This window comes from Capra hircus (assembly GCF_001704415.2).
Source record: "Capra hircus breed San Clemente chromosome X unlocalized genomic scaffold, ASM170441v1, whole genome shotgun sequence".
NCBI lineage: Eukaryota > Metazoa > Chordata > Mammalia > Artiodactyla > Bovidae > Capra > Capra hircus.
Window position 1 is genome coordinate 13,590,659 of NW_017189517.1, and position 144,179 is coordinate 13,734,837.

At 42.6% G+C, this 144,179-nt stretch overlaps 2 protein-coding genes and 1 pseudogene across 9 annotated transcripts; 2 read left to right on the plus strand and 1 right to left on the minus strand.

Moving 5' to 3' along the window:
* Window positions 1–22,090: 22,090 nt before the first annotated feature.
* Window positions 22,091–68,952, plus strand: ATP1B4 (ATPase Na+/K+ transporting family member beta 4). Of its 6 annotated transcripts, none has more exons than XM_018044272.1 (9): window positions 22,091–22,363; window positions 26,271–26,529; window positions 30,485–30,613; window positions 30,883–30,987; window positions 34,141–34,337; window positions 34,976–35,032; window positions 38,406–38,501; window positions 39,231–39,357; window positions 67,831–68,952. In XM_018044272.1, the coding sequence occupies exons 1-9, from the start codon at window positions 22,301–22,303 to the stop codon at window positions 67,872–67,874; spliced, it is 1,077 nt and encodes a 358-aa protein (XP_017899761.1). In that variant the 5' UTR covers window positions 22,091–22,300; the 3' UTR covers window positions 67,875–68,952. The 6 variants fall into 6 exon arrangements, with proteins under 6 accessions (XP_017899761.1, XP_017899764.1, XP_017899763.1 ...); XM_018044275.1 differs by lacking the exon at window positions 67,831–68,952 and adding an exon at window positions 60,980–61,387; XM_018044274.1 differs by having other exon boundaries at window positions 22,092–22,363; window positions 26,271–26,517.
* Window positions 68,953–78,843: 9,891 nt separating this feature from the next.
* On the minus strand, window positions 78,844–114,350 carry LAMP2 (lysosomal associated membrane protein 2). 2 transcript variants are annotated; one of them, XM_005700339.3, is made up of 9 exons: window positions 114,131–114,350; window positions 103,968–104,086; window positions 103,080–103,302; window positions 98,607–98,765; window positions 97,532–97,698; window positions 96,137–96,259; window positions 91,950–92,013; window positions 91,354–91,518; window positions 78,844–82,209 (listed from the first exon to the last, which is right to left on the minus strand). In XM_005700339.3, the coding sequence occupies exons 1-9, from the start codon at window positions 114,327–114,329 to the stop codon at window positions 82,070–82,072; spliced, it is 1,359 nt and encodes a 452-aa protein (XP_005700396.1). In that variant the 5' UTR covers window positions 114,330–114,350; the 3' UTR covers window positions 78,844–82,069. The 2 variants fall into 2 exon arrangements, with proteins under 2 accessions (XP_005700396.1, XP_005700397.1); XM_005700340.3 differs by lacking the exon at window positions 78,844–82,209 and adding an exon at window positions 86,759–88,758.
* Window positions 114,351–132,026: 17,676 nt separating this feature from the next.
* On the plus strand, window positions 132,027–133,378 carry LOC102190309 (annotated as a pseudogene). Its single transcript, XR_001297500.2, has one exon. The product of XR_001297500.2 is annotated as a PRELI domain containing protein 3B pseudogene (transcript).
* Window positions 133,379–144,179: the final 10,801 nt, after the last annotated feature.

Below are 144,179 nucleotides of genomic sequence, written 5' to 3' on the forward strand. Positions count from 1 at the left end.
CGGCTGCCTGGGAATGAGTGATGAGTCCGCGACCTGGGCGTAGCAGGCGCTTGGACCGTAATTTGAAATTTGACTCCGGCGCCCCTTCATGCCCCTCCCGGCAACCCCCATCTCCCTTTTGGCAACACCGCCCCCAGGCGCTAAAGCACCTCTACTACAGCGGGGCTCACCTTCCCTTGCAAATAACACATTTGTAATTCACCGGTGGACTTGGAGGTCTCTGATCAAATTATTGCCCGAAGCGGGGATTTCAGCACCTGTAAGGAAACGTTTGGGAAATTGGCAGAGCGCTAAGGCTCTTGCGTGGGCAGCCACCTGTTTCCACGGATGCTCAACGCGGACTTCCTGAGACCCACCCTGTATAGTCCAGCTGACCCCAGGTAAGCAAATCCTAGTGGGTTCAAAGGTCAGCTCGAAGGATTAGCCAGTCAACACAACACTAGTACACAGGACAGAATTATGGGCCTCAGTCCTTGCTGCACTCTGATAGAGACTGCATCCCCTGTTGTCAAGGTGGGAATCGGGAACATGTACAAGGTTAAAAAAAAAAGTGAGCAGACACCATCCATCCTACCTTCTGACAGCCCACACCTTGGTTCCTGTCAGATATATAATCCTGGGACTGGTGGATATCTTATGGGTTGTGGACCAGACGCACAATTACAGCATAAACTGTAGCAGTATTATAATGAATAGACTTTACTGAGTGAGGTAGCTAGGAACTCAGGGACATGAAATAATGAGTGATTAGAGGAGAGCAAGCTTGATCAAGGAGAACTTCTTGGAGGAGGTGAATTTTGAGCAGGTCTGAGAGGAAGGGAGGGACCAGGATTCAATGACCGCAGTGCAGGTGGGGGCTCTGACCAGGGAGGAGACTGGGAGGAGGAGAAGCTGGCTGTATTTGGAAGGGTGGAGATGGCAAATAATTGGGCCCTTCTCAAGAGCAGAGCATCTTGGTTGTCATGAATCTGGGGTGGAGGTGGGGCACTGCAGAGAGGGAGGGCTGCAGTGGTTCTGCAGGGAGACTGCTGGGGGCGGAGAGGGGCAGGCAATGCCAATGACGGGATTCAGACCTCCCACTGGCTGGTGGTTGCAGGGTGGTTGCTGTTTAAACAGAAAGATACTGGGCACCACATTGACTGGCTACTGGAGCCAGTGGAATTGTCCCACTGGTTGGGCAGAAGCTTTTTGTGCTGGGAGCCACTGAGATGCACCCTATTTTAAAAAAGACAATTCTATGATTGTCCTCATGTTTATTCACACAACCCCCCCCTACACACACACACCCATAGCCTTCTTGATTAGAAAGGAAGGGATTCTGAGATGTGACCTCTTGTTATTCAACAAGTACTGACTGCTCACCAAGACACTGGTGGGCACTGTTTTCAACATACCTGCGGCTGTACTGAAGTACCTCATGGTGTTTGAGGGTTTTTTTTCTTTTTGATACACTGATTTAAAATCAGAAGAAGATGTCCGCGGTGTATATGGGAACATCTAAGGCCGGCCCACATTGTACCCTAAAGAAGAAACAGAACTCTGCTTCTCGGTTCTTCAATAAAACAACAGCCAGGAAAATGTCCCAGCAGACACAAAGAGCTGTTTTTGGGGAGCCTGGACCACACCATCAGAGAACAGGTGTTTCTTGCTCAAGGAAGATGTGACTTTTCAGTCAAAGTGGCCTCTAAAGATAAACGGAAGGGTGATTCTTCACTTTTAAAAAAGGATTCACCCTGGGATTCCTTAAAATGGTAGCTCCCTAAGTTCAGCTAGAGATGATTTCATTCTACACAATTTTAGTCCTTATAGTATAAAACAAGGGGTGACTTGGGGGAGGGTGTGAGGGGCCAGAAGGATAGATATTCAACCTAAGTGATGGGAGAGTTTTCTTAGGAATTTGATCCAAAGCTAATCCTATCTGGGGGGCAGGCCCTGTGGAGCTCCAGGATCTCTGCCTGGGTTTCTCAACTGACTGGATTTTCAATTCAGGTTCTGAAGCAGTAGAAAAAAAAACAAAACAGATTTTCAAAATGACACCATGTGGTTTGCTGAGTCACTTTTTCTGACCTGACTCCTATGCTTTTAAGAGTTAGAGCGATATTTGCTAAGGAGACCCGAGAGCTGTGAATAAAATCAAACCAGTTGGCTGGGAAGGAGCCAGGTGAGTGATATAAGCCCCAAATTTAGAAAGACCAAGACTGTATACACACACTCCCCCACCTCTAGACTCTAGGGTGAAGTGTTTTCCCTGTGAGGTGTTGAGACACTTGCGTGTGTCACAAGAATGCCCTTGTTGTGTCCAGCTGTCTCGCTCACTCTCTTTGGCTAGCCTGCGGTCTGGGAGGGCTCAGATGGTGTGGAAATGCAGACAGGGATGGGAGGCCATGTGGCTAAGTTTATGTTGTGTGCTTGCACACTCCAGTCGTGTCTGACTCTTTGGGACACCCACCAGACTCCTCTGTCCATGGAATTTTCCAGGTAAAGAATACTGGAGTGGGTTGCCATTTCCTTCTCCAGGGATCTTCCCGACCCGGATCAACCGAGAGTCTCTTGTGTCCCCTGCACTGGCAGGCCGAATTCTTTACCAGTAAAGTCTATGTTAGAGCCCCTCTGTGGAGCCAACTAGCAGATCACTGAGAAGCTGTCATCAAATGGATGTGGGGACCCTGGTTTAGAGACTCAATTTAAGGTCCTGCAATCCAGAGGAAGGGTAACACCTTCAGATAAACAGGAGAAATCAATCCTGCTCCCCACCCAACCTTCGCAGTCCAAGCCTCCCCGCTCAGCTCCTCTGATTACAGCAGTCAGCTCCCTATTTGCAGCCCAAAGAGCCCTCTCACACGAAGGGCCCTAAATAACACAGGTGTCTCCAACTCTCTGAGGTTTTCCCTGGAGGCGGGACTCAGCACCGGCCCCCCAGGAGCCCCTTTCCAACTCACTTTACCTCTCCTCCAGGTTGCGACATGACGCTTCAGTCTGTGAATGCCTCTCAACACTCAGGCCACTTCTGCATTTCGATGTAAATGGTCTTAGAAATAGCCCATATTAGAAATGACCCTGATGAGTCACGTCCTCACTTTCGAGGCTGACGTCAAGGGAGAGACCGCCGGCCCCTCCCCCGTCCTTGGAGCCTGAGGCAAGGACCGCACTAGGGGAGAGGAGATGGATGGTGGGGCTCATCCAGGGTGCTCTTCTTCCCTCAGGGGAAGGAGGCGTCTGCTGGGGCTGCAGGGCCAGCACAGCCCCTCGTCTCAGCATCGCCAGGCCTCCTGGGTCTCACTGGCTTTCTCGTTCCCCCACCCTCACCCGCGCTTCCTTCAGCCCCTCTCCCCCTCCCTCCCTCCCAGTGGTGCAGTCTGAGCTTCAATGGCAGCCGCTCCGCGAGGCTGCAGCGAGGCCTCCCAGAATGACGGGGTCCTAGAAACAGTCCCAAGTGGCCTCTTCAGGCCCATAAATAACAGCCAAGCCACCTGGGTGGGCGACCCGTCATGACACTCCTCCTCTAGAGAACTGGACTCTCAGAACTAGTCCCCAGTTGCTTATTTTTATGAGAACTCCTAGGTGGTACCTCATCCCTCCTATTTCCTGTTGAGAACCCCTCCGAACGAGGAGTGTTTGAACAGTGCTCTACTCCTTAAAAAAAAATTAAATTGAAAAACGAGTCACATACCATTTTTCTATCTGACTTCATAAGCCTGTTTAAAAAATATATATATTGGTTTGCGCTATCACGTCTGATAAGCACTGGGCAGGAGAACGGGGCTCTCATCATTCGTGGTTTATGTCACTCTCATATAAGCCTAACAATGTAAGCTACAATCCTCCCATCTACCTCCCCTGATACAGATCTTTGGGGACTAATGGCCTCCAAACATTTACTTTTATTACAGCGCATTTGTTTTTGTGGCAAATCTCGCCACAAACCATTTTAAAAGTTTATACACACGAGGTGGCAAATGTCAGAAAATAAATGAAAATAAAAAAAAAAAAAAAAAAAACCCAGTACCTGGCTTGGTTCTGGTATTTACACTGAAAATGAAATTTCATATCTCCTGCTTATGAGAAAACCCTTCTTAGTTGCATATTGGCTTTAAAAATATTGTCATTTAATATCTTCACAGTACGCTTTTCATTTATCATACACCTTGTAATTTGGCTTAAAAAAAACACTCCACTAAGTGTGTATGACACATCTTTTATCAGATGCCAAAAGCAAAAAATGTGTTTTTGTTTTTATGTAACTGGTACAGTTCCTTCTGATGTTTATTTTCAAACCGGAAATGTATATATTTTACTGTAAACGTAACCCCTGACGACTGCACAAACCTAAAGCTCCATCTCTTCTCCGTCATCCCAACTCCCCAGAGATCACCCCCAGTTACCAGTTGGAGTACGGAAGGAACACCTTCGCTAGCGACATTTTTCTTTAAGTCCATCTCTTCTGCGGCCGAAATGGGCAATTTCAGTTTCTCTATGTGCTTTCAGGAGCCTTCAATCGGAGGAAACGAAACTCCATCTATGTCACCGTGACTTTGCTCATTGTGTCGTGTTAATTCTCACGGTGGGCCTCGCTGCAACCACCAGACCCAGAATGTGACTGTTGAGGTTATTACCCGGGAGTTATTGTAAGTATCAGAGGCATAGGTAGGTCTCAGCAGCTTGCCAGCTAGAGACGTTTGGTTCTACTCTGATGGCTTTCAATTCTGTTTTGAGTTTCTGTGTTTGCTCAGTTTTCCTCCTTTATATATCTCTCTGTGTTCATAATAGAAGAGACAACTCGGGCGCTAATTTAGAAGAGCACTGGACTAAGAAGAACCCTAGCTCCATGCCTAACTAGCAGTGTGATCCCGAGCAATCTGCCCTCACTCTTTGGACCTCAGTTTTCTCATCTAGGAGATGTTAGCAGTTAGCAGTGTTAACCTTAGGCTGAGGTTCTTTCCTCTCCCGGGCATCTGGTTTCCTATACATAACAGAGGTCACCTGACGCTTAACTTGAAACTCTGAGGGCCCTTGCAAGCTTGATAGTCTTATGACCCACAGCACACTGATCTCCAAAGTCATCCTGTCGTCTCTCAGGAAAAATATGTGGAATATCCACTCTAAAATATGTATATCGTATTCACTTTACAAATTATATACATGTCATAAAACCTAATTAAAATGGAAGTTCAAAATTAGATAAAAGTGAATGCACTTTTAATTTTTAATATCTTCATACTAACTAAAATTTCAAGGAATGATGCACACTTCGTATGAAGTCTCATTAAAGCTAGTGGTATAAATCCTAATTTCAAGTAACCTACTAGATAATTTTGAATATGTGGGACTTTCTCTCAGATATGATTGTCATTGGCATCATTGCATTTTGAATGTACTCTCACAGGTGGCAAAGAGCTTACCCTGAGACTTCCTGTCATTTTCTCACTGTGTTAGCTTTATTACGGTCATCTTCTTTGTAAGTTTATCAACAGGAGTCTTGCTCACCGCCTTGTCCGTTTTGTTGCCATAGTGAAGACTAGATAAAACTATCCGGGCAGCACATAATCTGCCCCACCCCAACCCCTGCTGCTTTCAAACTGCTCTTCCTCCCAAGGATTGGCTGCCTTGTCACCTGATGTTTACTCGAGGGGGGCGCCCGTGACAGTCGCCGTGTGTTGAATAATTGCATGCGCAAATTTCCTATTCTTTTCAGATAAACAAAATTAGGAAAAAGAGTTCGAGTAATTTCTTTCCCTACTTGAGTGGATTGTTTTACCCATCCCCAGGCTGCATGCAGTCCACTCTGGAAAGCGCTGAACTCTGCATACAAAACCTCACTGGATACTAAATCACACCAAGTCATATATGAAATGAAATAATTAACCATTTTGTCAATTATATCCTCAGTTGAATTGAGGAAAAAGAAAAACAAAAAAAACTCATTTGGATCTATACATGCTACTACCTGACCCCCCTCAAACTTAAATTGAATACCAATTAAATGGCTTCTCAATTGTAACTGCTAGAGGGCGGGAAGGAAGTTAGGATGGGATTTGTGTTGTTGTTGTTTTTTTACGTTTTAGGTTATCAGAGAGGACAGATGAATTTGTTGTTTTTTTTTGTCTGTCTTCTTTTTTACTCTTTTTTTTTTTTTGGAGCGGTGGGGGTTGGAGAGAGAAGCAAAGGAAGGGGAGGGATTAAAAATGGATGCCTTTTGACAGCCAGCACTGTGAGTGAACCAAGCCTGACGCCTGTTGCTAGGTCACCGATTCGCACAGTCAGCTCCTCAATACCCTGGACGCTCTGCACCATCAGCTGCTGAGGCACCCACCCCCATGGGGGAGTTCCTCCTTGGCCCACAGAGCTCCCCTCAGCCAAAGGGCAGGTGTCCCACAAACAAATTTGGTGCCCGCTCTGCTAAGCATGTGAGTGAGAACTCACCGGTCCACTTCCTGTGGTGAGGCAAGAAAACCAGTCGTCAGCAGAATTGGTTTTATTTTTAAACACATGAGGGAGGGGGGAATGGAGGGAGGGGGGGTAAGATTGCATTTTGGTGGCTTGGGAAAGCAATTTATAGGGTCTGTGTGACTTTGTGGCTTCAGGTAACTACATTTAGTAGAGATTTCTGACTGCTGAGCACATGCTCAAGCCAAGATTCAGACTCCCCCCCTGGGTGAGGGGAAGGTATTTTCCATGTCATTTAAGAAGTAGCAGCTGCTATTCATGAACGGTGGCTCTAAACCTTCTCTGTAGAATATCTGCCTGTGGGTGGCTGGGTTGGAATACAATTAAACAAAGGAAGGAGGGCTCGTGATTGTTATTGAGTAACGCTGATGTTCAGGCTAGCACTGGAAGTTGAAGCAGTGGGAGAGTGTCTGGTGTGTGTGTCTCACTGAGAGCTGATATAGGAAATGTTAATCAGAGACTGGCCTTATGCTTAACCTTAAACTTTTTGCTTTTATAAGTTCCTGTAGATTGTTTCTTGAAAATAGGTTTTTAATTATAGAAAGTGAAGGGGGAAGGATTGCAGGTTGAAAGCCGAAATCCATTTGAGGTGATAGGTCAGATCATGTTATAACAGATACAATAATGACTCATGCCTCTGAAAAAAAAATGCCTGAAAATCTAGATTTATTGGGACCTTGGTGCTTTCACTAATTAGTTTGGTTATTAGAGAGTTATTGTATAGACTCTAAGCCAGTGGTTTCCCTACCTTGGCGTGTATTTTAATAAACACCTGGGGAAGTCTTAATTCAGGTGGATCAGCAGCCACTTGAAGAACTAAAACACAATAAATAAACTAATGCTTAGCAATAAAACAAGATGAGCCAATGTGGCATCTTTAGATTCTTGCACTATCAAGTTGGCCAGTCTGAATATAAATAACTATTGTAATAGATTTGGGGAAAAAAATGTCAGTTTTATTTGGAACTCTGGTATTTTAGGATTTCTGGATTAAATGCATACGTGAGAATGTAAAATTTTAAAAATAGACCAATTAGGGGGCAAATTATAACGATGACTTACCAACCTTCATTTAACAAATATTGAGATCTCAGGCATTCTGAAAAATCTAATCATATTTATTAACTCTAAGTAACGTGACACTTTTCCTGCAGCATCTTTATTTTACGCAAATGAGATGCCCTTTGACAATGAGGTGCATTCTGATAGGGTGTAACTACTGTACCTAAACAGAATGTGGTGTCATCATCTTAAAGGCATGTGTGCAAACAGACATCTTAAAGATGTGCTCATCTCCACAGGCTGAACTGTACCATTAAAAAAAAAATTAAAAACCGACCCATAAAGACAAACTGGCTTAGGAATTTTTACTGGTCCTCAAATATTCAAGACATAAGTCCATTCTAGAAGAGTTTCGCGTGAACTTTCTACCCGCCAGGAGGACTAAAAAAAAAAAAATAATAATAATAATGAAATAAAATAAAACGAGAGCCTCGTTGTAATGAAGCTGGAAAAGATAAGGGAGAAAGCCACTCTCTATAGGCTCTAGCCTTAGATCGCAGGAGAACGAGGCCTCCAAATGTGCTTTCCACGCAAGAACCAGAGGCCCAAAGATGGAGTCGGCCCAACCTGATCAGCCTAAAAGTCTTTTCATGCCAACATCCTCTCTTCCCCTACCTGCACTCCCTGGTACTGCTAGGGCTCCACATCCACCCTGGGTTTTTCTTTTAAGGAAAAGAAACCGAGGAGTTTCTGTCAACTCTTTCCCAGGCATGGGGAAGGGGAGGCTCAGTTACTGAAAATTATATCTGAGTTCCAATGGGGAGTAGGAGGAAGAGACAGCAGGGATCATTCAAAACCATCAATAGCCCAGAACCTTCTCTAAGCCAATTGGCTTCAGCTTCACATGTGAATACTGGCTGGGAAATCCAATCAAAATTTTGACTAAACTATGGAATGCTTCAGTGAAATACAAGGAGCCCTGAGAACAGATGGGATTTTGATGGTTTTGTAGCCACAAAATAGTTTTCGTGGTTTATCTGTGAATGAGGCAAGAAATTTTTTTTTACCTCTTGTTTGAAGCTGTTTCTAAAATAGTAGGAATCATTCCTAAGATAAAGTTCTTGCTTAGTAAGCATGTTTCAAAGATGAGGTTTTTGGGCAGTGCTTGATATTGCTTCATAAGCACTAACCTTCCACTACTAGCTTCCTGTATGCCTCTCAGCATTGTCAATTCCAAAGCCTCTCTGAAGACTGCCATCTCAGCCCTGGTCCCCACCACCGTTTACGTTTTTCCCAAAATTTGATCCATTCACAGTCCCCTCGAAACATTACTTCGGGCTGGGAAGTCCTCCAGTGCTCTCTCTTGCTGTTATCCAACGTTCTTTTCTCTATCCTATCTTAAGAGCAGCTGGACATTTTTCTTAGCGCTGGATCCACCAGTTTGATGTCTGACCATCTTTGAACACGCCTCCTTAGAGAGTTCTTTCGTGCTTCATAATTTGTTTGGAAATAGTCACGGATTCTGTTTGTTGGATGTTTGGGCTAGTATGTCTCATTTTAAGCTTTTAGTTTATACACATCAAACAATCATTATATCCCTTGGGCCAGCTTGTGTTGGCAAATTTATTTTATTTTTTTTGGTATTTTTAAGAAAGATAATACAGTGCCATCTATGCATAGATATTGGGTTGGCTGAAAGTTCATTTGTGGTTTATTACATAGCTTCAGAAAAAGCCTGAATTGAACTTTTTGGCCAACCCAATATTATCTTACTATCCCGAGTGGAGTCTTGATAATCCCAGGTAATCAAGACAAATCTTCAATCCTTTCTACAGTAAGCTGAGTGTTTTCGCTATGATAGTACATTATATACATACCTCACAGCAGTTTGAGTCAGTTTTGCCAAGTTAGTTCAAAAAAGCCTTCGTTGGTTTTAAGAGCTTGTTGATTTCAAGGATTACAGAATGGGATATGTAGATCCAATTATTAATTAATAATTCCTTTGAGGCTATCTCAGTTGGTCTTTGGATCGTCTCACCCACTCATTTCCTGGGCCTCACCAAGATCACAAGGTCTAGTACCTGAAGCCTGCGGGGAATACGCTTCGTGCAATGAAAAACTTTATCAAATGAATTAATCTTTTTTGAGGCATTCATCTCCAGGATGGGAAGTAAGCATGGGTGCAGTCTAAAAAGAGCCCTGGAAGATGCTGTATTTCTAATGATTTGTCTCTTTTTTCCCCCTACAATTTGGTAGAGCAGCCAAACAGCAAGCTGTTTAATTTGTTTCACGGTAGTGGGGAGTCGAGATGGATGGTCCCAAAGTCTGAACATTCCACGATTCGGTGTTCTCTCGAGGGAGGATCATATAGAGCTTAGAAACCTCTCTGAGGCCTCTGGGGAGCAAACAGCTTGATATAGAGGCCGCTGCCTATTTGGCAGGAAATTCCTGGTTGAATTTTTCCTTCACTTTGGCTTTACACTGCCTCAGCTCTTCCTCTAAATAGGGATCTGCTCAACTCCCTCCTGCAGAGAAGCCATCTTCCCGAAGGGAGTGGCCAGTGGCAAATGGTCACTGTTCTGCTCAACAGCGCCCGCAAATGCCAGCAAAGTGGTGCTGGAAGGAACACCATGCTGTTAGTCAGGGGATCTAGGGCTGACTCCTGGGTTTTGCGCTGAACTTTGCTGTCAGACGGGCGACAAGCCCCAGACACATTCTCCTCTAGAGCCTCCATTTTGCCTGTCTAGCAAATGGGGCTCAATATCAACATGGAGGGCAAATTGCTTTCTATTAAGTTGCAAATGCGTTTTCATAATTAAAGTAGTTTTATGCGCACTGGCAAAGTTAGTGCCATCATCTCCAGATGAGTGAATTCTATCCAGCCAGAACATCAAGGTGATTTAGTGTCCCACCCTGGAACTCTGCCTGTCCTTTGCCCACATTTCTCTCCTCCTCTGTGGAGATCTGGAAGCGACGCGTGGTATTTAGCAGCCTCCCTGATGCAAGGTCACAGCTACATACATGCCTTTGTTCTCAATTTCTCCCACAGCAGCCTGTGTGGTCGAGATCATTGTGATTCCGCAATTTAATAGAGGAGGAAACTGGAAAGCGCAGAGTGGTTAAAAGACATAGCTAAGACGCACAATAGTTTCTAAGAATAAGCAGAGTCAAAGAACAATACAAATGAATTATTCCTCAGCCTTCCTGAGCACGCTTGTTCTATCTCACTGTGGTCATTTCGGCCTCACAGACTCTCTCCTCACTAGGCTTTGTATTTGTAGCAGGTCAAGGGGCCATGTCACCTTGATGTATTGTGTGGGACCGCAAATAGTACTGCAGTGATTAGAAAGAAAATGGATATGAGTTGGGAGTGGACATAAGAAATGGAATGGAAGGAAAGGGAGGGTAACGTGGGTAAGTAAGCTGGCTGCCCTGGATTTTCCAGATCAATTCCTGAAGGGCTTCCAGGCCGCAGCTCTTCCGGTCCATCTGCCATCAGAGAGTTTATTTTGAGAGTGTCAGCAGGAGTGTCTTTTGGCTTTGCTTCCTGTCTTAAGGCAAAAGGTTGCCGTTGGGAGGGATCAGGGAGACAATTCAGTGGAAATATCTGGTGGAAACCTGATGACCACTCAGTAAAAGGACCTTATTTTTCGACTTGTAAGAAGCTGCTGTGACTTCCTTTCAATCTCCGACAAAATGGCCCAGGGTAATCATAAGCAACAGACTATTCAATGAATTCCTTCCTGAAAAATGGAAACTGTGAAGCATATTGGAAGGGCAAGATAAGATAGAATTTGAAACATCTTCTGACATAGAGCAAAAGAATGAATAGATTTCCCAGCCTCCAGAATCCAACGGTTAGAGCGTGCTCAAAAGTTAATGTCTTTTATAAAAAGTGATGATAATCGCTAGAACAATAACCCCTATTTTACTGAGTACTTGCTGTGTGCTAAGTCCGTGGACAAAGTTCGTCTTTTGACTGTAGCATTCCTGGCTAAATCCTAAAAATCCTGCAAGACGGCCCACTCTGATGTCCCCCATTTTCCACAGCTAGGAAACTGAAGGTTTAGGGAGGTCAGTCAGTTTGTTTAAGGTTGCAGCTACGACAGGGAAAAGAGCTTGGTATCTAGCAAAGCCAGCGCTAGTCTGATGAACAGCTTTTTAATCCAACGATACTTTAAATTTTTTTTTATTTGTTAATTTATAGGACTTATGTACTGATCTTAGTTGTGGCCATAGTGGGATATTTTGTTGTGGGTAAAGCGGCTCGCTAGTCGTGGTGCCCAGCTTACACAGTATGTCAGGTATCTTAAAGTTCCCTTGACAGAGGAATCAAACCTGTTTTCCCGCTGGCATGCAAGGTGATTTCTTAACCACTTGGACCAACACAGGGATGTCCCTAATCACTATACTTTTATAACAGTCGGATTTTAATTACATTTCAAAGCACAGACCAAGTAGGAGACAGGCATGAAGAGTAACTGTGGAGAGAATGTTTCATCTGTAAGGGTCTTGGATGGCACAGAAATACACGCTTAATCGCTCTTCCAGCTTGCAATTTCCCCAAGAAGGGCTGCTGGCTGAGTGGTCCCTAAACAGAAATGAGCCTTGGAAATTTGTATTCATTCCTTCCTTCAGTCCCCCTATCATCTGTCCCACCCAGGCTCTTGCCCAGCGCTGTTGGGTCAGCTTTAAGCTTTCCAAAGCTGGTTAGATAAGCGGGGGGCGGGCTCAAGGCTGAAGAGAGATACCCCTCGTGAGCCAAAGATAAGGCTGCAGATGGAAGAGCCTGATCATTAGTGAGGCTCAAGAGAAATGTAACTACACCAACATGGACTTTCGTTAGATTTATTGGTGCCACTTCCCACCACATTTTACGTTCTTTCCACTTTGCATTCCTGATAACGGCCAAGTCGTTAGTGATTGTTCCCCAGCAGAGACCTGGCGGAGATAGGATTTCAGTTCACTAATGGGCAGAACTGAGAGCAAAGTGGGGATTGGCTAACTCTGAGCCATCATCACCACAGACGGCTAAGACACCAGCGAGAGAAATTGTTTCTCGCGTTTTATACACTTGCCATTTTGTTCTACACCCTTTTAATGGAATGCCTTTTGTCTATAAATGAAGCATAAGATGGAAGAAGAGGTGAATAAGTGGCTCACAGTTAAATTGCGAGTGGGTGCAACCACAAATACACAGGTCTTCAAAAAAATGTTTTTTTTTTTAAGTCTAAGGTTAAGGTGCTTGCTGATTTCTAAAGTAACTTACTGGGTTTGCGAATTAGGTGTGGCAATACATCCAAAAATTGCTATTCCTCCAACCTTTTATTTTGTGATTCGTGGCATCAGGGTAGAAAGGTCCTTCTTTTCAAAGAAAAGATAATAAAAGATCAGAATATAATGTGTGCTTTTCATTTCACCGTTACAACGATGTCTAGGTCAATGGATATGAAATTGCAAATCAGCAGGCTCTGATAAAACTTATGGTTGACTTTTACTTTTAGCTTTCGGGTCAACTTTGAAAGTTTGCTTTTCATAGTGTGTTCATATCTACAGGGGCAAATTGGTAAATGGTGGCAGAAATGCTTTTTAGCTCATACGTAATTTGTGTGCAATAACAACTGCAGCAGGTTTAGCGGTATATTTTCTGGCGATCCTGAATCCTGTCCTGGGGCTGGAATGAGTGTGTGTGTGGTCAGTCCTGGGACCATACATACCCTGTTGCTTTACAGTTGCTTTGGATCATTCCTTGGAAATCATCGATCAAAACCTCGTGGAGGAACAAACGGCAGATGGTAAGTTTTCATGGCTACACAATCATTCGATGCTGAACAGAGATAACATTTCTGTGACATGGGTTAAGCAACCATTCCTAAGGTGGCCCCACATCGGATCACGAAAGAATACAGCCCTACCTTCCGCTCTAAGCTTTCCAGGACAACTTGTTGTAAATCGACCCTTGTGCTGTGGGACATTGTTCTCACCTTGCCTGATGCTGAGTTGCCACCATCCTGAACCAAGCATGGACGACTGGGGACAAGAAAGGGAGGCATTTGGGATGCAGGCATCTGTAAGATAAGGAGAGTCTCCAGCACGTGGGCTCAGGGTTTCTCTTCTTGAGTTGTAGGTCTGTTGAAAGAGGCCAGAGACAAGGAAACAATTTGTTTATTTCAGTCCTGCAGTCTCCTCAGGTGAACAGCAACATGCCGTAGAGACAGTTTCCTTCTTGCTAGCGTGGGCATTAGCAATTCTCCAAGAACTGGAAACCTCAGAGAAGAAACATTAATTTACTTCTTTTATCTTAGATAACAGAGGTCTACTTGGGGGACCTTGAGAAAAGATTATGGTGACGATACACACAGCATAGAGAACTACTAGATTCCAAAGTGGCTTAGTTATCAGCATCATGTTATTATACAATGTCCCTGATTCCCTCTGGAAGTCTGTTCTAGTCTCCTCTTGCCAGGGACTGGGAAATTCTCCCTCCGTAGTCTATAGGAACAGTGTCACAGGTTTGCTGGGTCTGACTGCCTTAGCTTGTTACTGTCAATCCTATTGAACAGAACAGTGCCTGGCTCGGAGAAGGCAATGGCACCCCACTCCAGTACTCTTGCCTGGAAAAATCCCATGGATGGAGGAGCCTGGTGGGCTGCCATCTATGGGGTCGCACAGAGTTGGACACGACTGAATTGACTTAGCAGCAGCAGCAGCAGCAGCAGTGCCTGGCTACCCAGGTGGCACTAATAGTAAAGAACCTGCCTGCAAATGCAGGAGACATAAGAGGTGTGAGTTCGATCCCTGGATCGGGAAGATCCCCTGGAGGAGGTCATGGCTACCCACTCCAGTATTCTTGCCTGGAGAATCCCATGAACAGAGGAGCCCAGCGGGCTACAATCCAGAGTCTCAAAGAGTTGGACACGACTGAAGCCACTTAGCATGCACATACACGCTTATCTGTCACCAAATTGTGGGGCCATTCCTGCTACAGTCAAGGTCACCCCAGGCCACAACTAGCTGGATTTGCTTTCCTGACCAGTAGGCAGTGAGCACAGTAGTGGACACGGCAGGCACCATGACTGACAGGTCTAGTAAAGAGGACTTCCTCTGAAGGTTTACATCACCCTTGGTGACAATCCACCTATGAGAGATTTGACTGAACACAAGAGAGACAGGGCCAGTTCTGTGTGTGCGTGTGGAATAGGCAGCTGCCTGTGCCAGTCTTTCCCACATCATGGTCCTCAGACCCCTGCAGGAGACCCATCTTAGTGTTTTAGAACTTCAAATTTATGGGCTCTATTTCAATCTTACAGAATGAGAATTTTGGAGTTGGGATCAGAGAGTCTGCATAGGTAAAAGCTCTTCATATAACTCTGGGTCCGCTAAAGTTGAGGACCTCTGTTCTATATTCTTCAAGCTTCATTCAAGTAATCATCTCCTTCTGGAAAGTTCTTCTCCTGCTCTCTCTGTTTAGCAAAATCCTGCTCCAATCCTGGAGGCCAAGCTCAGGTGTAGCTGCCTTCGTGATGCTTTCCCTGATTTCATGTCTCCTTAACTTCAACTATCTCCTGGTGTTATGGGGTAGAGGATACTAGGCATCTAAGAACTTGGGTTCAAGGGACGTTGGGGATATGACAAGGCATATCTGGGAAGGATGGAATTGTAGGCAAGGGTTTATGTTTTGTCCCCAACTTTTTATTTGGAAAAATCTGAAAGTAAACTATGATGAATAGCAGTATATCCTTCCTGGAAATTAACCAGGACAGTAACATTTTAGATTTGCACATATGCTCTCTCTATATAGACACATATACACACATAAAAACATGTATGTATTTGTATGTATTCGGCTACAACATTTGAAATTTACTTGCAAGTATCATGCCACTTTGCATCTAAAGTTTTGCATCTAAAATTGCATCTAATTTAAGCATGTATCTGTTATGAACAAGAGCATTCTCTCATTCCCTTGCAAAATAATAATACCATTATCACATCCAAGAAATGTAACATTGACAAAATAGCATTATTCAATATTGACTCATATCAAAATTTCTCAAATTAGCTCCCAAACATCCTAGCTATTTGTAATTCAATCAAGAATCATGGAGTTCGTTTTACTGTCTTTTCAGTTTCTACTAATCTAGATTCGAGAACAGTACATTTGGCTTTTTCCCTTAATGATACTGATATTTTTAAAGAGTCCAGGTTGGCTGTCTTGTTTACTGTCTGGATTTGTCTGATTGTTTCATCATGATTAGATTCGTATTAAACATCTCTGGCAAGAATACTACAGGAGTAATGTTGTTTACTTCCCAGCGTGTCACATCGGGAGGTTCATATGCCATTGCTCTGTTATTGGTGATGCTAAATTTGATCCCTTGTTTAAGGTGGTGTCTTCTAGAATTCCTCTTTGAAAAGGTACATGTTTCCTTTGCAATTAATAAGTAATCTGCGGAGTAATCGGGAATAAGCATCTTTCACGAGCTCTTATGGTGATTCTTGAGTTCACTGAAGTTTGAACCACGGTTTTCCATGGTGTGATTGATGTGAATGAGGGTCCTCCAAGGCCTGATCTGCCTCCAAAATACCTCAGGCTTAGCATGTCAACCTTCACCTTTCACCTCTCACTCCACCTCCAAAGACCCTCTCCCTCTTGCCTAGCTCCAAATCCCTAGCTTGGGAGACATTGGTAAACCAGATGAGGGCACTGCCTACAACCCAAAGGAGCTTGCTCCCCTTACTCAGGTCACTGGCCTTGTGAGGAAGTGTCCTTGAAAATGGACAAGGTATTTTTGTCTGTTTGATTTGTATTATCATTATCAATAATAACAATAGTGGGGTGAACTAAGCCAAGCACTGTATGTAAATTACATCTTTTGATCCTATGCCAATGAGGTACTTTACAGATGAGAAAAATGAGGCTCAGAGAAGTGAGGCAACTTCCCCAAGGTTACACAGCTATTAAAAGTGGGAACTGTTTTGTAAAGCAATTATCCTTCAATTAATAAATTAAAACACAGTAGAAAAAAAAGTGGGAACTGGATTCAAATCCAGTACCAATTAAAAAAGCATATGCTTTTAAACACTCAGTTCTACTCCCTAATGAGCAAGAATCCCACCGACTTCAGAATTCTCTTTCCATTTCCCTCTGAAGAGTTCTAGGCCCACAGCATCCCTAAGCATGAGGAAGCAGGGACATTGGACTTACTATCTTTCAAGATGGAGAACAGCGAGATCAATTGGCATTCCTGTGGTCTTGCAGCAAGTGAGTAACCGAACAGGGATGTTGATGGAGGGACCTTAAGCTCTTGCTTATGAATTTGATTTTGATTTAAGAGGCAGCTGAGAGCCACTGTGATTTCTGACTGGTGCTTGCTGAATCCAGAGTGGGTTCAGGTTGGATTAATATCATTGTCCTTTGTGTGGGGAAAGGCTGCTGCTTGATAATCAACAGGCTTGCAGGCTTTGGTGGAAAAAGACCGGTGTTGCTTAACAGCCTCTTTCTGTGCTTTGCACACTTGATTGACTGCCTTTAGGTTTACAGTGCTCTGTCCAGCCTGTCACAGGGGAAAATGCTACCTCTTAGATTCTAGTTAGGTCAAGAAAACCTCTCACTCTCACCCTACACCCTCCATTCCCAATAAACAGGAACAACAACAACAATTAAAGAAAAACCTTGTAAAGGTGCTCCAAATTTGTGTAGCCTGCAGTTTTCTCTAGTCTGCCAATTCTCCCATGAGGATGCCCAGTCAAATGCTGCAGTGAAATGAAAAAAAGAAAACAAACAAAACCACAGAAACCAAGACTCTCTCCTGCTAGTAAGAGTCATTTGTAACTGGGGAGGGGGTTATTTGAATGCTTTATCTTTAGCTTCAGGTTGCCCGTTTCTTAGTGACAGGGGTGTCAGGAAAATATTTCTGCACCTGTTGCAAGGTTTCATCTCTGGCTGGAGATAGACACAGACAAACACATATAGAATATCATTCCAATTTTAGCACATGTGCTGTTAAAGCAAGCACACATACATATAAAGTATCATCCAAGTTTAGCATATGTCCTGACAAATTAAACAACGTCATATATAGACACAAAAGATTCCATAGTTGGAGGAGTCCTAAGAGGTCATCTAGCAAACCTAGTACCTAGTACTAGTAGTACTTCACCCCCTGGCCACAATAATCAGAACAGCTCTTACTCAGAGACCAAAGTTTGGGCAGCTCCAGTGACAAGTTGGGACTTCCGTTGTGGCTGAGAGGTAAAGAATCTGCCTGCCTGCAAGGCAGGAGACCTGGATTCAATTCCTGGGTCAGGAAGACCCCCTGGAGAAGGAAAAGGCAACCCACTCCAGTATTCTTGCCTGGAGAATCCCATGGGCAGAGGAGCCTGGAGGGTTACAGAGTCAGACACGACTGAGGGACTAAACAACAACAATGCTGCAGATAAAGTTATGCGAAAGTTTCAGAGGCAGCTGGTGCCTGTGACCAGCATTGTTCTTCCCACAATGATCTCTTATAAAATAAAGCGAAATCCATCCTCCTAGTAACTCCTGGCTTTAGGGGGCTGCTCCCTTCCTCTGGAGTCACTCAGAATAAGGGATCTTCTTTTCTAGACAGGCTTGTCCCCCGACCCTAGAGAGATTGAAACCTCCAGCACCACAGTGCCCAGACAGGATCTTCTCTGCAGTGACCCTCCTCCCCCTCTGACTGCCCCCTTTGGATGGCGTGGGTCTGCAAGGATCACTCTCCCAGCTGCTGCTGTCCCACCTGCATTGCTCTGCTTCCCCCACCCCCACCCCACCCCACCCGGCAAGCAAGCACAGAGCTCCTGGGAGGCTGGGCTGCCGTGGGCCCACTGCAGTGCCATCACTCAGCTTGCCAAAAGCCATGTGACACAGCAAGGAAGCAAGTGGTTAGAGAGGTACATTGGTTTCTGAGAGGCACTAGTGCAGCTAAGGCAGAAATAGGCTCGAACTTAATAATCTGCTCATCACCCACAGTAAGAGACACCCTGACTTATTCAAAGACACCGTGGGCGGTGCAGAGGATGAATAAGCATGATTCACTGCCACTCTGGCACCCGGGGCACGAAGAATAATAAAACCCAAAGAATTGTAGCCGCCTGAGTAGTAAATTAAGAGATCCGGGGCTCAGCTAGACTCTCGACATCAATGTTACCATGGCAATAAAGGGCCCCAGCATTCAGCAGCTATTACAGAGCAGGCGTCTAATAGGCTAGTCTATGTCACAGCCAAAGCCCAAGGGGCTAGCAAAGAAGACCAATTAGCATATCCATTCATTAGGGGCCTCTGCACACTTCTTCTCTTAATTCCAATTAGTTGTTTGTTTGAACCAACATCTCTTGCCTGCATTATACTCATTAGTGCCTTTTAGCCACTGGAAATAGGCTTGAAACTCCACAAGGACCTCACTATTTCCCAAGCCTTCATTTTTCCCCCAGGGGTCTAGGCTGATACAGTCACCAACTTAGGGCCCTCAGTCCCTCGAAATGAAAGCATCTCTCACTGTATAACTGTACTCGACAGATGGAAACTGCTCAGGAATGTGATGCGCTAAGGGTTCTTCCTGGAACCCAGCGAAATAAGGATCCGGGGCCATTATCTGGACCATTCAGGTCAAAGAAACCCTTTGGCCTTAGCCAGTGAGCCCGCTGGCCACGCCTGCTGGCCACTACTCAGAGGCTAGCTGTTCGGGAGGGGGAACTTTGGGCACCCGGGACCATACTGGCATCATCAAAGCCTTTCCAGCTTGAAGGACTGCCCTTCAAGGTTCAGCCCAAACCCCGCCTATTCTGGGAAGCCTTCCCTGATCTTTGCAGTCTCAAATGAGTTCCCCCTCCTCCACGAATTTTGAAGTTGACACCCTATGCTGGGCAGCATTCATGGCAGCCTCAGCTCCTCGGCCAGCCTGGAGTTCCCTCACCCGTGACTTCAGAGTCCTCAAGGTCATGGGAGAGACTGGGGTTCTAGGCAGTACTCATAATACCACTGCACATGACCTTCTAGAGTCTCCCCGAGGACTTAGCCAAACTCCAGGCAGGGACACACCCCACCCCCCAACCCCACCCAACTGTGTAAATAGCTCACAAGAACAGATGCCAGAAACTAGCCTCTCCCGTGGCAAAAGGAAACAAGCTCTCAAAAGCGCTACCTTCTCTTCCTTCCTGGGAACAGGAGGACCAGGTCCATAAGATTGTTTCTGTTCCCCGTCAGCAACCATGTGGTTTGATTGAGGCAGGCAAGCAGGGAAAAGGGCTTACAGAAGCAGCTGCTAACATCTGTGCGCAAGGACTGACTTGAATCATCTGCCTCTGAACTCGGTATCAAATTCAAAGCCTCTCCCTTCTCCCTCCTCTCTCGCCTCTGTAGCCACTGCTTCATCTGCAGCTCCACTGGTCACTTCTGGCTCCAGTCTGCTGTCCTGTTAAGCAGATTGCTTTTTTCCCCAAAATTGGCAGGAATGGTTTCTCCTTTAGTCTTCTGAGTGTGAGCTCAGACAGATTTCTGTCTTTGAGATCCTATGGGATTTTGTTATTGTACCCCACCCAACAGCTGGCATTCCAGAAGGCAGCCTGGGCTAAGTACATTGCAAGTATCTTAAGTATATGGCAAACCCCAAATCACCCAGAATGCTAGGGAATGAGAGATTCTGGAGAATGGAACATTTTGTTACCTGAGTTCACATTAATCCAAACCCCTTTTTGTCTCCTACTGTGGGTTTTTTTTCCTCTCAGCTTTATTCAGATATAACTGACGTACAACATTACGTAAGTTTAAGGTGTACAATGTGATTTTATCCATGATACACATATATATTGCAAGATGATTACCACCATAGGGCAAGCTAATACCTCTAGCACATCACATAATTACTATTTCTTTTTTATGATGCAGCTTTCAAGTATATAACTCAGTACTATTAACCGCAATTACCAGGCCACACATTAGATTTCCAGAGCTTATTCATTTCAAAACTAGAAGTTTATACCCTTTGACCAACATCTCCCCAATTCCCCCATGTCTCCCTAGCCTCAGGTAACTATCATTCTACTGTCGATTTCTATGAATTTGGCATTTTTTGATTCCACATATAAGTGAGATCATACAGTATTTGTCTTTCTCAGTCTGACTTATTTCACTTGGCACAATGCCCTCAAGGTCCGTCCATGCTGTTATTAATGGCAGAATTTCCTTCTTTCTCACGGCTGAGAAATATTCCATCATATATATGTATATACATCACACCTTCCTCGTCCATTCATCTGTTGACAGGGCACTCAGGCTTTTTCCGTACCTTGGCTACCGTGAATAATGCTACTCCCTACTCCTGATTTTTTAAATCTTGCTAACATAACTGTACACTTTTTTTCTGCCTTAGTAAGACAAGACCAATGTATCTATCCTTTGTTTGGTTTTTAAGGCTTCCAAGAGCTTCAAGTTTCTCATATACTTAACATCAGGAATCACATACAAAGTTCAAGTGGAGAAAGCATAAGAGGTAAAGCGCAATGTCCAGGGTAACCCCTGGAATATATTTTGCTTTCATTGAAGTCCCAAAAGAGGAATGAGTTTCTCTTTTCTTTGTCAGTGTTCTCTTTCTCGTCAAGTGAGGGTATCAGAGGAGACTCTGTTAAAGAAGAATCCTGAGTAGTAACGTTCTAGTAAATGGAGTCTTTATTTTAAATTAGCCACTATTGAAGCTGTCTTCATCAGAACAGCCTAGGTTTGGCATTATGAATAAATCGAAGTTTCTAAGTGGTTGGGCTAATTTTCCTGGTTATCAATGTGCCCAGAATCTCAATGCCTGCAACATTCTCAGTCACCTGGGTGTGATGGGAGGGGGAGGGGATTTGTGAAGGATCATATATTCCTCCTAGGCCTTTCAACTACCCAGGCTCCAATGGGGTGAACCAAACAGACAAAAACTGCTATACAATGTTCTTGGCTGTTTCTAATAATTTTTCTTTTGGTGGATCCCACATTGGCTTCAGGAGTTATATATGTCTGGGAAACCGACACTGCAAAGTTCTGGCTTGTTCCCTGCCCTGATGCTAAGGGATAAATATAGATCTCAACCACTACAGAAATTTGGCCAGGATTCCGAGGGGTGTGTGTGTGAGGGGCAGTGCTGATGGGGCCATTCTGACATGCGGGAGAGAAAAAAGGTTTCTTTATATCCAAGGCCCTCTTTGGTGGGGGGGAGGGGCCAAGCAGGAGCCTGGCCTCTAAAATGCATAATCCATATTTAAGGGGCTGGTTGATTGACACAAATAAGGAATATTATAGGTGGCTTAGTGTGGGGCGGGAGAGGTGGGGAGAGCAAAGGGAATCTTTCCTGACACCTTAGATCCTTTTGCATGAGATCAGCCTTATGAAAAAAGAAAGTTATTCTTGGCCAACTCCCCTCACCCCCAACTCCCACCCAGGCCCCACCCACTGCATGCACTGATATCCAGCTCTCAACTGAGAAGGACACAACTGAAGACTGCCATTGGGCCCATAGTAGCTCAGGCGCTAGAGAAGGGCAGGGAGAGGGAAGACGTGAAGCTGCGGGGGCGGGGGGGGGGGTGAGTCGCTCATCCTTGTGACCCAGAATATCTCCCCCTCCCTGTAATGATGAGCTTGCTTTTCCATAAGGGCTTTCCTTTGATTCAGAGAAGGGGCCAACCAATGAGAGAGGGGCATGTTAGATTATTTTGGGGAAGGGCTCATGCCAGGAGGGTTCACTTTTACTAGGCGCCAAGTAGCCCCAGCAACCAGTGTCTCCTGTACCAGCAGCAGCTCCGGAGCTCTCCCCCACTCGTCTGCCTCTGCCGCGCCTCTGCCCACTGCACAGCCATGAGAAGGCAGCTCCGGTCCAGAAGGGCCCCGGCCTTGCCTTACGGTTATCGCTACAGACTTGTGAGTCCTGGGAAGCAGAATATTTTTTGCTGTCCCTTCAGAATGGGCTGGGTGGGGGGTGTGTAGGTCATGACTCACGGCTGCTTCTCTTTAGGATGGGCAGGAACAGTGAAGTTTAAGGAAGCCCAGGGTTTCAAGCATGAGCAGTGACTCCTGAGACCCCATTGCACCCTGAATGGCTAGACTGAAGGAGGAAGCCCTCCTCCTGTGCAACAAAGATAAGGGCCAGGGGAGATGCCAGAGAATGAGGGTGTCTTCTACAATGTTTTTGTGGGAGTCTAGAATTTGAACAGACCTTTGGAGTCTGGGAGTAGAGGTTTCACTCCAATAGCAAGAAATGGAGCTAAGAGAGAAGGGAAGGGAAAGAGGAAATGAAAGGCATTTGCCTACCCAGTTGTCTCAGTCCCTTTGGGTGGGAGCTTCTGAGGAACCCAGCTACTCTTTTTCTAAAGCTGAAATTCCAAGCTATAGCTAAAACCCTGGAATACTAGATAGAGCCTGGGAGCAGTCCTAGACATCGTTTCTCTAGAATCCCTCATCACATAAAGGAGACTGCTGTGGCTCAGGGCACGGGAGGTACTGGCCATTTACTGGAGAAGCCGAAGTGAGAATGCAGGTTTCCTCACTTCTCATCCTATGCTCTTTCATATTTGCAGCATGCAACTCCCTAACCCTCCAGCACCCATGGCCTTCCTGCCTGCCACCCCACCCTGCCCAACACTCACACACCCCACCTTCAATGTCACCATTTATCTCCAGGGTGCATTAAAATTGTCTTTGAACCCAGAGTTTCCTTGCATTTACTTTGCTAGAAATCATGAGTATATGCCACATGCCGGGGTTTTTTTTTGCTGGGAAGTATATTCTGAAATCTCCCCCAGAGAGGGCTGTGATCTGAGCCTCAGGAAGAAACAAAGCTTAATCCATTTTTCTTGGTGAATGGCCACTCCCCAACCAAGGAGCTAACTGGAGACTCTCAGCAGCCAGCAGAGGAAGACACAAATTCTAACCCCATACCAACCTGTGGAGGGCTTCTCGTAACTTTCTAGCCACGGTTTGTAGAGTCTCTCTTTTGACATTCCCCAAAGTCCCTTCCAGTTCTCAGAGCAGTCACAGTCTGTAAGGCATAGAAAATCATTCCTTATTTGGATTCTTTTCTCTATAATGCTGCTAAAGTGTTGTGTACAAGTTTAATTATCTGTCCCTCGTTTTGGATTTTAAATGCATCAGGGGATCTTGCTTTATCGGGAACACTTGATCACGTTTACAAAGAGAGGATTTGATACAGTGAATAATTGTGTGCTAATGTCTCTTTCAAAACTAATCAACCATTCGAATGTTTACAGGGTGTCACTCAAGGCAGGGCACAAATTTATCTTCCGGGTCATACTGTTTGTTTATGTATTTGTTTATATGTTTATATATTTAGAATGCTCAAAATGGAGCCATGTTCTGCCCTTCAGACTCTTTCCTTTTAGGGCAACACCACGGCCCCAGCACACACCCACTCTTCCATCTCTGCACACTCACACACACTATCACAGGAGGTCAGTGCCACTTTAGGAAACAGACAAAAACAGGCCCTCTCATTACAAAAGGATTCCCTACTGGGTTCCATGAAACACTGAGCTCCCCCTAAAGTGCCCCTCTTGTACAGTGTGAGGTTCTATACCTGGAAGCTGGGGCAAGGGGGAAAGATATTTGCAGTTCCTGAAGCCCAGGCAGTGTGAGAGCTGTGGGGAAATTAGCTCTGAGAAGGTTAATTCTTCCCGGGAGGGTAAAGCTTTAATGACAAGCCATCTTTAATGGGATTATCGTGAGAGCTCATATCTACAAATAAGATCAGGCAGAGGCCAAAGCCAGCTGCCTCCTCTGTGGAGCAGGGGTGGAGGGCAGGCAAAACAGGCGACTAGGAGAGGAAAGGAGATTTTCCCGAAAATATAAAGGGAATAGAAACTCCTTCACCTTGAAATGTTATACTTCAAATTCTCCAAGATTTTCAGTTACATCAGATTCTCTGGAGGCCAGGATGACTGACTACCCACTACAGTCTGGATGAGCGCCTAGGCGAGGGCATGGTTCAGGAGTTTTCAGCCAGGCAGTTATCACTGATGTTTGTTCCGTGCCCACTGGTTACCTAGCTGCAGGCTCCAAGCTGTGGAGGGCCATCAAAGAGTTAGAAACTATGGCCCCGTCCCACCCACCTCCACCCCAGGTGCTCAGAATGTAATTCTGGAGGTCAAATGGGTACCTATGTTCACACACAAGTGAAAGAGATTTAAGAACATGTATTAATCTGTTCAACATTGAGTGATGGAGGTTTATTTTCCTAAGCCTTACCCCGTGAGTCCTTGTCAGAGTTAGAGATCTCCAGTTGTGAGCACCTTCAGCCTCTTGGGAACACAGAATCTAACACATTGCTGTGCTCTGTCAGTCTGCTCAACCACCTCTCAGCTCTTGTGCTCAGAGTGGTAGGGGAGAAACATCGTCAGGGATATTGCGAGACATGGGTTCGGAGTCTGTTCTATCGTTGAACTAGCTGCGTGATTCTGGCTACATCCTGTTGCCTCTCTGGGCCTCACGTGGACAAGTGAATCTTCAAGGTCCCCGTCAGGTCTGATACACGCGTGACATAAGACTGTACCTTTGAACAAATTCGAGAGCAATTCAAGAGTGCTTGTAATCAAGAGCTAGACAGCACTGGGCAGACTGAATGCTGAGAGTAGAGCCTTGTCATTCTGCATCACTTTTACGGATCCTGAACAATCCAGCTCTCTGGCCCACCCCGCCCCCCATGTCAGCCCTTTCAGCTGAGTGTCCTCTAAATGGCCTTTGAGGAATCAGGCAGGGAGAGGGCGGCATGGAGCCCCTGGCCTCTATCATTGGACACATCCCCCCAACAGGTGCACAGGCCCTGCCGCTCTTCAGATTTGGACAGCACAGAGAAGGGAGGGTGGCCTCATTTTCTGCTGCTGCAATGAGCCTTGGCAGACCCACAAAGAGCAGAGATCCAACTCGCCAGCCTGTGGCTGGGAGGCATTTGAAATACCATTTGGTGAAGTCTGGGTTTTTCTCTTTTTTGTTTAATTTTCTTAGAACCACTTGGAGAAGATTACAGTTTCAGATCTCAAGTAATGGCTGCAATCAGTCAATCAACAAATATGTGCTGAGCATTTCCTACGTGCCCAGATTTCTGCCAAGGGTACGGGCTTGGGGGTGGGGAAGACGAAGGAAATATCAGTTGCTGTCCCAGCCCTCAGGTGGTCTGTCCAACCTGCTTCTGGCAGGCAAGGTTCCAGCGTGGGCAATAGTCAGAGAAGGAGCAAAAACTGCACCCCTAATCTCTTTTTTTCTGTGAGGAAGACAGTCTAAGTTTTGAGGAGGGGTACAGCAGCTGGCTTTTCCTCCTGATGTCTATTCCAAGCTATTTTTAGCCACAACTTAGGATGGTGAGGGTGAGCAGCTGAAAGCATCCAGAGTGTTAGGACAAAGCTGCCGTGGACTGAGAATGTAGCATCACAGACACAAGTGTCTAAAACTCCTCCATCCTCCAGTGTTGAGCTCAGTCTGCCCTGACAGGCCAAAGTTAACGGGAAGCCATGGCCCCAGGACAGAGTAATGACATGAACAGTCCTAGGGGAACAGCCCAAATGCCTGCAGCTGAGAATAACACTTGCACCTCTATGGAAAGAATATTGGGTCAAAATGGGTCATAGAAAGAATATTTCCTGCAAGAGAACAGAGAGAAAGAAATCTGCCTCTTGTAACAACAGGTATGTTTCTGGGTAAGTGGACATCTGAAGCATCTCCAAATATTGAGTTGTTTTTCATTTATTTTGACTGGTGGGATGTGCCATGGGAAATTTTCTTTTCCAAAAAAAGGGGTTGTGTGTTGTCACTGTTTCAGGATGATCAGGATGAAGTGAACCAGAACTACTTAGCGGATGAAGAGGAAGAAGCAGAAGAGGAGGCTAGGGTGATGGTGGTACCTGATTTGGAGGAGGAGGAGGAAGAAGAGGAGGAGAAAGAAGAGGAGGAGAAGGAGGAAGAAGATAGTCACAGTCAGGAAACAGACAGTGCCTGGTGGCGGAAACTGCAGATTGTGAATGAATACCTGTGGGATCCGGAGAAAAGGACATCTCTGGCCCGAACAGGTCAGAGTTGGAGTAAGTCCCAGTGGTCCCAATGCCCCAGTCGGGTGTCCTTTGCTTTCGGCTTGGCGTCCAGGACTCCTTTACCACACGTTGGATGGGCTTGTCTGCAAACTTCTCTTAGCTCTTCACGTAACCGGATCAACGCCTAGGGAAATAATGGGCAGATCTCATCAGAACAAACTCCAAGTGGGTGAACAGACGATTGTGTAGCTGAAATCCACTGGGCTCAACAGCATTTTGTAGTGCAGAAAGACAGTAAGAATGAGATGAAAAAGCACAGATTTTATGGAAGCCCCAGCCCTGTCATTTTCTATCTGTAACTTTGGGCTCATCATTTATCCTCTCTGAGCCTCAGTTTCCTCACCTGCTAAACAAGAAGCAGTATCTCCCTTTCTCTCTCACAGGAGCAGCCTGAGACTCTGATAAGATATGAACATGGTAAAATCGAAAGTATTACGCAGAAGACTATTCCTAGGATACGAGACTCAGGTCCCTGCTAACCTGACCAAGTGTTCGTACAGTCTCATCATTTCACCCCATAATGTCAGAGAAGGATAGCTAGGGCTGCCACTGGCCCCAGGTTGTGGGTGCTCTACGGCTCCAGGGTGTTAAGAGAGAAACGGGTTAAAGGGATCATTTCTAGCGATTTAAGCCCAAGCTCCTGTATTTCTTGATCCATGGCAGAATTGCAGTCCATATGCAGCCACCACTTGTTACTTCACAGCTTCCCCAGCACTCCTCTCCCAGGGTCCCTCCTACTCACCTCTTGAACTCTTAATGCTGATGCTTCTCAGGAGATTTAGCTTGTGGTAAAATTCACACTCGCCACACTCTCTGCACATCCCAGGAAAAGAGCAGCTGCTGGTCTGAACTCAGTTAACCCGTGGAAGAAAAAACAGATAAGTCTATGCGTGAAATAAGAGTCCCCCAGTGCCAAGAGTCTACATTGCTGAAGCTGACGTCCATGCCTTCTAAAGGCCCCTTTAACTGAGAATTCTCTCTTTTGTAGCTGATGTTTCTAGTTCAGCTCAGTCAGGGTGAAACGGCCAGACCCGCTTCCTGGAATTGGGAATAGCAGGTGTGGGGCTCCAAACAACACCCACCTCCCTTCACCCCTCTTCAGTTCCCAGCCCCACCCCTGCCCATCCCTCGAACTCTCAACTCTCGACTGGAACAAATGTACCTTTCAAGGAACATTCCAACATTCTGGAAGCTGCAGACAAATGCAGGACACTCACTGGGGCTCCAAAAGGGGCACAGCTGTCTCTGGCTTGCCTAAAGAGGACTGGAAAAACAGGCCTTGTGAAATGCAAGTGTGGTTCTGGGAGAGGAAGCCCTGTGTTAACCCTTAAACATCCATTGGAACTTAACCAGATGAGCTGACCCAAATTGTGCCTGCGGAAAAGAATCCACAAGCCAATACGTGGGGACAAGGGAGGAAGGTTCAAGTGTCCAGGGGAGATGTGGCAGTGGGGACACTGCACATCCAGGCCTCTGGGAAGCGGGTCTCAGAAGGCTAACCCTGGGCAAAGGGCAAATAGTGATGTTAATGCCCAGGCCACCACATGCCTTGCTGTCCTCTTGCTTGAGAACTAGGTGCCAATTAAGCACTTACTAACCCTGTCCAGCCTGGACGCCAACAGGACAGACATATTTACCCAGCCTGTTATTATATTCTGGGCTTTTCCTCTTATAGGTGGGCAACTTCTATTGATAGGAGCTATATGTTATTTTATTGGGTACTGACCAGAAGTCTATGAGGTAGTAATATTATTGTCCCCATTTTACAGATGCAGAAACTGAGGCTTAGAGAGAGTAAGTAACTTACCTAAAGTGACAGTTAATAAGTGGTAGGACTGGGATTCAAACCCAGGTTGGATGAACACTGGAGTTCCTTCTCTTGCCGGAACACCACACTGTCTTCATGGACTCTAGCAGTGAGCAAGGCCCTGATGGGTAAGGGCCTCAGGACCTGATGGGGTATTTTAGTGGAAGGACTGAAGAGTTGGGATTGCAGGTATCTTGTCTATTCAAGATATAATCATCTATCCAAGCTTGGGTGGGGCATTCAGGGGCGAACACTGGATTACCTAGAGGAGCAGCCCAAGTAAAATTTGGATATTTGGAGCAGAAAAGGTTGGAGGGATCAATGGGTTCGGGTGGGTACAGTGCTTGGTTTTGCTGGGGGTGGGGGTGGTGCAGTGTAGCTGAGACAGCCTATCACAGGCTCCAGGGCACAGACTCCTGGGCAAAGCCGAGGGGACACATTGCTAGTGCCATTCTCCCATCTACAGCTTCCCAGCCACACATCCTGGGCAAGAAGGAAGATGTCTCCAGGGGAATGTACCTGTCTTCTATTGCTTTCCTTTCATCCATGAAACTGAGCCTTCTGGTCCCCCAGGATGTTTCCTGCTGTGGATGGGTTGCCAGGATGAGGACAGGGGTAGAGCAATGGAGAATGGAGGAGGAGGCAGAGGGCACATCCCATGAGGCCAGCCAGTGGGCACCAGCCAAATACCACAGGCACACAAGGTGCTGCTGTTTCTTCTCCGGGGACTCCAGCTGAAGTGAGGTGTTCGTATTCCAGTTCTGTTTTAGTGCATCTTAGAAAACATAAAGGTTCACCTCCAGTTAAATTCCTAAGGAACTTTTTTCTCCTTTTCCTGACTCCTTTTGGGGGCCGTCAATTTTATCTGGTTCATGGTTCAATTTAAAAATTGACATTTGGATTTGGTTTGGGGTACAGCAGAGTTAGGTAGTTTGTTCCAGTTTCCAGCTCATGATATGGTTCAAATCCATAGTTCTGACATCATGTCACTGCTGTGAGAAGAGTTAGATGCTATTTTCTGAGACAGCCCCAAAGAGGGGCATGCTTATTCACTCATTCTGTGCTGCCTAATCCCGGGGCAAACCTGGTCCTGATCCAGCCCACAGAGGGAGAATTCACACAACTGTGCCTCTGGAAACTATGGCAATAATAATATTAACAGTGATGAAGAGTGTCATATATAGAGCACTGAGTGTCTGCCAGGCCCTGTGCTATGCTATTTATATGCATCATTCAGTGTTAAGAAGTCAGTACTATTATTATCCTCTTTTTACAGATGAGGAAATTGAGGCCCAGAGAGGTAAATAGCATGTCTAACATCCAACAGCTAGGAAATGGTAGCATCAGCACAGGATGGAAGGAAAGGCTGAATTTCAAATATTGTTAGGGACACAGATCAGAATACGAGGGAAGTGCTAAACTTATCACTGTTTTATCTGCAAGGAATCGGGGGTGCCCAAAGGTTCTATAACTTGCCAAGTGCACAGTTAGAGCTCACAGGTGGCAGCTATCAATAAGTACAGCTGCCCCCTCCTTCCTTCCCCATCCTGTGTTAGTGTTCTTTTTGAAATCAGAGTCACTTAAAATTTTGCCAAACATGAATAAGATTTGAAGTACATAAAGTGAAACCTTGCTTTGCCTTCATTAAAGGCAAGTCCAGTGGAAATGAAGCAAAAGTTTGAATTATGGGCTATGTGAAAAGAAATGCTGTTTTCGTCACTTGCAAATATATATAATCACTGGAACCAAGTGACTAGAACTCTTTAGGACACCTGCTTTAATGAATAGCAGAGAATGATTTGTACATAGGATATCGCCCATAGCCCAGAGGACTCCCAAGCAATTTGCCTTCTGCAGTACTTCAAACTCTGTTCCCCTGTAATCTCGTTCATGGTCATCATTTGCTCAGCAAGCCCTTCCATCGGAGATGCTGTAAAGGTAAAACTGCAGTCAGACCTCTGACGCAATTCTCACCAATTTCAAATCGGTGAAATCTGAATAAGCAAGGACATACTGAATCTGGGGAATTACAAAAAAGCCATGTCACGTGTTAGCACTGGTTCTGATTCGTGAGTTCAAAGGCAAATGCAGGGCTTATTGGCCAGCACTGACCCCCCCTCCTCTCTGATTTTTCTGCAGGCCTGATCTTAGTCATTTACTTCTTCTTCTATGCCTCCCTGGCTGCTGTGATCACCCTTTGCATGTACACGCTATTTCTGACCATCAGTCCTTACATGCCGACCTTCACTGAGAGGGTGAAGCCTCCTGGTGAGTGCCCAAATACCCTGAGCTGTCCGAACACCCTGGACAGAAATCTGCTTGCACGGCATGTTTGGCCTCAATTAACTTTGGCTCTTCCCGGTAATGACTTAGGGATTCAATTATTAGGAGTAAAAGTAAAATGGTACTTGGCAGATTATGGTCCTTTTCATTTTGATTGCCTGGGAGGGGGTTGGGGGGAATGGTTTCATGGGAATCGATACAAAAAATTATCCCAAGAACGGGTTAATATATCCAAGACTTGTTTTCATTGCCAGGAGTTATGATCAGACCCTTCGCCCATAGCCTTAACTTCAACTTCAACGTTTCTGAACCTGACACTTGGCAGCATTATGTGATTAGTCTAAATGGCTTTCTCCAGGGTAAGTGCCTCTGAATGGTGAGAATATCTTTGGAAAGGTGATGGGTGGGAACTCAAAAATCACTTGGCTCTGAAATCCCAGTCTTAACTAACACTGCCCATTCTGATTTTTCCCCCTTGCATCCCCCTCAGCACCTGTAGATACAATCAAAACTATTGTGGTTTGTGATTGTATGTTGCCTTAAAGCATATAAAGCCAAAGATGGTAAGTTATATGTTTATATGAAAGCATATAAGCCAGTAAGGTGATAAGTTCATTAGGACAGAGAACTTGCTTTCTCTTCTGGAATACCCTAGAGCACCTAGTTATGTCCTGGACATATCCAGATGGCTCAATAATGATCAATTACAAAAGATAATTCTGGGGTGTGGGGGCAGGTGGTGATGAGAAAAGGAGAGTGTTCTCCAGAACTGGAAGACTCTTATCTCTTGTGTTTTCTCAAGGTGAGAGAATTCATTTCTTGGAGACGATCCATCTTAAAGGCTCTGAAAGAGCCTTTATTTAAGGCTCTTTATTTAAATAGCAGTCCAAAAGGGAGTTGGAGGACAAACCTCTGGGTGGCACTCACTCCAACATTTTGATAGCCAGTGTTTTCAAGATGCCTATCTCTATAGTATCATGAGATAACGTTCTCAGGGGCAAATGAATGGCTTTCTGAGAAGCCCTTACACAGGGTGAAAACTGAGGTAGCAGCTTGGTTAAGGTTAAACATAGAGCCCACAGTCTCTGTATTTCTCCAGCTATCAAAGTAAATCCATGGGTCAACTGCACCTATTATTTGTGGGGGAAAAGCCAGTTAGACTGGTTTGGTTGTCCTGGCCTGGCTGAAGGCAAGTGATGGGGGTGGCCTACAGAACATGCACTGAACTAAGAGGATTTTCTTATGTGATAGGAAGCCTTGTTTAAATGCATAAATGTTGTCACTGAACTTTAACCCTGCATCGCAGAGTCTATTGTCCCCATTTTACAAATGGGGGAATTGAGGCTCAGAAAGGGGAAGAAATCTGATCAAAGTTTTCCAGTAGCTGAACCAGTGTTTCAATTTAAACCCTTGCTTCTGTTCTTGACACGCTTGCTACTCAAAGTGTGAGCCAGGGACCAGCAACATCAGTATCACTTGGGAGTTTGCTGGAAAGGGAGAATCTCAGGCTCTACCCAAACCTGCTGAATGAGGATCTGCAGGTGGTGTTTACACCCTTTAAAGCTTGAGAAGTGCTGCTTTTTACAATTCTTTGCTGCTGCCATATGACCAGGAATTAGAAACTCAGCTTTGTGTCAGTGTCATTTTGATTAAATCTGAGATTCAGAATCCTCACCTGTAAAATGAGAGGGGCATGGTTCTTTTTGAATCCATGGAGTCCCATTTTTGGCTCCCCAAAATATTTTGGGCATCATAGCCAGCACAATATCGTCTCTTCTTTCAAAATGCTTGTGAGCTATTGCAAATGTATTATCAGAATCTCTGCTGAGGAAATTCCTCTAAGACAGCAGATGCAGAAATATCAATTCTGACCTGATGACAGAGGTGGGGAACATTAGAAAAGCATTGGATTTTTTAGTTCCTAAGTGTAGATAATATGCCCTGTTTAAAAGGAACACATCTCTGAAATAGACATCCCAGAGTATCAATTTCATTCCTGTGAGGACAGAGATTTTGCAATAAGGGTCATGCCCATGTCACATTATTTTTAAAGGAGCACCCTCAAGAGAAACAAAGAACACGTGATTAGAGTTTCTATTTAGAAAGTTATTTGAACATAGTTCTTGTTCTTCAAAAAAAGATTTTAAAAAGAGAGAGATTAAAACAAAACCTTGAATTGAATGTAGATTTGTCAAAGGAAAAATAAAAGCTTAGCCATAACTAAGATTTAAAATTTAATAGAATAAATTTAAAATTCCCAGTTGCTTCTAATATCAAGCCCAAGTCACAGTCTGTCTAGATAAGGGTCCAGCAGTACTTCTGGAGTTTTACCTCTGGTGGCACAATCTCCTCTGAAAAACTGAGCTACTTGGAACATAAATGCATGGAGGCTGGATCTAATAGGACTAACTGGACTTCATCATTGAGAACCAAACTGGGAATAATGTAGTCATTTCTAAAGCCCAGTTCTATGGCATCTAGTAGCCCAGTCAGCTCACAGGTGGACCTTTTCAGCCCTCTCCCTGATACCTGTACCTTGAAAGTGAAAGTCGCTCAGTCATGTCAGACTCTTTGCGACCCCATGGACCCCAGTCTGTGGAATTCTCCAGGCCAGAATACTGGAATGGGTAGCCTTTCCCTCCTCCAGGGGATCTTCCCAACCCAGGGATCGAACCCAGGTCTCCTGCATTGCAGGCGGATTCTTTACCAGCTGAGCTACCAGGGAAGCCACGTGTACCTTGTGCACATGCTAAATTCCACACAAGGAAAGGGACACTGACTCTGAGTGCCTCGGTTCTCAGCAGACAAGACCTCACCCCCTCAACCTCTCAGTGGAGACCCTACGTTTGTCATTGTTTCCTGTCTTTCAACCTAAGTTTCTATTTTTCAGCACTAACTTCCCTCTATAAAGAATGAGCTGGTTTATTTCCTCCTCTTCTTCCTCCCGCTTCCTCCTGTTCCACAACACAGTTTTCACCTTCTCGCATTGGGTGCCTCTGATCAACCTCAAAGAGAGGTTTCCTAGACTGAACTTAAAGAGATATAACCCCCGTGTTTTGCTTCTATGTATACTCCATGCCTTGATATGACTCAATCCTTCTTCCCAAATCCACCTACTATGCGCCTCTCCCAGAAGTATTAATAGAAGAGGCAGCCCTCCACGTTTACAATTTACCATGTCAGAAAAGAAATAATGGAAAATAGAGAAGAGTTATAAAGCAACAAACATAATACAATCCAGAGATGGATATGGAAGAAGTTCCAAGAGAATGAGAAGCAAGGGGACAGGCAATCCAAGTGGGCTAGGGGACTAGCCCAGAAGGCTTCTTGGAGAGATGTTGTTGAAGGGCCTGGGGCCCCTGACGCCAGGTCACAGTGTCTAAGACAGAATGAGTGGGCTTTCAGAGGAGCACAAGTAAGCTGGGGAAAGGAAGCCAGGGAGGAGAGCTACTGAAAACCTGGCCCTCTCTGCAGCACCTAACGTGACCCTTTGCCACCCCTACGTACTTTAGGTTACAATGACAGTCTTCAAGAGGAAATGAATGTAGACTGTCCCCCGGGCCAGTACTTCATCCAAGACGGTGATGAGGATGAAGACAAGAAGGCCTGCCAATTTAAGCGCTCCTTCCTGAAAAACTGCTCTGGCCTGGAAGACCCAACTTTTGGCTACTCTACTGGACAGCCTTGCATCCTTCTAAAGATGAACCGGGTATATTGAACCATGATACTCTGGTGATGAAAAGTGGATGAGTTGGGTAGGAAGGCCCTGGCCACTCCACGTCTCTTGGGTTCTGTCTTTATACACTGTTAAGCTTGGCCATTTTTACCAAGAGCATCAGTAATACAAACACCTGGATAAACCTACCAAGTAATAATTCCTTTTCTCCCTGAACATTTTCTATTTGGATTCTTCTCCAGCACCCCTGAATCTGCCCTTGGATGCCTGTATCAGGAATGAGATCTTGAACTGTTTGGCACAGGGGACTGACATGAAGGTGGTGTGGGGGGCAATTCTTATATCACAAGAAATACATTTTCCTCCTCTCCCGCCATGCCTTGGGGTGGCAGAGCCTTATCAGGCATGCTGTCCTCTTGACACCATTACGTTCCTTACACCTTCAGGATAATCTTGCTGCAATTGCCATTGTATGAATATCAGCCACAAATAAAACAAGGAGTAAGCTGAGCTGTGTAGCTTTGAAGATATTTTGCATCTTCTGCTTTCTGTAACATTTCTGAGAGGACAAATAGATCAAGTTTGTGCCTAAAGAAGTGATGACTCTAGGGGGATTTAGAAAAGCCCTACTTTTTTACTGTCAAATCTGTTAATTTTTTTTCTTTTGCTAGATTGTTGGCTTTCGTCCTGAGCGTGGAGACCCTGTGAAGGTTTCCTGCAAAGTTCAGGTAAAGTGCCCCTTTGAATAAGTACTGTTAGCACACCTGTTTCGTGCAAAAAGGTGGGTCATCTCTTCCAAGGGCTTAACCTGGACGGTTAGCTAAGGGTCAGGGAAAGGGTTAATCTTTTCATAACTACGCCTCCATTTATACCTTCAGTCCTCCCTGTTTCCAGAAAGCATTCCATTCATGTGTATTCGTGTGTGTGTGTGTGTGTGTGTGCTGATTTATACCTGTGAAAGCCAAGGACTGAACCTCAGCTAAGGGCCACAGCAGGGAACAACAATGTGCCAAGTCATTAATTGGGATTCTGTTTACACTTTTGCTTTTAGCTCTAATTACTTGTTTCTTTGAACTAAACAAGCGGCTTTCATTAGAGTCATTAGTCCCTGGTTTTAAAACTGAATTTCACTTTTTGCAGCAATGACCAGTGGCACTGGGTGCTGCAATAGCAAATGACTACAAAGGAAGTATAAACAGAACTCCATTAATATGCTAATTAACTGTCCTTCAAGGGACCATTAACTCCTATCTCATCTGTGCCAATTAGCTCCCTTGTAGGAAAAAGCCCTAGATCTTGGGTTTGCTTCTTAAACTGGCAGTAGCTGCCTCCTGTTTGCTAACAGCCACTGTACCCCCAGTCCTGGGCAGATGTCTTACAAATAAGTGAAGCCAGGGAATCCCATTCTCAGTACCAGAAATGCCGCTCAAAACTCCAGTCTTGATGGTGGCAGATCAGAAAGCAACAAAAGGTGGCATTTATTCAGCAGTAGTTCACATTCAACAAGAATTTATGAATCACTTATTAAGTACCAGGTACTCTGCTTGGTGTTGGGAGTGCCAAGATAAATATGAATGTGTCTCTGAAATCAAGGCAGTCAAGTAATACAGATGCAGTGGGGACATTAAGAAAGGAAATGTTAGTTCCACATGGGAGGTGATGACACTGAAGATGTGCTTTGAAAGGTCAGGCCATGCTTGCCCAGTGACCAAGGTAGGAAAGACGGTCATTCTGTTCACATATACGTGAACATGTATAAACATACACACATGAGAGGTGTGACTACAAACGGTGGAATTGATTCCACACACCATTCACCAAAAATAAATTTCATTACTTTTTAGAATATAAAAATAAACCATGAAGATGAACTCAGTCTTAAACTAGCATAGTAACTGGATTGAGTCCTGCTTAGAGTTCCCTAAGGAGATCAAACCAGTCAATCCTAAAGGAAATCAGTCCTGAATATTCATTGGAAGGAATGATGCTGAAGCTGAAACTCCAATACTTTGGCCACCTGATGGGAAGAATTGACTCACTGGAAAAGACCCTGATGCTGGGAAAGATTGAAGGTGGGAGGAGAAGGGGACGACAGAGGATGAGATGGTTGGATGGCATCACCAACTTGATGGCTGTGAGTGTGAGCAAGCTCTGGGAGTTGGTGATGGACAGAGAAGCCCGGTGTGCTGCAGTCCATGGGGTCACAAAGAATCAGACATGACTGAGCGACTGAAATGAACTGAGAGTTCCCTAGTGGAAGTCATTCATTTTTCAGCTTACATCGAACCTTGCTGAGAACTGTCTTTTTAAAAAAAAAATTGAGTCATTATACATTCTATAATAATCAATACCAGTCAAATCCACACCCACTTGTGGAAGTCAAGCAGGATGAAGTAATTACTAGAATAAATGAAGGAGAATTCAGTTTATACTAAGCCATTATAGTATATTGATAGAAGTAATCACATGACCCGAGTGAGTGATTTGCTTGTAGTGATTCACTATTTGTCTCTTACTAACCTCCAGACATCGGCTATCTAGGGCAAACCTAATGCATGGGCAGAAAGCCCTGCCTGATATACTATGATGAGGGTCAGTTCAGTTCACTTGCTCAGTCGTGTCTGATTCTTTGTGACCCCATGTGAAGCACACCAGGCCTCCCTGTCCATCACCAACTCCCAGAGCTTACTCAAACTCATGTCCATTGAGTTGATGATGCCATCCAACCATCTCATCCTCTGTCATCCCCTTCTCCTCCTACCCTCAATCTTTCCCAGCATCAGGGTCTTTTCAAATGAGTCAGTTCTTTGCATCAGGTGGCCAAAGTATTGGAGTTTCAGCTTCAGCATCAGTCCTTCCAATGAATGTTCAGGACTGAGTTCCTTTAGGATGGACTGGTTGGATCTCCTTGCAGTCCAAGGGACTCTTAAGAGTCTCCTCTAACACCACAATTCAAAAGCATCAGTTCTTCAGTGCTCAGCTTTCTTTATGGTCCAACTCTCAACATCCGTACATGACTACTAGAAAAACCATAGCTTTGACTAGACTGACCTTTGTTGGCAAAGTAATGTCTCTGCTTTTTAATATGCTGTCTAGGTCAGTCATAGCTTTTCTTCCAAGGAGCAAGCATCTTTTAATTTCATGGCTGCAGTCACCATCTGCAGTGATTTTGGAGCCCAAGAAAATAAAATCTCTCACTATTTCCATCGTTTCCCCATCTATTTACCATGAAGTGATGAGACCAGATGCCATGATCTTGGTTTTCTGAATGTTGAGTTTCAAGACAATTTGTTCACTCTCCTCTTTCACTTTCATCAAGAGGCTCTTTAGTTCTTGTTCGCTTTCTGCCATAAGGGTGGTGTCATCTGAATATCTGAGGTTATTGATATTTCTCCCGGCAATCTTGATTCCAGCTTGTGCTTTATCCAGCGCAGCATTTCACATGATGTACTCTACATAGAAGTTAAATGAGGGTAAACTTGTTTATTTAGTCATTCCCCCTTTGCTTATCCTCCTGACCCCACCCCCTCTAATGAAGCCCCTCAGAGAATGTGGTCAGAGACACGTGTTTAGGTGAGCCATGTCCAGGCTGTGTCCCTGTGCACCTGGTTTGACCTCCACCGGAACTGAGCACACCACGTGCATGGTGTTGCAGAGTGGGATTTGCAGAGCATGCTCTAATTTACGCCTGCCTCGGCTCCAGAGTCCAAGGCTGGGTGCCAGGTCCAGTATGATTCTTTGCAGAGGGGCTGGCATGGTAGGCCCTCTTGCCAGAGCAACACCAGGTACCGCAAGCCCTTTGGAGCCCCTCGGAGCCCTTCCGCCTGAGTCTCCAAGGAGCCAGCACAGAGCTACACTGAGAACCTTCAGCCTCCCATGTCTGGGCCTTCTATTCAGAATTCTTTGAACTGCAAAGCCAAAGCCCAGTCTTTACCTAGAAACACTCCTCTGGCAATAAGTCTGGCCTGAGCTATGCCTCACTCTGCTTTCCTGATCTTCCTGAGATGCACACACAGTGTTTCTATCTGGGCCTCAGGCCCCTTTAGCTCAGGCTCCAACTCAGGGACCCAGCACCTAATACATACTTGCTTCTACTTACAGAGAGGTGACGAAAATGACATCCGATCCATCAATTACTACCCAGAGTCGGCTTCTTTTGACCTCCGCTACTACCCTTACTATGGCAAACTGACTCATGTAAGTCTGTATTTCCCTTTAGTCTTTGCTGTCAAAAAGGGCTCAGAGGCAGGGCTGGCTGGGATCAATGAGAATCAGGGAGCAGCAGGTAGTAATAGCAATGGGGTGAACAGTTGCTGGCCCAGACCAGGAGTTCACTCCACCAATTCCTATCCCAACCGCTCCTTGCCAAATCTGAAGGAATCTCAAACATGGTGTGGCCTCACTCCTTCAGTTTACAGATAGAAAAATGAGGGTTCAGAGAGAGGAAGTGACTTGCCCAAGGTCACACAGCTAATTAGTGGCAGAGCCAGGAGCAGACTAATCACTTAGCATTGCACTCAATGATGCCCAAATAATCGGGTTCCTTTTTCTCCTGCTTGGAGTCTTGGGGCAGTGAAGGCTTCAACGCCAGCTTGGAGACTTAATAAATACTAGTTCTGGTTTGATTCATGGTCTGATACCCAGAAAACCATATCATGCTGAGTTAGAACTTCTTCTCCCCAGAGGACAGTCAGACAACTGACACTGACTTACGAGAGAAACGTGTCATTTCCCCCGAGTCCCAGGGCAGAGAGAGCATCTCAGTTGCTTCAGCTACCTGCGACTTGGCATCATGGAATTTGCACAGTCTCCTTTATGGAGGTTATTCCATCCTGCACTGACCATCCAATCACATCCATCCTGCTGTCCTTCCCCACGCCCCCTCCCCTCCCCCCCACTTGGAATTCATTGTTCTTCCACCTACAGGTTAACTACACCTCCCCGCTGGTGGCAATGCACTTTACAGATGTAGTGAAGAACCAAGCGGTGCCTGTGCAGTGCCAGCTGAAGGGCAAAGGCATCATAAATGACGTCATCAATGATCGTTTTGTGGGTAGGGTAATCTTTACTCTAAACATAGAAACCTAAGAACTTTGGGGGGCCACTCCCACCAGTTCTGTTTCTGTTTTATTTCATGTTACCCTGGTAGCACCTGAATTCTTTTCTTCAATCAGGACACAGCCAGATGGACACACCTGAGACAGTAGACCATTTTTCCTTGCCTTTGACATATGTACAAAATGGCATTGTGGGAACTATTTGATTTTTAAAGGTAGTCTCTCCTGATGACAAATAGATGATATTCGTTTCCTTTTCCCCCAGTTAAAACTAAAATCCATACTTGCTGCTAGAAGTCTTATTGTAGTGTAAACATAGTATCTGATAAAATTCACAGTAGCCATGAAGGACAATTTCTGTAATGATTATAAATTCATCATGTTTTCTAAAAATGTGTTGTTTTTAGAGGTGAGATTCCTCCCAACCAGGCTGATAACTAACCCTTTTTGTTAACCTGCCTGGCAAGGTCCTGCCCTGAGAATCACCAAGCAGACCAATCCAGAATACACCTAGGGCCACCATGCCCAGGGAACTCTGTATCCAAGGGTGCTTGTGAAATAGGCTTTCTTGGGCAACTAAACACTGCTTCACCAACTAGGTTATCTCCAACTGGAACAGAAGTCATTGATAACTGGATGTTGTTCTGGGATAGACCAGAACATAGACTTTCCCTATGACTACTTTGGGGAGGTGAGGCCCAGTGCAACTGGGGAGAACACCTACCACGTGGATGTGACTGTTACTAGATTCCTTGCTTTATGGTGTAGTCATCCAAAGGCAAATGTTCCCGTAGAAAGGTTGTCTCTGCTTCAGGCAAAGGAAAAGACAAGGATGATCTCCACCACCTAATTCTTCTTGGGCTATTTGTTTGCCAGCAGTGTGATGCTCTTTTGAGACCTCAGGGATGGGTGTGTTGACCACCCTCTCACACCCTCTGCTACACCTTTGGGGACTGAAGTCAGGGTCTCCCAACTGATACATGGTAAGACAGAAATCTCCTGCCAGGCCACCCTATATTCAAGTCCCATTAGCCAGCTTTTCATTTTCTTAAAAAAATGGTATGAGGCAGATGTTTATCCAGGTTGTGGATCAGCCAGGCTGCTTTGTCTTATCTTTGGCCATATGACCATTCCGCTGCTTGTCTCTACTAGGAAGAGGGCTGGGACCAGGAGAAAAAGAGAGTGTTAGAGAAGAGTATAGTGTCTCAGGGTCCAAAGCAAGCTTAAAGGCCACCTGGAAATATCCAGAGTCAGAAGCTCCTCTACAGTGTTTACCTTCTCCCAAAACAGGGAACTGACAGTTTGGTAGTGAAGACAAACAAGGAAAGAAGTAACTACAATATAGTGTGACAAGAGTTTTAATATTAGTATGTGGGAATGCTATGGGAACATGAGGAAAAATAACTCAAGCTGAGAAAGTAGCAGAGGAAATTTTACATGCAAAGTCACAATCATGAAAGACCATGGTATGTTTGGGTAACTGTGAGCAGCTCATGTAACTCGAATGTAAAGGGCTCAGAGCAATGGCAGGGAGGGGCAGTGGACTGGGCTAGAAAGGCATACAGGTACTGAAAGAGGCCTTCGAGTTTTATCCAGTAGGAGAAAAGGAGTCATTAAAGCATTTTATGGGCTTCCCAGGTGGCTCAGTGATAAAGAATCCACCTGCTAAGCAGAAGACACATAGGAGACATGGGTTCAGTCCCTGGGTGGGGAAGATCCCCTGGAGAAGGAAATGGCAACTCACTCCAGTATTCTTTCCTGAAAAATTCCATGGACGGAGGAGCCTGGCGGGCTACAGTCCATGGGGTCACAAAGAGTCGGACATGACTTAGTGACTAAACAACAACAAACAAAAGCATTTTATGCAGGGAAGCTTTGTGATCATACTTCCTTTGCAGAAAGAGCACTTTGGCAGCCACATTGTGAAGGGTGCATTGCAGAGGGACAAGACTGGGGAATGGGCAGTGAGGCAGAAGAAATCAAGAATGACACTAAGGTTCTGAGCTTGGCAAGAACCACTGGGATGGTGATACTGTCGATTAAGACTGGGAATACATGAGTGAAGCAGGATTGGAGAGGAAGATGTTGAGATCAATTCTGGACATTTTAGGCTTGTGATTTCTACTTGTCAGACACTGACGTGGAGCTGTAAATATAAGTGGGTTGGGGAAGAAGGAAATCTGAGGACAAAAACAACATTTGTTTAAGTGAACTCTCTTAAGAAAGTCCACGGTATTTAATCATGGGAATTTGAGCCACTTATGTAAACATATCACAGCAATCTGGTCTCTCAGGTAGCGCCTCTCTCTTGGCTTATGGCAGAAAGGACTGCTGCTGCTCTTTGGAATCTCCTTCCCACACACCTTTCCAACTCTTAGTGACAGTAAAGGGGGGGCTGACTGCTATTAACAAGTGATTCAAAGACATGCGACAGCAGATTTGTGGAAAATACAAAAAACAACGAAACTGTCTCCCCTCAACTCTTTATCTTACCAAATTCGACTTTCAAAACTAACCTTTAAAAAGAAACCAACTTGAAGATAACAACTTGAAAACCTCCTAACAATCAGCTCAAATGATCAAAGTCTCAAGATTTAGTAGTAACAGATAATAGAACAGTAGATCTGGAAAGGAACTTAGAGAGCGTTTAGTGAAAACAACCCGCATTGCATCTGACTCCAGGTCCAGTGCTCTTTCTACTCTGAGCTGCTGCTTACCAGGAAGTACCATCTTTTAAAAAATCAATGAATGATAGATGTCCCAAACATTTTAAAACATATGTCAAATTTGGGTTAGAATAGTTAACATTTCACAGGAATTCAACTGGTGCTATATATTATACATAATACATGATCCTGTTAAATACGTTGACTATTAAATAGACAAGGAATTATGAATCTTTTGTCATACAGTATTTCTCATTCAACAGAATCCATCATTTCCACAGTTTCAAGGCAATATTGAATAGAAATAGGATACTTGGGGATGTCAGCCAGGACATTTAAAAATAGCTTTATTATACAGAACTGGATATTATATTTATTAAAACTGGATTCTAACAATTGAAGAAACTTCCAGTGGATTAATTTAAATAGTCCCCTAAATGGTGCTGTATCAGGATTTGATTTGTATACCATCTGTTGCACTGTACTCGGTTTTACTTGATTGTCAATGAGAAATACTACTTCCAAATGCCTTCATGATTTTTGTCCATGCTAGACTTAGGATTTCTTTTACTTCTTAGCCCTTGAAATTATTATTCTAACGTTACCTTTCTTAGGCATCTGTTTGCTGGGAATCTTCATGTAGAAAACATTAATATTGTCTTGGGGAGATGTTGACAGCAATAAATTAAAATAAAAAAGGAGTGTATGATTTCCTCTTTCTAAACTGTACCACTGATTTCCCCACAGGAATATTGGGCAGACATGTGGGTGGAAAACTTGACAACTGACAGCCTATTAGTTTAAGACTTTTTTTTCTTCTCCCTCCCATCTTTTTTTCCCGACTCTTGTGATTCGGCCACAGGAGAATGAAACTAAAAGTTGTTCCATTTCTAAGCATTTTTCCTTTTGCAACACTCATGCTCCAGTTTCTTGGAAGACTATTTTGTCAGAGTAAACTGCCTTTCTTCATCAAGGTTGAGTTTCTGGTATAAATTATTGTTTGTTTGCATAGGAGAAGAACACGACGAGAAACTTTGAGGCAGGGAAAAGGAACAGAAATTCAAAGAGAAACTGCAAGTTAAGTGACTTCAGGGCACATCTGACCACGGACTGTCTCCCAGAGCAAATCTCTAGTGGTGATTGCAGCTAAAGACAGAAATATTTCCATTCCCTTGTTTGACTCAGAGGCTAGGCTGCAGTAGGAACCCCTTCTTTCTTTGCAAGCTGCCCTGGGCTAAGGTCTACTAGGCAGATATGGTTTGACTGAGGGGAGGTCTATGATCCCAGTGTATTTCCCCCATCTAGGTTCTGTGTTAGAGTCCTTTTTCCTTACTAATTTCAAACATGATAAAGCAGTTTAACCAAATCATGCAGAAGTGTGATTTACAGTGTGATTTTATCCAGGCAGAAAATAATTTTGGGTGTCTGTGTAGGTACTGAGGGGTGTGAGGGGGGCTAGGATAGATGGAGGCAAAGGGCAAGGAAAATGGAGTTGAAATGCAGAACAGCCCTGCCTACTTCACACAGTTCTTTAGTTGTAGGCTAGGAAAGAAGAAAAGCTGATAGAGGGATCGAAAAGGTTTAAGAAGGATGTGGTAGGCTCTCAGTCTGACAGCCCTGTATTCAAGATATACTTCTCTGCAGGCCCCTGATTAGCCATAGCATCAGTTAGGATTCCAATAAGAAATAGACAGCATGTTGACAAAATAGAATAATTGGTAGAGGATTTATTTACAAAGAGATTAATTATAAATGTGTCAATGTAGGGAACAACAAAGAATAGCACAATAAACCAGCCTGCTGCTGCTGCCGCTATGTCGCTTCAGTCGTGTCCGACTCTGTGCGACCCCATAGACGGCAGCCCACCAGGCTCCCCCATCCCTGGGATTCTCTAGGCAAGAATACTGGAGTGGGTTGCCATTTCCTTCTCCAATGCATGAAAGTGAAAAGTCAAAGTGAAGTCGCTCAGTCGTGTCCGACTCTTCGCGACCCCATGGACTGCAGCCTACCAGGCTCCTCCGTCCATGGGATTTTCCAGGCAAGAGTACTGGAGTGGGGTGCCAAACTCTTAACCTTCCCTAGGCCCTAAGGGACAGGGTTAGGAAGTGGTTCCCAAAACCCAGAAGGACTGAGTAGGGTATAGCTGACCACCTCGAGAGAAGTGGTGACCTTGCTGGAGAACTAAGCTCTCTCAAGGTGACCTAGTAGGTAGGGAAACAGGAAAATAAATACCTTGACTTAATCTTCCTCCCTCCTTCTGATCGCCTGCTGGTAATTCTCATTGCCCAAACCCAGCCAAAAGTTAGACGGCAAGTAAGCCCTCTGGTGTGGTCCATACAGGTCAGTCTCCCAAGGAAGAAAGCAGGGTGGAAAGGGGAGGGGGGACTACTTTTGGAGCATCAAACACAAAACATCTAGCACAGCCACCAAGATTTTGAGATTCTGAGCACAGACTCCTGGGAGCCTGGTAGAGTGCTAGAACCATCTACTGAACTGACTCCAGTGACCAGGGCATTTTGTCTTCATGCATACTCTGCTCCACAGCTTTGGGGTCAGAGGCAGCAGGCTTTCCCATGATAGAAACTCTTTTCTCTGTTCTTTAATATTCATTCCCTTTTCCAATTTCCTCCTTCATACTTTCCTAATCTGGTATCCTTTGGTATGTCATTTAAAACTCTTTTGCTTGTAAGTCACAAAACAAATGAATAAAAACAATCTCAAATAGACTTGAGGATAAAAAGAAATTTACTGAATCATATAACTAAAAAGTCCAGGTCCTGGTTACTTTGGTTTCAGGCATAGCCAAGTCTTGGAACTCTATGTCATTAGGAACCAGTCTTTCTCCATCTCTCTATACTGCTTTCCATCATGTTGGCTTCATTCTCAGGCTCCACAATCAAGATATGTACAATGGCTGCCAGCACTATCAGGCCTATGTCCTCAAAGGCTAATTTTCCTTCAAAAGGCTTCCCTGGTGGCTCAAATGGTGAAGAATCTGCCCACAATTTGGGAGACCCGGGTTTGACACCTGGGTAGGGAAGATCTCCTGGAGAAGGGCATGGCTACCCACTCCAGTATTCTTGCCTGGGGAATCCCATGGACAGAGGAGCTTGGCGGGCTATACAGTCTATGGGGTCGCAAAGAGTCTGGCACAACTGAGCAACTTATCACTTTCGCTTTCCCTTTGAAAAGGTAGCTTCTCTTCCCTGATAGTTCAAATAAAAATTTTGAGTCTCTCATTGGCTTGAATTGGATTCTGTGCCCATCCCTGAACCTACCTCTGTGGCCACAAGGAGAAACTTTTCTAATTGGCCAGGCTTGAGTCACATGCCCAGCCCTGGAGCTTGAGATGATATCAATATCACTCAGCTTGCCTGGAATGAAAGTCAGGGCGAGGTGATCCTCCTGAGGAAAACGGAAGTGATTTTACCAAAGAAAGGTGAACGAGTGGAAGATAGAATAGCTGTCCACTGCATTTTGTCAGTGTCCTGTCAAATCCTACATCTACTTATGGTTGTTCTTGTACTTTTAGACTAAAATCTTTTCAAAATTTTAACATTAAGGTCTCCAAAGACAGTCCTTTCACTCTACTCTGGCATTTTGTCAATACCTTTGGCTTGGAAAAAAAGCAAGGTGGAAAGAGAGAGAAAGAAACCATCTTGATTTATTCTACTTTGTCTTTACCAAAGAGAATTCCATAATTTAAATCTGCATTCAAAGCCTGGCTTCCATAAAACATTTTCTTCTCAGAATAGAATGATACAATCTTCATAAAATAGTTATTAATAACTTGAATCATAAAAGTATTTGACTTGCATCAGAACAAATTTGTTCACAAGTAAGACACAGGATGAGGGTAACATCCTTTCCCTCCCCTCCAACCCTCTGACTGATGACATCATCTTGTATATAGAAAATCCAAGGAATCTATTAAAAGACTATGACAGCTAGAGAATAAGTTCACTAAGATTGCAAGATAAAATATCAGCACAAAAAAAATGATGGTCTTTCTCTGTACTAGTGGTGAACAATTAAAAAATGAAATTTAAAAACAATTCCATTTATAATAGAATAAAAAAGAATAAAATATTTAGGAAAAGATTAACAAGACAAGTGTAAGACTTACACACTGAAAACTACATAATATTGTTGGAATAATATATAATGGAAATAACCCCAATGTCCACCAACTAATGAATGGATAAACAAAATATAACATATCTATACAGTGGAATATTATTCAGGCATAAAAGGAATGAAATACTGATCCATGCCACAGCATGGATGAATCTCAAAACATTATGCTAAAAAAGCCAAACGCAAAAGATCACGTTTGATTCCATTTATATGATGTATTCAGAATAGGCAAATCCATAAAGACACAATACATCTGTGGTTGCCAAGGGCTGGAAGGAAGGGGAATGGAGAGTGCCTTTTAATAGGGATGAGAATATCTATCGACATATCACTTATCTATCTATATATCCATCTATATAGAGAGGAAGAGAAATTTCTGGGTCCTATGGCAATTTTATGTTTAACTTTTTGAGGAACTGTCCAACTGTTTTCCAAAGCAGTTGTACCATTTTACAGTCCCACCAGCATATGAGGGCTCCAACTTCTTTATATCCTTTCCAACACTTTTATTATTTTTTTCTTATTATAGCCATCCCACTGGGAGTGCAGTGGCATCTTATCATGTTTTTTTAGAATATATATTTATTTAGCTGCTCTGGGTCTTAGTTGCAGAATGTGGGATCTAGTTCCCTTACCAGGAATCGAACCCGGGTCCCCTGCATTGGGAGCTCAAAGTCTTAGCCACTGAACCACCAGAGAAGTCCCCTTATCATGGTTTTGATTTGTATTTTGCATTTCCCTGATGACTAAGGACAGAGAGCATTTTTTTTTTCTTCTGCTCATTGGCCATTTGTATATTTTCTTTGGAGAGATGTCTATTTAGATCCTGTGCTCATTTTTAGTTTGGTTGTCTTTCTACTCTCCATTTGTTAGGGTTATATACCTTTATCAAATACAAGATTTGCCAAAATCTTTGGAGCAAGTTGTGAACTTAGAAAGTGTGAGTCTTCCAACTTTGTTCTTCTTTTTAAAAAAAAAAAACATTTTTTAGCTTTTCTGCATACCTTTAATTTCCATGTAAATTTTTTGACCTGCCTGTCAATTTCTTCAAGAAAGATTCTATTTCAATGGTTGCTTTAGAGTTTATAGCAGGTTTTCTCAATCTCAAAATTGTTGACTTTTTGGTCCAGGTGATTCTTCATTTCAGGGACCATCCTGTGCATTTGGAACGTTTGGCAGCATCCCTGGCCTCTACCCAGTATACATCAGTTGCAGAAACCAAAAATGTCTGCAGACATTCCAAAATGTCTTCCGGGGTCAAAATCACCTCTGATTGAGAACCACTGGTTTAGAGTATATATCTTTAAAATCATAATCTACCTTTAAGTTATATCATACCACTTTACATATTGTATATAAACCTTACCATAGAATCATATGTTTAACTTCTCCCCTGTGGGTTTTTCTGCTATTGTTATCATACATTTTACTGATTCATATATCATAAGCTGCTCAACACATTGTTATATTTTTATTTAAACAGTAAACTATTTTTAAATATTTCAGTAATAAGAAAAATATATATATTTAATTATGTAGTTATCATATATTTTATACTGACAACCTCTACCATTTGAGTTGTTTAGACCATTTATATACTATGTGATTATTAATTTGGTTGTATTTAAATCTACTATCTTGCCATTTGTTTTCTGTTGGTCCCGTCTGTTTATTGTTCTCCCTTTCTTGTTTTTCTGTCTTCCATTGGAATTCATTGTTTTTAAAATGATTCTACTTTATTGACTTATTAGCTATTATTGCTTCATTTATTTCTTGTGTGTGCGTTTTTAGACATTGCTTTAGGGTTTCACTATAGAAATCCTTAATTTATCACTCTCTACCTTCAAATCATATTCTATCAATTCATGTATAGTATAGGAACTTTACAACAATTAACTTCCATTTCATCTTTGTGCTATTTATCATACATTTTTCTTCTATGCATGTTATAAACACCACACTTCATTGTTATTACTATTATGCTTGCTTTATCATGTATCATTTTTTTGTTCTTAACATGACTTTTAATAGCTAAATAGCATTATGTACTATCCATAATGCATCAAAATTTATTTAATCAATTCCAAATTGTGCATTAAGGTTGTTACTTATTTTTCCTTGATATTAATGATCAGTGAACATTCTTGTGCTAAAATCCCTGTGTGCACTTCTGATTATTCCTTTAGGATATTTTCTGTGGCCAAAAATATATATATACACAACATAAAATTTGCCATCTTAACTATTTTTCAGTGGAGTCCAGTACTGTTCAGTGAGTTCACATTTTTGTGAAACAGATCTCCAAAACTTTTTCATCTTACAAATCTGAAACTTTGTACCCATTAAACAGCAATTCTTCTTTTCCCCTTCCTTCCAGCCTCTGGTTAACAAACATCCTACTTTGTTTCTATGAATTTAGATACCTCATATAAGTGGAATTATACAGTATTTGTCTTCATGTGGCTTATTTCACCTAGCATAATGTCCTCAAGGTTCATCCATGTTGTAACATATGACAGAATTTCCTCCCTTTTAAGGCTGAATAATATTCCATTGTATGAATATTCCACATTTTGCTAACCCATTCATATGTTGATGAATATTTGGGCTGTTTCTACCTTTTGGCCATTATGGATAATGCTCCTATGAACATGGATGAACAAATATCTTTCAAGACTCTGCTTTCAATTCTTTGGGGTACACACCCAGAAGTGGGACTGTCGGATCATATGGTAGTTCTATTTTTAATTTTTAAAGGAACATCCGTATAATTTTTCATAGCAGTTGCATCATTTTACAGCCCTTTCAACAGTGCACAAAGGTTCCAATTTCTCCACGCCCTTATCATCATGTTATTTTCTGTTTTGTGATAGTAGCCATGCTAATGAGTGTGAGGCAGCTCATAGATCTGTGTTTCATTAGGGTTGATGCCTACAGTTTTATTTTGTTCCGTTGATTGGGCCATGTTTCTCTGTTTCTTGTAATTTTTTGCTTGGCTTTGGGCATTTGAAAAACAACCACTTCTCCCAATCTTTAAGCGCTAGCTTCTTGCAAGGGAAGACGTTCTCCAAGCTTCGCTGCTGAAAGTTCTGAAACCTCTCAAACCTTTTCCGATCTCTTGCTCCCCCTGGTGTCTGCTTGCAGAACTACAGTCCTAACACGATGTTCTTTATTCTCTGCTGCTGCTGCTAAGTCACTTCAGTCGTGTCCAACTCTGTGCGACCCCAGAGAAATGGGTTGCCATTTCCTTCTCCAATGCATGAAAGTGAAAAGTGAAAGTGAAGTCACTCAGTCGTGTCCGACTCCTAGTGACCCCATGGACTGCAGCCTACCAGGCTCCTCCGTCCATGGGATTTTCCAGGCAAGAGTACTGGAGTGGGGTGCCATTGCCTTCTCCGTCTTTATTCTCAGTGACTTTCAAATCTATTTTCATGCATTCGTGTCTGACTCTTTGCGACCCTATGGACTTTGGCCTCCAGGCTCCCCTGTCTATGTGATTCTCCGCACAAGAATACTTAAGTGGGTTGCCATGCCTCCTCCAGGGGATCTTCCCAGTCCAGGGATCGAACCCACGTATTTTATATCTCCTGCATTTGCAGGCAGGTTCTTTACCACTAGCTCCACCTGAGAAGCCCAAACCTGCTCTCAGTGGCTTCCAAACTATGGTGCTGGTCCCATCAGTGTTCTGAATCAGGCAAGACAGAAACTAGTTCCTCTGGCAGTCCCAGACAAGTCAGAATGTTGGACATATGTTCCTTTTTTATTTCTTCTGGGGGGAGGTGCTCTGGTATGGAGGTTTTCCTCCTGGTTACTCTGTCTGTACTATGCTACACAGAGGGAGTGACCTGAACGAGTAACCAAAGTGCATGAATTTTCCTACTCTTTCACTGGAATCCCTCTTGGTTTTATAAGGGCCTAGTTGCTGTAGCTTCTCAGCTGGTCTCTAGAGTTTTCACAGAGGTATTCTGGTCTGTGTATTACTGTTAACTCAGTGTAACTCAGTGTCTCTGTGGGGAAAGGAGGGCCTGTAACTTCCTAGTCCACCATCTTGTTACCTTTGCCCGTATTTTAAATCAGGTTTTCTAAATCATTCAGTTGTAGAAGTTCATCATATATTCTGCATATTAACCCCTTATCAGATTTATAAATATTTCTCCCTTTCCATGAGGATTCCTTTTCAATCTGTGTTTTTAATGTGTCTTTTAATGCAAAGATTGTGTCCTTTAATGCAAAAATGTTTTAAATTTTAACATAGTGCAATTTATATATTTTTAAAAATTTGATGCCTGCATTTTTTGGTGTCAAATCCAAGAAATTATTGCTAAATCCATTCTTTTACTTTTAAATTATTTGTGTTTTTATATTTAAAGTGTGTTTCTTGCAGGCAACTTATAATTGGGCCTTGGTTTTAAATCCACTCTCTTGAGAATCTCTGACTTAATTGGGGTACAACTTCAGTGGTGTATCTGCCCCATTTATTCTTTTTTTCCTTTTTGCCTTATTTTTGATGAATTGCATATTGTTTATTATTTCACTTTTGCCTTTGTTGGTTTTATTAGCATTTGCTCTCTATTGTTATTTTAGGGTTGCTTTATCTACACTAGATTGTTAATATTATTTTAAGTCGATTTTATCTTAAGGATTTAAATAATAAGAAAAAATCATATATGTATGTATATCTCCTTATTGTAACAATTTCTAGTGTTCTTTATTCCTTTGTAGAAATCTACATTTCCATCTTATCATTTTCCTTCTGCCTGAAGAAATCCCTTTAACACTTACAGTATGGGTCAGCTAATAATGCATTATTTCAGCTTTTGTATATCTGAATAAGTATTTCACCTTCTTTCTTGATATTGTTAAAAATAAGACAACAGGTCACAAATGGAGTCACTTATGCCAAGTCTCACATCACCAAACAAAACTTAACTACAGTTTCAGCTTTCCCAAAAATGGAATCTTAAACCAATCAGTCAGGAATTACCTGATCACTACTAGTGAGGCAATTTTTCTGATAGACCCCTGCCATCCCCTAAAGGAGTGAACTGCCACAATGAATCTTCTAGCATAATTTCCTTGCTCCTGTTCCCTTCTGCCTATAAAAATCTTTCATTTTGTATAGTTCCTGGAAATGCCTTTCTACTAGATGGGATGCTGTCCGATTCATGAATCATTGAATAAAGCCAATAAGATCTTTAATTTTTACTGAGTAAAAATTGTTTTTTAACAATATTTTCACTGGGCAAAATTCTAGGTTGACAATCATTTTTAATTTCAAGACTTTAAAGGTTTTGCTCCTCTGTCATCTTACATAATTTCTGATATAAAATTTACTATCATCCTTTTATATAACATGCCTTGCTCTGGTTGCTTTTAAGATTTTCTCAGGGAATTCCCTAGTGGTCCAGTGGTTACAACTCAGTACTTTCACTGTTGTGACTCTGGTTGAAACCATGGTCAGGGAACTAAGATCCTTCCTGCGAGTTGCAAAGAGGGGTGAAAAAAAAAGATTTTCTCTCTCATTCATGAGCAAATTTAATCATATATGCCTTGGTGTAGTGTTCTTTAATATTTTGTGTGCTTGAGGTTCTTTGAGCTTCTTCGATCTGTGGGTTCATAGCTTTCATGAACTTTTGGAAAGTTTTTAACCATTTTCTGTACTCCCTTTGAGAACTCCAGTTACACAAATACAGTTTTACCATAGCTCAGTGATGCTTTGTTGATTTTTTTGGATGCTTTTTCTTCTGAGTGTGTCATTTTGGATCATTTCCATTGCTATATTTTCAAGTTTACAATTTTTTTCTTCTTCAATGTCTAATTTACTGTTAGTCCCATTCAGTATGTTTTTATTTCAAATTGCATAGTTCTCAATTTCATAGGTTTTATTTCTCTTTTTATATTATACATGTGTTTACGACTTTTGAACATACAGAGTTATAGTTATAACAGTTTTAGTAGCTATAACAACTGTTTTAATGCCCTTGTCTGCTAATTCCAACATCTCTGTTGTTTTGGGGCTGCTTTTGATGGGTTGATTTTTTTTTTTTCATCTCATTATGACTTAAGTTTTCCTGCTTCTTTGCATGCCTAGCCATTTTTTATTAGATAACCAACATTGAGAATTTTAACTTGTTGAGTACTAGTTGTCTCTGTAATCGTACAATTATCGAAGCTTTTCCCTCAGAGACACTTAAGTTACTACATGGAAACAGTTAAATCCTTTAGGATCTTGCTTTTATGATATTTTAGGTGGGTTGAGAGCAGTGTTCAGTTTGAGTCTAAATATCCTCCACCACCTAGGCCAGAACCTCAGTATTCTACCCAATGTTCCATGAATTGTGAGATTATTACCAGTCTGGCTAAGGGAACAGGTACTATTTCCATGTCTATTTGTGTTCTAATCCTTTTTTGTGATTAATTCCTTAGCCTTGAGTAGTTTTTTCACATGTGAGCACATCAATACTTGAGAGGACCCTCTGCAGGTCTCTGAAGTTATACACATATATGTATATGTATATATGTACATTATGTATATAGTCTTACTCTGTCTTGCAAATACTGGCTACGTTAGTGTCCCCCAGATTCTTCACTCCCTCTCCTCAACTCATGGGGTTTTTCCATTTCTACCTGATTCCCTCTCCTTATGGTATGTCCTGGAAACTCTCTCCAGACAGTATGCTGAGCAAACATGGGGATCACCTCATTTGTTTCCCATTTCTCAGGGACCACTGTCCTTCATTACTTAATGTCCAGTGACTTGAAAACTGTTATTTCATATCTGGTGTCCATTTGCAAAAATGTAGTAATCTTTTTGTAATAAGAGAGTAAATCCAGTCTCTACTGTACCATCTTGGCTGGTAGCAAAAATCTACCTCCTTTTTTGTTAAATTTTATTTCAAAGTATTTCAGTCAGGCTTCAATTAAAGTAGTAGGACTACTCTGCGTGTATGTGTACATGTGCACACGTGAGTGTGCATGTGAGTGTATGTGTGTAGTTTTTAAGGCATTCGTTATAGAGATTTTACCTTTCACAATTGTGAGAACTAGTTAAGAAGCCTCTGGAAGGCTCCTATCTTCACATCTGATGCTGGAACTTGAAATCCACAGTGCAGATAGTCAGGAAGGCAAGATGGATGTAGATATGAAGTATGGGAGAGAACCAAAACAAACTGGACCTCACGAGCATGAGCTAGCATTCCCAAGGATGAGCTGAAACTTGTGTCAGTTCTTTTTGCCTCTGACCTTGACGGAATGTGTATCCTGTAGAGGCCAAGACATTGTCACAAAACTAAACTCACACACCTGACTCAGGACTCAGAAAACTTAAAGGAGGATTGAGGGGAAGGTGGGACAGTTCAAACCCAGTTGCTATCTTGTGCCACTGAAGTCAGTCAGCAGAAAAAACCAGTGTGTTCAAGCTACAAAATGGCTACTGCTTTCCTTCAGTCCTCCAAGTCCCCCACAATAATCTCTCCTGTGTCCCACCCTAGCTGGAAACATAAAGGAAAAGGAATTCTGGGAAATGTAGCTGACCTAAACGAATTAACTCATTACCAATCTACTATGAAGTAGTTTATAATTTAAGTCATTTCAGTGAATGAAGTATTTTCTCCATTTCTAGTTATCCTCATTTGTTCCTAATACAAAGAAAATTTAACTTTTAAATATTTACTTTGGGGACTTCTCTGTGGCTAAGACTCTGTGCTGCCAATGCAGGGGGCCCAGGTTTGATCCCTGGTTGGGGAAATAGATCCCACATGCCACAGCTAAGAGGTCACATGGTGCAACTAAAGAATTTGCATGTCACAAGTAAAGATCCTGCATGCTGCAAATAAGACCTGGCACAGCCAAATAAATAAATAGATATTTTAAAATAAATAAACAAATGACTGAATAAATATATATCCAGCAACCTTGATGATGTCATCAATTGTATTAGTATTTATTAGTGTCTCTTGGATTTCCTGGGTATACACTCACAGCAGAAAAAGTTATGATTTTTTCAATATTTATTGTACTAAATCATTTTATTCCTTTATTGCATTGATTAGAATAAGAATATGTGGAAGAATAATTATAATAGCATTCCTGTGTAATTCTTGGTTATCTTGGAAATGTTTTTAGTGTTTCATTCTTCAGAATGATATTTGTTGTTTGTTTTTACTAAGGAGCCTTTAGGTAGGTCTTTCTATTCCTCTTTTACCTTGTGTTTTTATTAGGGATAGTTACTGGATTTTATGAAAGCAATTAAAGTATATTATTAATATGACCCATGATGTTCTTCTTTAATTCATTTCATTATGAATTACGAGTACAGGTTTATTTATACTGAACCGCCTTTGTATTCCTTGAATATATCTAAAATGATAATAATGGATTATACAATATTTTCAACACTAAATCGGTTCAGAATTAACTGCAACTAACAGAAAGCCTTGGAGAAGGCAATGGCACCCCACTCCAGTACTCTTGCCTGGAAAATCCCATGGACAGAGGAGCCTGGTAGGCTGCAGTCCACGGGGTCGCTGAGAGTTGGACACGACTGAGCGGCTTCCCTTTCACTTTTCACTTTCATGCGTTGGAGAAGGAAATGGCAACCCACTCCAGTGTTCTTGCCTGGAGAGTCCCAGGGATGGGGGAGCCTGGTGGGCTGCCGTCTATGGGGTCGCACAGAGTCGGACATGACTGAAGCGACTTAGCAGCAGCAGCAGCAGCAACAGAAAGCCTAATTAAAAATAGCCTGTTAACCATAAAGACACTGAATTATTCAGCAACAGTGGAAGTCTGGAGCAGGTGTTTCCAAGGCCTTTGAGAGGCTGAATAAACTCATCAAGGACCCAGCTCTCACTTTTCCATACTGCCATTAGAAGTGTGCTCTAATAAAGTCAAATCCCTTTTTCAATGTTTGACTGCTGACAGCTTTTAAGTTTCACCCTCCCTCTTCCTTTGTGCCTCACATCTTGGTAAGTTGGTAAGAAAACCTGGGTTCTCCTTTGTTTGGCACCAGCCATAGATTCAAACCCCCAGGCCCCAACCCATGGACAAAAACCTTCACTCCAGCCCACCACCCCCCAGACCACCATAAAAGTCCCCAGCCAGGGCTTCCCAGGTGGCACTAGTGGTAAAGAATCTGCCCGCCAACGTAGGAGATGTGGGTTTGATTCCTGGGTCACGAAGGTCCCCTGGGGAAGGAAATGGCAACCCACTCCAGTATTAAGAAAAGAAAAGAAAAAAGAAAGAAAATATCCCAAGCCAGTCTTTCTTTCCTTCCTCTCTCACATCATTTCAGATCAGTTTGAGATGCCTGCCCTGGTTGCCCCAGAAAGCCTCATTATGTAAGCAATTTCAGTGTTGACATCAAAACCAAATTTGGGGTGGGGGTCCATGCTGTAGGGTGTCCACAGTCAGTACTGTGAGCAGAATGCTGAGACAATGACCACCACCACCAGGGGTGTGTCTTCGCTTGCTCTGCCTTGCTAACTGACTCTGATGCCTGCTGGCTAGCTTGTCCTTTGAGTTGTGCTGCTTTGTGCTACATTGGCTGAGTCCTGCAGAGCTCTGTTATAGATTTAACTAAGTCAGAAGTTTCAATAATTAATTGGCATTTAGAAGTATGGGATCAGAGCCCTCCTTAAAGTGAATGACCCTGGGTTGTGTGTCTTGGCCCAGACCTATCTGTGAGTCTTAGAATGAATCATCTGTCTTGATTCCAGCCTAAGCTGTGACTAATGCTGTTGAGTCGCTAAGTCGTGTTTGATTCTTTGTGACCCCATGAACTGTAGCCCACCAGGCTCCTCTGTCCATGGGATTTCCCAGGCAAGAATACTAGAATGGGCTGTCACTTCCTTCTCCAGGGGCTCTTCCTGACCAAGAGAAGCCATATATATATATATATATATATATATATATATATATATAAAATCATACATCAATGTGAATTAGTCATAATTATAAAAGAAGAGAAGCAAAAGGCAAAGGAAAAAGGGAAAGATATACGCAACTGAATGCAGAGTTCCAAAGAACAGCAAGGAGAGATAAGAAAGCCTTCTTAAGTGAACAATGCAAAGAAATAGCAAAAAACAATAGAATGGGTAAGATTAGAGATCTTTTCAGGAAAACTGGAGATACCAAGGGAACATTTTATGCAAAGATGGGCACAATAAAGGACACAAACAGCAAGGTCCTAACAGAAGCAGAACAGATTAAAAAGAGGTGGCAAGAATACAAAGAAGAACTATACAAAAAAGATCTTAATGACCCAGATATCCACGATAGTGCAGTCACTCACCTAGAGCCAGACATCCTGAAGTGTGAACTCAAGTGGACCTTAGGAAGCATTACTATGAACAAAGCTAGTGAAGGTGATGGAATTCCTTCCAGCTGAGCTATTTCAAATCCTAAAAGAGGATGCTGTTAAAGTGCTGCTCTCAAATATATCAGCAAATTTGGAAAACTCAACATTGATTACAGGACTAGAAAAGGTCAGTTTTCATTTCAATTCCAAAGAAAGGCAATGCCAAAGAATGTTCAAACCACTGTACAACTGCTCTCATTTCACATGCTAGCAAGGTAATGTTCAAAATCCTTCAAGCTAGGCTTCAACAGTACATGAACTAAAAACTTCCAGATATATAAGGTAGATATAGAAAAGGCAAGGAACCAGAGATCACATTGCCAACATTCGTTGGATCATAGAAAAAGCAATAGAGTTCCAGAAAAACATCTGCTTCATTTACTATGCTACAGCCTTTGACTGTGTGGATCACAACAAACTGTAGAAAATTCTCACAGAGATGGGAATACCAAACCACCTTACCTGCCTCCTGAGACACCTGTATTCAGGTCAAGAAGCAACAGAACAGGACATGGAACAATGGACTGGTTCCAAATTGGGAAAGGAGTACGTCAAGGCTGTATATTGTCACCCTATTTATTTAACCTATATGCAGAGTATATCATGTGAATGCTGGGCTGGATGAAGCACAAGCTGGAATCAAGATTGCCAGGAGAAATATCAATAACCTCAGATATGCAGATGATAGCATTCTAATGGCAGAAAGCAAAGAGGAACTAAAGAGCCTGTTGATGAGGGTGAAAGAGGAGAGTGAAAAAGCTGGCTTAAAACTCAACATTCAAAAACCTAAGATCATGGCATCCAGTCCCATCACTTCATGGCAAATAGAAGGGGAAAAAGTGATAGCAGTGACAGACTTTATTTTCTGGGCTCCAAAATCACTGCAGATGGTGACTGCAGCCACAAAATTAAAAGATGCTTGTTCCATGGAAGAGAAGCTATGACAAACCTAGACAGCATATTTAAAAGCAGAGATATCACTTTGCTGACAAAGGTCCATATAGTCAAAAAGCTATGGTTTTCCAGTAGTCATGTATGGATGTGAGAGTTGAATCCTAAAGAAGGCTGAGCGCCAAAGAATTGATGCTTTTGAACTATGGTGCTGGAGAAGACTCTTGAGAGTTCCTTGGACAGCAAGATCAAACCAATTAATCCTAAAGGAAATCAACCCTGAATATTCATTGGAAGGACTGATGCTGAAGCTGAAACTCCAATACTTTGGCCACCTGATGCGAAGAACTGACTCACTGGAAAAGACCCTGATGCTGGGAAAGATTGAAGGCAGGAGAAGAAGGGGACAACAGAGGATGAGATGCTTGGATGGCATCACCGACTCAATGGACATGAGTTTGAGCAAACTCCAGGTGATAGTCAAGGACAGGGAAGCCTGGCGTGCTGCAGTCCAAGAGATTGCAAAGAGTCAGACATGACTTAGCGAGCAAACAACAACAATAATTAAGACTGGTTCACGTTGATGTATGGCAAAGACCAACACAACACTGTGAAGCAATTATCCACCAACGGAAAAAAATATGTTATATAAGTCTTAAGTGAGTAAAGAAAAATGTATAACTTTTAGTATTAATTATTAAAGGCTTTCAAGTGAAAAAAGAATGAATGATGCCCCACAGTAGATTGTTGTAGCCTCAGTGCTGTGGTCACACCCATTAAGGTTTCCATACTCAAAATTATTGAAACTACTGACTCTGTCCAAGCAAATGGTAGATATTTTTCTGTAACAGATTTGACTAATACATTCTGTTCAGTCTCTATTTCAAAAGCCTCTCAACTGTAGTTTGCCTTCACCTCCTAAGGTACATGATACGCCTTTACCTGGTTATCTATGGAGCACATTAACAGTCTTGCCATTGCACACAATCTTTGCAAACAGATATGGCTTTATACTCCTGACAGCCTCCTCTGAGGCTATTCACTGCTGCTGCTGCTGCTGCTGCTGCTAAGTTGCTTCAGTCGTGTCCGACTCTGTGCGACCCCACAGACGGCAGGCCACTAGGCTCCTCTGTCCCTGGGATTCTCCAGGCAAGAACACTGGAGTGGGTTGCCATTTCCTTCTCTAATGCATGAAAGTAAACAGTGAAAGTGAAGTCGCTCAGTCGCGCCCGACTCTTAGCGACCCCATGGGCTGCAGCCTACCAGGCTCCTCCGTCCACGGATTTTCCAGGCAAGAGTACTGGAGTGGGGTGTCATTGCCTTCTCCGAGGCTATTCACTAGGCACATTGATTCAGGATGAACACAATCACATAGGGAGCTCAAAAAGGGGGCTAGGCCATTGCCTCACAAACAGTGCAAGACCCCACTACCTCTGTAAATTCCTGAAAATTATTTGGTAAACAGAGGACCCCTCCATACCTGACACTGTCAAGAAATAGTTATGAATTCTCAACTTCCACAGTGTTTAAACAAGCCCAGTATCTTTTAGGCCTTTTGGGTTCTGGCAGTTACATACTCCTTATTTACAATTTTTCCTTTAGCCCATTTATGCAATTATTTGCAAATCAACCCACCTTGAATGGAGCCCCTTCCAACAAAGGCTCTAGATTCTGTCAAAATTGCAATACAACAGCCACTCTCATTAGTGCCCTCCGGCTAGACTCCTTTCACAAATAGAAGCTTTAGCAACCTTCTTTCATGCCTCCTGGCTCCTCTGTCCATGGGATTTCCCAGACAAGAATACTGGAGTGGTTTGCCATTTCTTTTTCCAAGGGATCTTCCCTACCCAAGGATCAAACCTGTGTCTCCTGATTGGCAGATGGATTCTTTACTGCTGAGCCACCTGGGAAGCCCTCAGGCCACCATAGAGCGCCATAATCAACTTCAATTAAATGAAGTGTCGTACACTTTTGTCATCACTCAAACATTGGGGTGAATTATGAAGAATCTGACTTTGCTTTTTGATGTTTGACTGCAGACAGCTTTTAGACCTCAACCCTCACTCTCCCCTTGTACCCCCTTATCTGGGAAAGCTAAGAAGAAAGCCTCAGTGCTTTCTCCCTTCGTGATGGCAAGAGTTTCAAACCACAAGCCCCCACCTACACACAGGAACTGTCACCACAGTCCCAACTCCAACTACAACCAAAATCCCCAGTCAGTCTTTCTTTGCTCTCTCAAGCCATTTTTGGACCAACTTGGGAGGTCTGGCTGTTCTCCCCAGAAAGCTCCTTAATAGAATAAACATTTTCAAACCCTCTTACTGTGCATGTGATGTCATCAGTCTGGACATCTGGACCAAATCTGGGACGGAGGCTCACCCTACATGATGGTCACAACATATGTCTGCCATGTCTCCCCTCCTGGTCTCAAGGTAACTGCTGCAGCTGCAAACAACACAACCCCATACTGGCATCCTAAGGATGAGGGCTCGTGGTAAAAGGTTTTCACTTTATTGGTCCTATATCTAATCGCAAGGAAAATCTTTCCCTGAAATTCCCAGAAAATTTCCTGATATATCTCACTGACTACCACAGGGTTACATGTCCACTCCTAAGTCAATCACAAGACCCTGCCCAGGGTTCATATGCCACTGACTAAGCAATGTAGAGGTTCTGTTAGCAAGGAAGAAAGTAGGGTTTGCTGTCCTAGGAATGTTGATACTGTCCATTTTCAGATATGTAGGATTTTTGCAGATGGGTCAGTGTATTTATAGCACCCCACTCCAGTACACTTGCCTGAAAAATCCCATGGACGGAGGAGCCTGGTAAGCTGCAGTCCATGGAGTTGCTGAGAGTTGGACACGACTCAGTGACTTCACTTTCACTTTTCACTTTCATGCATTGGAGAAGGAAATGGCAACCCACTCCAGTGTTCTTGCTTGGAGAATCCCAGGGATGGCAGAGCCTGGTGGGCTACCATCTATGGGGTCGCACAGAGTCGGACACAACTGAAGCAACTTAACAGCAGTATATTTATACAATATTAACTTGCACACTATTTTTCTGATTGGCTATTAGCTTTATCAACTTCACAAAATGAACTGGGGAGCTGCCTATCTTTTTCTATGGTGTGGAATACATATCTTTAACTTACAATATGCATCTTTAATACACTTTTAAGAGTTATTATACTCCTTCATATATAATACAAGAATCTCACAACAAGGAATTATTCTTGGATATGAACCAAAAGTAACATATAAATGTTGGTCCAATCTCTTTGCAGCTATATTTATAAATGAGATGGGTCAATAGTATTCTTTTTGGTACTATATTTTTGTCATCAGAATTTATATGATAATGGCTACACAAAATGATCTGGGGGAGTTTTCCATATTTTTCTATGGTTGAAATGGCATACATCATAATTACCTGGTGTTAAAGGTTAAATAGGAATTACCACAGAATCATTTTTGTGCTTTTAATAACTGACTATTCTATAACTGTGTATTTATAATTTGGAGTGCCCTGAGACTCAGTCCTCTATTTTCTGTTCTCCTCTCTCCCTAGGATATCTCATTCAAGTCCTTGGTTGTTAAGTACCAAACCTGTATATCCCAGAAGGCCTGCTTGATATCTCTAGTCTGGTCACTAAAAGACATCACAAACCACATCTCCGAAACAGTTGCTCAAACTTAAAAACTAGGGGTCATCCTTGTCTCCTTTTTTTCCTCTTAATCTTTACAACCCCCATCCAAACAATCTATAATATCTCTCAATTTTACTTTCAAAAAGTGACTCTATATGTGTTCAATAGCTACATGTTAAGGGAAGAAAAATGTATGGATCTTAAGTTTAAGAGAGATGTCTAGGTTGGGAATACTTCGACTTGTGGTGGATGGAAGCAGTATTCTCAATTATAGAGAGGCTTCCCTGGTGGTCCAGTGGTTAAGACTGTGCACTTCCACTGCAGATGATGTGGATTTGATCTCTGGTCAGAGAACTAAGATCCCACATAAGATCCCATATGCTGCACAGTGTGGCCAAAAATAATAATAAAATAAAATAAATTAAAAAAAATAAAATTGTGTGATTGGGCCAAGATGGCAGAGAAGAAAGACCCTGAGCTCATCTCCTCTCACAGGCACATAAAAATTACAATGATTTACAGCACACCTATCAATGAAAAAGCCCAGAACCTACAAGAAAAGATAATCTACAACTAAAGATATAAATAAGAAATCACAACAAGAGGGGTATGAAGGGTGGAGTCCAATATAGTCAAGTCTCATCCCCCCAAGTGGTGACCCACAAAAGGGAGAATAATTATAACTGCAAAGGTTCTCCCCAAGGAGTGAGAGGTCCGAGCCCAACATTGGACTCCCCAGTCCAGGGGTCCTGCATGGGGAAAGATGATCCCCTAGAAGGTTTGGCTTTGAAGGCCAGCTGCGCTCAATTTCCAAAGATGAAGAGGACTGGAGAAAATGGACTCCACTCTTAAAGTGTGCACCCAAATCTTATATGCTCCGGGACCCAGGGCAGAAGCACTAATTTGAAAGGAGCCTTGGTCAGACCTACCTGCTGATCTAGAGAATCTCCTGGAGAGACAAGAGGCAACTATATCTCACCCTGGGGACACAGACACTGGTGGCAGCCATTTCCGAGAGCTCTTTCTACCATGTGGACGCTGGTGCTGGCAAGCACCATTTTGGAATCCTCCGTCTAGCTTATTAGCCTTGGGACCCAGCCCCACTCATGCCCAACAGCCTGTAGGCACCAGTACTGGGATACCTCTGGCCAAGCAACTAACTGTGAGGGGGCACTGGCCAAGCAACTAACTGTGAGGGGGCACAGCCCTATGCACTAGCAGACAGGTTGCCTTAAGATCCTCTGAGCCCACAGCCACCCTTAGACTAGGCCCTGCCCATGAGAGGGCCCAGAAGCAGGCCCCACACACCAGTGCACGTGTAATAGATCAGGGACCATCAGGTTCCTATGGCCAGAGATCCTGGGACACAGGTCTACCCAAAAGTGGGCAGACACCAGCCCCAGAATCCCAGGCCCTGCCCAGCAAGAGGCCACTAGCTCCATGAAAATCACAGCCCCTCCAACCTATGTACCCAAGTCACTCACCAGCAGGCCAGCTCCAGCCCTAGTACTAGATGGGCCCAGGCCCTGCCCACCAGCAAGCCTCCTCTAGCCTCAAGACAAGCCTCACTCCCCACAGGTGGACACCAGCCCCAGGAAAACCATAGGCCTGAAGGCTACAGACCCAGATCAATCACCAGCACGACAGAACCAGCACTAGGACCAACTGGGCCCTGGTCCCACCCATAAGCAGGTCAATATAAGCTTCAAGACACTCTGGGTCTTGCTGCCAGCTGTGTCAGGAACCAATTCTGGGACCCCCCTCCCCCCCCCGCAAGGCCCTGTAGAGAGATCCCAGGACCTGGCTTTACCTACCAGCAGGCTGGCACTAGCTCTAGCTAGTAAATAAATGGGACTCTGTGTGACCCCATAGGCGGCAGCCCACCAGGCTCCCCCGTCCCTGGGATTCTCCAGGCAAGAACACTGGAGTGGGTTGCCATTTCCTTCTCCAATGCATGAAAGTGAAAAGTGAAAGGGAAGTCGCTCAGTCGTGTCTGACTCTTCGCGACTCCGTGGACCACAGCCTACCAGGCTCCTCCATCCATGGGATTTTCCAGGCAAGAGTACTGGAGTGGGGTGCCATTGCCTTCTCCAAATGGGACCTAATTAAACTTAAAAACTTTTGTACAGCAAAGGAAATCACTGACAAAATGAAAAGACAGGCTACTGAATGGGGGAAAATATTTGCAAATGATATGATCAATAGGGGTTAATATCCAAAATATAAATAGCTCATACAACTCAACATCAAAAAACAACCCATTCAAAAAATAGGCAGAAGACCTAAATAGTTTCTCCAGAGAAGAAAGGTGGCCAACAGACCCATGAAAGGATGCTCAACAGTGCTCATCATCAGAGAAATGTAAATCAAAACAATGAGCTACCGCCTCACACCTGTCAGAATGGCCTTTGTCAAAAAGGCCACAAACAAGTATTGGTGAGAATGTGGAGAAAAGGGAACCGCAGTACACTGTTAGTGGGAATGTAAATTGCTGCAGCTACTATGGAAAATAGTATGGAGGTTGCTCCAAAAACTAAAAATTGAACTACCAAACGATTCAGCAATTCCATTCCTTGGTATATATCCAAAGAAAATGAAAACACTAATTCAAAAATTCACACGCACCTCAATGTTCATAGCAGCATTACCTACAATTATTTACAATAGGAAAGATATGGAAGCAACCTAAGTGTCCATCAACAGACAAATTGATAAAGAAGATCTGAGGTACACACACACACATACACAAATGGAATACTACACAGCCATAAGAATGAAATTTTGTCATCTGCAACAACGTAAGTGGACCTGGAGGGCAATATGCTTAGTAAAATAAGTCAGAGAAAGTAAAATACTGTATATTATCATTTATATCTAAAATATCTGAAAACTAAGACAAACTAGTGAATATAACAAAAAAGAAATAGAGTCACAGATATAGACAACAAACTAGTGATTACCAGTGATGAGAGGGAAGGGGGAAAGGCAAGATAGGAGTAGGGGATTAAGAGGTACCAACTATTATGTATAAAATAAATAAGCTACAAGGATATATTTATTGTATAGCACAGGGAACATAGCCAATATTTTATAACCATAAATGGAATATAATCTATAAAAATGTTGAAGCACTGTTATATACCTGAAACTAATATTATAAATCAACTCTCTCTCTACATATATGTGCATATATATGACCAGACAGGATCTGGGGCTGCGACTGGGCATAGACTGTTAAAACTATCACCCCACCATTACCACTATTATGACTTCTATTAGTAGCAATTATGTAATCATTGCAATAAGAATTAACATATTCCTAACATTTTAATCTTTACAACCTTATAAGGTAGATCCTACCTATATTCCCATTTTACAGCTGATGGGGTTGAAGTCCTGAGAAAATAAAATAACAATATAGGAGTGAATAAGCTCATTCAAGGAGAACATATAGAATGAAGAGGAGGGGTCTGAAGACAAAACTGGGAAAAGACTAACTTTGGAGCCATAGGCAGAGAAGAACAAACAGTCGAAAGAAACAGAAAGATAAGCCAGAGGGACAGGAGGAGCATCAGAAAAATTTGATGTCACAGAAAGCAAGACAGGATAGAGTGAGTGTCAAGGAGGGAATGGTCAAAAGAATCAAAGCCTGCTGCTGCTGCTAAGTCACTTCAGTCGTGTCCAACTCTGTGCGACCCCAGAGACAGCAGCCCACCAGGCTCCCCCGTCCCTGGGACTCTCCAGGCAAGAACACTGGAGTGGGTTGCCATTTCCTTCTCCAGTGCATGAAAGTGAAAAGTGAAAGTGAGGTCGCTCAGTCGTGTCCCACTCTTCGCGACCCCATGGACTGTAGCCTACCAGGCTTTTCCGTCCATGGGATTTTCCAGGCAAGAGTACTGGAGTGGGATGCCATTACCTTCTCCGGAATCAAAGCCTACTGAAAAAAAATCATAAAAACTATCAAAGTATCCACTTGCTTTTGTAGTGAGATAGTGACTACTGGTGACCTTATCAGAGATTTTTCACTAAAGTTTTTGTAGGGTGAAAACCAAAGTGCAGCAGGTTGAGCGGTAAAGGGAGCACAGTGAAGTGGACCTAGTATAGACTATTCTAATGAGAAGAAAGTCCAGGACATAGGTTAGAGGGAGGAAATTATTCCAAGCACACAGGGAACCTGAACAGGCTTGCCGTCTGGGAGAAAAATACCCAGTAGCACAGGGGTGGTTCAGCCTGGCGGAGATGCAGGAAATAGGGGGGTGGGGTGGGGGGAGGGGTGGGAAGACGTAATGAAGTCCCTGAGAAAAAGGAATAGGAGGAACTGGGATCTAGGGCTTGAAGATAGGGTTCAGCAAGGAAAACCAAGGGGCTTCATGGCTCAACCACTTGATTTTCTTGACTAGCCGAACTCCAAGGCTGTCTGCTTTAGGATCAGGGAAGAGTATAGACAGCTTGAAACCATATAGAAAATGTGAGATAGCGGCTGACGTAAAGCGAGAGGGCGCTGAACCAAAAGACCCCACCCCAACCCCAACCCCAACCCCCGACCCCCGCGCCTGGCCCACTCAACTGACTCCCAGATTCGAAATTCTTCAGTATCCGGGTGCTTCAGAATCTCTTGGGAACGCAAATTCACTGTGCGGCACACTGCAGTCACTAGCCAGCCCGCCCTGTAGGGGGCGATGTGCCAAGGAAAGTGTGTCCACGGTGGATCCAGGAGCAGGCGCCCCACTTCCCGTCATACAGGGGGCGCCATGCCGAGGACGGGAGCTCCCACCATGCCTTGCAGCCTCACTCGAAGCCCACAGCTCTGATGCGTCACGTGGTGTGAGGAGCCGGTAACCCCACTCTTTGTTAGGGGACTCTTGGGTGTGAGGGAAGGAGGCGAAAGAGGAGGCCAGGACTGAGCTAGGGCTGAAGGACTGAGTGAGGAGCTGAGAGGCGTATCGGTTTAGCGGCCCTCGCCCACCAGAGCTGCTGCGTCTCCGCAGACTAGGCCGCGGAGGTCATGGCCTTAGATAGCGAAGATCCCAGGAGCGGTTTTCGCCACAGCGACGTAGTTACGTTCATCAACCAAGAAGTACTCAGAAACGGCGGCGGCCCAGATTTCTACATGACCTACCGCTCGCGGCCCTGGAATGAGATCGAGGACGAGCTGCAGTCCGTCTTGGCCGACCTGAATATGCCTCGCAACCTCAAGAGGGCCTGTGCCTGGAGCGCGCTGGCCTTGAGCGTGCGGGTGGCCACGAGGCAGCGACAGCAACAGGCCCGCCGCGTCCAGCGGCTGCAGGAGCAGATGGAGGAGCGTGAGACGGCCACCTGGGCCCTGGCCTCTCAGCTGCAGCGTCTGCGCGAGGAGCATAAGCAGATGATCATGCAGTTGCGCCGCACGCGCCAAGACCTGCAACAGGCGCTGAGCGAGCGCGAGGCCCTGCGCAGGCAGCTGCTGCAGGCCGAGAGGCAGTCCCAGGCGGTCGTAGTAAGCTCTCGATCCCCGCAGCTCCGGGCTGACACGTGGCCCCTGACCGCTGAGGAGCGCAACAAGTTGCTGGTCGCGACCTCGCAGCGCAGGCAGCTGGAGGCCCAGAGGGAGGAGGCGCAGAATGCTTCGTCAGGCGGTGTGCAGTACGCGCAAGGAGCCCAGGATCCCTGGGCCCAGGTTTTTCAACCCCCAGCCCCCGTGCCATGTCCCGGGCACATGCCATACCCCATGCCCTTCCCATACCCACCACCTCCCCCACCTAGGGTATTCTCAGAAGCCGAAGGAGCCGCCGCTGCAGCAGCAGCATACCCGGCCCCCCAGATGCCTGCTGGGGTGATGTGTGCACCTGCTATGTGGCCTGTAGTTGTGTCCCAGGAAGAGGTAGCCCTGCCGTGGGACCAGAGGATCGAAGGCCAAGGGGAAGGTCCCCACTTCGGAGGCCCTGTGGGGTACTTCCAAGATGACTCAATGAATCAACAACCTCAGGATCAGATGCCCAGGACTCCAGATGGTAAGAAAGCCTTTAAACCCTAGGAAGAGGGATCCTCAGGAGGAGGGATTGGGACTGCCTAAGGTACAGAATGGGATTAACTTTTCCTGATGTTTGGCTTGCGATGAATGCAAAAAAATTTAGATACTAACTGAGGTGGGAAGTCTTGCCCCAAAGAAGCTCCTCACTGAATTCAGGAATGTAGAAAAAGAATGGAGACATAGTCTAAAGAGAAATCAATTTCTGGAGGTCCCCTTCTGATCAAAAACTTTTATTTACATCATAGAAAATTTGAAAATCCATCAAACAAAAATTTTCATTATCCTACCAATGAGCCATAACCATTTTAACACAATATGTTTCTACATATGGATCTCTTCCCCTACTTTCATATTATACATGTATACGTGTGTATATGTGTATTGTTTCAAAGAAAGATGAGGTTCTAATGAATATGTTAATTTTTAAAGGAAAATTTCTCCAATGGCATTTAAATTCACAGGTGGTGGACTGTTGATGGCTGCTACTGATTGGTTGACACCTTAAGGTATATGGGCTGATGTGATTAAACATTATTTTTCTCCTTCCTGTATTCTTCTTAGCCCCTCTCCCCCATGATACCAGGTCTTTGGCTGAGAATAACAGCGCTTTCAGAACATGATACGTTTTATTCTAGGAACACTGCTTTTCCTTGAGAATACTATCGTTATGCTGTATACTGCAGCCATGTTCATATTTGTTCCTGGATTTGTTTTTATAACATTCATTGGTTTGGGCCTGTTCTTTGTGTCTCTAAACTCCAGGATCTTCATCTGAGGCTGAAGGAAGTCCAGCTCCCTATGTGTGAATCACCACGAAATGCCCTTCCAGCTCTCAGCAGCCTTTGCCTCAGTGAGATCTCAGCTGGCTGGAGCAGAAAAAAAGAGTGAAGAATCAGAGGAAAGAAGACATTCTGACACACATCTTGTAACAAGGGAGGGCAGACAAGATTTTGTTAAGCTTAATGTGTCTGTTGAGGAAAAGGGAATGACAAAGTTTCAAAGAGGGGTGGGAATGTAGTAGTAAATTTTAGGGATTTAGCAAGTTTGTCAAATTGCATTCATTAATTCATTGAACAAGCAGTTTTTGTCTAGCATGTACTAGGAATTACTACTGTATGTTGTTATCTGGTGCACACATTTTAATTGAATTGGATGAAAGAGGCTACATGACAGGAGAGAGCCTAATTTGGCATACCAATTATACCAGGTATGACTTCTTTGCCTTACATATAGTGTGGCTTTTAAGTAAATCCAATTGAAATAAAGTCAAGATTCATTTCTACAATTCTGGGAGCAAAATCAGACTTTCATGGAAGAATTTGAATGACTGAACTGCTCATCACATTAATCCCAGTGGAAATAAATGAGCAGGGGCATATATTGGGAATGTAGCCTCACAAAAGTACAAGCAGGACTTTTCTCCTACTCCTGCTGATTCCCCTGAGAAGGGCAACTTTTCCTGGTTTTCTAAAAGACCACTGGGTTGTCTTGCTACACACTCAAGCCCTCAGCCTCAGGCTTCTCCCATCCCAAGCCCTTCTTCAGTCAAGAGTAGATGAAGAATAACATGTATTTTCTAGGACAGGCATTGTGCTATGAATTGTGCTTTCTTGAACTAGATTAAAAATAGAACTGGACTGGGTTAGGCACTCTTGAGAATGCCCCTGGGCCTTTCTCTTCCACTTGGTGTCTTCAGGCACTCTGCTCCTCTGAGGCAGCTGCTGCAAGCCAGGGGGAGCCAGGGTCCGCCCAGGGGCTGGAAGTCAGTTCAGGCTCCAGTCTGAACAAGAGGTGTCCTCAAGTTCCTCCAGGAGATTACAGCTCACCAGGATCAGCATTTGTCAGAGGTTTTCTGCTTCTAACTAGTAATAGAGTGTTCACTTACCTGCTGTGTCTTCTGTGTTGTGTGTACCGAGGGGCAGGTTTGCTCAGAAGTGGTTTAAATCTGCCTCTTCCCTCCATCCCACTGAGGTGACTAGAGAATGCCATCTCATTCGCTATTGAAGGGCCCCTGCTCTTCCTGCGGGTTACTCAAGAACTGGGGGGAGGGACTTCCGTGGGGTCTTCAGTCCATTGTGATTGTCCCTGCTCCCCTCACTGTCCGTGTCCTTGAAGGTGGGCTTCTCTGCTACTCCTGGGCCCATGGGGCACGAGAGGAGAGGTGAGGTGAGGTGAGGAGGGGGCTTCTGCCGAGGCTGGGATGTGTCCAGCTTCCCTGTCTGCACCAAGAAGCCATTTCCCTGAGGCCCTGTCTCCCAGAAGTGCCTTGAGCAGAAATTTATGCCCTGCAGGGCACTCTCCCCTCCCTCCTATGCACAATCCCATCAAGGTGCTCAGGATTCTGGAGAAGAGCCAGGTTTAGCCAGTTGGCTAATGTGGCAAATGTTTCCAGAGGCAAAAGGGGTAGGGTCTGGCTCCCTGCTTGGTGTAGAGACACATGGGGCAGAGAAAAGACATGAAGCTGCCCCACCAGCATCCTCGCTCCCAGGGTCCTGATGACTGGGAGGCCTTGGTTATTTGGGAAGGTGCTGGGGAGGAAGGGGACCGTCGAGGGCATCATCACAAAGCTAAGTTTTCTGGGTTGGAGGCTGGTTTTGTGATACACTTGTGTGTGCTGATTACTCCCTGGAATTCTGGGAGGACTGGACACAGATGAGATGGGAATACTACAGTACATTTTAATCTGGTGGTTCTCAGTGCATGGCTTTTGAACTAGCAGCATCAGGACCAACTGGGAGCTTAATCACAAATGCAAATTCTCAAGCTCTACCTCAGACCTCCTGACTCCAGAAGTTGTGGAGGGTAGGGTCTAACAGGTGTTTCTGGTGCTTACTAAAGTTTGAGAACCTTTGCTTGTACCCATAGTGTAATGGGAACAAATCACCCTGGATCTCATTATGGCTGGCTCACTTAAGGCTCCACAACACACTGATGTCCATTGGAATGTCTGTAGAACTGTAAGAAACCAGACTCTCCAGGTACAACTCTTCTGTAGCTCAATATAATCACCTAATGTTTCAGGGCTGACTTTTTTCTATAGCAACCTGCATGAATCTTTGGCCAGAATCATTAAGGTTGGCTGTGCCCAAGCTGGACACATGCAGGTAAAGGCACTAAGTTGTTTAAGAGCCTGGGTGACTGGGCTCATACACCTGCTCTACCAATTACTAGCTGTGTAGCCTAAAACAAGCTACTGAATTTCTCTGATCCCCAAAAAGTGTCGGCTCCCTTCCCCCACCATTAGGATCTCTGTGATGATGGGGTAATGGGTATAAAGGGTGCCCATGGTGTGACTTCTCATACCACAGAGTGGCCACCATGTGACACTGTATGGCTATTCTCATTGGTGACAGCTCTGTAAAGTATAGGTATAATAGATGCCTCTGTTAATAGTTCTTCAAGGAGGATATTTTACTCCCATTTTAACAAATGTGGCAACTCAGTAAGTTACCCAAAGTCATTTAGTTGGGAGTTGGTCAAGCGTAGGTTCTAACCCCAGTCGTCTGGCACTGAACTCCATGCCCTTTCTGCTATATCAGAACCTCAACCTTGTACCCTTACCAGTTACTAGCAGTTAACAGGGTCTGTCAATACCTTGCTGGATGTATCTGACTATAATGGAAGGACTCTGAATCGTAGAGCCAGTCTGGTGGAGAGGGAAGTGAGTGGAGGTGCCCAAAGAGTCAGGGTTGGTTGTTGTGGAGTGTTGATGCTACAAAAGAAGGTGCTGGAAGGAGTGTGGACATGGCTTCTAGGGGTGTCAGCCTGCTGAAAGTTACAGGGAGAGTGATGCAGAAAGCGGAGCAGCGTAGGGTGGCTGCTACGCTCCCCACTCCACCTCCACAGAGCCCCTTACCATGAACACTTCCACTCCCATTTGTTTCATACAGCTGCAGAAGTAGGGGCTCCAAGCTGACCCTTCCTCCGGGGGCCTCTGCAGGCAGCGAGTGTAGGGATGGGGAGAAGCCCCGCTCAGGTGTCGCTGCTGCTGCTAAGTCGCTTCAGTCGTGTCCAACTCTGTGTGACCCCAGAGACGGCAGCCCACCAGGTTCCCCCGTCCCTGGGATTCTCCAGGCAAGAACACTGGAGTGGGTTGCCATTTCCTTCTCCAATGCGTGAAAAGTGAAAGTGAAGTCGCTCAGTCATGTCTGACTCTTCGCGACCCCATGGACTGCAGCCCACCAGGCTCCCCCATCCATGGGATTCTCCAGGCAAGAGTACTGGAGTGGGGTGCCATCGCCTTCTCCGTCAGGTGGCACAGGAGGCAACAAAAGACCGCTCCATGATAGGTGTGCTGCACCCTTGTTACAGGTGAGAGCTGTACCCAGTGCATGGCAAATGCCAGCTAGCCAGACTAGCGAGCAATGTTCAAATTTCCTCTAATAAAAACAAGTTTCAAATGAGGGCAGAGCCCTGATACCTGGCAGGAGTGGAGGCTTTGTCCTCTCACCGAGTCAACTCTTATTTATGAGCAAGATGCAAGAGAGAACCAAGAAGATTCATAACTCACTCTCTTGGGAAATTATTTTCCTGAGGTCTTTTCTGACTGTCAAAGTAAACTGGATTCACCACAACAGAAGTAGGAAAAGCAATTGAAACCACATACAATCCCCAAACCTGGAGGTAACTACTGTTTATAATGTATTTACTTTACATACACACACACTTAAGAGTATAGAGAACCACATATTTATATACACCAAGACACAATATGGTACCTATGTTTTTTGAAGCCTCCTCAACTGTAAAAGTAGTGACTCAAATTTGGATCCCTTCTTGGTGGGCTCTGTACCCCGCATGCAGAAGATACAGGAATTGACAGAAGCACTTTTTGGGTGGCAGAGCAGTTACAGATACATAGAGATTTATTTACCAAAACAGATTAATTCAGTACATATTCCTTTCCTGCATCTGTTTCTCACTTAGCAGTAGGGCACACTGTCTCATATCTGAATTATCTGAGAATGTAACTTTAAATGGTCATGTAAAATGCTGTCATGTCAGCGTTTCAATTTATTGTACTTAAGGAGTTCTCACTGGGCATTTAGATTGTTTTCAAATTTTCATTTCACTCTCAACAATGTTAGTGTGCAGAGTCTTCTGTACCATGCCCAAGAATAAATATGAATGTGAAAGTCGCTCAGTCATGTCCGACTCTTTGCGACCCCATGGACTATACCATCCCTGGAATTCTTCAGATCAGAATACTGGAGTGGGTAGCCTTTCCCTTCTCCAGGGGATCTTCCTGAACCAGGGATCAAACCCAGGTCTTCCACATTGCAGGTAGATTCTTTACCAGCTGAGCCGCCAGGGAAGCCCTGGAGTACTGGAGGGGGTAGCCTGTCCCTTCTCCATCTTCCCAATGGGTCTCCTGCACTGCAGGTGGATTCTTTACCAGCTGAGCTACAAGAAGAAAACCTAATAGTAAATATAATCATTTAAAAAATCTTAACCAGTTTTAAAGATCTTAGTTTGACTTGCATTTCTTTGCTTACATAGAAAGATGGAGTATTTTTTGAAATTACTTATCCATTCGTATTTCTTCTCATGATTTATTCATGTCCTAAGTGTACTCATGGAATACTCACCTTGCTTTTATTTGATAGTAAGGATATTAACCTAACCCTATGTCATAATTAGGATGCCAAGTATTTTCCCTTGTTTGTAGATTATTTTTAAATTTGTGTGTGGTGGCATTTTGGTAGAAGTATTGGTACTTATGAGGTAGGTCTCAATGTATTTTTCCCCCAAATAATCAACCTAGTAGCTCAGTATCATTTTTCAATGTTCCAGTCTTTCCCCACTGATCTGAAAGGACCATCTTTATCAAATACCAAATACAGTGTGTGTATATATGCTGCCCATTAAATTGTTGGTCTGTTATTATATCCATCTAACACTTGATCTGAGCTTTATAACACATCTTAATAAATGCAGTAAAGTTATCACTCACTTTTTTCTAAATTTTCTTAGTAGTTATCACCTGTTACATTCTCAGTTGAAGCTTTATAATTTAACTCTATTCCTGAGTCTCAAATGTACTTCTTCCCACTGGATTCTGTGAGACTTATACAATCACTTCATAATTCATTGCTTTTTTATAACCTAGTTTGAGTGGATTTCTACTCCTTAAGGCTTTATCTCAGCCCTATTCTCTCTTCTGCCTGTCCTAGTAGCTCAGACGATAAAGCATCTGCCTACAATGTGGGAGACCCGGGTTCGATCTCTGGGTCGGAAAGCTCCCCTGGAGAAGGAAATGGCAACCCACTCCAGTATTCTTGCCTGGAAAATCCCATGGACCGAGGAGCCTGGTAGGCTACAGTCCATGGGGTTGCAAAGTCAGACACGACTAAGCGACTTCACTTTCACTTTTCATTCTCTCTTCACTTCCTCTTTCCATGATCTTGTCTAAACATGTGACATCTTTCATCTTTAGCAAAAACATTCCAACCTATATGATTTTTTAAAAGCTCATGTTTATGTGAGCTTACTTTGTAAATCTGGTGGCATTATCTTAATTCCCTTTAAAATCCTACAAGATAGTAAGTAGAAGACAGTACCATCTCCATCTTACAAATGGAGAAACCTAAGCTTAGAGAGGTTGAATGACTTGTCCAAGTTACTTATCACCCTGTTGTGTGTCAAGAGCAAGGATGCAAATTCTTTTCTGATATACCTGCCATGCTATGCTATGTAGCATTTAAAAAGAAGGAAACATGAATATTAAATACTGTCTGCTTTAAAATGGAAAATCATAGCCGCCAGACTTGTTTTTGGAATTGAAGATGACACAAGAAGCAGTATGTCATACTGAAGGGAAGTTGTAATGGTAGCATGCGTACGGCTTGGCTCTGAATCCCAGATGCATTCAGTGGATTAATGGTAGGTGTTATAATGCAGTAGTACTCTCCACAGTGCCTGATGCATATCAACTCTAAGATGTACATTTTTTTCACATTTTTGAAAACAGTAGGCCTCTCACAGTTTAACGAGTATTTATCTTACAACCAATAGCATCTTAGATTTGAGTAAAACAGGCATTAAGGAGTTAGTGTTTAGTTATTACTACAAAAAATGACCACTTATCCATCAGCAAATATTTATTCAGTGTGAACCGTGTGTCAGGCACTAGAGACTGGAACAGCCTAGTAAACATTGCAGATTCCTGCTTTCATGAAGTTTACCTTCTAGTGGGAAGCATACATGAAATACAGATTAGCAAGTAAAATAAATAGCATGTCAAATGGTAACGGGTGGAAGTAATGTAAGTGAAATAGACTAAAGGGGATGGGAAGTGGTGTAGGGGGAACACTGGACTTATAGAGTGGTCAAGGAATGCTTCCCTGACTAGGTGACATTTGAAGAGACCTAAATGGGACTAGAGGATGAACCGTGAGGCTAGCTAGGGGATCTTTCCAGGCAGAAGGTGGAGCAAACACAAGGGCCTTGAAGGGAAGACACCCTGAGAGTCTCTGAGAAGTAGCAAGAGGGCCAGTATGGCTGGAGAGGAGGGAGTACAGGAGAGCAGATAAGGTGGGAGAGGAAGAGTTGCACACTATGGCTGGAAAATAAGGAGGTGAATAAGGGCTTCCCCGGTGGCCCAGCAGTAAAGAACATGCTTGCAATGCAGAAGACATGGGTTCGATCCCTGATCAGGAAGATCCCCTGGAGAAGGAAATGGCAACCCACTCCAGTATTCTTACCTGGAAAATCCCATGGACAGAGGCACCTGGCAGGCTACAGTCCATGGGGTTACAAGGAACTGGACATGACTGAGCAAACAACAACAAATGTGAATGAGGATTTCTTTAAAAAAATTTGTTTATTTAATTGGAGGCTAATTACAATATTGTGCTGGTTTTTGCCATACATCGACATGAATCAGCCACGGGTATACATGTGTTCCCCCATCCTGAACACCCCGCCCACCTCCCTCTCCATCCCATCCTTCTGGGTTGTCCCAGAGCACCAGCTTTGAGTGCCTTGCTTCATGTATCAAACTTGTACTGGTTCTCTATTTTACCCATGGTGATACACATGTTTCAATGCCCTCTCAGAAAGGCTCTAGATAGTGGGAGGAACTGCATACTGGGGCTCAGAACCACCCAGCAAGGACTGCCAAGTGTCATGGCTACACTGCACTTAAAGTTAAGGGATGGCTGGGGGGTAGGGATGACATTAATTTAGGTAAAGTGAGGAGACAGATCCATTTAGTCTCTTAAACACACTAATGCACGATCAGAATGATTCATGGTGCAGAACAATTTGAGGACAGAATGATAATGATACGTGATCAGAATAACTAGATGAGGCTACTCTGAAAAACAGTGACATTCAGGGCTTAAGATCTCTAACGAGCTGCAGCACAAACTGGCCTTGGTTTGATCTTTCACAACGCACACTGCCACCACGTTCACGCTCGCTTCAACTGGGCTGAACTAAAGTTATTTTAAGAATACTGAAGAACATTTATAGGGTGACTTCATGCAGGACAGAAGACTATAGGAGTCAGATTTCTGTAACCATTTAATGTAAGGTATGTTTCTTTTTAATCTATTCTTTCTTAGAAGCCAAGATGCATGGTGGTGAAGAGCACGGTCTTTGAAGGCACAGAACTGGGTTCAAATGTCAGTTTCATCACTTACTCTTTGTGGGACTTTTGTTAAACAACAGCTCAAACCTCAGTTATCTCTGGAAACTGGGAATGATAGCACTCAACCTCAGAGAGCTGCTGTGAGGATTAAGTGAATGAAATGTGTGTATAAAGTACACAGGACTGTAATTGCTCAATAAAACTATAGCTGCATTTTCCTACTAAAAATGAATTGGATGCCAAGATTCTTCCTGTTCACACTCTCTTGAAATAGAGGGACTCAAATTTACACTGCCATCAAAATACAGTAAAAAGACAGTAACAGCAAAGAGAAAGCAAAACATTTCCTTGTAATTCTAAAGGCTGTTCTAGCACTTAACAGTATACACACTGAACTTAAAAGAGATGGACCTCCACATTGACTTTTTAGATGGCAACATATATGGAAACACTCTACTTGCTATCTATAAAGTGCTTCTTTCAGAGGTTTTGTGAGGTGCAAAGTTACGAAATATATTCAGCTGAGAGAAGACAGACGACCCCGCCCCCAGTCCCACAAATGCAAGGTAAGGCTATTTTTTTGACTGAATTAAAGCCCATTAAACACTTAACAATCAGAAAATGAAACCCCGTTATTCAGAACTATGGAGAGATGCTAAGTTCAATTCCTTCTCCCACCAAAAATGTCTCTTAAGTAAAAAGGAATGTGCGCCATTTAATCCAATCATATAACATTTGAGCATTAGACTGGATTATCAGGAATTCAAAAGGAATTTTCAGAAAATGGATAGCTCCTCTTCTGCCCCTGTCATATCCCTGAGGTGTTTATCTTGCTCAGAATGGAACCAATTTCAACAGTGAATAGTTTATTGAAGCAGACAGATATACATATTAAAAGTACAATTACTATGAAGCTCTTAAATTTGATTTTTATATTTTATTTTCAATATCTTCTTGGAATTTTCATGACCATATAAGTCCCCATATTTGAGATGTCTACATTAAAGGTTCTAATGCCTTAATGACTGCCCTATGTAAATTTGCAGACCTATGAGATTATGTAAGTCCTATTGACAATTCAAGAGACAAAAATTTGAGGAACTCAGTTATACAAACCAATCCAACCTCTAAATACTGAGAACATGGAATAAAAATGAAGTTACCCATAGTAATATAGATTGAATGATCTTTATTGTATTTTAATCCACCGATCTAAAATTCACACATATCAGATGAAACAGGAGTGCCACAGTATGCTTTATTTTGTAGGTATTAATTAGTTCACTATATTGATATATCCAAAACTTTAGGTAGCAGCAAGCATCAGTTCTTCCAAAGAAGCTCAGGTGAAAATAATTCTTTATATTCATGAGTTCAAAGCCCCACTATCTGATCCACTGTTGTACTAACAAAAATGAACTGAGCTCACTCAGTTCATAGATTTGGGGCTTCCTGTATTTTACTGGAATTGAAGCAGTTTTTGTTCTAACCATCTGATAATTTTATATTTTAATTAATCTTAATTCTCAAGAATTAAACATGTTTGCTAATTATCTAAGATAAAACCATGATACTCTTTGAAGAATTAATGTTAGTCTCCTACTCAACAGGTAGAAAACTTTTAAATGAACCCATACTTCTAAATGTATCTGAATTTTCCAACCCATATACCTGGCAAGGTCACAAGCTGATTTAAATAACCTGGCTTTTAGACAATCATCTCAAAAATATTTATTGAAACGAAGCCACTGTTCTTTATGGTGCCATCACTCTGACTAAGTAACAGCTAATCAATTGTTTTCACACATACAAAAAAACATTTTAAAAGAAAACATTCTTTATATACTTAGCAAAATCGAGGAGAGCTCAAGTCTGCGAGTCAGAACTAGAAAGTTCTAAGGGAAGTGTAGTTGAGCGTTCTGACTTTCTACTCCAGTTTGGAATATATGCCTTTGAGGTGCACATGTAAAGATAGTAAAGAAAGATGTTCATGAATTTTTTTTTTAAATGAAAGTTTCCAGTCCCGATTATTGGCGGAGTTCTGGCATCACTTAATGGCAGCAACACAGTGGAGAGCATCTGCACTGTGCTGAGAGGTAGATGGGGATCTTATCCTTGGATTTAATAAGAAACTTTATTTAAGGTTTAAGCCTAATTTTTTAATCCAAGAAAGTTTTTAAAGCGAAGACAGATCTTTGGAAGATGCTTGTTTTTTAGTTACATGAGAGAAAATAGCTTGATAAAATCAGCATCTGTCTTCATGGGAATCACACGAATCACACGTGTGCAAAGCTGCACACTAGAGAGATACAGCACTGTGCTTCCAAATCACAGGGTGATTCAATAGCCTGGCCAATCAAGCAGACACTGGGAGGAAAGGCCTCTAGTATCTGACTCTAGCAGCCAGAGCCATCAGAGGTCCCTACAGGGATACAAGTCTGTTATCAAGATCAACAAATTTATAGAATATTCCTGGTCCAGCTTTGGCCAGGCAGCCATTTGACTGATGATACTTCAGGGCCCACTAGTTTCTAGAGTTAGCACTTGCTGTTGTAAGAAAAAGAAACCAACACATTAAAAATTTATCAATTAGAACTTATTCATACAGGGGACAAGAGTGCAGACGGCACACAAAATGAAGCTTCGTCTTGTTCTTTTTTAGCGGAGGATGAAGTAACTTTCTGAACAAGGTAAGGCTCCATGAGGAAAAAAAATTTTTAATTCATAACTCTAAAAAAAAAAAAAATAACCCAGGGAATTCCCTGGCGGTCCAGTGGTTAAGACCCTGCACTTCCACTGCAGAGGTCAAGGGTTCAATGCGTGGTGGAAGAACTAAGATCCCGCGTGTTGTGTTGTGCAGTATGGCAAAAAAATTTGGTATGAACACCTTTAAAAAAAAAAAAAGGGTTGTACATCTTACTTCAACCTTCAGCATAAATGGCAAGTCTGAGATAGTCAATATATTCCAAACTCTAGTAGGAAAAAAAAGACGTCCTTGTTAAAATAGAGTAGCCACTAATTGTAATTAAGAAAACAGCCAGACTTTTGCTATTAAATACAATATTGGGAAAACATTCCTTTCTTTCTAACTAGCAGAAAAATCAAGATTTAAATAATCTTGGGAAAACTAAGTCTGATGACAAACCAAATTTTATGTTTGCCACCAATGAAAATGAATTCCATTATGTTCTTGAATTTATTTTCTGAAGCAAGTCAAATTCTCCAACAGCTTTGATTTTGCAAATAATGTCAAAGAGGCAAAATACAAGTAACTGCAACATATAAAATTACCCTTCAATAGCAATGCTTTCATAATTGGAGTCAGAGGCTTAAAATTATTATTTACTAAAAAAGATACTGTAAGCCACAATTTTTCTTTCAATTACACTTTTACAAAGGAAGAAAAAATAGAAAAATAAAAAACAAAATTGGTCCTAAGAGTGCTACTCATGCCCAAGTTAGTTAGCAAACTCACTGAGGTTAATCTGCATATCCCAAACAATTGCACAGCATTTCCTGGCTTTTAGCCAATGGAAGACATAACTTCTCATAGCCAAAAAATAAAAATAAAAGAACCTACTAGATTTAATTGATTACACAGATTGATAACCAGTACGACTTTTCCTTCTTCCAATCATATAAGAGATAAAGACAACAATTATAAGGAAGCCCAAGGCCACACCCACTGCAACAGGAATAAGAAAGTTGAGGTCAGAGTCAGCAGAACATTCTTCAGCTGTCAGAAAAGAGATAGAAAGCAAGGAAAGGAAATTAGTAAGGAATGCAATTAAGCAGAAACAAGCAAACAAGAAACAAGCATTTTGAATGTGTACATAGGTTAGTCTTTTAGAGCATTATCCCATCTATTTTTACTATATCCACCCAAATATTAACATTTCCAATTAACCAATCCTCCTGTATCTCACTGTCACTTCATCTTTATTCACACCTAATTCCTCAGTACAAAAACCATTAAGGGGACAACAGGAAAGAGTCTGAAACAAAGAATTGTGCTTAGGCAAAACCAATACAGTTTTATAAAGTAAAATAAAGTAAAAATAAAAATTAAAAAAAATAATAATAAATTAAAAAAAAAAAGAATTGTGCTTGCCTATTATGGGAAGACCTTATGCTGAATTGTCTAATAGCACCACAGGAAAAAAGAATAAAACCACCACCTGTGTATTTCCCCATTCCCTTCCTACCTTGCCATAACTGTCGTGAAAATATAAAAATTCTGAATGAGTAATAAAATTCAAGTTAAAAAGAATTTATGATCAAGAAAATGCAATATAATGTTTTTCATACAAGCATTAGTTAACTATCAGGTTATATTATTTTTTGCTGAGCAGTGGCCTGGAATAAAAGCAGAATCCAGTGGACACCACTGGACCACCAGGAAGGCTGTGTGCACGTGCGGTATAGATTCTGAGCTCTGGATTGAGACAGAACTGAGTTTAAATCTTGACTCCTTCAAGCACTAGCTAAGGGACCTTGGTCAAGTAGTTTAAACTGAGCTTCACTTTCCTCATCTATAAAAGGGAGATAATACCTACATTATAAGGTATCTGAGGATTAAAAACAATTATATTTCTAAAATATCTGATACACATCAGAAGGTCAACAAGTGTTTACTCCCTTCTCTTTTCCTCCCATGTTTGTGATCCCATCCAAGGAGATTTTAGGCTTTGAAAATAGCAAACAGATCAAAATAGGAGGCATTCAAAAAGCTAACATTACCTTCAAAAATATTTAAGCAAAGTTGGTGTCATATATCATTTACTGGAAGTAATTAGTACAGAAACTCAAAGTGTCCAATGCTAATCTCATAGTTTCAAGTTTAAACCAGTTTTACTATTGAGTGATTAGATTTCATTGGGATTCTTTTAAATAAAAATGGTAATAATGCTTTTGTTGTCCACTAGATATATAACCTCAGTGAAGGCACTTCTGTAAAACTTATGGGGTATAGAGTAAATAGTCTTTAAGGTCCTTTATAAATCTCATGTACATAACAAATGTGGTATTTGGTGTGATTTATGATCGAACAATAACTTGCTTTTTTACTCTTTTTCTCTTCTTGCATTTTTGTCATGCATAAAAAGTTGCTACCGTTCTGAATATATAATATGAATTTCAGCAATGACAATAGCTTTTATTAAAAGGATTTACCGTATTTTACTGAAAGCTTTGAGACTGATAGCTGAGTGCCAAAATACTGATTAGTGAGTTATAAAAATTCTGAACAAGTCAAGATATACGTAGAATGAATTAATAAAATAATCACTTCAATGTGAAATTCTCAAGCTTCCTTTTTACTTGTCTATACATTCAGTATCTGTGCTGCACTTCTAACATGGAGCATGCTTCGATAGGGGCTGATTCTCTGGCTCATTTTAACGCCAACAGCTTCTCTCTACACTCCCATCTATGCTCTGCCCCACAGGGGATGTCTTGGAAAAACTAAGAGCCTAGTTGCTATGCCTCACTGCCTGCCTTTTGAGATTGCTGTTAGCTTACGTTTCATAAGTACCAGTCTGATGACAACACTAAATAGATTTTAATGCTCCAGGGATCAACAAGATGAGGTAGAGAAACACAACACAATCTCTCCCAATTAGTTCATAGAATATTTCTATCTTTCAGTGCTAATTGGGCATCCAAGGAAGAGAAAAACACTTAAAAAAAAAAAAAAGGTAAGTGGTCAAACATATTTGAATCTTTTCAGTCTATACTGGTGAAAAAGAAACTTTTTTTTAAAAAAGCTCTTAATTCTGAAGCCAGTTTAAGCTCTGTTGTGGTCTCTTGGGTCTGTTTTATACCTAGGGGAAAATCACAAGCCTAAGATACTGACTTCAGCTTCAAAGAAGTCAGCAAAAGTCACATAAAATGCTGATACTCCTGAGGACATTCAACTGAAAACCAAGTTTAAGCATATGATGGACATTTATGCCACATCAACATTTATTTAATTAACTATATCCAAAGTGATGAGTTTAAATCAGGATAGTTCTTATACACTGAAAACAGAACACCGGTAGTGAAACAATATTTATTAATTCCATGAAGAGACAACTACACATTCAACCTCCATAATGGCCACGTTACTAAGTTTCAGGCATCTTAGGTTAGAATCCAAATTTGGCCAAGGCTTCTTAAGATAGACCTTGAAACACTGCACACCCATGTTCTTTTCAACAAATTTGTCTTCAGGACCAGTTAACACGACGCTTTTTCAATTTTAAGCTGTTCTATTTACAGTTTTTACTAATAAAGAATGATCTCAATATGCTGGGACTGATTTAAGACTTAAAGTTTTGCTACCTTCACAAAATATTTCAAAACTGAAAAGGAAGAAAATCTTGTTATGTGCATGTATTTTTATACAATCAATCAGAAAGCAGGTTTCTAAAATTGCTCATATCCAGCATGATGGCGCTTGAGACCAATAAAGTAAGCCAGCAACACTAGAATAAGCACTCCTGCCAAGGCTGCTCCCACCGCTATGGGCACAAGGAAGTTGTCGTCATCTGCACTGCAGTCTTGAGCTAGATGTGGAGAAAGGACAATTGAGAACAAAAACAGTGACAACATTTCTAATGTGTACACTTTAAGTTAAAATGACAGTTCTTCCCAACACACACATTCGTTTTTCACACCCAGACAACAAATCACTGGCACTCATTACCAGCAGATGAGATGTCCCACGAAAGTGATTTTCCAAATAACCAAAACGTTTAAGTACCGCCTCCCTCCCACAAATGCAGTCATTTTGGAAGAAAGACATAAAACAATCACCTACTTCCCAGATTTCTTAAATGGAAGATAATGGATAAATATATTTAGCCTTTCCTTGATGATCAAGCTGTGAGCTTTCAGAAGCAAACCGTTATGAAGTTGAAGAAGCATAGTGCCAGGTGCCCCGCAGACTGGGAAGCAATAATGAAATGAGCCAAATAACCAACTATACAAAGCAGATAGAAGACTCAATGCAGAGCAATACGCGGTCACTTAGTAGTAAGGAAAGGTATCAACCGGCCCGGATTAAATAACTGTTAGCCTCAAGATTTCAGTCTGGCATAGGAGTCGGACAAGAGAATCAGTGGTTACAATTTCAAAATGTGCTATAACAGGGGCAGGGAACACACAAAGTGTCATCAAATTTACTCAGCCTTGTTAGCCAAGACACAGTTTGAAAAAGGTGACACTAGAGCTGAGATATTAAGAATGAGTAAGAATTAGCTGTGCATGTAACGGGTGAAGGGCATTCCAGGTATAGAAAATAGCATAGACAAAAATATGGACCTATGGATGGTAACAAAACACAGGGCTTTGGGTAAAATGTAAGCGGGCTGGCATAGCTAAAACAATGGATTAAGAAATACTCTTGGAAAAGAGGTGGAAACAGGATGTTAGGACCAGCTTACAAAGGCATTGTATGCTCTAGGTAGTCTGGCCTTATACTGATAGAAAAAAACATTTTTTTTGCAGAATTTTAAGCAGGATATTTGTTTCAGAAGTTATGGGAGATGGAAGGCTGGAGGTATTGTTAGGAAGCAACTCTACTGCTAGAAGTTAGATGACCAATAATTCAATCCTGAACTCAGTAATGTGCAGATGTAGAAGGGATACACTATAGAGATCCAATGAGAAGACAGAATTGACCAAATGGACGTAGGCAGTGTGGTAGGAGATAATAGAATGGCTTCCAATTCCATGCTTTGGTGATTAGGTAGATGCTGGTGCCATTCATGGTGATAAGGAATACAGAGGAATAATATGCATTTCAGTTTTGTATGTATTTATTTTTGTGAGGGTTAGTTTTTTAATTTTTAAAATCTGTGTATTAGGAGAGGGTAAAGAGGGATTTGTGGAAGAGGGAGACATTCAAGCTTCTGATACCTGCGTCTTAACCAAGTGGTTGATGTACTTAAGTGATAGGTCAAACCAGGGACAGAGGTATTTCTCAGCAAGGGCAGATAAAATAAGAGGGTCAGGGACAAAACCCTTTGAAGAATAAAGGAGTAAGGAAAAGTAGGAAAGGTAGGTAGAAAATGGTGCCTCAGAAGCCAAGGAAAGAAAGTTTCCATTATCATGAGAGAATAGTGTCAATTATTAGAGATGCCTGAGAAATGCCCACTGGTTGAAGCAATACAGAGGGTGGGGGCTAGGAGTCATATTGTTGCAGGTTTAAGAGTGAGTGGGAAGTGATTGGTTGGGAGATCAAGAACTTGGGATGGGGAACACAGTATTTGTTATGAGAAGTTTAGAGGGACCAAAAAAAGGTAGACAGAAGGGGGACACTGGGTCAAGAAAGGATATCTTCAGGGTGCGAGGGACTTAAGTGGTTACATGATCAAGGAAAAAGCCATGAGTTTTTTACAGGTTGAAGATGCCTCCTGGGAGGCAGGAGAAATCCAATTCTAGAAGCACTGACCAGAAGGAAAGCTACTGAGACTCCAGAAGAAAGGAACAGCGTAGACGGTGGTATGTTCGCAGAGATAGGAAGCAGCTAGTATGCTGAACCACAACTTCTATTTTCCATTTCTTTGCCTCTTCCTGCCCTAATTCTCCTCCTCGCTTGCAATTTACCAGGGATTGATAAATCAGATAATTATGCTTATTACAACTGTGCCCAAAAGAATGAATAGCTGCAAGGCAAATCTGTATTTTCATGTAGGAAATGTGCCAGCCTTTCACTAGTCTCTGGAGCAACAACTGGGAGCAATATGCAGTCCTAGAGTTTATGGACTTTGTGACATCAGCTTTGGCTGCCAGCTCAATGATCTTTTTCACTTGCTTCTTGGTTTTGTTAACAATCAGGATAGCTGAGATTGCCAGATGTGACTTTTGTGGATTTATGGTGTTAAGATCACCCAGTGAGTCCTCCCCTTCAATTTCCCAAATTACCAGCCAGCATATAAACAGCTGGGCGACATGTACTATGAAGTATTATGCCTTGGATTTTATATAACTTGGTTTTTAAAAAATTCATTAGTAGATTAATTTCTCATTCTGGAAACAAATTCAAAGTCCTCTCTTTCCCAAATTGGGTATTTGACCCAATTTGAAACGACTGAAACGACTAATAAATACTGCCAATAAGGCTTTCATGTAAGACAAATATTCTTAGATCAAAAAGGCAATTCCACTAATACAAAGATTTTTCTAGATGCTGTCATTTACCTAAAATGCTCTCAATTAGTATGTGAAGTGTTAATTTATAATAACTATTGATTTTATGAATTCAACCTGCAAAAATTCTTCAGGTAATGTAAAGATATTTTGGTAAACAGAAATTTTAATAAAATCACAACTTGAAAAACCTTCTGTAAGTCATTCTGACCTGCTCTATCTGCCTAATGTACACTTGAGACCATACTGAAAATATTTCTGGAGAATGGATAAGTGGAAGAGTTTAATAATCACAGAAGCAGAGAATAATTTTAGAAGTAAAATTTCATGGCCATTGAAATCTCAGGGAAAATGTTCATGGAGATTTTAAAAATGCTGTTAATCTTCAATTTTATGTTAGTTCAGAAATTTGTCAGATACACTTTTCAGGGAGAGGGTTGAAAAGTCAAGATGTACATTTATAATAAAATAGAAAACAAACACCTCTTTAAAACCAATGAGTTAAATTTCTCTTTAGAAGAATCAGAATTAAGAGGCACATTTTTATGTGACATTTATCACATACCTTTTAGATCTACAGTCAAACTGCTTGAAGTTTATTACACGCATCTGAAAAGATACTTGAAGCTACTCACTCTATACTAGTTTCAAAAATATGATAATTATTGATGCAGAAAATTAGGTACTAGGATAAAAGATCGGAAAAGGCAATGGCACCCCACTCCAGTACTCTTGCCTGGAAAATCCCATGGATGGAGGAGCCTTGTAGACTGCAGTCCATGGGGTCGCTAAGAGTCGGATACGACTGAGCGACTTCCCTTTCACTTTTCACTTTCATGCACTGGAGAAGGAAATGGCAACCCACTCCAGTGTTCTTGCCTGGAGAATCCCAGAGACGGGGGAGCCTGGTGGGCTGCCGTCTATGGGGTCGCACAGAGTCAGACACGACTGAAGTGACTTAGCAGCAACAGGATAAAAAATCAGGAGATAAGTAGGAGAAAGATGAGCCTAAGACAATGTAATATTATCTACTTAAATAAACAGAAATAAAAATGCTATAATCCTAAAAATATCTTGATTCTTTTAAGAATTCCTCCTAAAAAAATGCAATACTTCAGATGGTATGTTTTACACTTGATGAAAATATGTTTTTTATCCCTAACAAGTAGCTTATCAGGTTTCTTCTAAAAATACTCAGATGTATATTTTTCTTCACTGAAATGAAAAATTTCACTCAAAGAAATACAAGTAACAAGACTTGAAAACCCTCAACCCCCAGATGAAAAAACTGAGAGACCCCAGTTGAGTAGCTTGACCAAAGGCACATAGTAGCTAGTAGAGGTAAGAGCTGTGATGATTAACTGGCAGTCACAGGCTTAACTGGGTAATCCAGAGGAAAGCCAGCCAGGTTGCTAAATGGTTGTGTGTGACACACTAAGGTAGACTGGGAAGTCATCTAAAAATTGGAAGTTTCATGCATTTTAAGGTGATCTGAGAGAAAGATTACATACAATCCTGTTTTGGCTTGGATCAATAGCTTGGTTTGTGTGGCTGCAATGTACAGATATTAAATATCAGCCTCAATTTAGGTGTTGAGAAAAGTATACAGAGATACTCTGTTGCTTTTACAGTAAAATATTCTAAATCATTGGTTTCCTAACTGGCTACACATTAGATTCAACTGGGGAGCTTACACACGCACATACATCCCATACACATCTCATCCCCGACCTGATTTTTACTCTGTAGCCACTCCAACATCAGTAAGGACCTACACACACACACACACACACACACACACACACACACACACACACACCACTCTCCCAGACAGTAATACACAGAACATTCTGGAAATAATTTAGTTCTAGGCATTTTTGAAGTTTTTCCTTTTGGAAGAAATTGCCATTATATAGTATACAAAATCTAGACTTTAGCCAACAGGAAAGAAATGTGAGCAAATTTCCTTAAGAAATAAAAGAATCTTTATTGTTTGTTTTAGAAGCAATATGTTGAGCAAGTGGACAGTCAAATAACCGAAGAGAAATACCATACATCAACTAGTGGTTTAAACATTTGAGGAAAAAAACATGAAAAGCATTTACATGGACCAGATTCTTTATACAAATGCTAACCCATGAGAAACACCCAGAAACCAAATAGAGTGTTAGACCATCAAGATGTAAACCCAGTAAAACAAAACTACAAAAGGTACAAAGAACACATGGCTATACGAATAATAGTGTGAGTAATAGCATATAAACTGGCCCATGTAAAATACGAAAATAGTCAATTAAGTCAGATTCTCTATAAAACAGTGCTAATTAGAGGTATTTTAATATGAATCAGGTATATAATCTCAAGGTAGAAACTTCTAGAAACATTAACAGCATTAAGCCAGTGCCACTTGCTTGTGCTTCCAATTTTTATTTTTTAAAAAAGCTGCTTTGACTCTCATACTCTTGGAAGGCATACTCTTGGAAGCATTGTCCATTCCTATAAGGGTAACAATCTTACACTAAAACATTATTTAAATAAAGATTTTTTTAAAAAATCAGATTTCTATTTAGCCTTTAAAAAGTGCCTTAAGCTGGCAAAGCAGCTCCAAGTAGCTTTCTAGAGAGGGGCTCTAGACATTAGGTGGTGCAGGTGAAATGGAGTTTGGTGCCTCTCCCCAGAGCACAAAACTTAACAAAAAGTACGTGAATTGATGATGCTACCGTAATGAACAATAATAACATAAGCTTTGATTAGCACTGAACTATTTAAGTACGAAAGCCACATTAGTAAATGTAGCCATCAATGCAAGCTGGAAAGGAAGAACAGCTTTTTTGTCAACAAAGAGGAGACCAAGATTTTTGCGTTAGGTCCAAGTTCTTAATCTAGGACATACTGGCATTTCTTCTTTAAGGAAAAGGAAAGAATAAAACAAACTACCACCAACACGGAGACTCAAAGACTAAAGAGAAATCTACATAAATCTAGTGACATTAATATTAGCACTGTGAGTAGGGGCCAATTTATGGGTACAAAGAACTAACACCGCAAATTGGCACTGCCTAGCAATTATCTCTAAAGCATCTAGAAAATGGATTGAAATGCCCAGGTGGAATAGTCTTTTATCTTACCATTTAAAAGGCTGAATTACTCAGTTGCTTTTTTTTTAAAGAAAGGACTCAACGGTTAAGATTAACACCTATTTTAAAATTTTAAAAGCTTCTGTATCTTTTGTCACTACAGCCATATTAAGTACAAGTGTACTCAAAAGGCATTAGAAAAGCATGCATTGCTAAGAACATAATACTATCAGACCCTGTTCACATCTACTGGCATATCTCTCATAGTCAAATATGCAGCAATGCCAAAGCAGCTAAGTTAACCTGCAAACAAAATCACTAAGAAATGCAAAATGAGCAAGTACAAATCCACCATAGAATGTGTTGTCTCAATTTGACTACACACGAGGGTGGGGAGGGGGTTAAGCTCTTTTTCCTAAACTGTGTATTTCTAATCAGAATGTCTCAAGTGACAACAACGAAATACTAATTCAAGACAATGTAAAACGGAATCTATAATCCATGCAATTTTGCACATTTGGGGGGGGAGGTGCTATAAAAATGTTTTAAATTCCTTAGTTGGAAAAGCCAAAATCATGTGATTAATTTATAGTTTATCATTTTAGGGGTGTTTTTTAACTATTTGAGTTTGAAATCCCCCAATACCACCTGTTTTAAGATCAGCACTGTAAACTATATATACCTTAAGTTGAACAGTATTGCATGTTGGAATTTGTACTTGCTTTTATTATCATGTAGATTAGTGTTACAGAGTCTGATATCCAGCATAACTTTTTCTTCTGCCAATTAGGTAAGCAATCACTATAACGATAATCAAGCCTGAAAGACCAGCACCAACTATAATTGGTATTAGAATGGTGTCATCATCCAGCGAACACTCTTGGGCTGTAGGTGAGAAAAAGTGTGTAACAAAGAATGAGTATAATAAAAAAGAAATGATGTTCCAAAAGTAAAAGATGTTCATTAAAAAGTCAGAAAATGCTCTTAAAAGATCAACTTTAAGTAATTAAGACAGGTCTATTTTTATGATAAAGCTACATAAATTATGGATTGTTCTAGAATAAAAATCCTCAAACTTATTTGTCCTTTCATTCATGTATGTTTGTATGTATTAGATAGATATGCATGTATACTCATTTATGTAAAACACATACATGTGTCTGTATTTCTTTGTTTATATATTCCAAGTGCTTTCCAAAATAGGAGTATTACTTTATCAGAAATGAAGGGAGCCGATCTAGCCAGATTTCTACATAGCCAGTTTAGACTCTTTGTGGCAGAGCGATGTCTTTAGGGAAACTGGCAGATCAGGAAGGTTTCATCACGGGATCAGAAGAGCCACACTATAGCCTGTGAACCAAATCTGGCCCAAAGGCTAAAAAATGCCTTTTGAACATTTTAAAATGATTGGGGGGGGGGGGGACAAAAGCAAAAGAAGATGATTTTATGATTCATGTGAATTACATGAAATTCAAGTTTCTGGTATCCACAAGGCAAGTTTTACTGGAAATCAGCCATGTTCACTGGTTTACTGCCTGTGGCTCTTTTTCACGCCACAACAGCAGAGCTCAACAGTTGTGACAGAGACCATATGGCCTCCAAAGCTGAAACACTGTCTGAGCCTTTACCCAAAAAAAGCCTGCAGATTCTCAACTTTAAGGAAACGCTTCTAGTGGCTGCTAAAGTCAAGAAACTGAGACCTCTGACTAATTTGAGTGTGTTCACCAATTTATCAATCCAGTCAGGGCTCACAGGGGCTATCTTTTCCATTTCTAGAGAGCAGTCTAATTCAGTAAAATCCATCAACACTCTTACCTTACTCCTCCTACACAGTCAAGTATTACCAGTCAAGAACCTAGCTCCACAAGTAGATTACACATTCAGTATCAGTACTAAATGTTGTATACTCCTTTGGGTGATATTTTTAATTCTATGTATATGAAAACCAAAGCGGCAAATAAGAGAAAAAATACAGCTCATCTGTATTTTAGCTGACTAGATTAACAGGCTTGAGCTGACTGCACACTGCAAATAATCTGAAGTTCAACACAAATCTGGACTTAAAACTTGAAGGTAATAATGTAGGGGAGGAGATTGATAAAGACTCAAAAGTAAAACGATGAAAGGATCAAAATAATTGAGAAGGAAATGGTAACCCACTCCTGTATTCTAGCAGGGAAAATCCCACGGACAGAGGAGCCTGGTGGGCTACAGTTCACGGGGTCGCAGAGAGCCAGACACGACTGAGTGACTGAGCGCACAAGCAAAATCTGACCAAGGGGAACATGAATTCTTGGGACTATGTTTTAATTGTGATCAACCCCTCTAATCACAAGAATGGTAGCGTCAAGAGCCTAATTTATTCTGGCCTAACCAAGGCCGGCTAGGTGTTCAGCACTACTGCAAAACCGCTGAGCAGCTCATAGCATATGCACTTTCAGATGCAGCCACATTTCTTTCTAAACCACTGAATTCATTGTTGAAAAGGATGTGGATGACTGGTGTGGCTCTGCTTGGCAGAGCTGTGATCCACAAATCATCCATTTTATGTAATCGGGTTTAAAAGACGAGTCAATTAAGGAATTTTATGTACTTTTCCCTCTTCATGCAGATTTTAATCTCGTAATGCCAAATGCATCTTTGATAATCGTATAAACACAGTGTAATGAGCCGTTCACAAAGCTTTCACTAAAAATCTGTTAAATACCACCATTAGCCCTGTGTAGACCTTCAAAGAGCCTCATTCATACTGGCACATGCTTTTAAAACTCTCCAGATCATTCTAGCTGGCCAAAACATAGGCCACATCTGAGACTTTCCTACCGCAATCTTTTGTCTTAATGAGACCAAACTGCTTTAATTCGAGTATGAAAATGTTTCCAGTGAGAAGATGGCCCCAAGAAGACAGTCAAGATGCTCAAAAACCGCTGCTCCCCAGTGCCATCCTTCCCACAAATGACAACCCATGGAGGAGTGTCTGCGTCTTATGTTCAGTTCAGTCGCTCAGTCGTGTCTGACTCTTTGCGACCCCATGAATCGCAGCACACCAGGTTTCCCTGACCATCACCAACTCCCGGAGTTCACTCAAACTCATGTCCATCGAGTCGGTGATGCCATCCAGCCATCTCATCCTCTGTCGTCCCCTTCTCCTCCTGCCCCCAATCCCTCCCAGCATCAGAGTCTTTTCCAATGAGTCAACTCTTTGCTGAGGTGGCCAAAGTATGTAAAGCTCACTTAAAGGACCTATCAGTTTTTAGCCTTAAGAACTTTGCTGCAAATGATTTTGAGATTACAAAACACACTTAATTTGAGCAAAATGATTAGCTAATATAGTCACACCACTTTCTCAGGGCTATAAGAGTCGAGAGGTGAATTCCTATTTCTCTATTCCAGGGCTTAAATTTCCACAACTCAAAAGAAAAGCCACCTAGCAGTCAACCTATGAGCATAAATTATTAATAAAACTTGCTTGATTCTTACCAGTAGAATACTTTCCTTCTGTCACACTGAAAGGCTGAACCCTTAGATCAAAGGTATTTATCTGAAATGCTCCAGACACGGAAACGGTCTGCTCTTTGTTGCACATATAAGAACTTCCCAGGGGAGCATCCCAGTAGCTGAGATTGGTATTTGAAATGCTGTAAACTTTAAAGGAAAAAAAATGTTAGTAACTTCTTATCCTGTCAATATTTTTTAAAAAGGGAGGAGGGGGAAGACAATCCTGAGGAATTTTCTGTGAAATACGGGAGAGCTCAGGGTACAGGGTCTGCCCACAAAAAGCCATTCTTAAGATCACTAACTAGGTTCCCTATCTCTTTGGATGTTGCAACAGTCTAAAACCCAGTCACATTCTTTAACTATTACTTACTATGCTTTGAAAATACAAGATATTGCAAAAGATAAAACCGGTTCTAAGTTATGGTCAAAGCCCAATTTTAACATAGAATCTTCTGTTCCATTAAATAAGGCACTTGTCATTAAATTACCTTGTTATTTGGTAACAAGATAAGTATGGTTTGTATTCTTTCAGTGAAACCTATACTCCTCCCCACCTCCCAGGCCAATGTTTTGCTTACCAGAGCCATTAACCAAAATCATGCTGACATTCACCTCCTTCAGATAGAATCGGTTTTCATTTTTCTGTGTGAAAAAAAGCATCCAGTTAGTCAATGCATCACAGCTGTTTACAGACACAGTTAACATCTATGGAAGGAGAGCAATCTAATACTATTACCCAGAAGATCCAACCATGGATTAGACCTGGCCCAGGAGCACAAATTGCAAATAAGTCAAGAGACTCAAAATGTGACTGATACCCTTTTACCTCTTCATTTTTGTTTCCAGCTTTGGGACCAGAGATGATGCGCTCACCTGGTTCCCAGACACTCAGCAATTCACTCCTTCCGTTCTGATCTTTCTGTCACTTTCCAAGCCCTTATCACCTCTGGCCTAGATCACAACAGCCTCTTCACAGGGCTCCCTGCCTTTCTGCCTATCCAGCTCTGTTTTTCCTCCAATGCTATTTTCTTTCTGAAGCATTAAGCTGATCAGAGGATCCTTCCAATTACTTCATCGCTTAGTATGTACAAGGTAACACATCTAAGTGTTCCAGGGAGCCAGCAAAATGGACACATTTGGATCCTGCCCCCATTGTGTTTACAATCTGCCAGAGAAGACAAATAAAAATAAATAACCATACTACAAAAAAGAAAGTGATAAATTATGAATAAAAGGAAAGGAATTCCAACTAGGGAAGGAGCAAAGGCAACAGAAGGTTAGGGATGGGCCATCTGAATGGGGTAGGATTCAATTAGGAAAGAAGCACAAACAAGTGTTCAAGAAGGGAAGAGCCTGAATAAAGAAGTCAGAAATGAGCATCATCACAAGCACACTGGCACCTGAAAACTTTAAGCACTGTTCCTAAAACTTTACCCAGGAGGCTTCATGGAAGAATTACAACACCCCATTTTGAGATGGGATAACTGATCCATAGAGGGTGTTGAGCAACTTCCGCAAGGCTAGAGTTAGCTGGGATTTGACCCCAGGGAGTCTGGCTGTGGAGCCTGAGTGCTGGTTCCTCGGCCACTCTCCTACCACACTGGATGTGCACAGGGAACAGGGTGACGGAAGCATGAGCTTCACGACAAGGGAAAGAAGGCAACATAAAGCTGGATATGCAGGTTACTTTGCACAGCGGGGAGAGGAGGCTTGAACTACCCCAGGCATGGAATTTAGATGTTTTCTTGTTGTCAAAACAGAACTACTGCAGGTTTCTGAGAAAGAGCTGAGCTTCAAGAAGATTCAGCTGATGCCGAAGTACATTAGGGGAGGGAAGGAGAAGGGGGGGGCTAGTTAGGAGGTGGTCTGAAACTAGATAGGAGGTAAGTGGTAATGGAGGCCAGAATCGGTAGGGAATGAAAACAAGGGGGCAGACTAAGAGAACTTCAGGAGAAAGCACACAGAAGTCTTGACAACGCCACCCCATCTCTCCTTGGTTCGCCATTCAAGGCTCTCCACAATTTGTCCCAAACACTCTTCCAAACTTATGATTCACTAAACATGTTCCATGCCTCATTTTCCACCTGGTCTTGATTGTGTTCCTTTATCCAGGGATATTCTGTACTTTTTCACTTATTCCCCTTATACTCCATATGTACACATCTGGCCCATTCTTGAATGTCCAGCTTTAATGCCACCTCTTCTGTAAAACCCTCCTGACTCTCCTCCAGCCAGAATTAACGGCTCGTTCCTCTATACTTCCATTGTTGTGCTGGGGCGCTCAGTCATGTCTGACTCTTTGTGAGCCCATGGACTGTAGCTCGCCAGATTCCTGTCCATGGAACTCTCTAAGCAAGAATATTGGAAGCAGCCATTCCCTTCTCCAAGGGACCTTCCTGATCAGGGATCGAACCTGGGACTCTTGTGTCTCCTGCAATAGCAGGCAGATTCTTTACCACTGAATCACCTGGGAAGCCCTCCTTTACTCCCATAGCACTTTGTACTTTCCTCTGGTCTAACACTCATCCCACTTTGAATGCACCTCCTACAGCACAGTCTACTTTTCCACAAAAAATCCAAAAGCCAGCAGGGCATTCAAGGCCTTCCATAAAAGTGGTGGTTATCTATACACTGTTATCTTTATCACTTGGGGACTTCCCCAGTGGCTCAGTGGTAAAGAATCTGCCTGCTGACGCAGGAGATGCAGGCTCGATCCCTGAGTCAGGAAGATCCCCTGGAGAAGGAAACAGCAACTTGCTCCAGTTCTCTTGCCTGGAAAATTCCATGGACAGAGGAGACTGGTGGGCTACAGTCCATGGGGTCACAAAAGTTGGATGCAACTGAGTGCATGCACGCACACACCTTGACCGATAGATTATGGGCATCTTAAGAACACAGGCCTTCTTCTTTGTATCCCACCATAGCATCCTGTGTTGTTGCTTAGTCGCCAGTCGTGTCCAACTCTTCGCGATCCTGTGGACTGCAGCATGTCAGGCCTCCCTGTCCCTCACCACCTCCTGGAGTTCCCCAAGTTCATGTCCACTGGAATGGTGATGCCATCCAGCCATCTCATCCTCTGACACCCTCTTTTCCTTTTGCCCTCAATCTTTCCCAGCATCAGGTCTTTTCCAATGGGGGAAAAAAAAAAAAACCCCACATGCCTTGTCATGGCGAGTGGCTTGCGTAACTCAAGCTACGAGCTTTGCCGTGTAAGGCCATCCAAGACAGATGGGTCATAGGAGAGTTCTGACAAAATGTGATCCACTGGAGGAGCGAATGGCAAACCACCCCAGTATACTTGCCATTAGAACCTCATGAACAGTATAAAAAGCATCCTATATATACACTGAATTCAATTATCCTGACAAGCAACTGTCATGATAGGATTGAAGGTGAGATGGGCCCCACTGAACTCTGGTGACACTGTAGGTATTTCTAGACTTTTCAAAGTGCCTGTAGCAGGGTTAAAATGTCACTATTTTCAACCACATTTTAGAAAAGTCTTCTGGAATTAAGCATTACATATTTCCCCATGAGAGTCAGAAAAAACCATGTTCCCTTTAGGATTCTACCTCAGCTAGAAAGATCAAGCTCAATCACTCAAAAGGGAGTGAATCTAAAATCTTGCTTTCTTCGTTTTTATTGACTACAATATAATCTCTATGAGATAACTTGGGAAGCTTGCTCTACCACATTGAAAATGACAAGCTTAACTATACATTCTTAATAGCAGTTCACTGGTCATATGTGTACTGTAATGGAGAAATTATTTACATATTGGAAAAAGAAGATTTTTATAAACCTTTCTAAAATATAATCATCAATTACTCCGCTTATTTTCCATAGAGGAAAAAGGCTTTATACTCAAAATACCAAGTTTAGACAAGAAACAAAGACATACCTAACCACATATATCAGATGTTGAAGCTATTTCCCCATCCCCAGATATGAGTAATCTGATTTAAAAGCACAACTGTTTTTAGCCACTTATATATTAACTGTTGGTGGGTTAACAGGTTCCCTCATGGGTAGCTAGCCCCTCCTCCTCATTCCAATTTGTCATAACCTGTGCATGCACATGCACACACACATACACCCTTCAAAAAATTATGGGGATAACAACTGCTTCTGAGAAGGTGGAAATAAAGGTCCCCAATGATTAATTTATGCTAGCTAGAAGTAGAACATGCACGAAAACTTCTGTTTAGGGTCCATCCAGCCTTTGATAGGACCATGAACAAAGAACACCTGGATGCCACCATTATAAACTATCCTGACGTAGTACATGCAGAGCCTTGGACACAGTGAGTACTCAGTAAGCGTTAGCTATCATTATCACTGATACTTTGACCAGTAATATAACCCTGAAAAAGCCTAAATATTATAAGAGATAAACAGGAGAAGTTTCTAACCAATAATGGAAAAAAACTATGGAAAGTACTTTGTCTTTTATAAATAGACTTTATTATTACATATATCTATTTGGACAGATTAGATTTTTTCTTCATATGGGTTAATTCTTACTCCTACCCTAAGGTCTATATAACAGCAGAAGAGGAGAATAAGCCCAGTCCACAGAACATGGAAGTGACCCTGCGGGATTAACAGGAATCAGTGGACTACACTGTATAATTAAGTAGTGCTGAAATGGAAAATAGAGATAATTATCCCCCTCAACACATAAACATACACACCCATTCACACAAGGACTTTCAGATGTGTTTCTGAGAGAATGATCCTAATTCTTCATGAACCAGTTACTCACCACAGCAAAGACAAAGTCAAGATACTTGATGTTGCTGCTGCTCAACCTGAGCAGAGCAGTTTGAGGTTGGCAGCTGCCAGTAGCATTGGTTGTGTTGGGATTGATATTAAAAACTGAAGCAACCTTTAGGGGAAGAGGAGGGGAGAAAGGCATAGATTAACCATAAAAATCTATAGCAAAACCTTATATTCCAATAAGATCAAGTTCATGGAGAACAAAAACTCCTTTTGTCTCCTGGATATTTAAATGTATGATGTCTTACTTTCAAAGCTGGTACAAGCCCCTCAAGCTGTAACTCAGCAGACTTTAAAAAAAAAAAAAGGGAAGACAAGAGGGAAGCTTCCTCAAACAATGAGCCAAATGAAAAGACATTTTTTATGGAGCACAAGAGCCATCTGCCTAGCTTGTTTAAGTCCCAAGACACTGGAAATGGGATCGGTTTGCCAGAACGCCCTCTGTAGGCCCAATAGAGCTTTGCAAGCAGAAGTGCCGTTAGGCACTCCTTTCTCTATATACCATTCAAATCATCAAACAGCTGGAGAAACAGCTGCACTCTTCCAAGTTTACAGTGTTAGTCACTCAGTTGTGTCCGACTCTTTGGAACCCCATGGTCTGACCACAGAATTCTCTAGGCAAGAATACTGGAGTGGGTTGCTATTCCCTTCTCCAGGGGATCTTCCTGACCCAGGGATCGAACCAGGGTCTCCTGCACTGCAGGCAGATTTTTTTACCATCTGAGCCACCAGGGAAGCCCTCACATAAAAGTGTGAAGGAGGTGTATTTTTAAACTAACTGAAACAAAGATCAACTGCTTGGACTTCCCTCGTGGTGCAGTGAATAAGAATCTGCCTGCCAATGCAGGGGACTCAGGTTCCATCCCTGGTCCAGGAAGATCCCACATGCCATGGAGCAAATAAGCCCGTGCGCCACAACCACTGAGCCCCATATGCCTAGAGCCCGTGCTGCACAACAGAGAAGCCACCACAATGAGAAGCCTGTGCACAGTAATGATGAGTAGCCCCCACTCACCGCAACTAGAGAAAGCCCACCCAAAGCAATGAAGACCCAGCACAGAGAAAAATAAGTAAAAATAAATAAATAAAATAAAATAAAATAAAAAACTGCTCATATTGTGACCTGGTGATGGGAAAAGAATCTACACCCCAAAGTCCCTTAAACTAATAGGTTTCCTGCTGGCCAAGACACTCCTTTGACAGCAACATTAACTCTTTACAGTTGTATTAACTCAAATTAGTCACAACTCTACAAGACAACATCAGATCAGTATTTAAAACTCCATCAGTCTATTACACCACTCTTGGGCTGAAGGCTGGACCCACTACATTGGAAAGGAGATACAGAAAAGAATGTATCAATAAAAACAGGCAACTATACCTTATCATGAGTAATGTTCAGCTGCAGCCCCATGGTAGCCAGAAGACAGGTACCATTGCTATTTACAACTGAATAGGATCCGACCACTGGTTTTGTTGGAGATGGCGCCGTGGTGGGAACGATGGGCATGGCAGTGGTTACACTTTTATCTTTATCACACAAAAACTCTAAAACATACAAGGACAAAATAAACTGTTTAACTCATAAGGTCAGGGAAGAGCAACATATTTCTCAAAACAGAAGTCCAAAAGGATTATATTCGGGATAAGGAATGTCTTGAAAGTGTTATTAGTATTTTAAACTAAATGAGGCGGAGGTCCTCAAACTGCTGCTTCACATGCAGACAATCTTTAAAAAGTTATGACACAGCAGATGGGCTCCAGACACATACAAATGCTTTATCTACTCACATGTGGCCACACACTCATCTTTTTATACCCTTTATTCCCTCCCAAATTATCACCTGCTTCTGAGATGAAAATCAGAGATTTAAGTTTGAAAACAGTTAACCCCTACGTTAAAAAAAAAAGTGTTTTTAACTAAAAAAACAGTTTAAAAATCACTGAAGGATTTAAATACAAATGAACCTTTTATCTGTGTGGCCCCTACAGCAAATCATAGGCATTTCAACTTCTTAGGAAGTGTTGGTCGTTTTCCAGAACTGGTGACTGAGAAATTAATGAATTTCCAATAAAGTCATGTAAAAGTTACCAAATCAATTTATAAAAGTCAAGATTAGAACACAGAAATCCAATTTCTCAGCTTTTGTCTGGGATCTTCAAAAGCTTAGAAACTGAGGATCAAATGCTATTTGAGGATTTGTTCCAACCAAGATTAGGTTTTATCCACGGAGAGCACCACAGGTAGGGTATTTCAGAAAATCATTCCGCCACATGTCCATCAGAAACCTCAAAGTGCAAGCTCTACCAGAATAAGGATTGCCGTTATTTATAAAAACTTTACAGTGCAATGAAGCTGTAAGTCTTACCATATAAATGCTTCAGATGATGCTTCAACTAAAGCTTCTTGGTATACTCTCATCTTAAGTCAGGACCCAAGTACAGAAACGTCTCACCTGTTGTGCTCACTGTGCCATTCTGGACAAACGCTTGTACATGAACATCCCAATAGTGCTGGACAACATCACTTTTTTCTAAGGTTGACAAACTATTGCATCTAAAGATGTCATTCAATGGAATCTTGAGTGCCACACGATTATTAACAGTAAAAACTCCTGTAAGATAAGATTTAACAACAGCTATTTCCAAGAAGGTAGGAGGAAAGTGATCATATAAATACATAGACTTTCACCTTTTCTGTATGCCTGCCCCACCCCACCCCTGAAGTGACAACAGACAAGGCCTGTTCAGGGACCGACAAATTCACTGTGGCTGAAAACAAAGGGTTAAGAGGAAAGGGGCGATGGGGATTAGGAAGGAAAGATAAGTTGCAGGTGGTCACACTTTGCAGCATGTTCTATGACCTAAGGACAGGTTGGGCATTGTTTTGTTAGCAATAGAAGGTCAGTTTCAGTTTTTAAAGCTGGAAATAACAAACGTGTCATTTAAGGAAGACAGCAAAACTGTAGAGGTCAGGCAGAGCAGAAAACTTTTTAAGCAAAGTCATTTAAGAGGTAAACTAGTTAGTAGGCAAATGACTTGGTTAAGGGGAAAGATGAGGGCTCCCCTGGTGGCTCAGTGGTAAAGAACCCGCCTGCCAATGCAGCAGACATGGACTGGCTCCCTGATCTGGGAAGGTTCCATATGCCGCAGAGCAATCGAGCCTGTGCTCCAGAGCCCACGTGGTACAACTACTGACGCCCGTGCGTCCTATGGTCCATGCTCCACAACAAGAAGCCACCTCAATGAGAAGCCCGCACACCACAACTAGAGAAAAGCGTGACAGCAACAAAGATCCAGCACAAAAATACATAAATAAATAAATAAAAGTATAAAAAAGCAGGGGAGATGAGGAGGAGTTGCCTAAACCAAGAGAGTGAGGGGCAGTAAGAAGAGAGCATGCGTGCGTGCTCTGTCATGGCTGACTCTTTGTGACTCCATGGAGTGTAGCCCGCCAGTTCCTTCTGTCTATGGGATTTCCCAGGCAAGAATTCTGGACTGGGTTGCCATTTCCTCCTCCAGGGGATCTTCCCGACCCAGGGATCGAACCCACATCTCCTGCACTGGCAGGCGGCTTCATTACCACACTGATCCACCAGGGCAGCCCAAGAAGAGAGCAGAGAGGCAAATTGAAAACACATAACTAAGGCAGAGGCAACAGGACTTAGCGACAAAACAAACAAGAGAGATGGGATAATCAAGGATTATTTTTGTGCTACAATCCCAAAGTAAGTGAAAGTAACTAAAATGAGTTTTTGAAACCTCTTCCTGGACAGAATTTAGAGACTACTCCATTTTAGGAACATCTCAGAATACGAAACCAATAAGTTACCGCCTTTCTGTGCAGTTATTATAATGCCTATAGTGAAATGCCAAAGGGAAAAAAAATTTAAACCAATGAACCAGAACAGTTTCCTCCAAAACCATTTTTCACTGTTAACTAAGTGAACAGATGTCTGAACTGGCTGTACATAGACAGACCTCAAAAAACATGAGTGCAAAAACAAGTCATAGACACCGGAGTTACATGATAAAACTGTCATTTTTAAAATGATGTATTGTGTCTGAACATATATTGACATATATATTAGTCAAACATAAACATATAGACAAGAAGGCTACACTCCTAACTCCGAAGAGTGGTCCCTTCTTGGGAGGCAGGAAGGAAAATGGCTCTGAGGAGTGGGTACAAAGGAAACCTCTAGAGTACCTGGTAAGGTTTTTTATTTCTTGAAATAAAACAATGAGGCAAATATGGAAAAAACAGCATTAGTTCTAGGTAATGGGTTTATGTGTGGTTCTGTTATTTCCTGTACTTTTCTATTTCTACACTGTAATTTTTTAAAATTTTTCATTTATTTAACACCAAATACATTTTGTATTGGGGAATAGCCGATTAAGTGAAGGGACTCAGCCATACATATACATGGTGGCTTAGACGGTACAGAATCCGCCTGCAATGAGGGAGACCTGCGTCTGATTCCTGGGCTGGAAAGATCCCTGGAGGAGGGCGTGGCACCCCACTCCAGTACTCTTGCCTGGAAAATCCCATGGACGGAGGAGCCTGGTGGGCTGCAGTCCATGGGGTCACTAAGAGTCGGACAGGACTGAGCGAGTTCACTTTCACTTTCACGCATTGGAGACGGAAATGGCAACCCACTCCAGTGTTCTTGCCTGGAGAATCCGAGGGACGGGGGAGCCTGGTGGGCTGCTGTCTATGGGGTCGCACAGGGTCAGACATGACTGAAGCGACTTAGCAGCAGCTTTTACTGCCACCCCACCTTGGTCTAGGTACTTATTACATCATCCGTTGAGTTCTATAACAGTCTCTTAAGCTGTTATCTCTGCCTGTAGTCTCCTCACTTCCCGATTAATCCTGCAGAACATTCTTTATAAACTACTGTCTCTTAGTTTTGTTACATCATTCTCCTGCTTAAAAATCTAAAATGGTTCCCCAGTGCCTACCCCATCAAGCTAAAAGCAGTTCCTTGGCTTCCAAAGCCCCCTATTAATTTAGACTCATTGCACCTGGCCAACATGATTTTCCTTCTACGATGTACAGCCTCTATTTTAACTGGGCAGCTCTCCAATCACTACTGCACATACTGTGCTTCCCCCTGCTGGAAATACTCTGCTCAAAATTCTCCGCTTACTAAAAATCTACCATTAGGCGAAGTTTCAGCTCAAGCCCTCCTCCTCTATAGCAAGCTTTCTCACTCCTCCAATGCATGACGTCCGCTGCTTGTCATCAGGCCCTCTTGTCCACAGGCATCCACTGATGGGCTCAGGGACTATATACCATAGGTAAAGTTCACTCTGCACCTTGAGAAAGAGTCTAGAGCTTTCCTCACATTGTCAGAAAAGATTTATGAACCCTCCACCCCAAAAACACAAACCATAACAAAACCACACAGATCTCAATGCTTTCCAATTTTTCCGTGTATACTTGGGAAAAGAACTTCACTCACTTTTCTCTCCAACTAGTTCTTAAGCTCCTTGAAAGTTAGGGGCAAATCCTAATCCTAGTTCTGAAAGACAACATACAGCAGAAAGCTAAATATACAAGATATCCAATAACAAACTTGCTTCAGTTATCCTCTCAAACTAAGAGATCAGTAAAAACAAAACAAAACAAAAAAAACCACTAGGATTTGATTTCTGAGTCTCAGTTAGTAATACTGCCCATGTTTTACATGAGCTCATTCACTTCTGGGTCTTTAAAAATCTAATCTTTTGATACTCCATAAATCCAAATGAATTACTCATCCCTCAGACCGGGCAACTGAAGCCCATTTACTTGTGTTTCTGGGGTCAGGATGAAATACTATCTGTGAGAAATGCTAAGCTACTAGGAACACTGTGTTAATATCCCAACCTCATTGGAAGGGAAAGAAAGGAGGGAATTATATTCCTAACAAGACTGAAATCTCCATTATCCATGCCTTCAAAATATTTTAATACACATTTCACTTCTAGTAAGTTACCAGAGCAGCTTTCCTGGTAGCTCAGTTGGTAAAGAATCCACCTGCAATGCAGGAGACCACAGTTCCGATTCCTGGGTCAGGAAGATCCAATGGAGAAGAGATAGGCTACCCGCTCCAGTACTCTTGGGCTTCCCTGGTGGCTCAGCTGATAAAGAATATGCCTGCAACGCAGGAGACCTGGGTTCGATCCCTGGGTTGGGAAGATCCCCTGGAGAAGGGAAAGGCTACCCAACTCCAGTATTCTGGAGTTACCAGAATGGCCTAATTCCCAATGCCTTCCCAAGTTCATTTTGACCTAAAATTGTCTCAAAATAGCAGCAAATGTTGACTTCAGTCATCTTACCTTTTTTTTAAACAACTTTTTTCCCTTACGTTTTTTACTTTACAGTCAAAATCCTATATATAAACGGTAACAAGATTCGAAGATGAAGTTTTTCTGCTGGTCTCAGGTTATTAAACTTGTACCCATTTAAAATAGTTATCAGTAAAGGATTTTCACATTCATTCAACACTTATTGACTGCCCACTATTGAATGAAGTAAATAATAGTAGTTATGTGCCACAGACATATAAGTTCAACAGACTTTGGTTCAAACACCAGCTTACCACTTACCAGCCTGTGTGACCTTTGGGAAAGATATCTAATCTCATCAGGCCTGCAAAGCTGAGATGACATCTACTTCCCAGAGTTGCTGTTAAGGCTTAAGTGAGATGCTGCTGGCAACATACTTAAGAGTACTACACAGTACACAGCAAAGCGTCAAGCAATGACATCAAACATCCTCCCTGTGTCAAATACTATGCTGTGCAAGAAAATCCAAAGACAGGACATTTCCATTCCAATTAGGGAGACAGACATACATAAGCATGGCCTTTAAATTATTCACATTGTTCATTATTAATGAAAAGCAGAGAACACAAATGCAATCCAGTTCTTAAGGTTACCTTTTTCCTTCGCATCAGGAAATGTTGCGTTATCATTAGTGTCGTAGGAAAATGAGATGCTGTCGACTAAGTAAGTAGATGTAGATGATGCCTCTTTTGTAAAATTCACAATCCAGGAAAAACCGGACCCAAACTGCACTGCTATTTTAGGACCATTTTGGTCATCCCCACAAACGCTTCCATTGTAGGTTGCAGCACCAAAGTCTGAAATGGTTACAGTTTTCTAAAAGAAAAAGACATCTGGGGCTTAGTCCCAAACACGCAGCAATGAGAACAAGCATTTCCACCGTAAGTGCCACTATGAAGTTGACATCACACCCCACTAGCCATCCTGTCCCGTCTATGCTGACGGGTTTCCGATTCTTTAACTACATACCAGTCCTTCTGGACAAATTCACATATGTCTAAAAACAAAAGGAAAACCAGTCTGAAGTTCAGCTATTGACTTAAAAAAAAATATATCAGGCTGTAAGCAGGCAGGATCTCAACCAAAAGAAATAAGGCAAAAAGGATTGAGAGGATAAACCCACCTCCACCCAAAGGAGATTTTAATAGCGAGCTATTTAAAAAAGCTTTGATGTTAGTTCATGTTAAAAAATTATAGAAGTAGTTAGAACTGAAACACCATAGTCTTCAGATCACTGTCCCTTAATCAACTCCAAAAAGCCTCCAAAGAACTGATGAATTAAAATATTCATTCCTAAATAAAAAAATTCACTCCAAAACTTAATACAATATGTTCAAATGTACATGCTAAATAGCTTCACAAAATGTACATGGTGTTAGTTAACATGAAATTAAATTTGTATAAATGAATGCAAAGGATTAAAAAAAGAGAATACAATTAAATTCCTACTATAAAACCCAAAGAAAAATAAAAGCACTTACATTATGCTTGTCTGTGGTCTCATAGCGTATTGTGAAATTCATCTGCCATTTTGCATAAAGGCAAGTGGCTTTTGATGAATCTGTCAAATTAAGTTCCAATGCATAAGACGAGACAGTGCCTAGATTAAAAACAATAAGATTTTTAAGTTGGACTACAAAAACATATATAAAATTAAGCTCTATTCACCCCTAAAGTTCAACCTAATAATCATTTCCACACTCTGTGCCTTGCTAGTTTTAGGCAATTATTACTTATTAAGACTTTTGTTTTTTTTTTTAGGTAAATGAGGTGACGGGGAAATGTGGAAGTGGTGTTTTCTCAAACCAGCTGGTGCAACCTTCTCTATAAAAATAATGATAGCTCTGATTTCTGCGATCTTGGTGCTTTAAATCCTGTCAAACTACATGACCTATGACACTGAGAAGTCTTGGCAAACCCTTTTATTCTGATGTAAAAATGTGGGCCAGGTCTAAGCATGTGTATCACGTGATCAAAGGAAGCGTATTGCAAAGGTCGTTAGATCCACAAGCAAAAAGTTAATTTTTATAAACACAACGTTCATCATTTCAGTTTCATTTTAAAACCCAATCGATTAGAAAGCCTAATCCATCTTTTGATGTGGACTCAAAGTCCCTTCCTCCATTCTCAACCTGCTACCTGTTTTTTTAGCAGAGAAACCTTTCAGGGACAGAAAAGCTTTGGGGATTTTCAGCTACCTTGACTCTGATCTTCTACAGTAGGTTAAATGGGGGACATCACCTATTACATTGAAGAGCCCAAGGACTCAAAACACGATATGCCAGAAAACACACCAGCAGCATAAACGATGGACCACCATCTAGGGATTTTCTTCACTGTCTCACCAAGGGGTGCACTGTTTCCTGTTGAGACAGCTGTACAGCCTTGAATGATACCCAAGCATGCCAGCGTCCCCTACAAGCGGGGACACGCTCTAGACTATAGAGAATCAAGTCCCGAAAGGAATACCAAGAAGGCGTGCCTCAGCAACAGCTTTCAAGCTGTACACAAAGCCCGCGTCATGCTCTGGAGACCAAGCTGCCTCGCCAAGCCTGAATCTGATATGTCTAAGCTCGTGGTCACTGACAATGCCTAAATGTACTGGCTACTGGCTCCAAAAGACCTGTGAGGCCTAAGTAGGTTTTACAGCCATTCTTTTCTCAGAACAATCTGGAATGGAGCTACCATCACTGATCCAAGGCTACCCTGCAATGGTGTTGAGAACTGCAGCTCCGAATTCTGATCAGCTGGAACACATTCTCTTGGTCTGTTTAAAGTCCCCCGTTTTAACATATTCTCCCTGTATTCAAAGTATTCAAGACTTCCCTCGGGGTGCAGTGGCTAAGAATCTGCCCGCCAGTGCAGGGGACAGGGGTTTGATCCCTGGTCTGGAAAGATCCCACATGCTGCGGGACCACTAAGCCCGTGTGCCACAGTTACTGAAGCCTGCGAGCCCTAGGAACGGTGCTCTGCAACCAGAGATGCCACCACAATGAGAAGCCCGAGCAACTGGAGAGTAGCCCCCACTCATTGCAAAGCCCACACAAAGCACAAAAGACCCAGCACAGCCAAAAATACAATTAAAAAAAAATTCTTTGTTGATTCTGAATAAACTCATTAAAAAAAAAAAACCAAAACATTCAAACCCATCAGAAACAACCAAAAAAGCCTGCCATGTGTTAATCATTTTCTTTCCAAAGATATTAGAGTAGCAAACAAAACCGTGTGAAAAAGCACTCAGTATCAAAGGATCAGTATCAAGGGTGGAGGACTCGGCTCTCTGAAACAGAAGGCAAAGGCAGTTGTCTGTATTTGCCACTACATCAACATCAAAACGACAGAGGATGAGATGGTTGGATGGCATCACTGACTTGATGGACGTCAGTCCATCTGTACGTCCATCGAGTCAGAGCAAGCTCCAGGAGTTGGTGATGGATTTTTTTTTTTTTTTTTTTGGTGATGGATGTTTTGGATCTGTCGAGTTTGAGGTGACAGGCATTGAGTAAAAGTGGCCCCTGGGCAGCTGGGGGTAGAAGAAGACCTCTGAAAGCACAGTTCTCCCAGGGAGCTGGGTTGTGAAGTCAGAGGACAGAATGTGCTGGGCCCTTGGGTAGGTGGGTAGGCTATTTTGATGTTAGTTTTGATGTCAGTTGCTCAGTTGTGTCCGACTCTTTGCAACCCCATGGACTGCAGCACACCAGGCTTCCCTGTCCATCACCAAACTCATTCCCCCCTTCTCAGCCTCACTGCCTTGAAAGGAAAGGCAGCACCCTGTACAGTCACTCAGGCTCAAAATATTTTGGGAACTGGCTCCTCCTTCATTCTCTTTGTTGAGTCTTGATTTTTTTTCCTTCCAATTCCCTCTGAAATCCAATCTCTGCCTTTAATTTCTACTCCAACTCCACCAACACACCCCTAACTTACTACAGATGCCTCCTAGCAGCCCCTAGAGGTGTTGTCAGATGAATGGTCCTTAAATATCTCTTCCTCTCAGGATACTGTCTTGTTCCAAACCTTTTACGGGCTCCAAAATACCCATCCTAGAATTTAATTCCTCTGCCTGACTTTCAAAGTAACCTTTAATCTTGTCCCACCCTATTCCTTCAACTTCTTTCAAGGCCATGTTCCCAGAACACACCCTTCAATCCGGCTGAACTTGTTCCACTGGACCCATTCGCTGCGCTCTAGTCAACCTCTGTCCCAGGCTTCTACCATTCCTAATATCTGAAATAGACTTGTTTACCTGGGAGGGGATTTCACTATTTCTGGCTGTCCCAAAATCTATAACACCCCCGCCCTTTTTTTGAAAACAATTTCTGGCCGATACCACCCCCCCCCGCCCCGCCCACTGTAACAGCTGAAAATGTGGCAGGGGCCAGCCAGCAGGGCAAGTTGCTGCTTAATGCTTGGCGGCGGCAGTGCAGCTCAGTGGCATGAGTTTGAACACTAAACTTGGCTTAAATTCTGAGTAATCCACTGTACCTTTCTTCCAACGTGAGATTTTTTTTTCATGTGTGATGTGTAACATACATACAGAAAAGTGTATAAAGCATACATACAGAAGGGATTTCAAGTGCATAAAGTATGCAGCTTGAAGCATTTTCACAAACTGAACCCACTTGTGTCAGGACGCAAAACATTCTAAGTGCTCCCTCGAAAGTTCCCTCACTTCCCCCTTCCAGTTACCAATTCCCTTCCAAGGGCAGCCAACAACCTGACTTCTAACAAACAGCACAGTTTACTTTTGCCTGTTGTTCAACCTGATGTAAATGAAATCATTCACTATGCTCTCTTTTGTATCTGGCTTCTTTCATGCAACACTATGTCTTTTGAGATTCACCCATGGTGTTGAGCGTAATCGTGGTTTGTCATTTCTAATTCTGTATCTACATACAGCCTTCCTGCATTAGGTCAGTACTCCACTGCATGTCTATGCTACTGCTTGTGGACATTGGCAAGAGTTTCCAGTTTGGTTCTATTACAAATGGATGCATCAGTGAACACAGGTGTGTGTTGTGTGTCTATGGGGTATATGTTTAGGAATGAAACTGCAGGGTCTAAGGGTATGCACATGTCCCAATATCCTTTTAAGAAATTCCATTTCTGCTTAAAAATTGATGAGATTTAATTTCTGTTGTTTACAATAAAGAACCCAGGCTGATAGGCTGTCCATTTTTCAGCCACCATTCTCTCCTTAAAGATTTCCTGACTGTAACAGCCCTCAAGGGGCAGTCATAGTGCATATTGCCACACTTCCATATATTTTATACTACCCTGAATTATTCAGTTAGTTTATGCCTGTAAATCCTGTCTCCTCTATTACTGTAAGCTCCAAAACAACAGTTTTCAACTGTAACTTTGCAACAAACTGATATGCCAGGGTAAATTATAATATACAGCAAATAAATTGTTAGCTAATAAAAAGTACCAAAGACCGTGAATGAATGATATACACGAATAGATTCAAGATTCGCTTTTGATAAGGTCTCTGCTACTCATTTGAATTCTAATATTCTCCCTTAGGCAGATGATCTTATCTATGCACAGCCCCTAGGAGTGTGTCTTTTTTATGAATGTCATCCATCACAGGTGTCAGGGAAGGGGAGACTATATCTATTACTTTCCTCTATCTCCCACCATCCTTAGTAGTGCTGAATATATTAGATTGTCAATAAATACTGATTGATTATATCCAGGTGAAAATACGATGCAATCAGGACCTGGAACACAGCTTAATCTAATTACAGGAAGTCTAAGCCTTCACCTCTTCCAAATCATGAACCCAACCCATCAGTCTTCTGGATACTCCCCTCAACCCCTATGTCGGTTTTTCGCAATACATTTTGACATGGATTCAAGCTAGGAATAATGCTTTTCCCAGAAGTTTATAGTTGAAACATTTACATTTTGGTTAAAAAAAATCTTCAGCAAGCCACTTGCATCCTATCGAAGTGTCTGATTTTAGACTGCTAAGTCGCTTCAGTCGCGTCCAACTCTGTGTGACCCCATAGACGGCAGCCCACCAGGCTGCCCCATCTCTGGGACTCTCCAGGCAAGAACACTGGAGTGGGTTGCCATTTCCTTCTCCAATGCATTAAAGTGAAGTCGTTCAGTCATATCTGACTCTTAGCGACCCCATGGACTGCAGCCTACCAGGCTCCTCTGTCCATGGGATTTTCCAGGCAAGAGTACTGGAGTGGGGTGCCATTGCCTTCTCCAGATTTTAGACTAGCCAACCATTTTTGTCTAAAAGGCCTTATGACATTAAAAAACACAGCTGAATATATCCTAGAGTGTGTAATTATAGACCTGAGTTTACTCTCCAAAGGGGCTGGGGGTGGGGAGGCAAAATCAACTTTCCCAAATGCAAATATCCTCTTGTTTCCAAAGAAATCATTTATAGGTTCTTTTAGGACTCTGGTCTCTAAGCATGACACACAGCAAAAAGTGGCTAGGTTTTCCTAAGTCTTTTCGATCCAAAGTGTGATTGAAAAATATACATTTGTAAACAATATGGGGGTGGGGTGGGAACACCATAATAGTGGTAAAACAAAACCAATAAAAAACAATTATCTAAGAGGCAATAGTATAATGAGACAATTAAAGAGACCCATCACTGGAGCTGAAGAGCTAGAATTCAAATCAGGCAATCCAATTTAAACACTGGTTGTGAGATTCTGGGCAAGTTAACCTTGCTAAGAATTGTACAGTGTATTTCTCTAACACATTCTTCGAAAGCACGAGAGCCCTTCAGAGCTAAGAGACCTCTGCCATGCAAGTTAAGAGATTCCAACAAAAGTTTGTTTTTCCCTTTTAAGAAACACAGCACCTAAAGGGATCCCTTCCCAAATTTTCAGTATGTCTACTTTCATTGTATTAAGTGATGGACTCTTGTCCTCAAACTCTGATATCAATTCAGAATGAGGTTGAGCAAAGGATCTTAAAAACAAAAACACGAAAAAAAAAATCAGGACATAGGCATACAGCATCTATTTACACTTTGTTTTCAACTCATAGGTTTGTTAAGTCAACCAAGTCAAATCAACTGTTCCTCAATTGCTAATGTAAGTACAATTACCACGTGGTAGTTCCTGATACTCTGGATTCTGGTAAATCTCTTAAAATTAAAAAAAAAATTAATAGATTTCAAGCTATGAAATATTTTTTTAAGGTCAGAGAGTGGGTAAGGAAATAAAAGATTTCCATTCAACTAATGGAAAGTGCTTATTGCTGAGTGGTGTTGGGCAGACCTCCAGAATTCTTTTTCAGTGCACAGCAGGATACCAACAAGTACTTATAAAGTACACTTTTGGAGCTGACGGGATCTCTGATCACTTTAATCTGAAATTATGATCGAAATGCTTTCATCACTACAGGAGGAAGAGCAGTCTTCTTGCACCAAGGATCACTGAATTCAGCTATAATGCTGTGAAATAATCCTTCATCACAAATTCCACTCAAGGATATAGTGGAAGAAAGCTGCACTCACGGGAAATATGTGAATATCTATAAATCCTATCAGATGTGATAACCAATGACCAATAGACGAATAATAAGCCTGTCCTTTCGAGTATCTTTATTAAAACTAGAATAATTTCAGGAAAATGGTGAAACCAAAGTTATCAGTGGTAAGGCTACAGAAAAATCTCAGTGCTTACTTTCTCATTTTTCAATCACCTCCAAGAGAGAGAAACTGGTTCTTTGTGAAAACCTTATTTATTCTCCTCATCTAGGATGTTCTGGTTCCCCAGGTGAACCTTCACTACCGCTTAGGTTTATGCGAAAGGATATAGGTAAGATGGGGCTTCCCTGGTGGCCTAGCGGTAAAGAATCCTGCCAACGCAGGAGACGCGTTCAGTCCCTGGGTTGGAAAGATACCCTGGAGCTGGAGAGAAATAGCAACCCACTCCAGCATTCTTATCTGGAAATCCCCCGGGACAGAGGAGCCTGGCAGGCTACAATCCATGGGTCGAAAAAAGAGACACAACTTTGCGAGTGAACAACAGGTAAGATACCAGCATTATTATATGGGATTATATTTTAATCAGTTGGTTTATAGTTATTTGTACAGCTTAGCACTGATCTTAAAGTTCTTGCAAAGCCCAATGTAAGGTTTACAGAAGAAAAAGGTAACCAACTTAATCTAGTTCACCGATGTCTCCCCAGCACTCACCAACAAAGACCTTCAACAAAAGCCTACTGAGTTAACCCCTTGCCCCCAGGCCCTGTGCCAGGGAGGCAATGGGAAGTTAGCAGTACAGCAGACAGTCTCCACTCAGAGACTAAATCCACAGAGACTTCCCTAGTACTGGGGGGGGGTGCTGGGGGGAGGGGGAATAAAAGGGTGGAAAACAGGCTAGCCTAATAACCTAGGCATTTGGACAAGACAAGACTGACTCCTATTCCTCCAAATAAGTCACTTGGGCTGGCCTCCTTCAAGTCTCTGCTCAAATGTCACCCAACAACAAAGGCCTCTGACCACAAATGTCAAAGAGGGTTAACCCCACCACTCCCTTCCTACCGGCTGCTGCTCGCTCTTCTTCCTCACATCCTGCCTCATTGCCTTTACCTGCTTATTGCAGTCTGTAACTCTATTCTTGACCTGAGGGGCTGTCTTCTCCCACTAAGAGGTAAGCTCCCTGAGAGCAGGAACCTGACCGTCTTCTCCATTGCTCTATCAACCCCTTTTGCCTAGTGGCTTCCATCAACAACTGTGGGAAGGAGAAACTCCTCTACTAGTGAAATACACACTTGGGAAATTTCTATCAGGTTTTTCCCCACCCAGAATAGCCTCCACCCTATAAAAACCAGAAGTCAGACTAGTTATGGGAATCAGTAACCACGGAACTCTGAAATCTATAATGTCACAGGGGAAACATAAGCAACGATGCTAGGAAAAGTTTTTCATCCACTACTCTCTAACGCCTCTAGGTAGCTTTTCTTCAGACGTTCTCTAGGCAGGTCAATTCATTCCAATAAATACTAGTATAATTTAATCTTTGTGAAAAAGGCCAATACACAGGCTCTGAGAATTCCTTTCTATACTTACTCTAAGGCAGCTATTTTTAAAGAGCTACCTGGTAGAGCTGGGAGAGAGTTATAAAGTTACCAAGTGAAACCAGTGCACTACCAGTTGATGAGGTCATAAATCCAGGAACAAATCCTCCTCCCTGGGACCCTCTGCAGTGCTCAGAACAGTGTGAATTTCACAGCAGATACTTTATTGACTTTCCAAAAAACTATTATTGGTATCCACTTTGATATATAAAGGTAAGGTGCAAAATCCACCAAGAAACTGAAGAATTGCTAAATTCTTAAACACACGCAGGAGTTTGAAAATCTTCCAAGAGGATGTTAGTCCCAAACAATAAATGGCAAACTAGCAGATGAGCTGATGCTTTTTTTTAATGTGCTTCTTTTCTCCTGTTTATTTTCTGCAATGAGCAAGTACTGCTTTTGTAAAAAGAACACACAAAAAAGCTTTCATTAAAAGGAAAAAAAATGACAAGCAAGCCAACAAGACAATGAATTTTTCCCCCTTTCTCTGAACAATAAAAGTGTTGTTTGTGCTGATCCAATTGGCAGAGAACTACTGATTACCAGATGCCTTGGTCAGATGTGTTCTAGTCACTGATAAGGTGCTTCTCACTGTAAACAATCCTCTCATAGGGTCATTTGGCCTCCCTAAGTGCTTCACAGGGGAGTCAAGGCTGCACATTACATTTGAGCAAAGCTCCGTGGCCCCTTTCAAAAGGGCTAGAGGCTTTCCTGCACTAAATGCACAGCTAGATTCCCTTCTGGCATCAGGGCCCCTTTACTCTCTTATCCACTGAGGACCTCAAAGGGCTTTGTTTATGTGACTTATATCCATTGTTACTTGCTGTACTAGAAATTAAAACTAAAAAAAAGGACTAAAACACGTCAGACCCATGAGAGTGGTGATGTCATCACACATTCTATAGCTTCTGGAAAACTCCACCGTACTGAGGAGAGGGTGAGTGTGAAAAAGACAAATATCTTAATTTCAGTCTGGAAATAGTTTTCGTCTGACAGGAACTTCCCCCCACCCCACCCCCAAAGATCCTTAAGAATCACTAGTCGATCCAGACCCCTTCCAACGCCACAGCTTTGGAGCCAGACTCCTCATCCTCTGGCACTCCTGACTTTCTGAGATGGGTCATTCCTTATTGGGCGGGGGGGGGGAGGGGGGGGGTGTCCTGTCCTGTGCCTTGTGGGATGTTTAGACGCACCACTGCCCTCTTCCCACTAGATGCCAAAAGCAATCTCCAGTGATAACAACCCAAAATGTCTCCAGACATTGCTAAATGCCTCTTGGGTGAGAATCCACCATTCCACGTGTTGACTTTATTCTTCTACTGAAATGTGAATTACAAACTGTGTGCCTCTCACTGCCCTTCCCCAGCCCCTAATGTATCTATTTCTTCTCTATTCCCATCTGAGTCTGCCCCTTCTGGTCTTTTATTAGGTCACAAACGGCAAGAATCAGGTAGCAACAAGCTCAGAATTTATCAGGACAGGAAGAAAATTCTGGTCAAAGTTCACCTTTCAGGTATTTAAAGGCCTCGGGGACCTAAAGCGTTCGGGCCGGGGGGTGGGGGTGGGGCACGGGGCGCTCACAGCGCCAGCAGCCAGCCAGCCATTCTTAGGACCTAGTAAAAACCCGATCCTTAGAAAATGACCGGCCCTCCTCCTCCTCCTCGGAAAACCAGGCGGTAACAGGCCAGTTGTGTGAGAGAGAAGAAAAGGAGCTTCTGAACGTAAAGTGGCAGTACACAAGACTCAGATACACCACCCGCAAAACCTCAATATCTGGGGACCTTTTTTTAATCAGTCTAGCTGGAAGGAAGTAATAAAACTGGTTTTAAAAAAATAAACAACTATGTCCTCAGCACCTCCAAGTCAGATATTCACTCCCCACCGAAGTTGGTATACACCCCTTTTAGTCTCCAGAGATTGGGTACATCGAAGTTTTCTCGTCTGGAAATTGCCCCAGCCACCGTAGCTCCCCCTTCCCCATCAACACTCCAAGTACCAAACCCCAATTTCTCTCTCTAGAACCACCCCTCCTCCACAGCGTTAAACTCCTGCCCCACCAAGCCTCTTATTGCCCCTCAGAATCTCCCCCTATCTGTCCCCCACCCCCCCTTAACCCAAGCTTCTCCACGCAGGCAGTCCCCTTCCCTCCTCAGTTTCCTCTCCCGCCCCACAGGTTCCCACCATCTTCAAAACTCTTCCTTGATCCTAGGACCAGGACTCTAATTGTCCGTGCCACCCCAGAGTCCGCACGTACCGCCCTCCCACGCTCACCTCTCCTTAGCATCGCCCCCAAGTTACTCTTTCCACCCCCAGTGCTCCACTCCTCACTCTTCCCTACCTACTCCCTCGGCGTCCACCCCCACCCCTTGCTCTTTTTTTATTCTCATGGGCCCGTGTCCCTCGCCATCCCTCAGTCGGGCCTTCGCTAGGTCACTGCTCATCACCTCGGGCCAAGCGCCAACGCCCAGTGTCTGTCATTCAGCCTCTCAACCCCCTCCCCTCCGGACCAGTCTTTCAGGTTACTGCCTCTGAACTGGGAGCCCCGGGCCCAGGATCAGGGACTAAGCAGAAGGGCCCGACAACTCACCCAGGACGAGGCAGAAGAGAAGGAACCCACAGCCCGGAACCGGGGCGAGGCGGAAGCACACCATGATCCCGGAGAGCAGGCGGCGGCGACAAGAGCAGCGACAGCAGGGAAAAGGCTCGCTGAAACCTGATAGGAGCGCTGATGACCACCGACCACAACGCTGCAAAAGCCAGGACTCGGCGCTTTCAGCGCGGGTCATAAGACCAGGGGCGGGGCTCTTTCTTGCCTTCAGCCAATCTGCGCGCTTGAAAGAGGCCCTAGGGGTGGTGATGCTTGGGCCCAGTGGGCGGGGTGACCACGCCCTGGCTTTTTGGTTCACAGTCATTTTTATGCTCCTAAGAGATGCGCGCGGACGGCCCTTTCTGAGGTTTTTAAGGAGAGACGAACTTTTTTTGGGGGTGTAGATAGTATAGATTATTTCAATTCTGACTCTTTGAGAATACTTTTGCTGGAGTAAAAATCGTTGCTAGGTATTGCAACGTCATACCTACAGAAATAAAACAGGATTATTCTCCAAACACCGTTGCCCATGCAGTTCATGTCATTAAAAGGACAAGGGAACTAGAGGGTGATATGGAGTCAGTGAACACCAGAGCAGGCCTTGAAGTTCACCTAGTTACAACACCCTGTTTTTCAGATGGGGAAACTGAACTCAGAAAGAGGAAGAATCTTATTTAAATATAGAAAGGCAATGAGGAAGAAATAGAAGGACAAGGGAAGAAAGGATCATCCATATTCCGAGTACACAGAAAGAGACACCATCCAACAAGCTGTTTTTCCTCTACCTATACACATGTAAATATTCTTTAGTTAGAATTCACCCTAAACACATTATTTAGTATAGTTGACAACTGAACAGATGAAACCCAAACTCTTCAACAAATGAAAGCATTCAAAAACTATAAAGATCTCAAATTGGGACAAAGCGTTGATTCTCAAATGTTAGTTTCCAAAAGTGTCATGTGGGGATTTTTAATAACATGTAGAATCCTCACCTCATTCCCCAGAGATTCTGAAACAGTAGGTCTGTGGCACTCCTAGGAATCAGTTCTTTTAACAAGAACTCCAAGTGATTCTGATTCCTATGGTTCCCAGACTACATTTCAAGTACCAGAAAATACAGCTTCAAAATCATCTAGTCCCAGGAGATCTTAATCTGGTTCCAATGGATGAACTAGGGGTGGGGGATAGGTGTCTGTGAATCCCCAAAAATTACAGGCAAGATTTACATATGTGTATTTTTCTGAGGAAGTTGGTAGTTTTTACAATTTCTTAAGTAGGACCTATGACTTCTCACCCTAACACCCACTCTTGCTCCAATATTAAGATCTATTCCCCCACTGTCCTTCGCTTGAATGTGATTAATTCCTGAAAGTGAGAACACTGAATGTGTTGTGTCATGAGTGAAACTAACTGCCCCATCAATAAGGCTAGGAAGCAGCTCTGTCCTGGAGAACCGGCAGCTGAGTCGAGCGCTCAGAAGTGCGCCCCCCCCCCATTATTTTTATTTTTTTATTTTGGCTGTGCTGCATGGCATGCAGGCATGCAGAATCTTAATTCCCCGACCAGGTATCGAACCCGTGAGCCCTGCAGTGGAAGCACAGAATCTTAACCCCTGGACCTCCAGGGAAGCACACTGCCCCCCACCCCGCCCTGCTCAATCCTTAATGAAGGGACTCTGTCCCTTCTCCCTCAACTATAAACTGCCTAAATTTCATGTTCAGTGAAATGCTAAGAAGAGATAAAAGAGCATAGTGGAAAGAACACTGGGTGGACATTCAGAAGAGTTGGGCATGAGATACCTCTGACTGACACCATGACCTTCACATCATCTCTTTGAGCTTCTACATCCATAAACTAGAAACGTGTGACTAGAGCTGTTTCTCAGCACCGGCTGCACTCTGGGATCACTTATAGGGCTTAAAACCTAGAGATGACCCTTGGTCCCACCTCTTGAGATTCTCTGATTCAGTAGATAAGGCCTGGGGCCTGGGCATTGTATTTTTCTTAGAACTCCCAAAGACTATTAATGGGCCAGAGATGAACTGAAGGTAATCCCAGCTTTACAAGTCTACGATTCTATGAAAGTAAATGCTCATTTGTATAAAATATAAGAAAACAAAGGGTCCCATTGAGGCAAGAATTCCGTTTAACCAATTGTACTGAACTTCTTGCAGATGTCAATCAAATGAAAAAAATGGAACAGAGAGAGATATCAGTGGCCTTACAAGCTAAATCCTCCCCCCCCACCCGCCCCCATCACCACCATTCCCGCAAAACAAACGCTGGTTTCTTGACCGGGACAGCCTCCTTCAGGAGACAGAACAGTGTTTGTTTTTTGTTGTTGCTGGAGGATGGGGGGTGGGGGATTGGTGAGTAAAGGTTCGGTTATTTTGTCAGAAGACACAGGCTCAAAATTCTCAAACCTTTGTTTAATTTAACAACTTAATTTAATGTAACAATTCAAACGCAGTTGTCTCCGCACTCGGAGATACTGCGAGAACTACTCGCTTTTTTTCTGCACTGTCTCCCATCACCGGGCCAGTTGAAGGAACTTGCCCCTGACTCTTCTGCAGGAGAGGCAGATTCCTAAGTGGGACTAGGGTCGGTGGCTTGAAGAACTTTGTGAGATTCCCCTGGCATATGAGCTTTCCAGCTGTGGGCTTGATTGTTGTTGCCAGGAAAGGGAGCGCTTTCACATGCACTTCCTCTTAGGGGACGCCGTGCCCACCTGCCTGCGCAAAACTCCTCAGTCCCCCTCCCCCACCCCCACCCCCAGGCCCACGCCACCCCAGGTAGATTCTGACTCTTTTTGAGCAGCTTTGAGAGCAAGGAATCGCTGGTAAACACTTCCCCGAAAAGTGAACACACCGAAGGGTGGAAGAGATAATGACCCTCTCAGATTTGGTAAATGATGACAATGAAATGTGTAGGTCCGAGGGAGGAAATGAACATCAACATATAGATTTAGAATGGAAAAAGGAGAAATGCTTATTAAATGAATGAATGAGCAGCCCTGAGGCTCTGATCTCATCTCCCTGCCGTCTGTTGACTGAAGAAAAACACCGTCTAAAAGTTAAGTTGTATTCAAAAAACTTACTGGTCTATAGCCCATGAAACAGCCTCTTAAATAGCGCTGAGGAACTGTTCCAAAGGAAGGAGCCAGGAATTTTTGCTGGAAAAAAAACAAGTAATTGAACATCCAAAAAAATTACTGCTAATCACAGAAAACATCTCAAGTTAATGATTCTACTGCTTTTCTCTGTATGGGAAGATGCAAGAATCTAGGCTCATTGAAATTATTCCTTAGATATGCATCTTAAGGATTTACGAGCAGTATCCTGTTTTTCTCCATCCTGAATCCCTTTGGGCTGGTGCACTGCAGTGGCTGATGTCTGGATGGTGGGGGGGGGGGGTGACATTCTTTGTTTAGTGAAATGGCGGGGAACATTTTTTTGTCTCCAAATCATGTGATTATTTTATTTGCATTCTTTCTCTGCCATTTTTCCCCCCTTTCCTTACCCTTTTTTTTTTAAAGTTTCTACTCCACTCCTCTTTTCCTTTCTCCTCCAAACTGTGACAAAATGGTCGTCACTCAGCCCCAACAGAGAGGTCAGAGTGGACTCAAAGGGCTGCCAACCTCAACCTAAAGTGCACTGGGTGAGTGGAAGCAGGCCATTGGAGTTATTCATTTCTGCAGCAGTATTCTCCACGTGCCCACCAAAGAGCTGGTCTAACCTGCTAAAGGCTCTCAACTTGGAGAGTGTATCACAATCACCAAAAAATCTTTTGAAAACACAGATTACTGGGCCCCACTGCGGAGTTCGAGCAAGTCTGGGGTGGGGCCTGAGAATCTGCATTTCTGGCCGCTTCTCATGTGGTTCTGATGCTGCTGGTCCAGAAACCAAACAGAGGTCACCTGTCCTCTGGGGAATGGGGTCAAAAGGTGGAAGAGAAGGGACTTCTGTTAACTCCTGCAGTATTTCAATTTTTATAGCAATCAGATTGTTTTTGTAATGATGGTTTTAAAATTAGTGAGTACAAATCATTTTTAAAAATCAAATAATTTTTTTAACTTATAAAACTGAAAAGAAGCACACTTTTGCCTCCTCCTGGACTCTAGCCCCACTCCTCAAAGTAATAACTGGTAAGAATCTATTTTTTAACTCTCAGGAAAAAACGATGCACGTACCTGCATATATATTTACATTTTAAAATTTTCATGATTACAAGCATACTCTTCATATTGTTTAGTGACTTGCTTTTCTCACTTAGTGGCATATTTTGAAGATGGTCCTTAAAAGTCATATATCTTGACCTCATTCTTCTAGTTAGCTACATTGTATAGCTGTACCTCGATTTATGAAAACCCAAATATTCTTAAACCCGTTACCCCAAACAAATCCCTAGATCTGTCTGCAGCACCACCCTGTGGTTAGCGTAGGAATTGCATCACACGAAAGTGAAAGTCTCTCAATCCTGTCAGATTTTTTTTTTTTAATCCTGTCAGATTCTTTGCGATCCAATGGACTACAGTCCATGGGATTCTCCAGGCAAGAAAACTGAAATGGGCTGCCATTTCCTTCTCCAGGGGATCTTCCCAACCCAGGGACTGAACCTGGGTCTCCTGCACCGCAAGCAGGTTCTTTACCGTCTGAGCTACCAGGGAAGCCCACCATTAATAATAAGGGAATTTGAATAAATCATTTAGGCTTATGTGTTTTCATAAGCCTAAGTTTTATGCTGTTTTCAAAAGCGGAAACTGGTCATGAGATAAGCATTCCTAGTGTGGCCAGAGTGGAATGGGGTCCACGGTTGTGATGTTGAAGTGGATTTTTGGCACTCTTTTCAGTCATCAGATTATCATGCAAACTTGGGAAGGTCAGTCCCTGCTCTGTGTGCATCTGGTCTTCCCCTTCACACACCCCCTCCTGACTTGGAGGAGAAGGAGCACACTCAGCTGGTGGCAGGAAGTTGCTTCTTAGAAGAGGGCCAACTTTCAATACTAATCAGTCTCTTGCGTGTGTCACCTTCATTATTTAAAGAGGGCTGGGATAGCTCTAGCATTGGACTGCCGCGATTTGAGTCCTTCCTCTGCTACTTACTAATTTGTGTGACCTCTGGGCCTCAGTTCCCACATCCCTAAAATGGAGGTAATGATAGTAATATTTATCACGTAGGATTATGGTAAGGATTGCATGAGGTACAGGGAAAACGCTGACGTGTGGTGCACTCAGCAAACACTGCTGTCACTGTTAGCAGTAGTAGCGATTGTCACATTCCCTTCTCTCTGCCAGTGTGTCACAGACCTTAAGAAGTTGGCACTGGTGCTCACTGCCTGAGGGAGGGCCATTGCTTTCCTTCATATTTAAAAATTTTTTAAAAAATATTTATTAGTTTGGCTGCACCAGGTCTTAGTTGCAGCACGTAGGATCTTTACTTGTGGCATGTGGGATCTAGATCTCTGATCACCGGTGGAACCCAGGCCCCTTGCCTGGGGATCCTGGAGTCTTTGCCACTGAACCACCAGGGAAGTCCCTAAGATTCTTTCTATATAAATGAACACATAGCCAATGAAGAACATTTCTGACATATCGCTAAATACAAAGGAGAAAATTAAAATAACCTGGGATCTGACTTCTGCCTAGAACATTCCTTCCCCTACCTCCTGCAACACTAGGCTGGCTTCTGCTTCTCTTTCAGGTGACATGAGCCTCTCCCAAGAAATCATTAACCAGTCAAGGCTGAATTAAGGGGGTTTCACTGACTGCTTCCCTAAAACCCTGCACTTCCCTCCTCATGACATCCAACATGCTCTAATTGACTGTTCACTGGCCTAGACTCCACAGGAGCCTTCAGGCTTCTTTAGGGCAGAGGACATGGCCATTTTTTCTACCAATCTTACGTTCATAGTAAGTGCTCAGTAAATGCTTGTTGAATTCACAAATGAATGGCAGATCTAAGAACAGGCTCTGGCTTTTGGAGATCACAGGACCTAGGTGGTGAGCTGGCGGAATGTTCTTCCCAGCAGAATATTTCCCAAGTTTTTTCCATCTGCATCACACCAGGGAAAGTGGCCACATACATGCCTTCTTTCCACTAGGCCAGCCAGCTGACTGTGAACTCACTTCCTGCTTCCACTTCTACCACTTTCTCACTTTCTCTTTGTCTATATGTCTCTGTGTCGCACTCTCTCTTTTTTATCTGAGTCTCTCTCTTTCTCACACACACACTCATACATTCCTCGCTTAGCTTTTCACTGGAATCTCCAGATCCTTTTTGCACTCAGTAGATTATGAAGGAGAGGGAACCCAGAACATCAGGACCCATGGAACTGTGAGATGGTGTGCTGCCCAAGCAATCATGCCATCTCACTCCCTTCCTTTGCAGTCAGGGTTTGGAGGAGAGGGTTCAGAATCAGAGATTCTTACCAGCCCCCTCCTTTATGACACTGTTGATGGTGACAATCACCCGGGGCTTCAAATGCAACCGAGAAGGCTGCTGCCAGCTCTTTGGCATAAGATGGCAGCCACTAACTGCAGGCTCCTGATGGGGAATGATAGTCATTTAAAATCGTAAGAGCTCTTGTCTGCTTCAACCCCTTCATTGTGCCCAGGGAGGTCGAGTTACTTGGCCAAATAGGCAGCAGAGCTGGGAGAAGTCTTAGCTCTGTATTTCTTGCCTAGTGCTCTATTCTCTGTTGGCTCAAACTCTGTGCTCTAAAAGGCCCCCTTCGTTAAATTTTCATGTCAGTGAGAAAGGCCAGGAAAAACGCTGAGGGCCCTGTTCAGTTCCGGAATTTATTACATGGAGACTTTAGCACTCTTGTGAATTGAAATATGTAAGTTTCCTAGCAACTTCATTCTTTTTTTATTGTTCATTTTTATTGGAGCATAGTTGCCTTACAATGCTGTGTTAGTTTCTGCTATACAGCAAAGTGAAGCAGCTATAAGTATACACATTCCCCCTCTTTTTTTACATTTCCTTCCCATTTAGGTCACCACAGAGCATTGAGTAGAGTTCCCTGTCCTCTACAGGGGGTTCTCGTTGTCTGTTTTATACACGTGTGTGTTAGTCGCTCAGTCATGTCCGACTCTTTGTGACCCCATGGTCTGTCCATGGAATTCTCTAAACAAGAATACTGGAGTGTATTGCCATTCCCTTCTCCAGGGGATCTTCCCAACCCAGGGATCAAACTCGGGTCTCTTGCATTGTAGGCCGATTCTTTACCATCTGCGCTACTAGGGAAGCCAATATTTTATACATAGTTGTGCATATATGTCCGTTCCAATCTCCTGACTCATCCCACCACCCACCCCTCCACAACTTCACTCTTCCAGATGTTATTTATTCCTTTTTCTGGCTGACTGTTCATGGAAGTCCTTGCTGGCTTTGAGGAACAGTCCATCTGGCCAACTCCTTCATTAGGGATGTAATAGGAGGCAAGAAAAATGAGTTCACTTCGCTTGATTTCATCCGTTTCCTTCCATCCGTATTTCCCCACCCTTTCTCCCCAGACTTAGTGATTTCTGTGAGCCAGGATGGCTTTCAGGGGTAGGCACATCCACCTGAAGCCCTGTGAACCAGAATGGAGATACTGACGATCCTGAGGCATCCAGCACAGGGCTAGCACCTAATACTTGCTCATGCTCCTCAACATAAAACCCAGGAAAGCTGCTTCCTGAGCCCATTTTGGCCACTACTCGTTCTGTGGCCTGTTCAGGCATCTTATCTCTTTGGGCCACTTAATCACCTCTGCTGCTTAGGGTTTGAACAACAGCAGAGTTTCCCAAAGTGCATTCCAGGGAGTCCACAGGCTCAGAGGATGTATCTCAGAGTAGGCAGGCGGGATGTCCTACCCACACCAACCGGAATGGCTCCAGTTTTCTCTTTTAGATGGTGGAATTTGTGGGAAACTTTTGAACAAAGGGCTCTCTGGCTAAAAAAAATTTATAAGAAACATTGGACTGAAAAATCACCATGATCATTTTCAGCCGTAACAGTCTAAAGTCCTAGGTTCTGGGACCTCCCTGGTGGTGTAGTGGCTAAGACTCCAAGCTCCCAATGCAGGGGGCCCAGGTTCAATCCCTGGTCAGGGAACTATTAATAGATCCCATGTGCTACAACTAAGAGTTCATATTACTGCAACTGAGACCCAGTGCAGTCAAATAAATAAATAAAACCCAAGGTTCTTTCTGGGTTTCCAAGAAAAGCCTGTCTGATAATGAAGGATTCTGGTATCTTTTGTTCTAAAAAGAACAGCTGAAACGAGAAGACTTGAAGAGCACACCCATGGCAGGCCTCTAGGGTCACCTCTAAGCTGGTGACTCCAAAAAAAATACTAACAGCTGTACATCCTATATGCCAGGGACTGTTGTAAGCCTTTCTCACATGTAATTCTCACAACAACTCTAGGAAGTAGGTATTGTCTCTGTTTTACAGATAAGGAAACAGAAGCACAAAAAGGCTAAATAACTTGCCTGTCTTTGTCAGCTCAGGCTCCTGTAACAAATCACCATGGATTGGGTGGCGTAAGCAACAAATATTTCTTTCTCATAATTCTGGAGGCTGGGAAGTCCAAGATCAAGGTGCTGGCAGATTCAGTGTCTGGTGACAATCAGAGCTGGCTGACAGCTACCTTCTTTCTGTGCCCTCCCATGGTAGAGACATCATCTCTCTAATGTTTCTCTTCATAAGGCACTAATCCCATTCATGAAAGCTCCGCCCTCATGACCTAATTACCTCCCATAGGCTCTACCTCCGAACATCATTACATTGGGCATTAATGCTTCAACATATGAATTTAGGGGGGGACACAGACATTCAATCATAGCACTGCCCATGACAACGTATCTATTAAGTGCAAACCCTAGCAGTTTTCCCTGGTGGTTCAGTCAGTAAAGAATCTGCCAGCAATGCAGGAGACCCAGGTTCAATTCCTGGGTCGGGAAGATTCCCCTGGAGAAAAAAATAGCAACCCACTGCAGAGTTCTTGCCTGGAACATCCCATGGACAGAGGAGCCTGGCAGGCCTCAGTCGATGGAGTCGCAAAGAGTTGGACACAACTGAGCCACTAAACCACCCCCACCACTAGCAGTCTAGCTCCAGTGTCGCTGTTTCTATCAATTACACTGCTGTGCAAAATTTCTAACACTAGGTCCTATTTCTGAAGATCCATCTGCCCATTGGTCATACCCATTTACACAGCTCATGGTCATCGCAAACTTCATTTCTCCTAAACCAAATTAATCATTTCTCTTGCTCCTCAGTCCCTTTGTCCTCACAAAGATTTCTGGACATTGTTTTTATTTTTAAATGTGATTTAAAAAATTTATTCATTTTTTGGCAGCGCTGCAAGGCATGGGATCTTAGTTTCCCAACAATGGGTTGAACTTGTGTCCCCTCTCCCTGCCAGCAGAGGCATGGAGTGGAGTCTTAACCACTGGACCACAAAGGAAGTCCCTACATTGTTTTTAATATCTTGAAATTGTCTTTAATCCAGTTCCTCCATACCCAAAACTAGCCACTCACCAAATTCTGTTGATGTTTCTTTCACTATTTCTCTTGAATCCATCCTTAGCTTTCTATTCCCACCCTAGACCAGGCCCTCATTGCCTAGTTGGCCTCCTTGACTCCAGCCCTTCCTGCACACAAATGTCACATTGATCTCCCTCAAAGACTGCTCTTATCATATACTCCTCCTCCTCAAAACCCTTTACTAGCTCTCTTTCCAACTATATTAACTCTAGATTTTTCTGCTTGGCTTTCAAGGCATCCAAAATTTAGGTCCTCTCTACCAAGCCAATCTTATCTATACATTATACATTATCTGCTCTAGCTGGTTGGTCTCCTTATTGCTGTATAAGTTTTCATTGACATCACACCTGTCGCAGGCACGGCCTGTTGCCTACCAAAGAGTCATTCCCCCTAGTTCCTAAGTGACAGAACCTTAATTATGTTACAGGTGACAATATGCACATCTCCAAGAGGTGAATCACAATCGCTCTAAATCATTGATATAAGCCTTTGCTAACGATGAATGTAGGGATAGTCAAGTAACCTAGTTCTGGCTAATGAGACATGAGGAGGACTCTGGGGGCACTTCTGGGAGAGGCTTTTCTTCTTCCAAAATGAGATAAATGTGGAAAAGGACTCCATCAACCTCTTGAGTTAAGTAGTAGACTTAGGATATGATGTCTGGTGCTGTGGCAGCTATCTTGCAGCCATGAGGGGAGACATCATTGTTGGAACCATGAGGGGAGACATCTGAGGATGTCAGAGCTAAAAGAACAAAATATTGATGATATGGTTGAGTTGCTATGCAAATCCTGAAACTGCCCACTCCCCAACTTCTTGTTAAGTGGGATAATAAAAGTCCAAATGAGCTTAAGTCACTGTGAGTTGGAGAACTTTGTTGCCTGGCACTTGAAGTCATCTGAACTTATAATACCCTACATCCAGGAAGCTGTCCATGTGTCCCACCATCAATTCAAATCTTGAAATGTTTTCAGGATGCAGCTCAAATCCTCCTTCTCTGCTGAGCTTCTAAACTAGCATTTAACATATGTCCTGCAGTTTGGTACTTCATTGTGATGAGGTTTTGTATAGCTGCTTTTCTCTCTTTTTCCAGGCTCTTTTTTTTTTTTTTGGCTGCACCACAAGCGTGTGGGATCTTATTTCCCCTACCAGGGATTAAACTCATGTCCCTGGCATTGGAAGTGCGGAGTCTTAACCACTGGACCACCAGGAAAGTCCCTCCTAGGTTCATTTTGATTCTCCAGCTAGACTAAGTCCCTTGAGGAGCATACCTTCTATTAGAGTGTTTATCCCCAGCACTGCCCACAGTGCTTAACAGGGTGCTGTAATCATCAAACTTCCTTGTCTGAATAATAATGGTGTCTGTAAACTACTGGAATGTTTAGTGTTGAATAAGAGGCACCTTGTATATCTCCTCACAGAGACAAGTTATTTTTTTTTACTCCAGCACAATAATTCAAAGTCCAAAGTAAGTGGGTGAACTTTTATGAGCTCAAAGGGTTTTTGTTTTGAGATTTCACAAGTTTTTAAATATTATTTAACCCTGAAATCTATCTTGTGGAATGAAACAGATTCACAGACATAGAGAGACTAGTGGCTCCCAAGGGAGAGGGGGATGGGGCGGGAAAGGGATGGATGGGGAGTTTGGGATTAGCAGATGCAAACTAGTATATATAGGATGGATAAACAACAAGGTCCTACCGTATGGCACAGAAGTATATTCAGTATCCTGTGATAAATCATCGTGGACAAGAATATGAAAAAGAATGGTTATATATGTATAACTGAAACACTGTGCTGGCAGAAATTAACACAATATTGCAAATCAACTATACTTCAATAAAACTTTTTAAAAAAGAAAAAAGAACTTTAGGTATACAATTTTGTATATAAAACATAGATTTTAACCTAAAGACATGAAAAAAAACTATACTGTGGAACATATAAATCAGTGTTTCTCAGTCAGCTGTACTTCAAGAAAAAATCAGTGTTTCTCAACAATGACTGCACATTAGAATCACTTGAGAAACTGTTCAGTTCAGTTCAGTTCAGTCGTTCAGTCGTGTCCGACTCTTGCAACCCCATGGACTGCATCACACCAGGCTTCCTTGTCTATCACCAACTCCCAGAGCTTGTGCAAACTCATGTCCATTGAGTCAGTGATGCCATCCAACCATCTCATCCTCTGTCACCCCCTTCTTCTCCTGCCTTCAATCTTTCCCAGCATCAGGGTCTTTTCCAATGAGTCAGTTCTTTGCAGCAGGTGACCAAAGTATTGGAGTTTCAGCTTCCGCATCAGTCCTTCCAATGAACACCCAGGACTGATCTCCTTTAGAATGAACTGGTTGGATCTCCTTGCAGTCCAAGGGACTCTCAAGAGTCTTCTCCAACACCACAGTTCAAAAGCATCAGTTCTTCGGCACTCAGCTCTTTATAGTCCAGCTCTCACATTCATACATAACTACCGGAAAAACCAGGAACTTTTAAAAACATATAAATGCCAGGGTCCCTTCCGAGCGATTCTGACTTCATACCAGGTGTGATCTGTGTGGCAGAGGTTTTAAGAAGTGTCTGGTGGTTCAGCTGGTAAAGAATCCATCTGCAATGCAGGAGAGACCCCGGTTCAATTCCTGGGTTAGGAAGATCCCCTGGAGAAGGGAAAGGCAACCCACTCCAGTATTCTGGCCTGGAGAATTCTATGGATTGTATAGTCCATGGTGTCACAAAAAGTCAGACACTGAGAGACCTTCACTTTCTGTATGATTATCTTGTATGGCCAGGGTTCAGACCCACTGCTATAGATCACTGCATGGAAGTCCTAAAGCAGGGTTCTTAAACTCTAGTGTCCATAAGAATATTCTGTGCTTAACGTCAAATGATAATTTCTGAGCCTCACTACCAGAGAATCTAAGAGTCTGGTTGGGGCCCAGGGACCTGCATTTTTAGAAAATAGCCAGGTTATTCAGGTGTACTAGGTCTGTGGGATACATTTTGAGAAACTCTGTTCTAAATGAAAATATATCTAGGAAAGTCTGTGGTCCATTTACTTGCTTAAAAACATACTTTTGGCAGAAAATGAATCTGTAGCTGTAATAAGCCAGATACGGGAAAAGTGATTATGGTTCTCTGCTCTAAAGAAAAAAAAAAAAACCACAAGATTTGTTCATTGTTAAACTAATGACTCACACTGAAGGACAATGTTAATTTCCAATGCATTAGAATTGACTGTAAGTATGGAAAAGAACAAAAAGGTGTTTTAAATGATATAAACATTTTCCCTAAAATTGAGTGGTCATAAACTTTGCAAATGATCCCAGTCTAGGAGATTGAGCTATTCTGATGACTGAGATTGAAATGAATCAATATTTCTAACAAGGTCCCTTTTATTCAGTGCTGAACATTCCAATAGCTTACAGATACCATTAGCGTTCAGACAAGGAAGGCAGATGACTGCAGCACCCTGTTGAGCACTGCGGGCAGCGCTGAGGATAAGCACCCTAGTAGCAGGCATGCTCCTCAAGGGACTTGGTCTAGGCTGAAATAATGGGTCCAAACCAGTGAGGTGAAATTAAACAGAGATCAACATGAAGTCTGGTTTTACTTTTCACTTGTTTGTTTTTAATCTGTTTCACAAGTACAGGATGGAAGAGACCCTACTTGGTGAACACTTACATGAAAAAGATCTGCAGGTTCTTATTACTGACAAACTCAACGTGAGTCAACAGTGTGAGTCAAAAAAAAAGAAAAAGCATCAAGTGCAAGCTTGGATCACTTAGGTAGAAAGCTTGAGTCAAAGGCGGCGATATTCCAGTGCCCTTTGCCCTGGAGCCGTAGATCCAGTTCCTGCTGCTCCAGTGGCAAAGACTCCATGCTTTCAATGCGGGCGGACAGGTTCGATTGCGAGTCAGGAAACTAGATCCCACACACCCCACCTAAGACCTGGCACAGCTAAAAAGAAAAAAAAAAAGATTCCTGTTCTAGGTACCACAGTTTCAGGACATTAAACTAGAGAGCCTCCGGGAAAGGGAGACCAGAATGGAAAGGAACTGAGAAATCTCCCCTTGGGGAATTGCTCAGGCTGGGAACAGAAGTCCTAACAGGGCAGCTGTCTGTAAAGTCCTATAGGATGAGCACAAGGAAGAGGGTGGACAGTGTCCTGCGGAACTTTGGAGAGAAAATAGGAAGAGCAGCTTGAAGTCACAAGGAGCCAGAATTCAGGTCAGTAGGAAGGAAGACTTTCTAACAATAAGATCTTAAAAAGTAATAACTCATAGTGACTTGTTTAGAGTCAAGGGAAGTGTTTACAAAGAAGCTGAAGGAGTATTTATCCAGACAATGTAAGAATGCATTTCAGCATTAAAAGAAAAGTTAGGTAAAATGACTTCAAGCACTATCATCTTGGATCCCACAGCTTCCTGAAATTCCTTGTGCCTCAGTTGTCGTTAGAGGAGGGAATTTACAAATGTATGAAAATACAAAAGAGTGATGTTATGTGATAAGGAATGCTGGCAGCCTACAGAAACTAGAAAAGGCAGGAGAGACCTCCCTGGTGGTCCAGGGGTTAAGACTCCGCACTTCCACTGCAGGGGGCACAGGTTCCATCCCTGGTAAAGGAACTAAGATCCCGAATGCTGCACAGAGCAGGCAAAAACATTAATAAACTAAAAACACTTTTTTTAAAAAAAGAAAAGGCAAGGAAACTAATCTCCCTTTGAGTCTCCTGAAGGAACCCAGCCCTGCTGACATCTCGATTTTTGGATTTCTGACCTCCAGAACTGTATGATAAATTTGTGTTGTTTGAAGTCACCAAGTCTGTGGTGATCCATTAAAGCAGGAACAGAAAACTCATACAACAGCCCCTATATTAGCTTGTTGTTTGGCCACTAAATAGTGTCCGACTCTTTTGCACCCCTATGGACTGTAGCCCTCCAGGCTTTTCTGTCCATGCGATTCGCCAGACAAGAATACCGGAACGGGTCGTCATGCCCTCCTCCTGGGGATCTTCCCGACCCAGGGATCGAACCCGGATCTCCTGCCTTGCAGGTGGATTCTTTACTACTGTGCCACCTGGGAAGCCCGTATTACCTCAAACAAACCAAATAAATGAGAACTAAGAAACTTCATGAGGGGGGAGTACAACACACCACCCTGAAATGTACCACTGTGGCAAACCCCAACAGACTTAGGAAAAGCTCTTCCCCTTCCCCTTAACTCCCTTGAAGAACTGAGGTAGGCAGCCTGCACCAGGAAGAGAGCTATTAACAGAGAGAACTTTTATTATATCAGAAAGACTACCTTGACTGGCCTGGCAAACATTTGTTTACCAAACATTTCCTCTTCCCATCTCCCTGTGAATGGTTTTCCTTTCCTTTGAAGCCCCAGAGCCCTACCCCCTTCTCCTCAGCTTGGGAATGTTCAGAAACCTCAAGTACCTGACTGCTGCTGACTCCTCATTTTCTCTGTGGGGCTTCTGTATATATGTAAGTAAACGTAATTTAAATTGTTTTTCTCCTGTTAACTTGTCTTATGTCAACTCAGTGAAAGAATCGAGAAGGGAAGAGAAATTTTCTGCCCTTACACTTATATAAAGGTAAATTTGACCTGGGAGTGGCTATTTGCATTTCAAAGGATGCCTCAGTTCACAGGACGATTTTACCACTGGGCTATTTCAAATAGTTTGCTCAGTTGAAAATGTTGGACTTGAATGTCTCAAAATGGAGGATTAAGTGAACCATGTCACGTTCATACAAGGAACTATCCAAGGGTCATCAAAAGTTACGTTCTTCATACAGTGGGAAAATGCAAGCCTTGTTATGAGGGAACATAAATTGGAAACAAAATTCTATCATAATGATTTTTTAAAATCCATAGTAAAAAGCCTGGAAGGAGAGACCTCAAATTATTAACAGGGATTGTTTCTGAACGTTGAGATTGTAAATAACTTCCTTTTTGTCTTTTGAGTTGTCTGATTGTCCATATTTTCTATAATAAGTGTAGTATTTTTATCCCAAAGATTAAAATAAACCTATAAAAGCAAAAATCAAGGTTTGAGTTCTAAAAATTCAATTTGGAAAACTTTTCAGAATTGTCACTGGTGGGGTGTGCCTGTGGAGGGGGGGTCGGAATTTCAGGACATCCGTTTATCGTCTTCAGCTAATTTCCCTATTTGCTTAAGAATAAATCTATAATAATTCAGTAACTATGGGAGAGGAACGGGGGAAAAATCAACACCTTTTAATATCTTTTCAAGAAAATGCGTGGCAGTTGCTTCCGTGGAAACTGAGAGAGGAAACTATGTTAAGTGATTATTTAAAACACCTATCTCATCATTTCACCGGCTTGAAATGAATTGGTGAAAGGAATTTAACCCGTGAGTTATTTGTTCTTTGTACCGAATGGGAGAATTCCCTGTAGAAATTCAAAACTGGCAGGTAGGACTATATAAAAAAAAGGTGAAGGCGGTGACGACAAACCAATACATTAAAGGAGGCGGTTTGGAGAAATCGCTGAGTCAAGAGTCGGGCAGTCACGTGAAGTTTTTAATAAAAACGAAACTTAACCAGAAGTGGTTGGCTCCCTCCCTTCTCCACCCCCTCTTGGTGGTGTTACACGAGCGGGGAGCGTGGGATTCTATGCTTTGGATCTCTGCCGGCGCGCCGAGGGCCGGAGCGAGAGGGGAGGCAGAAGGAGGGGGATCTGGGCCAGCTAGGCGCGCCTCTGGACACGTGGGTCAGCGTTTCGGGTGGAACACATCGATCTGGGCGAAACATTGGCTTTTTGTGTCTCCTGCGTTTGGTGCCTTCGGAGGGCCGGCTGCAGCTGTGGGCGGCCGTGCTTGCTGCCAGCGGTCAAGGCGACCTTGCTCAGCAAAGCGACAATTGTACTTTAAACTAGTGACTCCGGAGGCTTTGTCGCTTTCCAGGCATTCCTCCAGGACCATTCTACCCCTGGCGGCCTTTAAACGCAGTTTGTTTTTGCAGTGTGATACTGCTTTATTCTTGGCTTTGGCGCCAAGAGTAGCCTGTAATTCTTAGCAGTTAATCACGACCTCTCGGAAAAAAGAACAATAAAGTATGGTCCTTTATGTCTAAAGTTGGTGCTTTCAGAAGTTCGCTGGCAGTAGGTGCTTTGACGTCTTTCTCCGGTGCACTTAATCACCTGGTATCCTTTATGGCGGCAAGAATCTGCACCAAAGCCTGGTGCCTCTGCTGGGTTGGCTATATATGACTTAGAAAGAGACACCACAACTGGTTCGTAAATGTGCCTAATGTCAAAGCCCATCAAACAGTACATTTTTAAATATGTATAGTTTTTTCGTTGTTTTGGTTTCTGGCTCTGCAGTTCAGTTGGTTAAAAAAAAAAGAATCTGACTGCAATGCAGGAGACCTGAGTTTGAGCCCTGGGTTGGGAAGATCCCCTGGAGACAGGAATGGCAACCCATTCCAGTATTCTTGCCTGAAGAATTCCATGGACAGAGGAACCTAGTGGACCACAATCCATGGGGTCACAAAGGGTCAGACACAACTGAGCAACTTTCACTGTGGCATGGCATGTGGGATCTTACCAGGGATTGAACCCAGTTCCCCCACCCCTGGAGTAGGAAATGGCAACCCACTCCAGTATGCTTGCCTGGAAAATTCCATGGAGATAGGAACCTGACGGACTACAGTTCATGGGGTCACAAAGAGCCACAGAGGGCTGAGAACACACACACACACCCTTGCAGTGGACGCATGGAGTCTTAACCAGTGGCCAAGACACCAAATGTATGTAGTTTGAAAGTGAAAGTCCCTCAGTGCAGTGGACTCTTTGCCATTGAATGTCAATTATGTTTCAGTGCTGCTGCTGCTGCTGCTAAGTCGCTTCAGTCGTGTCCGACTCTGTGCGACCCCATAGACGGCAGCCCAGCAGGCTCCGCCATCCCTGGGATTCTCCAGGCAAAAACACTGGAGTGGGTTGCCATTTCCTTCTCCAATGCATGAAAGTGAAAAGTGAAAGTGAAGTGGCTCAGTCGTGTCCGACTTGTCGAGACCCCATGGACTGCAGCCTACCAGGCTCCTCCGCCCATGGGATTTTCCAGGCAAGAGTACTGGAGTGGGGTGCCATTGAAAGCTGTTTAAAAGAAACACAGTGGATTAACTAATAAATGCTAAGCCAGACTATATAAGTATGGGCATATCTTGGAGATATAGGGGGTTCAGTTCCAGATCAGGGCAACACAGTGAGGGACATGAATGCTTTGGTTTCCCAGTTCATATAAAAGTTATTTTTACATTATATTGTAGTCTATTAAGTGTGCAACCGCCTTCTGTCTGAAAAAAACAAAGTACATACTTTATTTAAAAATATTTTGGGTGCGCACTGGGTGGCCGGCTGGGCGGCTGAGGGGCGGGGCGGGGGCAAGAGTGGCCTCTTTGCCTCATTTGTGCCCTAGCGCCGCCCGGACACCGTGCTGGCCGCCGACACCATGAAGATCTGGACTTCGGAGCACGTCTTTGACCATCCATGGGAAACCGTTACAACAGCTGCAATGCAGAAATACCCAAACCCTATGAATCCGAGTGTGGTTGGAGTTGATGTACTGGACAGACACATAGATCCCTCTGGAAAGTTGCACAGCCATAGACTTCTCAGCACAGAGTGGGGACTGCCTTCCATTGTGAAATCTATTATTGGTGCAGCAAGAACCAAAACATATGTGCAAGAACATTCTGTAGTGGATCCCATAGAGAAAACAATGGAACTTAAATCTGCAAATATTTCATTTACAAATATGGTTTCAGTAGATGAGAGACTTATATACAAACCACATCCTCAAGACCCAGAAAAAACTATTTTGACTCAAGAAGCCATAATTACTGTGAAAGGAGTCAGTCTCGGCAGTTACCTTGAAGAGCTGATGGCAAGTACGATATCATCAAATGCTAATAAAGGCCGAGAAGCAATGGAGTGGGTAATACATAAATTAAATGCTGAAATTGAAGAGCTGACAGCTTCAGCAAGAGGAAGCATACGGACACCAATGGCAGCAGCAGCGTTTGTGGAGAAATGATAATGGAAGTGGATAGATGGCACCCAGTTCCCCAGGTCTCTACAAGCTGGCAGTATATTTATTTGTTATTTAAAAAATACAACTCTATTTTAGGTAGAATTTTTTTTTTAATAAGCTTAAGAAAAGCTATGTGACTTGATCAAACAGAGGTTCAGGGTTTCTAAATAAAAGGGATCAGCTGAAATTAGTATTGTCTGAAATGACTGATTTTGAGGATTCCAGTATTTATGCAAAATTTTAAGTTTTTTGAAAAGTATGCTTGGAAATTGCTATTGGCTGATGAAACCTCCTTAAGGTAGAATTTTAGAGCTTTTCATGCATTCGAACTTTACCTGGCTTTGGACCAACCGCAGAACCAAGCAGAGCCCCTTCTGCATACGCACGACCGCCCTGCTGCGGTAAACTTGGGAGAGCGTCCATGAGGGAACTCACTTTTAAAGGAGAAACTATCGTTTTAAAAAGACATTAATTGTATGAAATAATTTGCTCTGCTATAAACCGTTAAAAATCACAATGCGTAAATTTCATACTCAAATGACATTTTTTGGAGTAAAAATTATCACGAAAGTAATGACTCCAACAGAAGTACATTTTATTGTTATAAAGAGTACTGTACTGATTTGCCAAAGTTTTGTAACTTAGTAAAGGTATTACCTGCCTTGGATTTGTACTTTATGATTTAGTATGCTGTATCGTGGGCTGGTTATGTTAACTGAAAAAATAAAGTCATTACCAGAAAAAAAAAAATAAATAAAAATAAAAATATTTTGTTGCTAAAAAATGCTAACCATCATCAGAACTTTCAGCAAGTTGTAATGTCTCAGCAAGAGGTAATTTCTTTGCTGCTGGAGGGTCTTCCTTCCACGTTGATGACTGCTGACTGATCAGGGTGGTGTTTGCCGAAGCCTGGGGTGGCTGTGGCAGTTTCTTAAAATAAGACAAAAACGAACGTTTGCGAAGTCAATGGACCCTTCCTGTCACGAATGATTTCTGTATTGCAGGTAATGTATTGTATAGCATGTAATATACCGATAGCATTTTACCCACATAGAACTTCTTTCAGAATTGGAGTTGTCGACTGAAAAAAAAAAAAAAAAAAAAGCACAATCTGAAAGTTGAGAATTATGTTTTATTCGGCAGACTTACTGAGGACTATAGCCCAGGATACAGCCTCTCAGATAGCTCTGAGGGACTACTCTAAAGAGCTAAGGGAGGAGCCATATGAGTTTTTGCTGGGAAGAAGAAAACAAAACATGTAGTCGGAACAGAAAAAGATATTACTCCTCATCACCAAAAACTGGGTCGCTCAAGTGAATGATTTTAGTGCTTTTCTATCTGTGGGAAAGTGCAAAAGACATTGAAATTATTCCTTTGATGGGAACGGCAACTATCTAGGACCAGTATCCAGTTTTTCTCCATCCTGAATCCCCTCAGGGTGCGTTGTGGGGGGCAGCTGCAGTGACTGATGGCTTTGTGGCCACAACATCCTTTATTTACTAAAATGGCAGATGACACTCTTTGTCCACCGAGTCAGTCCTCTCAAACCCTGCTGCTTTATTAACTAAGTTTATACAAAATTCTAAATCCTTTGTTGTCATTTCAACAATCCATTAAGTTCTATGTCCTAAATGGGTACTGTTGTGGTTCTCCCAAGCAATTACAATAGGAACATCAAAGGTCACTGATCATATGTCACTGTAACAAATATAATAATAATGAAAAAAAATTGAAATATTGTGACAACTGCTAAAACGTGACAAAAACACAAAGTGAGTAATTACTGTTGGAAAAATGGCACTGATAAATTTCTCGATGTAGGGTTGCCACAGACCTTCAATTTGTAAAACAAAACAAAACACCCCAATAAAACACCATATGTGAAAAGTACAATAAAATGAGATATGCTTGAAACTGATAAAATGCAAAAATATATTTCTTTTATTTATGTCACTGAGTGGTTTAAAAATTAATATTGATTGCCCTTTTCGGTAAGTTAATTGTTACTTATTTTAAAGCTTTAAATTTCTGTAAATATAAGCACACTTTAAAAACTTATTTTTAATTGAAGGATAATTGCTTTACAATATTGTGAGCACATGGTTTTATTTGCAGATTTTTTTTCCCAGAGGAGGCTATTTCATGAGTGTTTTATTTACAATGGTTGTGACAGCTAAGAAAACACCAAGCCAGTGTGCCTCCAAACCAAATAAGGACAGAAAGAAGAGAAAATATCAGTAGGAGATGATGGTACACAACTCAGGAATCAGACTAAGGAGTAAGGCTGACCAAGGTCTGAACTCAAACTCTGCTACTTGCTAGCTGTACTCGCGGAAGTGAGTCCCTAATTTTCTCTAAGCCTCAGCTCCCTCACAGAATCCTGAGTGAATCAGGGTCAGCAGAAGAGGAGCAGACAGCGGCATCATTCAGTTGGAGCCCAGAGTCTAGAGGGGCCTCAAATCTGGACCACTTCCTCACAGTAAATTCCTGCAGAATTCCTGGGAGAATCAACTATCACAAAAGTTGAAGTGCAATCCATGGAACTCTGGTGCTAGAGGCTGGGAGTCCGAGGAATGTCTTCAAAATCTGAAAGCTTCCAAGGCCTTGAAGACTGGTAAGGCATGCATGAGATAACAGCGAAATGTGAAGACTCAGAAGAGTATCTGATACTCTTAAGTCCTGCATTCCCTTGATCAAAATACCTATTATTTTGTTATTACTGGTGGGGGAACTACCTACCCCATAGTATTGTGAGTACCACATTAGTGAAATAAAATAAGTTGCTAGCAGAGAGCCCTAGATGAAAGAGATACTCAGTGGGTACTGGTTCTCTTCCCTCTTTTCCCTCCCTGCTTTGAGATGTTCACCTGAGAGTCAGCCCCCTCCATGGTGCTTTCCCTGCTTCGCATCCTTCAAGGCAATGTCCGCAGCCTTTTTTGTGGCTAAGGCCCAGGACACAGGGAAGCCTCGTGCGGGGGACCCAGGGTATGTCACCTGGTGCTGAACTGCTGGGAATCATCCAAGTTTGTATTGAAGTGCTGCCCTGGACTTTATGTACTTTAGTGTAGTTGCTGTGAGGGCAAGAAGTGGGGTGTCATGACTTGGGTTTTCCAGAAGCAGATGCTGAAGTAGAATTGGTGCAAGATGTTTAGAGATCAATATCTGTGAAAGGGCACCGTGGGAGGCAGGGTTGGACAGAGGGGAATGTGGAACAGTGATGCCAGCTTTACAAACCATGGAAAACCCCACAGGGAGGTCTGGAGCGAGTATTGCCTGGCAGACTGTCCCCGGTGGGCTGATAAGGCCGGGCCTTTATCTGCCTCTCTCAATCATCTGAAGCAGGCTACCCCATGACCTTGAGACCTGACATGGAAGCGGACCCCAAAGTGTCTGGGCTGACCACTGGGGTCTGAGCACATTCTCCACAGCTGGGCATCAGGTCCTTCCTTGAACGGGAATCAGTGACGCAGAAACACACACCAAATTGCTGACTGTTCGGAACACTGAATTTCAAGCATATCTCAACATGATAAGGAAGAAGATTGGGAGTCCTCCCTTGATAGTAGGAAAAGTGAGTTGAAATGTCTGTGCTCCAGACACTTGTACATGTAAGAGCAGAGTTTGCTCTCCCCAGGAGGAAAGGAGAGCAGGCTATTGCCAAATGAGCCCGTGTGATTGGTAGGCTTTTCTATAGCATGGAAACAAGAAGTTAGAATGAGGGGAGGTCAGGGGCTGAAAGTAAAAGTCACACAGTTGTGTCTGACTCTGCGACCCCGTGGACTATACAGTCCATGGAATTCTCATGTTTCTCATGGCTTGGGATGCTTCTTAAATTCCCAGACCCAGGTCGCTACACTGTTCTAGCCAATTAGGATCTCTCAGGTTAGATCCAGGATCAGCGTGTTTAATAGGCATCCATATTGCTGCTGCTTCTTTTTAAAAAATCAATTAATTAATAATTAGGCTGTGCCAGTCCTTAGTTAAAAAAGCCTCCTGATGAAAGTGAAAGAGAAGAGTGAAAAAGTTGGCTTAAAGCTCAACATTCAGAATACGAAGATCATGGCATCCGGTCCCATCACTTCATGGGAATTAGATGGGGAAACAGTGGAAACGGTGTCAGACTTTATTTTGGGGGGCTCCAAAATCACTGCAGATGGTGATTGCAGCCATGAAATTAAAAGACGCTTACTCCTTGGAAGGAAAGTTATGACCAACCTAGATAGCATATTCAAAAGCAGAGACATTACTTTGCCAACAAAGGTCTGTCTAGTCAAGGCTGTGGTTCTTCCAGTGGTCATGTATGGATGTGAGAGTTGGACTGTGAAGAAGGCTGAGCGCCGAAGAATTGATGCTTTTGAACTGTGGTGTTGGAGAAGACTCTTGAGAGTCCCTTGGACTGCAAGGAGATCCAACCAGTCCATCCTAAAGGAGATCGGTCCTGGGTGTTCATTGGAAGGACTGATGCGGAAGCTGAAACTCCAATACTTTGGCCACCTCATGCAAAGAGCTGACTCATTGGAAAAGACTCTGATGCTGGGAGGGATTGGGGGCAGGAGGAGAAGGGGACGACCGAGGATGAGATGGCTGGATGGCATCACTGACTCGATGGACGTGAGTCTGAGTGAACTCTGGGAGATGGTGATGGACAGGGAGGCCTGGCGTGCTGTGATTCATGGGGTCGCAAAGAGTCGGACACGACTGAGCGACTGAACTGAACTGAACTGAGTCCTTAGTTGTGGTATATGGGATCTATTTCCCTGACCAGGGATCGAACCCAGGTCCCCTGCAGTGGGATCACAGAGTCTTAGCCACTGGAGCACCACCGTCTTTTAACAGAGGTCACACACCTGTCTCAGGAGTTTCAGGTTTTGATGTCTCATCAAAGAAAGAATTCAGCCAGAGACAAAGTGATAGGTAAGAAATGGATTTATTTAGAGAGAAGCACACTCCGCAGAGTGTGGACCAGCCCATAAGGCGAAAGCAGCCCACACTGCTTCTTCTGCAGGTTTCAGTTTGAGAACCCTGCACATCTGAACAACAACCAGTGATAATCCATCTCCTTTTCTAACCCTTTTCAGACAAACATAGTTAACCTTCCCATGAGGGATAAAAGGAAATGTGCTCAGATCACGGCAACCAGGGACAGCTATCAATGTCAGGTTTCAGGTGGTGTTGGAGGACGTGTTTGACACTGTTCCGCTGCCCGCCACCTGCACACTGGCCAGTTGTTTTCTTGCCTGTGAGCTCCAGATATGAGTTGTAGAAGTTTTCAGGTCTCTAGTTAGAAGGGTCAATGGGAGATGTGGGAAATTAAGGTTGTTAGGTCTATGGGAAAGATGTGTCGGGAACAGAAGCTAGCAGTCCTTCCAAACAGTCTGAATATTCTTGCGACTGTGGTTGTATAATTTCGACATAGTAGAAATCTACAACTATATTTTATTGATTGATAATGCTTTTCTATTTTGCAATAAATCCTCTTAGAAGTAAGGAGCACAAGTAAATGAAAGTATGTGTTTATAAAAATCTAGGCACTGAAGTTGATGACATATATGTAGCTCACACATAATGTCTATTGATGTTTACTATTCGTGGAGGCCACAGTGATATAACTGACTGCGTAGAAACCAGAAGACATCTATTTGCTGAAGAAGAATCACCATCTACTGCAGAAGAAGGGCGCAAGGATTTCCACGTGCGGGTATAGAAGGTTTACATGTAACTCTGTGCAGTGTGACTTGTCAAGTATATCAAGTGGTTGTCCTAAAATTATTTTGCTTACTTTTTACTCTAAATGTCCTTGTGCACAAATGAAAAGTGAAACAGCAGCCATGAAGGTGTTGCCTGAATTAGCCAAATGAATGGTTCCATGACGCCAACTTTATACTAGTGCCTTCAAATAGAAGAGAAGCTTCTCTTGATTATTCAAATTAATAATGGTTCAGTTATTTCATCCAACACATGCAATCAAATAACAATTTTGACTTTTTAATTTTTTTTAGCTGTGCTGCACAGCTTATAGGATCTTAGTTCCCCAGCCAGGGATTGAACCTGGGCCTTGGCAGTGAAAAGTGCTGAGTCCTAACCACTGGACCACCAAGGGAATTTCCCAAATAACAGTTTTGGAAGTAAATTTTGATGAAGGTGAAACATTTGCCAGCGTTGTAAATATTATTGTAAGTTCAGTTTAACATTGAAGATAAAATTACTTTTGTTTCTTTGGTGATAAGATGAGCATAAATTTTAACAGAGGAAATTGTCATGGTAAAAAATAGTGTTCTGACTTGATTTAAGAAATCTATAGAGCGGGAAGACCCTTGGAATGGTTGTGGTTCACATACAATTGATGACTGCCTCCAAAGTAGCTGTTTGGATGCTTATTGAAAGAGATTATGTAGTGTCAAATTTAAAAATATATTTTTTCTATAAACACAATTAGGGTCTGAACTATTATTTTTGTATGTGACAAAATTTATGTTGAATATCCAAAATAAGAAAGAAAAACTCAGCATGTGCTTTCTCTATTTGCCCTCCATCATCAGTCAGATGTTAGAAATGTTTGTGCTTTTGAAAACTCTTTATTAGTCCACCTACAGTGGTATTGAGCTTTTTATAATGAGTTCTCTGAACTTGGGGTTATTTTACTCAACATTAGTTGGAAATGTTTAATAAAAATATTCAACAAATAGAATCCTAAAAAAAAAATCCCTTTGGCTTTTGAAGCTCTCAGCAAATCAGTTCGGTTCGGTTCAGTTCAGTCACTCAGTCGTGTCCGACTCTTTGCAACCCCATGGACTGCAGCACGCCAGCCTCCTTGTCCATCACCAACTCCTGGAGTTTACTCAAACTCATGTCCATTGAGTCGGTGATGCCATCCAACCATCTCATCCTCTGTCATCCCCTTCTCCTGCCTTCAATCTTTCCCAGCATCAGTCTTTTCCAATGAGTCAGTTCTTCGCATCAGGTGGCCAAAGTACTAGACTTTCAGCTTCAGCATCAGTCCTTCCAATGAATATTCAGGACTGACTCCCTTTAGGATGAACTGGTTGGATCTCTTGCAGTCCAGGGGACTCTCAAGAGTCTTCTCCAACACCACAGTTCAAAAGCATCAATTCTTCATTGCTTAGCTTTCTTTATAGTCCAACTCTCACATCCATACATGACTACTAGAAAAACCACAGCCTTGACTAGACAGACCTTTGTTGGCAAAGTAATGTCTCTGCATTTTAATATATGCTGTCTAGGTTGGTCATAACTTTCCTTCCAAGGAGCAAGCGTCTTTTAATTTCATGGCTGCAGTCACTATCTGCAGTGATTTTGGAGCCCACCAAAATATAAAGTCTGCCACTGTTTCCACTGTTTCCCTATCCATTTGCCATGAAGTGATGGGACCGGATGCCATGATCTTAGTTTTCTGAATGTTGAGTTTCAAGCCAACTTTTTCACTCTCCTGTTTCACTTTCATCAAGAGGCTGTTTAGTTCTTCACTTTCTGCCATAAATGTGGTGTCATCTGCATATCTGAGGTTATTGATATTTCTCCTGGCAATCTTGATTCCCACTTGTGCTTCATCTACCCCAGTGTTTCTCATGACGTACTGTGAATATAAGTTAAATAAGCAGGGTGACAATATACAACCTTGATGTACTTCTTTCCTAATTTGGAACCAGTCTGTTGTTCCATGTCCAGTTCTAACTGTTGCTTCATGACCTGCATACAGATTTCTCAAGAGGCAGGTCAGGTGGTCTGGGATTCCCATCTCTTGAAGAATTTTCCACAGTTTGTTGTGATCCACACAGTCAAAGGCTTTGGCATAGCAAAATGGCAGTCAGCTAAAACAGGAAGGCACTCAAAAGTATCCCTAATAAAGGACTGGAGCAAATTATGGTAAACAATGCCTAGGATTTAATTGTGAAATTCTGCAATTGTGCTTTGGGATATCTTGACTTGTGAGAAGACACTTAAAATTTTGATAGAGCTCCTGGGACTTCCTTGGTGGTCCAGTGGTTAAGACTTTCTGCTCTCCATGTAGGGGGCCTGGGTGCCACCCCTGGTCAGGAAACTAGATCAATCCCACGTGCCACAACTGACTCAGTGCAGCACAGAAAAAAAAAGTTGATAGAGCTCTATATCTTAATTGAATAAAACTTTAATTGGCTACATTTATGTTCTGTACCTGAATGAAATGAAATTGAGAAGGCCTATGATTTTCAGCATCTAAATTTGGTGAAAGTTTCAAAAGAAACATAAAGACAACTTTAAAATAACTTTTGTGGAAGTATTTCCTGATGTGTGGCATTTTCTTTTTAAACATATTGAAACACAGTTGATTAACAATGTTGTGTTAATTTCAAGTGTACAGCAAAGTGATTCAGTTATACACATACATGGATCTATTCTTTTTCAAATTCTTTTCCCATTTCAGTTATTACAGATATTGAGCAGCATTCCCTATGCTACACAGTAGTTCCTTGTTGGTTATCTATTTTGAATATAGCAATGGGTACATTGATGCATGGTACTTTGAATAGACAACCTACAGAATGGTAGAAAATACTTTCCAATGACATGACCAACAAAGGGTTAATATAAAAATATATAAATAGCTCATACAACTCAATATTTTAAAAAAATCCAACCCAATCAAAAAATGGACGAAGACCTGAATAGACATTTCCACCAAGATACACAAATGGCTAACAGGAACATGAAAAGAGAATCAACACTGATAATTATTAGGGAAATGCAAATCAAAACTACAATAGGATATCACTTCATGCATGCATGCTCAGTCACTCAGTCGTGGTGGACTCTGTGACCACATGGACTGTAGTCTGCCAGGCTCCTTTGTCCTTGGAATTTTCCAGGAAAGAATACTGGAGTGGGTTGCCATTTCCTAATCCAAGGTATTTTCCTGACCCAGGGATCGAACCTGTGTCTCCTGCATCTTCTGTATTGGCAGGTAGAATACCACTGTGCCATCTGGGAATCCCAAGATATCACTGCACACCTGTCAAAAATGACTGTCATCAAAAGTCCACAAATAACAAATGCTGGCGAGGTTATGGAGAAAAGGGAAGCCTCCTACATTGTTGTTGGGAATGTAAATCGGTATAGTCACTATTGAAAATAGCACAGAAGGTCTTCAAAAAAGCTGAAAATAGACCTATCATACAATGCAGTGATTCCACTCCTGGGTATATGTCCAGAAAAAACAAAAACACTAATTCGATAAGATACATGCATCCCAATGTTCACAGCAGCACTGTTTATAGTAGCCAAGATATGGCAGCAATCCAAGTGTCCATCAACAGAAGAGTGGCTTACAAAAATGTGGTAATATCGTACATACATGTATATACTATATACATATATATATGTATATGGGCTCCCCAGGTGGCACTAGTGGTTAATAACCCAGCTCCCAATGCAGATGACATAAGAGATGTGGAGCTCAATCCCTGGGTTGGGAAGAGCCCCTGGAGTAGAAAATGGCAACCCACTCCAGTGGACACTGAACCTGGCAGGCTATAGTCCATAGGGTCGTAAAGAGTCGGACACAACTGAAGCGACTTAGCATGCATATATATTCACAATGGAATATTAATCAGCCAGAAAAAGAATGAAATTCTGCCATTTGCAGCAACATGGATGAACCTAGAGATTATTGCTGCTGCTACTGCTAAGTCGCTTCAGTCGTGTCCGACTCTGTGCGACCCCATAGACAGCAGCCCACCAGGCTCCCCCGTCCCTGGGATTCTCCAGGCAAGAACACTGGAGTGGGTTGCCATTTCCTTCTCCAATGCCTGAAAGTGAAAAGTGAAAGTGAAGTCGCTCAGTCGTGTCCGACTCCTAGCCACCGCATGGACTGTGGCCCACCAGGCTCCTTCATCCATGAGATTTTCCAGGCATGGGTACTGGAGTGGGGGGCCATTGCCTTCTCCGAGAGATTATTATGCTTAGTGAAATAACTCAGACAAAGATAAATACTATATGATATCACTTATATGCAGAAAGTAAAAAATAGGTGAATATATATGGCAAAACAGAAACAGACTCACAGATATAGAAAACCAACTAGTGGTTACCAGTGGAGAGACGGAAGCAGGGAGGGGCAAGAGAGAGGTATAGGATTAAGAGATACAAACTATTGTATATAAAGTAGGTAAGCAACAAGGATATATTGCACAGCACAGGGAAATATAGCCATTATTTTGTAAAGCTTTTAATGGAGTATAGCCTATAAAAATACTGAATCACTATGTGTGCTGTCCACTTGAAACTAATATAATATTGTAAATCAACTACACTTCAATAAAAATAAAATAAAATAGGCAGAGATTTCCCTGGTGGTTCAGTGGTTAAGACTCAGCTCTTTCACTACAGGGGGCACGGGTTCCATCCCTAGTTGGGGAACTAAGCCCCCACAAGCCATATGGTGTGGCCAAAAATGAATAAATAAAATAGATGATATGTTAAAGAAAGAAAAATAAGGTGGTTTACAGAAATGTGCCAATTGAAGACACGAACAATTTGAAGTTTCTTAACCATCAAAATCAAGGTTGAAAATTATCCCAGACAATTTTATTTTTAAAATTTAAAAATAAGAATACCATATTGAAAAAAATACATTTTTCACAAAGATGTATCAATGATTCACTGTAAAAGGCAGTACTAAGAAACTGATCAGACTATGTGAATATGTACCAATAAAAATTACTCTACTTATGCTACTTTTAAATATTCAAACAATCAATATAAGTGATTTATATCTTGCTTTAGTATATAGAAGTAGATTTAATTTTCATTTTTTAACAAAGGATTTTACTTTTGACTAAATTTTGCACAGTAGATAATTAAACCAGATTTGGTGAAAAAACTTAATATTTCAAAAATTATAGTTATTTTTAGAGATCCTTCACTCTCAAAAATGTCTCGGTTTGGACAAGAAGTTTTATCACCATAGGTATAGCATACTTAAATATGTGCTTGGGCAGCAGCTGGCCAGGGCTTCAGCCCCAGTGCTGCAATTTAGTAGCTTTGTGATCTTAAGTGGTCACAAATACACTTTTCCAACAACACAAGAGAAGACTCTACATGTGGACATCACCAGGTGGTCAATACTGAAATCACATTGATTATATTCTTTGCAGTCAAAGATGGAGAGTCAGCAAAAACAAGACCAGGAGCTGACTGTGGCTCAGATCATGAACGTTTTATTGGCAAATACAGACTTAAATTGAAGAAAGTAGGGAAAACCACTAGACCATTCAGGTATGACCTAAATCAAATCCCTTACAATTGTACAGTGGAAGTGACAAATAGATTCAAGGGATTAGATCTGATAGACAGAGTGCCTGAAGAACTATGGACAGAGGTTCATGACATCGTACAGGAGGGAGTGATCAAGACCATCCTCATGAAAAAGAAAGACAAAATGGTTGTCCGAGGAGGCCTTACAAATAG

What these genes read in the sequence shown, in the direction of transcription:
- ATP1B4 (XM_018044272.1), top strand. Translation starts at nt 22,301, where the DNA reads ATGAGAAGGCAGCTCCGGTCCAGAAGGGCCCCGGCCTTGCCTTACGGT. An exon ending in TGAGAGGGTGAAGCCTCCTG is followed by an intron (nt 30,614 to 30,882) that starts GTGAGTGCCCAA and finishes TTTCATTGCCAG; the next exon opens with GAGTTATGATCAGACCCTTC. An exon ending in TCTAAATGGCTTTCTCCAGG is followed by an intron (nt 30,988 to 34,140) that starts GTAAGTGCCTCT and finishes TACGTACTTTAG; the next exon opens with GTTACAATGACAGTCTTCAA.
- LAMP2 (XM_005700339.3), bottom strand. Translation starts at nt 114,329, where the DNA reads ATGACCCGCGCTGAAAGCGCCGAGTCCTGGCTTTTGCAGCGTTGTGGT. An exon ending in TCTCTTCTGCCTCGTCCTGG is followed by an intron (nt 104,087 to 114,130) that starts GTGAGTTGTCGG and finishes TTTTTAATCTAG; the next exon opens with GCACTGTCTCGTCTTATGCA. An exon ending in AGAAGGAAAGTATTCTACTG is followed by an intron (nt 82,210 to 91,353) that starts GTAAGAATCAAG and finishes CTCCACATCTAG; the next exon opens with CTCAAGACTGCAGTGCAGAT.